The 144,179-nt window shown below is 36.2% G+C and overlaps 8 protein-coding genes and 2 long non-coding RNA genes across 18 annotated transcripts in view; 3 read left to right on the forward strand and 7 right to left on the reverse strand.

Annotated features, from left to right (window-relative positions):
* Positions 1 to 4,252: 4,252 nt before the first annotated feature.
* LOC119767639 lies at positions 4,253 to 21,344 on the reverse strand. The gene is made up of 5 exons (XM_038256643.1): positions 21,095 to 21,344; positions 13,761 to 13,846; positions 13,446 to 13,488; positions 12,325 to 12,427; positions 4,253 to 5,311 (listed from the first exon to the last, which is right to left on the reverse strand). Exons 1-5 carry the CDS (start codon positions 21,150 to 21,152, stop codon positions 5,062 to 5,064), a joined length of 540 nt encoding a protein of 179 aa, XP_038112571.1. The 5' UTR covers positions 21,153 to 21,344; the 3' UTR covers positions 4,253 to 5,061.
* Positions 21,345 to 28,293: 6,949 nt separating this feature from the next.
* Positions 28,294 to 28,844, forward strand: LOC119767456. Of its 2 annotated transcripts, none has more exons than XM_038256104.1 (2): positions 28,294 to 28,424; positions 28,485 to 28,844. In XM_038256104.1, exons 1-2 carry the CDS (start codon positions 28,341 to 28,343, stop codon positions 28,776 to 28,778), a joined length of 378 nt encoding a protein of 125 aa, XP_038112032.1. In that variant the 5' UTR covers positions 28,294 to 28,340; the 3' UTR covers positions 28,779 to 28,844. The 2 variants fall into 2 exon arrangements, with proteins under 2 accessions (XP_038112032.1, XP_038112033.1); XM_038256105.1 differs by having other exon boundaries at positions 28,294 to 28,418.
* Positions 28,845 to 32,470: 3,626 nt separating this feature from the next.
* Positions 32,471 to 32,928, forward strand: LOC119767728. Its single transcript, XR_005277681.1, has 2 exons — positions 32,471 to 32,586; positions 32,716 to 32,928. It is a non-coding gene; the product is annotated as an uncharacterized LOC119767728 (long non-coding RNA).
* Positions 32,929 to 34,440: 1,512 nt separating this feature from the next.
* Positions 34,441 to 35,313, reverse strand: LOC6036816 (nuclear pore complex protein Nup93). The gene is made up of 2 exons (XM_038250280.1): positions 34,905 to 35,313; positions 34,441 to 34,848 (listed from the first exon to the last, which is right to left on the reverse strand). Exon 2 carries the CDS (start codon positions 34,636 to 34,638, stop codon positions 34,441 to 34,443), a length of 198 nt encoding a protein of 65 aa, XP_038106208.1. The 5' UTR covers positions 34,639 to 34,848; positions 34,905 to 35,313.
* An 8,150-nt stretch (positions 35,314 to 43,463) lies between these two features.
* Positions 43,464 to 45,088, forward strand: LOC119767072. Its single transcript, XM_038254535.1, has 2 exons — positions 43,464 to 44,731; positions 44,808 to 45,088. The coding sequence occupies exons 1-2, from the start codon at positions 44,618 to 44,620 to the stop codon at positions 45,048 to 45,050; spliced, it is 357 nt and encodes a 118-aa protein (XP_038110463.1). The 5' UTR covers positions 43,464 to 44,617; the 3' UTR covers positions 45,051 to 45,088.
* Positions 45,089 to 45,125: 37 nt separating this feature from the next.
* Positions 45,126 to 53,671, reverse strand: LOC6034709 (translocating chain-associated membrane protein 1). The gene is made up of 5 exons (XM_001844938.2): positions 53,027 to 53,671; positions 50,642 to 50,830; positions 50,244 to 50,575; positions 50,067 to 50,176; positions 45,126 to 46,382 (listed from the first exon to the last, which is right to left on the reverse strand). Exons 1-5 carry the CDS (start codon positions 53,162 to 53,164, stop codon positions 46,018 to 46,020), a joined length of 1,134 nt encoding a protein of 377 aa, XP_001844990.1. The 5' UTR covers positions 53,165 to 53,671; the 3' UTR covers positions 45,126 to 46,017.
* Positions 53,672 to 57,572: 3,901 nt separating this feature from the next.
* LOC119767319 lies at positions 57,573 to 58,173 on the reverse strand. Its single transcript, XR_005277452.1, has 4 exons — positions 58,070 to 58,173; positions 57,936 to 58,011; positions 57,761 to 57,878; positions 57,573 to 57,668 (listed from the first exon to the last, which is right to left on the reverse strand). It is a non-coding gene; the product is annotated as an uncharacterized LOC119767319 (long non-coding RNA).
* Positions 58,174 to 61,859: 3,686 nt separating this feature from the next.
* Positions 61,860 to 69,536, reverse strand: LOC6034710 (serine--pyruvate aminotransferase). 4 transcript variants are annotated; one of them, XM_038257287.1, is made up of 4 exons: positions 69,330 to 69,536; positions 62,785 to 63,465; positions 62,379 to 62,723; positions 61,860 to 62,325 (listed from the first exon to the last, which is right to left on the reverse strand). In XM_038257287.1, exons 2-4 carry the CDS (start codon positions 63,450 to 63,452, stop codon positions 62,139 to 62,141), a joined length of 1,200 nt encoding a protein of 399 aa, XP_038113215.1. In that variant the 5' UTR covers positions 63,453 to 63,465; positions 69,330 to 69,536; the 3' UTR covers positions 61,860 to 62,138. The 4 variants fall into 4 exon arrangements, with proteins under 4 accessions (XP_038113215.1, XP_038113210.1, XP_038113211.1 ...); XM_038257282.1 differs by having other exon boundaries at positions 62,785 to 63,482; XM_038257283.1 differs by having other exon boundaries at positions 69,265 to 69,536.
* A 4,791-nt stretch (positions 69,537 to 74,327) lies between these two features.
* LOC6034711 (putative eggshell protein) lies at positions 74,328 to 84,666 on the reverse strand. Its single transcript, XM_038257052.1, has 2 exons — positions 84,454 to 84,666; positions 74,328 to 75,138 (listed from the first exon to the last, which is right to left on the reverse strand). Exon 2 carries the CDS (start codon positions 75,121 to 75,123, stop codon positions 74,422 to 74,424), a length of 702 nt encoding a protein of 233 aa, XP_038112980.1. The 5' UTR covers positions 75,124 to 75,138; positions 84,454 to 84,666; the 3' UTR covers positions 74,328 to 74,421.
* An 18,553-nt stretch (positions 84,667 to 103,219) lies between these two features.
* The window catches only part of LOC6052726 (exostosin-1), a 402,218-nt gene continuing 361,258 nt past the window's right edge, over positions 103,220 to 144,179 (reverse strand). For all 5 annotated transcript variants that reach the window (XM_038255001.1, XM_038254998.1, XM_038255000.1 and 2 more), the window contains exons 7-11: positions 118,686 to 118,943; positions 118,327 to 118,614; positions 118,016 to 118,260; positions 104,133 to 104,204; positions 103,220 to 103,994 (exon numbers count right to left, since the gene is read on the reverse strand). In XM_038255001.1, coding sequence (XP_038110929.1) covers positions 103,886 to 103,994; positions 104,133 to 104,204; positions 118,016 to 118,260; positions 118,327 to 118,614; positions 118,686 to 118,943 — 972 coding nt within the window. In that variant the 3' untranslated portion in view covers positions 103,220 to 103,885. The remainder of the gene's footprint in view (positions 103,995 to 104,132; positions 104,205 to 118,015; positions 118,261 to 118,326; positions 118,615 to 118,685; positions 118,944 to 144,179) is intronic.

The following is a 144,179-nucleotide window of genomic DNA, read 5'->3' on the forward strand; positions in this document are numbered from 1 at the left end:
AAAACTAAAAACTAAAAACTAAAAACTAAAAACTAAAAACTAAAAACTAAAAACTAAAAACTAAAAACTAAAAACTAAAAACTAAAAACTAAAAACTAAAAACTAAAAACTAAAAACTAAAAACTAAAAACTAAAAACTAAAAACTAAAAACTAAAGCATGAGCATGAGCATGAGCATGAGAGATCACCCATGGTTGCCCCTCCGTTGCTGAACAGAACCGTAATATCCTTTCAGCACTACTGATTATATGCTTCGACGATCTAGTGGTGTTTCCCTTATCAACAGCATGTATGAATGCGCTGAAAAGATAAAACACCATGATTGCTAAAGCTAGATCAGTTGCGAATAGGTAACAGTCATTGGCCACCAACGGCGCCCGCCATGTCAGTTTGTAGATCTCGATTTTAAGGGACGGGAATGTTAGTTAGCGCAGGTTGCTACAAGGGCAGCTGATTTACTCTGTGCTTACACCCCACAAGCGCCAGGAACCTGAAAATTTGTTAGTAGGATAGGGTGTTTGGTCAGGATTCACCATAGAAGATGATGATGCGACCCAAAATCATAGTGTTTGTTGAAAGGTATTATGTTTTAATCTCAAGGCAAGCAATCGGATGCTGCGGATGAGTCATTTCCCGTTTATCGGCTGTTAACTTTTAATTGAAATGGATTTATCTTAGACAGCCGGCTGTGGAAAGATAGAACCAAAATTATTTGTAATTAAATGATGAAGAATTTAACAGTCTGACTTTTTAATTGAGATGTTTTTACGAGTTTTACATGATTCATGTTTAGTGGGGTACTGATTAACGAAGCGAACGACGAGTTACGATGTTTATCGAGCTGAAATGGTATGATAAGGTTTTGTTGTTATTGCACACCGACGACGAACGCGAAAAAACCCTGCGACCCGACCGAAAGGCATCGCAAATAAGACTGGCTCAATTGTCATCGATGACAACCAGAACCAGCCGCACTTTTACACACATACACGCACGCGAAAAAAAAACAAAAAACAAAAAACACACCGACGACGAACGCGAAAAAAAACACGACCCGGCGGAAAGGCATCGCAAATCAAACTGAGGAAATGGAGAGAAAGAAAATAACATAAAAAATTAAACCTACTCACATAAAACCAATCACCCCATGCACACAAATAGCAACACAAAAGAGACGAAAATTATCACGAAAAAACAGAACTGCGCGTCCCAAGAAGCACTGCACTTTTGATGGCATTATTCAATTATTATGCCCAATCACCTCATGCACACAAAGAGCGACACAAAAGAGACGAAAATTATCACGAAAAAACAGGACTGCGCGTCCACCGAAGCACCGCACTTCTCTCTTCTCCTCGCAGCACACAATTCACGACAAAAATGCGAAACAAAAGGCACACACAAAAAAAATCACTTTTCACTCTGAATATTTTTTTACGACCACGCGCTCCCTTTGCCAATTATGCACTCACCCGAACAGCGACACAAAAGAGACGGAAAATAACACGAAAAAACAGGACTGCGCGTCCACACAGGCACCGCACTACTCTAAAAACTAAAAACTAAAAACTAAAAACTAAAAACTAAAAACTAAAAACTAAAAACTAAAAACTAAAAACTAAAAACTAAAAACTAAAAACTAAAAACTAAAAACTAAAAACTAAAAACTAAAAACTAAAAACTAAAAACTAAAAACTAAAAACTAAAAACTAAAAACTAAAACTAAAAACTAAAAACTAAAAACTAAAAACTAAAAACTAAAAACTAAAAACTAAAAACTAAAAACTAAAAACTAAAAACTAAAACTAAAAACTAAAAACTAAAAACTAAAAACTAAAAACTAAAAACTAAAAACTAAAAACTAAAAACTAAAAACTAAAAACTAAAAACTAAAAACTAAAAACTAAAAACTAAAAACTAAAAACTAAAAACTAAAAACTAAAAACTAAAAACTAAAAACTAAAAACTAAAAACTAAAAACTAAAAACTAAAAACTAAAAACTAAAAACTAAAAACTAAAAACTAAAAACTAAAAACTAAAAACTAAAACTAAAAACTAAAAACTAAAAACTAAAAACTAAAAACTAAAAACTAAAAACTAAAAACTAAAAACTAAAAACTAAAAACTAAAAACTAAAAACTAAAAACTAAAAACTAAAAACTAAAAACTAAAAACTAAAAACTAAAAACTAAAAACTAAAAACTAAAAACTAAAAACTAAAAACTAAAAACTAAAAACTAAAAACTAAAAACTAAAAACTAAAAACTAAAAACTAAAAACTAAAAACTAAAAACTAAAAACTAAAAACTAAAAACTAAAAACTAAAAACTAAAAACTAAAAACTAAAAACTCAAAACTAAAAACTAAAAACTAAAAACTAAAAACTAAAAACTAAAAACTAAAAACTAAAAACTAAAAACTAAAAACTAAAAACTAAAAACTAAAAACTACATTTTTGCAATTCCGTCGTGAAACTACTTACTTTTCCTGTCATTCTTGAGCGATGAAAAAGCCTACTTTTCTGCACCAAAAATAACAGAATCTAATAGAAAAACTTTTCAAAATAAATGCTGAAAAGTTGTACTTTTCAGCACTGAAATGGATGCTGAAAAGTTGAGCTTTTCAGCACTAGTTTCGAAAAGTAATACTTTTCAAACGGTTAATTGACAAAATACATGAGCATTCGACTTATAATTCCACTCAAAGGGTGTTTTTAGGAATTGCAAAAAATGTTGTATGGAACTCGTTGCAAAAATTGATTTTTTCAACACTTGTCATATTTATCCAACTCGGTGAACCTCGTTGAATAAATGTATGACTCGTGCTGAAAAAATATTATTTTTGCAACTTGTTGCATATACTACTATTTTTTATATTTTAAACCCCCGCGCTATCGTGCTTTTTTCCATACATTATTTTTATTTTTGGTTTTGTGTTATGTTTATAGGATCAAAAAATAGATCTTTTGAGTTATAACCCAGCATGAGCTACACATATCTCGTAGCCCTGGATTTTTTTGAAAATTTATGTTTTTTTTTAAGTAATTAAAATGGCCGAATAAATCATTTAATTTCAAAATGGAGAATCGGGTAATATAAAGAGAAAACAAAGTCAGAAAAATTTTGGTGAAATGCACCGTTTTTGAGACTTATCTTGTTTGTTTTTATTGGTAATATTTTGCAGTGTTTTTGGTATTTTTTAGAAGCTGCAATTTCCCTGTGAAACTGTCATTTTTTCCTGTCCTTCGGGAGAAACGAAATAGTAGTTTATGCAACAAGTTGCAAAAAGGGGATTTTTTCAGCTCGAGTCGTACATTTATCCAACGAGGTTCACCGAGTTGGATAAATACGAAGAGTGCTGAAAAAATCAAGTTTTGCAACGAGTTCCATACAACATTTTTTGCAATTCCAAAAAACACACACTGAGTGAAATTTTATGTCTAATTTTCATGTATTTTGTCAATAAATCGTTTGAATCAAAAAAAAAATTGAAAAGTTTTACTTTTCAAAACAAGTGCTAAAAAGTTCAACTATTCAGCACCAATTTGAGTGCTGAAAAGTAGAACTTTTCAGCATTTATTTTGAAAAGTGTTGCTATCCGATTCTGTTATTTTTGGTACAGAAAAGTAGGCTATTTCGTCGTGCAAGAATGACAGGAAAAGTAAGTAGTTTCACGACGGAATTGCAAAAATAGTATTTTTAGCACTGATTTTGGTGCTGAAAAGTTGAACTTTTCAGCACTATTTTGTTTTGTATCATCTTGAGGATAAGCATGTAATTCCATTATACTCTGAGTATTGCAATAATCTGGAAATTGGACAACTAAAGACAATTTCTAATAATTTTTAAAAAAAATGTGAAGGCTGATAATTGTGGATATAAGAAGACTTTTGTTTCCTAAATTTTATAACATTTTTGTTACGAATGATTATTTTGAGCTGATTCGCATTTTGAAGAATGTTGATCACTTATTCTAATTTTTCATTTTTTATCATTAAACCAAGGAAAACCCAAAATTAACAAGTTTTAAATCGCTTTTGTGCACTGTAACTTGTTGCTTCAATGAAGCTCACATTGTAGCAAGTGTGTAAAAACATGTATCAATTTCAATCAAATGGTCCGCACGCGTCCAGTTCATTCGCAAGCTTCTGCTGCTTCCACCATTTAATTTTAGGGGTCTTTCTTCTCTTTCTGCCTCGACCGGTAAATGGATTTCTTTCCCTCTCAATGAAAAAAAGCACGAGCCAGCTTATTTTTCTTCTTTTCTTTCTTCTCTAAACTAGATATCTTTATTCACGGTTCTGCTTTTGTTATCATTTAATTTCTAGGCATTAAACTTAAATTGGCATTGTTAAACTACGAATCAGTACACACACAATAAATTAGTTTTGGAAATTCTCGTTCTCCAATTTTGTTGCTGTTGGATTGTTGGCCACTGTTGAAAGTTTCCATCCATCGATTTGCTGAGCATTGTGACACGAAATGGAAGCAAAAAAACCAAAAATGACTGAAAAAGAGTGAAATTAAGCAGCTCTCCTCCTCGGTCACGAAGATATCGGTAATTTGCGCGCATAATTTCTCACTGCCGTTTCCTGCGCGCGTGTCCCATTTTCATCTTGATTTCTTTTGACTTGTTTTCTTTTTTCGCTGTTTGTTGTCTTCTTCTCTTTTGTTATCTTGTGACGGCGGCGGCGATGAAGGCGGATCGTGTGGAGAGGTGGAATAATAGAAAATCGCGACTATTTCTACTTATAAATTATTGTTTTTTTTTATGATTTTGAGATTTTCTCCTCTTTTCTTTGTTCTTGTGCGATTTCGAAAAATGTGCTTCTCAGTGGGACCTATTAATTGCCCCGTCGTTTCACATTTCCGGACTGGATCTTCTTCTGGACAGGAATGGCGGGGATCGTATAATTTTAGTTCGATTTAGTTTCTTTTGTTATGTTTCTCCGATCATTTACAGGTGGCCCAAGTGCCAGCTGACGACGTGTCGACAAATTGTAGCTTTTTTTTTATTGACGGTCGATGATAATGTTTCGCTCGCCGGAAATCGGATTCTCCTTAGTTCTTGGGCTTTTGCGTCGTCGTCGGTGCCTTCCACTTGCCGTCATCTCGCTGGTTCGACGAGGTGTCCGCTTGCTTTGGCTGCTGCTGGTCGTTTTGGTTGTCCTGGCGGTGGGTCGTCACCTTGCCGTCCTTGTCCACAAAGTGCGTGGTCTGGGTGACGTGGCCGTTGTTGTTGCTGAACGAGGTGAAGGTGCTCTGGACCACCGGGCCGTCCTCGTCGAAGCGGTTGTGCAGGTTGCCGCCACTGGAAAATAAGGAATTTGGAAAAAAACATAATTACTAGGGTTTGTGTTAAAAAAAAACAATTTTCAAGCGGGATATGAAGCTTAGAAACAAAAATTAACGCAAAATTCATCATTGCAGTTATGCTTCTACCAAAAATTCACACTCCATACAAAAAAGATTTGTTTTGTAAAATATTTGCATATTTGGCCTTAATTTATTTTAAAATTGATAAGGCTGATACAAATAAATGTGTTGTCTATCCCATTTATGATTTTAAAGTTCAGTGATTTTTCGCGCAAAAAAATGCAAATTTTCACGGGGATCACTATCCGAAAACACAAAATTTCACGGAAATTTCACAGATCTTGTAAAATTATATAATGACCTATAAAACATTCTGTTCTACAATCGGAAAGATTATTATATATTAAGCAACCAAACTAAGAGATTTTTCAAGCTCAAAGTTTCCAGTTTTCACGTCGACCAACAAATCAAATCATCAAATTTCATGGGAATTTCACAGAACTTAGAAAAAAAATACTTAAAAATCGCCTGATTTTAAAGTTTAAGAAATATGTTTCTCTTTTTTTATCCTACTTTTTAATATCTTATGGGTTTTGTCAGCACATTGAACACTTCATTTTCAGTTTGAAAAAAATAGTTCACATGAAAAAAACGGTTTGACAAAATGTACATGGAATTTTCAATAATATTAAACATTATTTTAAATGAACTGAAAGGGATAATAAATGCACGAAAATGCATTTGTATTGAGTTGGTTGCACTTCTTTTTACCACTAAACATATCAAAGAGTTAAAAAAATTGTTTTGTCTCTAAAAATATTGTTCGGCCAGGGGGCCGACTCAGAAAACTGCGGACGACCCACCGTTTCTTTTCAGGTTCCAGGATCCCATCGATGCAGCAGCGGACAACTCCAGCGGACGGTAAGTAGCGGCGGACCAGACTTCCAGGTAAGTAAAACTCAAGGGTTTCAGGTGCTCCGAGAGAGGCAACTTGCCTTCTCGGAGGTTGGATTAGAAGAATTCGTTTATTTTCACTTTTGCTTACAGGTTAATTATCACAGATTGAATTCGTAACAAATAACAATACTGCCCTACGTTGTGTTTGTTTTGTGTGGAGTGACAATGAGTTATTCACCACATTGCTTTGGCGAGGGGTTCTTTGTTTACTTAGATTTAGACCGTGGAACACTAGAGACGTTAGGGTTCCAACAAATATTTTATTTTAACTAAATATCAAATTTAAATCTTTTTTTTTTCATTTTAAGCCAAAAGTATGCATAACAGCTATAATAATGTTTCTACTGACATGCTGTTGTGAAGAAAAAAAAAAAACCTCTTACCAATGGAAAATATTCCAAGCATAAATTGAAATCCTTTCAAGGTCACCCCGGTTTACGGTACCAAAATTTTAAGAATGGACAATTTGTCATCAAAGTTTGTAAATTCTAATTGCACCTGATTCTGGGGAACCGTTTGTGTACAAAAAATGATGAAAGTATACAAATCGACGTCGTCGTGCTATCTTGTCGCACCCGCCATTTTGACGTTCGGAGAAAAACGCGTTTTAATGTTTAACCTTGAATAAACAAAAACGAGAGCACGCAATGTAAACAATAACAAACACGTTATGTTTGGCTGACCATTCTGTGCATTGTCCCGAAGTTTGGTTGAAGTTGGTTGCTGGAGTCCCGAGTTATAATTACAAATGTTTAAGGTGGTCTAGCTTGTACGTGCGTCAAACGCATCCTAACCTGAAATCCCTTTGGCCTTTTGTCGCACTTACATCAATTTTCAGGGAGCTTTTTTGGTTTTCATTGAATATCTTAGGATTGAAATCCAATTTTGGGGATCTGTGAAGGTCAAAAGATGTGGCATTGTGAGATGCACAAAATGGCGTTCTTAACTCAATTTGGCCCAAAATGCACGTACGACAAGTTAGCACGACGGCGACGAAATGATGAAATCTATGAATTTATTTAAATAATTTGGTGTAAACACATGTTTACTGTTTTCTGAATGTTTTTTTCGAAAACACAGTTAATAACTCATGCTTCAAGAAGCCTTAAGCATTCAACGTTTACTTCAAAACTAAATTTTTCCACGTTTATCACTTCTAATCAGCTCATCTTCATCGTCACCCTCATCAAGATCTTGCTCACGATAAAGGAAATCCTTGCTTGCCAAGAATGTTGCATCCCATTTCAAACGACTCAGCAAACTGATCCCATCAAATTGAATCAGCCCGGGTGAATTAACCCGTAATTGCCAACAGTCATGTTCCTTTGAGAGTGTCGGCGCTGGCGCTAGCGACGCTTAGCAATGATGTCTGGGGGAGAATCAATAGGCTTAAGGCTGGGATGGTGAACTTAATTCGCTTTATATTTCTTCTCGAGGACTTGAAGATCTCTTGGAAATCCGATCGTCAGCAGTTTTAGAATGCAGTTTGCAAGCACGGTGTGTTTTAAGATATGTTTCTTTTTCACCTAAATTTGGTGATATTTGTTTTTACAGGATAATAGATTTCCTTAAAATTATTCTAGGATAAAACTTGTACCTAGAAATTGTACGATTAAGGAATTTAAAAGGGATTTTCAAATGTTCAACCCCACCAAGCCCAGCTTTTCCAGACCAAAAGCCAGCCCTAATTAGGACCATGTTCGCGGTGGAGCCTCTATTCCAGCCAAAGAAAGAGATCAGTGTTTATAGTCCCTCCCTTTCCTCAAGAGACCACGCAAGGAAAATATGCCAGAGTATAAAAATAAACATCTCAGTTGATAGCATTTCCAAGATAATTTCTTATTTCCCCCCGTTGGAGCTTTTCCCCCCACTCTGGATGGCGCTTTGTCCAATGATGATGGTGTGCTTTTATTTTTACTTCCAATGAACTGCAGATCTCGAGACTTCACGGGCGACCCCCCTTAAGCCCCCCACGTGCACTTGCGGATTATGTTTGCCCAAGGGTAAAATTGCGATCAACCTGTGGATGCTGTGGAGGACCACTGCTAAAAAAATATTTTAAAGATGGATTATTTTTCAAAAAAAAAATATAAAAAATTACTAATTATTTTGTAGTTATACATTTAATTTTTTTTGAAAGATTATTTAGAATTTTTTATAGGTGAACTCTCCCCCTCAAACATGGAGCCGGAAAGCTCCAAGATACACGTGTGGCCTCAAAGTGGAGAAGATCAGTGCTCCACCAGAGCGTCGAACAAGGCCGCCGCGGAGTTGCAGCATCCGCTGGCCTGGCATGACTTGCTTAAGAAGCAGCAGCAGCAGCACAATGCTGTGATAAATTCTGTAAACTCGAATTAAGATATACGCTGCGCGATAGAATAGCGGTCTTTAGCGCGAGTGGATTTCTTTTTTTCCTTTCTTTCTTTATTTTTTTACATTTTTTTTTCTTGCTTGCAAAGAGTTTATTTCCTTACTTCAGTGTTGTTATATTTTTTTCCGGGACTTTCAATAAGAGTAAGGGGGCCACACCAGCTGAAGGCAGAGAAATTGATAGGCTTTTGATCGGCTTTTGCATCATTACGCTATTTAGCTGCTCTCGTTGCATTGAACGTACGATGAATCTCGAAGGTCTGGGTGAGGTTGAATCTACTACGGCGTGGCTTTTTACCATGTTTGGAGCGTAGAAAGATTGCCCCTAATGAGGTCGATTCATTGCTTCGAAAAAGTTTGATAACAATAACAGTGACATGTAAGCAGTAATTGAAAATTACAACCTAAAAAAAGACATAACTATAGCCAGTTTGTTTGTCAAAGTACGGTAGAACGGGGAAAAGGTACTCACCAGCCATTTTGATACTAATTTTTTAAGTTTAAAAACTAAGGTATGTTAAAAATCAGGTTAACGAAATCTTTGTAACCTTTAAACCAGTACAGTATTAAGCCAAGCCTATCAAATTGCTAATCATTAATTTTTTTTTTAAATTCCTCTTCTCCTTATTTTTTACAATCCGTTTTCCCAAAAAAAATTGAGGGTCAAAAGTTCCATACATTTTGGTATGTATAAAATTAAAACGCATTCAACGCATTTACTCTTGATAATATTATTAAAAAAATAGTATTTCTGTCAAAATTGGACCAAAAACTATAATTTATACAAAAAATAGTAAGATTTTTAACCCATATAATGAAACTTAATAGTTCAAATAAGTCAACGTACGATAATGTTATCATTATTTGGGGTAAAATACAACCCCCAATTGAAAATTAAATAAAGGGAAAAAATACAACCCCCAATTGAAAATGAAATAAAGGGAAATTCGCCCCAGATGACGGTACCTTTGCAGATGCGTTCTTAGCGACAGAACAGAACAGACAGAACAGAATTTTGAGATATGATTAAAAAATAATATCGGAATTCGTTACATTAACACCTTAACTTCCAAGCTCAACAAAATTGGAATGTTTCCATACTAATTTCCTCTGTTTTCAGCTTGGAAGTTTAGGTGTTAATGGAACATAAAGCACCATGCGTCTCCATCAATCTGTACTTGGAACTCATTTCAAAGGAGATGCATGGTACTTTGTGTTCGATTTATGTACTGAAATCCGGTAATTTTGTTTAAATCATATTTCAAAATCCTGTTGATATTCACCACATTTGGAAATGTTCAGGGGGGCGACATCTATATCTCACTACAAGCAGCTCAACCGCAGCCATCACCAGCTGTCAATTACGGCACCAGAACAAAAGGGAATTGTCATTTACGGCACCAAAACAAAGCCAGAACAAAAGAACAGCTGTTTATTACGGAACCAAAACAAACCAGCTGCGCACTGTAAAAAAGTACAAAAACTTCTGGCATCAAATGGAAAGAAACTGATTATTTTATTTCATGTAAAATTATACCGCAATTTAAGTTTAAAAAGTAATGTATGTTTTTGAGGTGATTTTTTCTCAATTTATGTGCAAAATAAACTACAAAAGTTGGGATCCTTAAGAGCACATCTGGCCGATAACTTCATTTAAAGTTGTAATTTTATCACATGAAACATTTAACTGAAGTACTGTGTATTTTGACTTTTACTACAGTAAATTAGAATTTTTGTTATGAAAAATATAATTAACTATAAATAAAACAATATTTTTGTTTTTACTGTACACAGTTTGCGCGTGATATTAATCTCAACCCCCAAGACGGCTGCCTTTAGCATCCCCCTGAATATGTTCCGTAAAACATCCTGAAAAATCATACAAAAATATATTCATTGGTGAGCCCGAGACCTTCAAATCAATAATCAACAAAGTTTTTATTCTATCGATCAGCTTTGTTTTTAAAATGTCTTAGTAAAAAAAATTTTAGGATTGAAGTTTGACATGTTTTATGTGACTTTGCCATTTTTTTTTCAAATGCCGTTTTTTTAGTGGTCAAATTTGGCAGTGTTTTTTACTAACATTTCCTATATTCTGAGCAAAAAGAAGTATGCAGTTTTTTTTTTGTAATGTCCCAGACTATGCCTCTACGCATTGTTTTTACAATTCAAATGGTAATATTGCCAATCTAGAGCAGAAAATGTGAAAAACAAGCAAAAAATGGAAAAAGTGACTGTAAAAATATGAAAAAAATAAAAAAGGAAAATTTAATGAGAGGAGGTGGTAGATTAGGCCAAATACTACCAAAAACAAAGATAAACTAAACAAGATAAATGCAAATTTAAATACTTAACATAAAATAAGAAAAACATAAAACAAGATGAATAATAAAGCTTTTCGTAGAACAAAAGTTGCTCAAAATAACCTCCTTAACACGGAAAAAACAATATAAAAAATTTCGAAAAAGAATTGGGCTGTAGAGGGTAGTTTTTCTTACTCTTTCTAGCTTCGGTGGAAATATCTTGCATAAAACTTTCTTAAATTTCTTGCTTTTAATTTATTTTTATTCAAGGTTCATGTTTACATTTTGGGAAGCAACCAATTTAATTTCAACATCAACATAAAAATTTGAAGATTAGAAAGGCAATAAAATTTAACTGAATTTATCTGTATGTTATTATTTTGTATAAATAAATACCGAAATCCATCTCGATTCCATTGCTTGGTAATTTGACTGTAGTAATCGTTTTATGATGATTTAGCAATATTTTTATTTCTATCTAGCCATAAAACTAATTTAGTTGAAAAACAGAAATTTGAATTATTTTGTTTTGTTACATGTTACAATGCAAACCAAACTTAAAACTTAGGGTTTTTTTTTTTAAAGTTCAATAAACAAAATAAAAAATAAAGCTTTTAAAAAATTCTAGAAATTTCCTACTAAAACAGAAAACATGCAAATCAGAACTAACGATACAACTGGTTCAATCTGGTTAAAACGTGAAACTTAGCAGTTCATTGGCTTGCCAACTAGCCAACTCGTCTGCCTGATTTGCATATTTTTTCAATTCGTTATGATGTAGACTTTTCTTTAAAACTTTATTACAGTGAAACCTCTTTTTACGCGGTACGTTACGTTTTTCTAATTTGTAGATTTCTCTGAAACGACGCAAATTTTCGCAATCTTTTAAAAGCAATTTGTAGGTTTCGTGCAGATCTTCAAAACGCTTTTTGAAGCTTTCAAAAATATGGTATGGTTTTAGAGAAATCGACGAAATAAAAAGCGTAACGCCACCGCGTAAAAAGAGGTTTCTCTGTATTCTGCTTCTACATGGAAATCCCAAAAAGATTACTTTTTTGTTGAAACGACTAAAAAATGAGTAATCGGTTCGGTCCACCTGTTTTTCCATCCATTCCGAGGTAAACAACTTTGGTGATAATAAAACGAGTTCCTTTTTGTTTGTTTTCAACAAAACGTCGCTTTGATACTTGTTTACTCTTCTGATGTTCTCTCAGAGTCGTACCCAAATGGATGTGACAAACAGAAAGTGGTTTAACCAGTTTCGACTGTTTGCACGATGGGAAATCCGCCAAGTTTTGAAGAGATGCTAATTTAAGGGTACATCACCTGTTAAAAGTGTAAATTTTTGCGATTTTAGAAAATTTAGCAGCTCACTTACCCGGTGCTGGTGATGGTGGTCTGGACGCCCTGGAAGTTACCCTGGCCGTTGGTCGGGATCGCCGGGAAGTTCGGGAACGGCAGTTGCGGGAAGCCAAAGTTTACTGTTATTGTGCGCCGGAAAATGCGTGTTGAAATGAGAGGGAAAAACAAACAAACAAATTATTAATGAAAGACATGAAACGAGGAACGAGCAAAATGACGAAGAAGTCAATTAACGCCCCGAGATGAAGGCGAGGTGCAATTAAAAGTAGAGCACTTATGTATTTGTTTGCTGGAACATGTGAAGAATTTGTGTAATTAATTAATCAGTATGTTTTCTTTAATGAGAACATAACTGAGTGGGAATCTGCAAAAATGAACAGAAACAGCTAATTGATTTGCTCAAAAATTAAAATCTGGTACAACGTCAGTGAAGTTTATTTTGATAATTTCAAATACCTTTTTTGAAATTTTTAAAATATTTTTCAAACCAGGATTTATTCTTCATGTTTGGCAACACTTCATTTTGTTCATATTGCCAATGAAATTTTTTACTTAAAACAATTTTTGATACTGAGCGGATTCGTTGATTATAGAAGAACTGCATTCCAATGAGTGAATCCAAATCCGCTAATTGGACGACTAACAGCTGTCAATATTACGTGCTCGGTAATCGTCAATTACCGCTGATTACGGCTGCTGCACGAAATGATTTGTTTACCTTTTTTCGGCACCCTCCCCAAACGTCAAAACTGCTGCCAGATCTTTTCCGGGAGAGATCCGAAAAAAGATCCGGCAGCAATTTATATAGATTTGACGTTTGCTGAGTTGAAACATCAACATCAGTTTGACAACTGGTATTGGCGGTTGAGTGACATTCGAAGTAGCGAAATTTGAATCTACGATTTCGCCCATATCAGATGACAGGGTAGCCAGATAAACATTTTTGATATGAGAATGGGAAAAAAGGTATTTAAATAGCTCTCAAGGCATAGGGTTGTAAATTCTTCAAAAACTTTCTCTCATGAGTTGTTCAAACGCCACAAAACAGCCCAAGGTCGGCTAAGCTTCCCGATCAAAAGAAAAGCAAATATTCAGATTTCAACAGGCTAAAAACAACAATCATTTTAGGCTAATTACCTCCTCCCAGCTGGGCGGCTCTCCTCGTGCGGTGGAAGATTGGCTGAAATAGTAAGAAAAAACACAAAAAATCAGGGGCAACAGCAGAAAAAATCCCGAAAATTCCACTGGCATCATCATTCATATATCCGTGCCGCGCCGCATAAGTGGGAAATCGCGGAAAGAATCAATTCATAAATGTTGGCCAAAAGAGCTGATAATGCCTCCTGCTGTTTTGGAGCTGGTTCGGTTGTGCCGAACTCCCGAAAACTGGGGCTTTCGGGGTCTTTGGCCAACATTCACATATGTGGTGAAACGCTCCGTCCATGTTCTTACCGGCAGGTTGTCGATGTAGGTCAGCGGAGATTTGTAGCCATTTTCGTCGATTTTGTAGAACGCCTTCGGGACGTAGAAGCCAAATTCTGCAAGAAAGGTGAGAAAAAGCAAAAAGGTGAATCGATCTGGCAACACTGGCCCGTGTTGGGCGGTAACTTGCCAAAAAATCAAATTAGCCCTCGAAAATAGGGAAATGACCCTCCAATAGAAACCAGCAATCTTCAAGCGGTCAGTTAATGGGGCTCGCGGTGAAAATTATGATAGTTTACGGATTTAAATCCAAGCCCTGAGAGTTACGGACACCGGCGGAAGGAACCGATGATAGGCCCCTGGTTGAACCTCGAAGGATTTGGTTGTGGGAAAAACCAGTTTGAGCAAGCTAACACATGCTAATTGGGATGCTTAAATGGTGCCAAATGATCGTTCGATGAAGGTTTTTTATTGGAGTTGGGGTGGCGTTTAGAGGTCGTTGATTCGCAGGAAGGGCTTCACATGTGGAAGCGAAAAGTTGGTCAATAGGTTGTTGTAGGAGAGAGTTTTCAAACGTTTTAAAATTATGATTAAAAATGAGATGGTTATTTGCCAGACCAATCTTAACACTAAATTTTTTATGTTGAGAAAACAGCAGTACTTTTATCGCAGATGTTCAACAGAACCAGATGCGCAAATACTCACTCATCTGACATATTTATATCATGGAGCTTCCGAGCACCCCATGGAATGACAATCACCACCGCTGAAAGCCATCAACGCTCGAGCACTTGTCGCATAATTTTGTATTCAGTGCTGTTTCCAGTGAGCTTTCAAGTGCACCATCCTAAGATTTGCATACTTTCTTCAGGTTTCATCCACTTTGCAGGTCGTCCGTTACAGCATGACAGCCATATAAATTATTTCGAAAATCACTCGTTGATGTTCTACATAAACCATAAAACAACCGGACAGTACAGACACGGTAGCATGACGCCAAAGTGCTAAAGCAAAATTTTAACGACTGCTCAAACGATCGTCATTGAATTATGCATGAAACCGTGGATTAGTCCAGTCAGCGTTAAAACGATTTGACCCGTGCGCGAAATCAGTTAAGCTACGTTAAGATTAAACTCGAACGACGCGTGTAAACGACACCCAACGGAACAGACAGTTTATTACACTGCAAGGTGTTCAAATTTTGAACAAATAACTCTGAGCGAAAAAAAAACAGATGCAAATTTGTGCACAGCTCATCGTCAGAAAATTGGGCTACCATTTCAAATATGCTACACAATCTGGAATAATTTGGCGGTTATTTTCGTGTTTTGGTATAATTTTAAGCTGAAAATTATCTAATTCATTATTGGCAGGACCGTTGACCACCGACGAAGTCTTGTTGTGAGGTCACCGGTTAAATTAGTAAATTAGGAATACTGTAAATTTCAACAGAAATTTTTTTGGTAAAAATAGTTTTGATCCTTTCATTATTTTTGTTTGATGGAATTCATGAATTCACAATAGTGTGGTTCACGGATATATGAAAAAGACAAAAGTGTTCAATTTTGAGCGCATCAACCGGAATTTTCAAGCATTAAAATTCCATACTAACTTCAGGACCATACTGGACACACTAAACCTTAACAAAATGAGCTCATATTTTCAGTCTAGTTTCTCAATCGGAACAATGTTTCAATTCGTTTTTTAAATTAGTGTTTTCTGCAACTTTACAGGGTTTTTTTTCAGAGTGTATCAATGTTTATTTATTCCGTGTGGCGTAAGGGAAACCTTTTTTAAATTGCTGACAATGTTTGAGAAAATTGTAGAGCAGACAATTACAAAAAAACATGTTTTAGCAGGTGTGCCCAACCTTTTGCCCTGTGGGCCTGATCTGATTTTTCTGAAGAAGTAGCGGGCCGGATCTAAAGTTAGATAAAAGTTGGAAAAGTACAAAAAAAATTCATAAAATTATTGTTAAGCGATTGTTTTAAAGAAAACTAATAAATAAACTAGTGTTGCAAATAGAATTCATATATCATGGTTTCTAGAAAGAAAAACATACACAGCTAAAAAAGTAGTAATCCAGCTGCGTGTAAAAGACCTGGGTGTAAAATAAAAATTGCATTATTTTATGCAATTTTATGTGATTTTAAATCCTGAAATATGTAGCCGATCAGTATGGGAAACCTACTTGACCGAAATGTCAAGCTCATATATGCGTTTATCCATGCAGCTTTACATCGGTCTGATGGCCGAGTTGGCTAAGGTGCCAGTCCTTACTGTTGGTGCTGAGTTTGAATCCCGTCGGTTGCAACTTTTTTTGTGTGTTGCAAAAATTGTACATGCAGTGTGTAATATTAAGTGTTAAGTGTTTTGACGAAGGTGATGTGCATGCTTTTGCATGCGATTTTACCATCGGATTTTTTGCTGTGTAGATAACCTTTAAAAATGTGATTATTTGATTTATTTTTATTTTGCGTTTAAAACTACATTGTTAATGTTTATGTCCCTGATTTCTTGACTCAGTTTGAAACAATTTAAATAATTAAAAAAAATGCGGCGCTTTATTTTAAGTATGACTAATTTGCTTTTCATAAGATTTTCAAACAATACTTTATCATTGCAAATTTGTACTAAAGAATACATTATTTTTGCTTACTCACTTATTAAAAAATCAATTTTAATCAAGTTCCCCAAAAGAGAGAAGCTTCCACTTATACACCCAGAACTGAGAATCGGTATACGAGAGGATAAAGAGGATGGTTCGGTAGTAAAATGGCACTGTGACCGGAAGGAGAGGATAAATCCCGAGATTACCGAGAGCACTTTACTCGTGGTTTTATTTTCCAAATAATTCACCCTTCAAAAAAAAGTATCGATACCGAGACTCGAGTCCGAGACCTTCGTCATATTGATCTGCGCCTTTGCCGTACTGGCCTCCGCAGTTCGCTGATTATGTGGCGGTCATTAGTTCATAAAAGCAACTCAATGGGATGAACTGTTTTAGGGTAATTCTCTACCAACTCACACGAAATCGGGAAAAGTTGCCCCGACCCCTCTTCGATTTGCGTGAAGCTTTATCCTAAGGGGTAACTTTTGTCCCTGATCACCCTGAGGTCCGTTTTTTGATATCTCGTAACGGAGGGCGGTAAGACCCCTTCCATTTTTGAACATGCGAAAAAAGAAGTGTTTTTCAACAATTTGCAGCCTGAAACGGTGATGAGATAGAAATTTGATGTCAAAGCGACTTTTATGTAAAATTAGGTGCCCGATTTGATGGCGTACTCAGAATTCCGAAAAAACTTATTTTCCGTTACTTGACTGTATTTTTTTTGGAACATGTCATTTTAAGGGAAATTTAATGAACTTTTCGAATCTACATTGACCCAGAAGGGTCATTTTTACAGAGTTTCTTAGTTCCGTTTACGCCATATTGTCAAATAAAAGAAAACAATCAATTTTTCATTAAGGAAATGAGGTTTTGAAACAAAAACATAAGTAGCTCAGACAGTGAGTGTAGAAATGGTAAAAAAGAGTTAATAAGGAATTTGGAAAATAGGGGCAGGGGGGGGGGGGGCAAAATGACCCGCCTAAGTAAAATGCGCCAAAAACCATAGAATTCACAAATTTATGAATTCAGTGTAGTAGGCTTATGCTTAGGGATATTTCCTTCAATGTTGTATACTTGGTTGATGAACATTTTTAGCTTAAAACTATTTTTTATGCAATTGAATAAAAAAAAAATGCTTCTCGACTTCTTTTCCAGGGAGCCATTTTGTCTAATAAAACGTTGAAGGGAACGTTACCAAAACATTTTTTTTTAAAAATAGTTTCAATATGTTAAAATAAGACACTTTTTTTTACAAATAAGCAACAAAACAACTAAAAAATCAAGTAATGTTGCACTAAACGTGGTTTGTGAACCTACCAGGAGCGACCAAAATGTCAAAACTTTTGATTGTTTTATAAGACAGGGAAAGGGTGGTCCATTCTGCCCAAGTGGATTTTAATTTAACACTTCCACCACCAAGGCTCTAAATCATTAGAAGGTTCCGTTGTTGTTTGACGACCTTCGTAATAGCTTCTGGTAACATTCTGAACATTGAACAAACTTTTTCAAACAATCTAACTTTCGAGAAAGCTTATTTAAGAACCTCGAAATAATCAACATTTGCGTGGTTTTGTCAATTTACATTTTTGCTCATAATTCAAAAAATACAATGAAATCAAACGTCGTTTTCGGTGTGGTGATGTTACTTGACGTCCTTTATAATACCCTTGCCTTACAGTTCGTCTAAATCCATTCTAAAACCCAAAACCAAGGGTGGTCCATTCTGCCCCCCCCCCCCCCTGCCCATATGCCAATTTTTAAATAAAACTGGCTGAATTTTATCACTAAAGTGATGAAATCACTTTTTCAATACTCAAAAATGTAAAGCGACAGTTTATTTTTATTTTTAGTTAGCCGTCAGTCATGATTTGAAGTGATTAAAACTTATTTTTGAATATTTAGTGCAAAAATCTTTGAAAAATTATATTTTTCAGTAAACCGCAAATTGCGATCTCTAAAGGATTTATGTGATTTTTTGAGGTATAAAACGTTGTTCCTGACACACAAATCTATTCATATCAGACTGATCCTGAAGGTTTTCATAAATTCGCGTTTATGTTTGGATATGTTATTAAACAGCTCTACCAAGTTTGTTAAAAAATGCGAATATGAACTTCGGCCGTTGCAAATATATTTCAAAGAGCAATTCCATGCCAAATAGAGAATCGGTTGTACCCGACCCTCTCCAATTTCAATGAAACTTTGTAGACATGTTATCATTCGCTTATATAAGCCATTTTTGTGTATATGGAGCCAGTTCCACACGATAATGACATTTGAGAAGGGCGTAAGTGCTTTAAATATTTTTGTAATTCGGAATTTAAATATTTCTGTATCTCAAAGCCGTTGCATCGTATCAAAAAGTGGTCAAAGACAAACTTGTAGGAAATTTGACGAGCTTTTCGATAAAAATACACTGAAAGAAAAAAACACTCAACTTTTATGAGCTTTTTTGATTTTTAAGCATAAAAGTCAAATTTGAGGAGGAGCCCACGATTTTTTTTCGTTCAAAATTTTTGTGAAGATAGCCTAAGATGTTACCAAAAGACTCACGAAAAATGCAGGACTCATCTAAAAAAATACAAAAATCATTTACTGAAACTGTTTTTTCGAAAAGTGCTCTAAACGTCAAAATTTTCAAAAACCGAATACGGGAATCGATTTTCCAGACAATTTTACATAAAAGTCTCCATATTGACTACTGTCCTAAGTCCAATTCTTGGGAAGATACAGCGGATTTAAAAATAAAAATGTTGAAAAAATAGGTTTTTTGATGGTTTTTGGCAATTTCTATATGACACACTTGATTTTTCAGTCTCGTAAATATTTTTACCGGAAAGCTCGTCCAATTTCCCATAAGTTTGTCTTTGACCACATTTCAATTGGATGTATGAGCTTACAGATATAAGCTAATTACATTGCTCATAACTGAAACCATCATATTTTTTCAGTGTATTATAGTAACCTGGACAGTAAATTAGCTTATATCTGTAAGCCCATACATCCAATTGAAATGTGGTCAAAGACAAACTTATGGGAAATTGGACGAGCTTTCCGGTAAAAATATTTTCGAGACTGGAAAATCAAGTCGGTCATATAGAAATTGCCAAAAACCATCAAAAAACCTATTTTTTCAACATTTTTATTTTTAAAACCGCTGTAACTTCACAAGGATTGGACTTAGGACAGTAGTCAATATGGAGACTTTTATGTAAAATTGTCTGGAGTATCGATTCCTGTATTTGGTTTTTGAAAATTTTGACGTTTAGAGCACTTTTCAAAAAAACAGTTTCAGTAAATGATTTTTGTATTATTTTAGGTGAGTTGCTCCATCCTGCATTTTTCGTGAGTCTTTTGGTAACATCTTAGGCTAACTTCACAAAAATTTTGAACGAAAAAAAATCGTGGGCTCCCCCTCAAATTTGACTTTTATACTTAAAAATCAAAAAAACTCATAAAAGTTGAGTGTTTTTTTCTTTCAGTGTATTTTTATCGAAAAGCCCGTCAAATTTCCTACAAGTTTGTCTTTGACCACTTTTTGATACGATGCAACGACTTCGAGATACATAAATATTTTAATTCCGAATTACAAAAATATTTAAAACACTTACGCCCTTCTCAAATGTCATTATCGTGTGGAACTGGCTCCATATACAAAAAATGGCTTATATAAGCGTAGGATAACATGTCTACAAAGTTTCATTGAAATCGGAGAGGGTCGAGAAAAAAGTACCTGAAAAATTCCTGTTTTGGGCTGGAATTGCTCCAAAGCATATTTCGCCCCCTCCCTCACCCTACAAAATTAGGGAGCAAAAAATATGTTTTTAAACCATTAGAATTTTATGGAGATAAAAGTAAAAGCCACTGAAAAAAATTGTCAATACTTTGATATTTTGAAAACAACTGACTAGTGTAAATTGCATTTTAAAATACTGTTTTCATTCACTTAGTGCTTTTTGCTTTTATCTAATATTTATTTTTTAATATAAGTGACTGTATTTTTTAATAATGGCAAACATTTTTTTTTAGCTCAAGGAGGTCATCCTTCGTCTCTTTTTTTGCTTGCCCGGAATGTTAGTACAAATCATCAAGTCAACACAATTAATATTTTTTATGGTTTCGCTTGTCCAGTTCATTACGGCGGCTCCACATTAAACAATGATCACATTTTCATTATCTACACTTCATCATCTCTTCAAATAGAACAACAACAAGCTATGTTCTTCATTCTGTATAGTCCGCCAATGGCATCACCTTAAAGGCATCCCGCCACGATCATCATCCAGCACTTATGGTTGCTCAGAATCTTCCTGGTTGTTTAATCACGTCACGTCCAACTCCACACTAGTCGCTCCATACACTTACACTTACTCGCACACTATAGCCGTTCGTGTTAATTGGTAACCTTCGTGGATTTCCCCCCGCTTAAGCTGATGTCACACATTTATTGTAATTCGATTATATTTTCGAACTTCTTGCGAGCCATCCGCAGAAGCACTCGGAAACATCAGAACAGAGTTGCAACCTTGGGGCAGATATCGCTCAAGATCAAGTTCAGCCGGTTCACCTCGACGACGATCTTCAGCTGGTTCTTCTGCTGGCCAAGAACGCTCGCAGAATAAACATTAAGAACCGGTATTTCTGGCAGTTGTTTTCGACTGTTTTGATAACTGACCAAAAACCAGTTATCGAATCAAACCTTGCTCTTTTTTTACTTTTGGGTAGATTTATTATGCGATGCTCGACGAATTACCTGCACTGACAACGGCGGCCAAACAGGCGACACCAAGAACTGCACCCAGATTCTTCATGATTTTAGGACTGAAGATTTGCGTATTATTCCTGACTACTTCTTTTAAAAACTAAACACACTCTTGAAACTCCACGAGGTCCACGATCTTCACTCGGCGACGGTCGGTGAATTAATGCGGTGCGAATTTTCGTACATTTAAACTTTATACATTGAACGGGTGGACGGGGAACTGGATGGCGGATTCGCGCGAGAGGAGAGTTGAATGCGCACAGCACGAGAGACGATATACGAAGCCAAGAAGCGACGAACCTGTCGAAACGGGCAGGCGCCTTCGCAGGTCGGATGGGCTCACGAATGAACTGATCGAGCGAGCAACCCCGTCGATTGTTCAAGATGTTTTGATTTCGAATACCTTTCATGAAGAATTTTGTTTTATGGCTGCAGGAGTTGATTACCACTCTTCATTTTTCAGTGGACAGCTAAGCACAGGTTAAGTTTATATTCTTTGGAAATGAGAATTTAATTTTGGCAGCTATTCAAACATTTTTTTTTGTAATGATATGAAAATTTCGAATCTTTGGAAGTAATTTTTTCTTATCGATTTGGCGTCTTATTAAAAATAAGACAGCAAAAAAAGTTTATTTTTCGTGATTCGATTGTCCAAAGTGAAATTTTTCTTAAGCCTGCAAAAATTAAATCTGGACAGAATAATTTTTCCTGCTTTTTTATCTTTTGATAACTGACATTTGAAATCCCCTATGATGATGGCGTTGGCGTTTTCTAATTCAAGTTAGAGTTTTGTTCTGCATTTTTTTTATAAGTCTATCTGGCTTATGTATTTTTATATCGTCATTTTGTACGCGACCTGGGATGATATTAACACTGCCCATCCGCCGGCGATCATAATCAACAGACAGAATTCTTCTTCTACTTTTGATTCTTCGTTGGATGAATACCGTTGGTAAATGACACAGTATAATATTTCTTGTTAAAAATATTGTATTTTTGTTTATTCTTAACAGTAAAAATAAAATCATTTTATTCGTGTATGTCTTAGTTCAACAGTTACTCTTGAAGAAATAATTTTTACTGTGCATTGTTGTCCAACAAGGGCAGCTAATTTAACCCCGCGGACAATACTTTAAGAGCATCGCGTAGACTTTATGGGGATCGGCCATTGTGCGTCCGTCCATCTTGGACCTGTTGACTTCAGCTGGAAAGTCCAAGTTGACCGTCGCCTGACGTGATGCCCGCTGTTTGCGGACATAATTTGCATAAAACTGGTTCTTTTCTCCAAAACAAAGCTTCGCCGAGCCAAGCTCGATATCGCGATATTCGATCCGGTTCGAACAGACAAAAAATATCATCCATTTTTGGCGCTCTCACGCGATATCTTACTGTTGTTTTTTCTCCACAAAAATTTAGAGCTTCTGCAGGCAGCCTCCATAACTGTTCTATCATCAGCTTTAGCTTTAGCACGAGCAGAGCCAGATCTCGCTCACACACATGCAATTATTCACGAAATTATTGCACCTAATCAGTGAAGCTGCGAGATCTACGCGCGAAGAAGAGGCTGTTGAGACCCCAATTCCCCCCAGAGACTCTGCCGCCCGACGGATCTCTCACATCACGTCTGTCCGTCCAGGACCGTTTTTCAATTTCCGCACTGGCTTGAGTCTTGGGTTGATGATCACGGTTTGGTTGTTGGGTTGGAAGAACTGGCTGGTCGGTGGGGAATTCATGCAGTCGGTCATGGCCTTCGGCTGGCCATTTGTGGATGAATTGCAAGTATTTTTTGCGAAATTACACTTGTATACAAGGGTTATGTAACTGATCTACTGTTTCAAGGGGATACTGGAAAAGATTTATGATAGTAAATGAAATTATTATGACTCAATGATTTTTAGTCATTAGCATTTAATTGCCCACCTCGTTTTTTAATTTCCATGGAGTTTATGTAAAAAGTATTAGTTTCCTTGAAAATTAAGAAATAGAAATATTACAGCAGAATACCAAGTTACATGGAAACATTAAAAAATACGCCAGATTTTTTGGATTGATATGAAATCTCAACATAAAGTCCTTTTTGAGTAAATGTTAAAATTTGATGCTTGAAATTCAATAATGCTAACTTATGCAAGAAAAAGGAAAACTATCCGAATTAATGTACTCATTACATGAATGAACTCATTACAGAAAACGTCTGTAATGTATCTGACAGCTGAAAACTCATTTAAATTAATATTCGAGAGCTTCTAAAAGCTAATTAGTTTCAAGTTAATACAAATAAATTGATTTTTTTTATAATATAAAACTTTTGCTTTCGTTTATAATATAACAACTTTTATAAATATGCCAAAAAAACCCAAAAAAAATGAAGCTACATGCTTAATACATTAAAGCAAAAAATAATCCATGTGTAAACAAAAAACAAACTCGACATTAAATGTTTGCATTTGGTTTTAAAGTTTGATGGTTTTTTTTCAGAAAATTACAGTACTCATCTCACGGGAACTCACGACACAATTTGAAGAATCGAAACACAACACAACTGTAGAGAAGTTGGTTGGCTGGTGGAATCCCCACAGCGAGTTGATCACCTTGCTTCCTCGACGGTTACCCGATGAAAGAGCCCGACCGCTGACTCTGTCCCGCCAACTGTCAGATCCGTTGGGCTGCGTCCGTACGCTGCAACTCGGAGGCTGCGTCTGGTACGCAACCAGACCGAGGGGGCTATTCGGGCCCACACAACAACCAGGTCTTTCCTCTCCTTCTTCAGTGGTTGGCCGTGTTGGTTCAGCCCGGCCTTGACCGGGTTAATCGTCTTACTTTGTCCGTACTGGTCCTGAAGCTCATAGAGGCGCATTGAGGACGCAAACAACGGGTCCAACAAGTGTCTGGAGACCGTCGTACGCTCCGGAACCTGACAGTAGCTGAACGGCAACAGCTTCTTTTGCCGCTCTAGCTTCCTCAGCTTCTTCGCGTTGCTCAATAATTCGTAGAGCTCGGCCACCGAAATATTCAAAATTCCGTATCGGGACCCGTATCCGTCACGGGATCCGTAACCGTCCCGCTGGAACCGGCGCCGAGGCGGAGCCTCTCGATCGGAGTCGTCTAAAGCCGAACTCACTGAAAAAAAGAAAGAAAAATTAGTAAACATTTTTTATGATAAATTTTTGAAAACAGATCGTGGAAAAATAAATAATTAATACTTACTTTTAGCAAAATCTCGATCTTTTGTAAAAGTTGGCGACGATTTTTTCGGTGGACTGCACTCGGTGGTGGTTGGAACGAAAAGAATTAGTTTGGTTTGGTTATTGTACGATCAGTTTCTAGCTGGAAACGACCGGCGGCTCAACGACCGACGAAATAGGCGGCGGGTCAGATGCGGGCATTAAAAAATGTCAAAATCTGTTCCCCCCTCACTTCGTCTCACCATCCAGCTGCAGCTTTGTTGACAAACAAACGGAGCACGCGGTCGCATGATGGTGGCATCGAGCCAGAATTAGGGGTGATCATGTGATTAAAAATGAAAGTTTTTTCAAGAAAAATAATATTTTTCCGACCGAATAAAAAAATTGCGAGCATGTTAAAACAATTATTCCTGATGTCGGAGAAGTGATAGGAAAGCAAAATTTTAATCCATAATTTTCCTATAAATTGATTTTTTTTCACACCAACTGGGAACCCCTAGATCTATCCACGACCGTTTCCAGTAACCGTGAGAAGATGCCAGAAAATCCAGCTACGAGCTAAATCCATAATACCCACTAACGATCCGTTAAGAATTTCTGCAGCTTCTGCAGAATTCTGCAGCCAGCATAAGTAACATTTTTGCAGCACGTTCCCGAACTTTTCAGCTCGCTCTCTTCATCTCTCTCTTTTGCAGAAGTTCTGCAAGGAGAGAAGCGGCAAATTTTTTGCCTGGGTAGCGCGTTCCAGTACTTTTTTTTTGCAATATTGTACACAGTTGAGTGGATTTACTCAAATTGGGTATTATTTTTTGAAATTATTTCAAAATATTAAAAAAAAATGGTTGACAAAGAAAGTAATTGAAAAAAGTACACCACAACACAACACAACACAACACAACACAACACAAAACAACACAACACAACACAACACAACACAACACAACACAACACAACACAACACAACACAACACAACACAACACAACACAACACAACACAACACAACACAACACAACACAACACAACACAACACAACACAACACAACACAACACAACACAACACAACACAACACAACACAACACAACACAACACAACACAACACAACACAACACAACACAACACAACACAACACAACACAACACAACACAACACAACACAACACAACACAACACAACACAACACAACACAACACAACACAACACAACACAACACAACACAACACAACACAACACAACACAACACAACACAACACAACACAACACAACACAACACAACACAACACAACACAACACAACACAACACAACACAACACAACACAACACAACACAACACAACACAACACAACACAACACAACACAACACAACACAACACAACACAACACAACACAACACAACACAACACAACACAACACAACACAACACAACACAACACAACACAACACAACACAACACAACACAACACAACACAACACAACACAACACAACACAACACAACACAACACAACACAACACAACACAACACAACACAACACAACACAACACAACACAACACAACACAACACAACACAACACAACACAACACAACACAACACAACACAACACAACACAACACAACACAACACAACACAACACAACACAACACAACACAACACAACACAACACAACACAACACAACACAACACAACACAACACAACACAACACAACACAACACAACACAACACAACACAACACAACACAACACAACACAACACAACACAACACAACACAACACAACACAACACAACACAACACAACACAACACAACACAACACAACACAACACAACACAACACAACACAACACAACACAACACAACACAACACAACACAACACAACACAACACAACACAACACAACACAACACAACACAACACAACACAACACAACACAACACAACACAACACAACACAACACAACACAACACAACACAACACAACACAACACAACACAACACAACACAACACAACACAACACAACACAACACAACACAACACAACACAACACAACACAACACAACACAACACAACACAACACAACACAACACAACACAACACAACACAACACAACACAACACAACACAACACAACACAACACAACACAACACAACACAACACAACACAACACAACACAACACAACACAACACAACACAACACAACACAACACAACACAACACAACACAACACAACACAACACAACACAACACAACACAACACAACACAACACAACACAACACAACACAACACAACACAACACAACACAACACAACACAACACAACACAACACAACACAACACAACACAACACAACACAACACAACACAACACAACACAACACAACACAACACAACACAACACAACACAACACAACACAACACAACACAACACAACACAACACAACACAACACAACACAACACAACACAACACAACACAACACAACACAACACAACACAACACAACACAACACAACACAACACAACACAACACAACACAACACAACACAACACAACACAACACAACACAACACAACACAACACAACACAACACAACACAACACAACACAACACAACACAACACAACACAACACAACACAACACAACACAACACAACACAACACAACACAACACAACACAACACAACACAACACAACACAACAACACACAACACAACACAACACAACACAACACAACACAACACAACACAACACAACACAACACAACACAACACAACACAACACAACACAACACAACACAACACAACACAACACAACACAACACAACACAACACAACACAACACAACACAACACAACACAACACAACACAACACAACACAACACAACACAACACAACACAACACAACACAACACAACACAACACAACACAACACAACACAACACAACACAACACAACACAACACAACACAACACAACACAACACAACACAACACAACACAACACAACACAACACAACACAACACAACACAACACAACACAACACAACACAACACAACACAACACAACACAACACAACACAACACAACACAACACAACACAACACAACACAACACAACACAACACAACACAACACAACACAACACAACACAACACAACACAACACAACACAACACAACACAACACAACACAACACAACACAACACAACACAACACAACACAACACAACACAACACAACACAACACAACACAACACAACACAACACAACACAACACAAGAATTTTCATTTATTATTTATTTATGTTTTATAAAAGATTGCTTATTTAAAAAACCAAGGGTAAATCGATTTACCGTCATCTTATTCACCTTTAATTTAGAAGAAATTTCGCACACCAAACCTTTCCGCAATTTTGCGCACATGTGCGATCGCTCTCCCATATTTAAAAATCTATCACAATCAATCAAATCCCCTTGCTGCTGCCGACAGAGAGAAAGCGGCACCGCACAAAGATCTGCTCTGCGGCGCCAAATTTTGGACTAATGAAATAAATTGTTATAATAAAGTAAAACCCACATGATCCGAGCTGTTTCGCTCGCAAATTTGCAGGTATCGATGGCTAATAGAGGATGAGGGGATGAGTTTTGGATCAAAATTGCTCCAGAAAGTAAAACAAATCGTGCTAATTAGTGGAAGAGTAATTGTTTCCTTTTTTCTTTCGTTTTCTTTACCTTTTGCCAGTTTTTGGCGGATTTAAACCGGGTGATGAAAGTTTGCACTTGAAAATGTGAACGAAATTGAAAACAAAATTAATGGTCGGCTGTTTTTGTTTCACTTTCGGTGCTTTTGGCTGGACGGTGGCTATCGCTGTTTTGAGTGTTAAAGGTTAAACTGATTAATGATTTTAGGATGGCACACAAGAAAAATAGAACTTTCAGCGTTTAATTAATAGGAATTGCTTAATTAATTTAATTTTACTGTGTTATTTCTTATACTTTCAGGCAAACATATTTTTTTGCAGTCAATCGTAGCTAGTTCGTCATTTGAGAGGGTTCTTCCAAAGTAAACATGAAATTTTACCTATTATTCCTTTTTACGACAATTTTGATTAGTTTGTGTGAATCACATGATTCGACTCTTCTTAAGGTTTTGGTAAAATTAAATTAAACTAAACATTGTGTTAAACCTCAAAATAACCTCCGATTTTCGCAGAATCGCATCCGGCGTGCTGAGCAGATTAACAACCAAAAACCGGTCAACTATGGATTTCCGGTGTTTGGGACCCCATCCTGGCCCACTTTTAACACCGGTGGAGGATGGTCACAGCAGCAGCAACCGGGTGGGTCTTTCGGCAACGGTGCTGGCCTAAATCTTCAGGGTAGGTTCGATTTCGGCGGAATCCCATCCGGCGGCAAGGGCAACCAGGTGAGCGCCGGGTCCACGTGCACGTACTCCAAGGATGGCAAGCAAAAGTGTCACCAGTGGGAGGACAAGAAGGGGCATTAGGTGAACAAGTATTCACGACTTTTACGTTGTAATCATGATTAAAATACATACTACAAAGAGTTATACAAAAACAAAAATAAATCTTTTATATAATAGGAAAATTTTGAGAAAAAAATCCAATAACATGAAAAAAATCTTAAATTCAATTTTTAGATTAAGTAAAACAAACAATATAGTTAAATTTCATGGGAACAATTCTGGAGTTTGTTTTGAAAAGGTCCAATAAACCAAATTTTCAGTTTTTGCTTTTTGAGTGTTTTTAAAACCGCCTTCAGTCAAACTCTAGAATTAAATTGTTTCCCCTCAAGATACCAGAAAAAAAACAGAAATGGATATCTATTTCATTGGTAATAACTGTTATAACTACCCGGGCAGACGGTAATAACAAAATTCATGCAATTTCAATAACAAATACTGTTAAAATAACAGAAAGTGTTATGGAATCTTCTTGAAAAATCCATTTTTACATAAGGGTTTAATAACAGTTTATGTTATTATAACAAAATTTGTTATTGGTCTGATATTGGTTGAAAGCCAAATCAGCTTTGGAAAATAACATATTTTGTTATGGAAGTACTCCAAAGGTTATTGGGATGATCGGATTAGTTGTTAAAATAACAAAAAATAATAACAAAGATTTATTCGAATAATAACTAAAAATGTTATTAGTCAGTTATTACAATAACAATCCAATGACAAAAAAATCATAACGACGAATAACAAATCTTGTTATAAATAACATAAAATGTTATTGGTCTAGTACAGGCCTGCCCAACGTCCGGCCCGTGAAGCCATTTCATCCGGCCCGCGATGGCTTTCTAAAATATTTCTATGATCGGCCCTTAAGGCTGTTCATGAAGTATTAAATAAATTAAATTATTGTCTGAATTAAAAAAATAAGCTTGAGATCAAATTTTAACATATTGCATTCTTCATGTTTGAATTTAATGCTTATAATTTTTATATTGATATTATTTAACTGAAAAAAATGTTCAGGAAAACAAAAATGTTCATTTCGTAAAATTGTTAAATTTATGAAAAAACTTCTATTGTTATCTTAAAATTTACAAAAAAAAAGACTAAATGTTATTCTTTTCAGTTTTGACTGTGTTTACTTCAATTTGAAGTTTTTTTTTCCTATTTTCTTTTTTTTTAAATAAATAAGTAAGCAAATATAATGTATTTTTCCAGAACAACTTTTCAGTGATAAAGTTTTTTTTAAAGAAGCCTAAAAATCAAATTATTCATACTGAAAATAGATCGGTGGAAATATTTTTAAAATATTTAAAAATGTATCAAAAACATGCAACGATTATTGAAATTTGAATGTTTTTTTTTTTTTATAAAAAAAATATATCATTTAATTGGAATCTTCAAAAACAACACTATACAATTTTAAACAAGCAAAAATTAAAATAAGTCAAATAAACATTTTTTTAAATCAAATTATTCATACTGAAAATAGATCGCTGGAAATATTTTTAAAATATTGAAAAATGTATCAAAAACTTCAAAAACTTGCAATGATATTTGAAATTGTAATGTTTTTTTATGAAAAAATATATCAAGGTATTTAATTGCAATCGTCAAAAACAATATCTTTACAATTTTAAACAAGCAAACAAGCAAAAATTAAAATAAGTCAAATAACCAAATTTTTGAATGTTGTTTGTTTTTCATTTTTTAAATCAAGATATATGAATCATATTTGCAACACTAGTTCTTTTATGTATTTGCTTTAAAAAAACTCAATCATAAGAAAATTGAAAAAAATGTGTTTACTTTTTCAACTTTTATCATATTAAAAACAAAACATTCCAGTCAAAAAAAACATCCTTTATCAAATATTAATTCTGGCCCGCCACTGCTTCAGAAAAATCAGATCTGGCCCGCAGGGCCAAAAGGTTGGGCACCCCTGGTCTAGTATTTTCAAATATCAAAAAATGTTATTCCCAAGTTATTACCGTCTGCTCGGGAGCTTGTTCACTCATATGAAATTTAGCTTAACATCCGGTCTAAAAATCTCTCCACATCATTTTGTGTAGATCTCACTTTGGAAGCGAACTTCTCAGATCGTGTGTTACATTTGGTTACTAACTTCGTGACGGTACGGTTGAAGTCCTGATCTTTGGTTAGTTTCTTAGTGAAAACTATTTTTTTAATTTAAAACAAGATTCTTAACAAACCATCTTAAGAATAATTTAAATAGTACTTTGACAATTATTTTAAAGTTTTTGTAGCTGAGAGCATGCCATATTTTTTTTTTCAAAATGGTGAGACTCTAACGAAATTTTCCAACTATGAATTGTTAAAGGAACTCTAAATAAATAAAACACATGCTTTACTTTCTTTGCAGATTTTGTATCATCCAGGTGCCATTTTGAAACAACACACTTGACCAAAAGCAACACAATGGGATTTTGGAAATCATTGGGATTTGCAGTGGTTACAGTGGTAGTTGTTGTTGTAATCATCGTTGCCACCGTCCTTGTGTTTGCGTAAATATTTCTTTGACTATGGATCGATGAGACAAAGAAAAACGATCTATCTATTATACTGGTTTATAATAGGTGAGATCACTTCATGGTGACCACGCTGACAATATGTATAATATACAGTTTATATATCAACGAATATTGAATTTCAATCATGTAACGAAAACATTATGAATTAATAAAAATGACAAAATAAATTTCCTTACAATAAAATAAAAAAATTACTTCGAATACTGCCGAGTCGACGAACCGAAATGGGTTAACTACACCCCCCCCCCTCCGTAAAAAATAGACACAACTTCAAAACTCACTCCATCTTAAAATGGTTTTCTCAAAAAAAAAAAAAAAAAAAAAAAACCGCGATCCTTTTTGCCTTCCTCACCTCAATGAAGAAAGACTATAAAATCACTCGAAAAATGAACTTCTTTATTCGACCTCGTAGACCCACCTTCACGTATACCTATCGACTCAGAATCAAATTCTGGACAAATGTCTGTGCGTGTGTATGTCTGTAAGTCCGTGCACCGAAAAATATGCACACGATTATCTCCGGACTGGCTGAACCGATTTGGACCGTTTCAGTCTCATTCAATCCGTCTTGCGGTCCCACAAGACCATAGTTAATATTATAAAGTACTTCAAAAGTTATGCTAAAAAACGATATTAGCTAAACTTCGAAAGATTGTAAAAAGGGTGGTTTTTGTAAAAAAAACCTGTTTTGCTATATATTGTTAGAAAGGTAATTGAAAGACCTTTCCAACGCGTTCAAAAGATTGCAGATCTGACAACCCCATCAAAAGTTATGAGCACTCAAGTGTTATTTATACACTTTTTTGAGGCCGGATCTCAAATATTTTGATGATTAAGCTGTCCGGATCTATCATGCGCCCTATCGTAAGAAAGGTAATCAAAAGATCTTTTCAACGAGCTCAAAAGATTGAAGATTTGACAACCCTATCAAAAGTTATAAGTACACTAAAGTTTTTAATTCACTTTTTTTTAGGCCGGATCTCACTTTTTTGAGGCTGTGTTGTGTAATCACTTTATGAATACGAGGAAGGTACCAACCACCTAAAGGTGGATTAAGTAACGTTTTTTGTGAGCCGTTGTTCGTTCGCTCTTTTCAGTGAACCGGCTCTTGAGTGGCTCGCTCTATTTTGCCCACCTCTAGTTTGCTTGTTTTCAAGAAAATAAAGTAAACATCACTCGTTCTACATATAACTACACACCAAACTATGCGGATGGCGATAACCACAATTGAATAAGTGTCTTGTGGCAGTACAGTCATATTCCTAGGATTGGTTGGATTTCGAGTAAGTTTCTTTGTTAATCAGCATTCTATTGCTGCTTTTTCAAGCTTTTTTAATAGATGATTCAAGTTATAGTAAAATTCTTCAATTTCAAGAATGTTTTATATTGAAAACATCCCCTGTTTTTTGCAGATTGATCGAGGCGACAAACTAAACCAAAAGCAACGTGATGAACTATAGGAATTCGGTCGTCTTAGCTGGTGCGCTAACAATAGTGATCGTTATTATTTTTGTAATGATTGGATTTTGATTTGATTGTACGAATGGATCCTTCCGTTATACTGGTATATAATCGATGAGATCCCAGTGCCATAACCGAATAATATACAAACTGATTGTATTTTATTTTGTTCTATTTTGATGTTAATGAAAACAAACTAATGTCCGAAAACACCTGAAAGGTTATTAACAAGAACCCGGATAAACGAAAACTATATCGATTCTGGTGAGGAACTTAAAAAAACCTTATGAGATAAGGTCACCATTTGTAATAATGTTATTTGGCGGACCTTGATAACTATTTGTCAAATGGTCACCATAAGTAATAGAGTTATTTTAATGTTTGTAATGGTCAACAATTTTCTAGATAACTTTAAAAAACTATTTGCGGATGTTTTCTCAAATGGTTACCCTAAATCATACGGTAATTTTAAAGTTCAAATGGTTCCAATGGCGGACCTTGATGACTATTTGTCAAATAGTTACCATAAGTAATAGAGTTATCTTAAAGTTTAAAATGGTGATTTTTTTCTTGACGACTTTGTCAAACTATTTAAATATGCTTTCTGAAATGGTTATCGTATATCATAAGATTATTTTAAAGTTCAAATGGTTCATCTCGATACGCAAGTACCATATAGAAACATAAAATAATTATTTGAAAAAAAAATACGATTAATAATTTTTTTTTGTCCACAAAACAAAGAGGAACTATGAATATTATACTTTTATTTATAATGATTGTTTTCAACGAATTCTTTAAAATTCATTTAGATTTAAAATACATACATACAATACATCCGAGCGGATGGACAAAACCCTTATTAATTTATTCATTCAACTTTAATTTGCAAAATTGCATTTTCGAAAACCCTGCATCATGAGATGATATTTTGATTTTATTTTGTTTAGTTAGAGCAAATTTCCTTGCCCTGTTAAAATATCAATTTTCCGACATTTTTTTTTTATCAAGAAGTAATTTTTATCTATATCATGTTTTTGTTTTCAATTTACTTTAAAGAAAATTTTATTATCTTATTATCACTTTAATTAATACGCAATTATTCATCATAAGCATAAGTTTTGGTTCTGGTTGGCAAACTTTAATCCGACGAACGATCCAACCAGGTTCAGAAGCTTGGCCTGCTCGATAAACTGCGTCTGGGTGCAACGAGTACGCGGACTGGGTTTCACGCTCGGCATGTACTTCTTGATCTCCCAGATGTCACTAACTTTCGAGTCGTTGAACCCATCCGCAACCTGGGCGAACCGCTGAACCAGCGACGGTCGCATCGCACCCTCGTTTGATCAACTTGTTGTATTCGTACTAGAGAGCCTATATGGAGAGGCGAAATGTCACTCTCAGGGTTCCAATCGAACTGTCAAATCGGGGTTCCAATCGAGCAACAAGATCACGCAAGAACAAGGTTGGAATCAATTTAAAATAATTTTGGCAAAAAAAACGAGACTTATAACAATCACAAGTATTGTAAAACTGTCGTTGATAATAATCTGGTAGTTTTTGTTATGTTTATGCTTTTTCGGTACAAGAAAAGTGCCAGCACCAAAGAAAAACTACAAGTTTTTCAACCTTATATTTGAATGCCTTTGGGTGTTTGAAATTTCTCCGAGAACATTTCATTTCCCTATGTAGGTCCCTAATTCGTACACCTCCCGAGCGTACACCATTTTTTGGTTGTTCAACGACGACCTTCCGCCAAACGTGCTCTCGTTCAAGGTTGTCTGCTCCGGCCCCTTCCGGATGTCCATCCAGTTCTGCGACGGCCCAACCAACGCGTTCATCAGCTTCACCTTTTCCAGCTTCCAGTCCTTCATCGTGTGCTCCCACTTGGCGTTCTGCGCCGCATGCAACGAGTTCTTGTGCACCTCCTTGATAACGGACAGAATCGCATTCTCCTTCTCGTTGCGCAGGAAGCTCTGAATGTCCGTCGTCGAAATCGGATCCAACGATTCAAACGTCTAGCGCGAGCTCAGCGTCTCCAGCTTCTGTGAGATCTTCGGCCCTTGTGGCCGAGCAGAATGTGCCTGGAAGAAAAATACTCTTTAAATCTCAAACAACTCAAATTGAGACCGAAACTTACGCTTACATGTCCTACGCGCCGGTCTGGGAGACGCGCGAGTGCAGCTCCTGGGTCGCTTGAAGCACCTGCGTCAGCGTGCGCTCGACCCGCGGCAAGTCATCGGAGACCTGAGTATCGTGGGATAGCTTTTGCGCTTGCTGGAGAAGAGCGCTGAAATCCATTTCGACGTCTTTGTGTTTCTAACCTCAAAATCCGACGGATGGGCTGTACGGTGAAATGCGATTGAAAACTATGAAATTTATAGATATTTAAACTGCCCCTAGTCGTTTGCCAACTATTGAACAATTTTGAAACTTTTTAAACGATTTTTGCAACACTATTTTTTTACAAAACGAAGCAAAATCGAAAGAAATCCTGAGTTCTTGGCGGCAGTTGGTAATGTTTACTGTTTGGAGCTGGATTCTGCTGCTTGTGTTGGGAGTTTGACGTACACTTCAAAACTGATATGAGCACATTTCAAGTCAATTTTCAAACTCGCTGGGTAGTTTTGGCGGTACACCCTTACCAAAAATCATGATTTTTTGAGTTCCAAATCCCACTTTTCATACGAATTTTTCAGTTCAACCCATATAACCATTTTTATGTTTGTAGTACCTGAACTCAAAAAATCGTATGAAAAGTGGGATTTGGAACTCAAAAAAACATGATTTTTGGTAAGGGTGTACGAACCGGTTCGGACATGAAACGTCAAAGCATCAAAACATCAATCGCAGTTCGCAGGTCGCAGGCAGTTGCTTTTGGACGGTCCATCGTCGCAGGATTTTCATCGTTTTTTGGGAGGAAAACAGTTCCGGCAGGCCGAATTTATGCTCAAGAACGCAGCCGAATGTCTGCGCAAGGAATCATTCCGGACGCGAACGAGATCATGAAGCGCAACGGGCCGCCGGAAGCGACACATTCGGCCACGACGTGTACAAGATCACGTTTCTCTGCGACACCGAGCAACCGCCCCTCTTCGGTGCCAAGTACAAATTCCAGCTAGACGGCGTCGTCGACTATCCGAAGTTTCTCGTTGCGTCTGGTGGAGAAACAGCGATTCGACGAGTTCTACTCGGAATCGGTCCAATCGAGCCGCGGCCTCATCGAAAAGATTCAAGCACTAGAAACGTTCCCCGGTCAGTCGCAGGATGAGCGCGAGCGGCAACAGAATGTGGGCGAGTACAGCCACGCCCAGGGCCATCTGGATCAGAAAGGAGCGAGTGGCAGTCGGTTCCAAAAAGTTGGCACGCTGTCCAAGTCTGAGTGGGAGGCTAGCAGTGAGTTATGCGCCCAACTTTGCATAAATTCAATCAATCAACAATCAATTTGCCGAGCTTCCGTGGCCGTGAGGTTACGGGTTTCGCCTTGTAAGCGGAAGGTGATGGGTTCGATTCCTGTCTGGCTCGGCAAAGTCAGATCCCTTCAAAGAGTAATTGTACTCACTGGGAATACTGACCGGTAGGGGATGGGTTTCGACTAGCGGCGTGCTGGGTTTCCAATCCAGAGGTCGTGAGTTCGATTCTCGTACCGGGATGATGAAGTTTCAAAAATTACAATTTACGTTGACTTATGGTTGATATCTCGTTTTAGCACTGTACATGTTCTTCGCCTTCCAGAAGATGAAAACCAACTGGGATAAGAATGGGAAACCCGGTCAAGCAGTACAAAGTGACCAAGCGGTTGACCTTCCATGAGCAGGGTCTGAACGACCACTCGGATAAGTAGCAGTGGGTCGTCAAGAACGTGCTCATTCCGCAGGGGTTCGAGTCGTACCAGAAGAATTATGTGGCGTTCGTGAAGACGCTCAAAATCGACGCTGACGAGAATGAGATGGGACGGTTCGCGAAGACGGCCAAGCTTGCGCTGGGGGAGACCTTTACGTGAGTTTCTCAAAACATTTGTAAAAAGTAGGTTTTGTTAAAGTAAGAAATTTTCTCGCAGTAAATACGGCATCAACGACGCCACCTCGATGCTTGGGCTGCGCGAGGAGGACAAAACGATCCCGCTGAAGAACCTCACCATCAACAGGGTTGTTACGGACGGCGCGGATCGCGCGGATGGCGCGTTTCGCGCGGATAGCGCGGATTTGGCGCGGATTTGCTGGCTTAATTTGCTCAGGCGCGGATTTCGCGCGGATGACAATTTTGATAAATAAAATAATTAACTTTCAAGTTATTAAGAAAATTATTATCAGGAATTACTGTAATTTTTTTAAGTGCAAAAACTTCAATTTCTTAGAAGTTGTTACCGAAACAAAATTGATTTTTTCCGGAAATGTTTGTTTGTAATTTTTTAATATGAAACGACGAAATAATCTACAAGAAGAGATAATTTTTGTTAAAGATTTTTTAAATAAATTTATTCTTACACTCAACTCATTATTAACATCTGATACGGGTTCTAAATATTCCATCTCTTATGAGTTTCAGGTTATGTTTTATCAACAATATGTATTGTTTATTTTATACTGGATACATTTTGATTTGATTCTTTTGAACCATATTTCAAGCTTTTCTATAGATATTCGGATTAAACAAAAAAATATTGGGGTGCTCTGGTGGACGTATTGTGGTCAAATCCCAAATATGAGCAATATTGGACGGAACAGAAGCTGGCTTTCCGCCTTTGATTTTAGTTAGGATTTAACCCGTAGAAAGGTTTTTTTTAATTTACATGAAAAAATAAAAAGATCTAAATATTCAAATATGAAAGCTCCAACATTCAAAATTAAAAGTTCAGAAGTTCTAAAATTCTATTTTTTTTAATTTTTATAGTTGTTAAATCCAAAAATTGAAAAATTCTGAATTTTAAATAGCCAACAATAAAAAAATCTAAATTTCTAAATAAAAAAAAATTCCAAAAAATCAGGAATTTAAAATATTTAAAAATCAAGAATAAATTCTCCAAATTTACAAATTTTGAAAATTGATAATAAAAACAATCAATGGAACAAAAACTTATAAATTCTCAAATAAAGTTCTTAAATTCTTAAATTCTTAAATTCTTAAATTCTTAAATTCTTAAATTCTTAAATTCTTAAATTCTTAAATTCTTAAATTCTTAAATTCTTAAATTCTTAAATTCTTAAATTCTTAAATTCTTAAATTCTTAAATTCTTAAATTCTTAAATTCTTAAATTCTTAAATTCTTAAATTCTTAAATTCTTAAATTCTTAAATTCTTAAATTCTTAAATTCTTAAATTCTTAAATTCTTAAATTCTTAAATTCTTAAATTCTTAAATTCTTAAATTCTTAAATTCTTAAATTCTTAAATTCTTAAATTCTTAAATTCTTAAATTCTTAAATTCTTAAATTCTTAAATTCTTAAATTCTTAAATTCTTAAATTCTTAAATTCTTAAATTCTTAAATTCTTAAATTCTTAAATTCTTAAATTCTTAAATTCTTAAATTCTTAAATTCTTAAATTCTTAAATTCTTAAATTCTTAAATTCTTAAATTCTTAAATTCTTCAATTCTTCAATTCTTAAATTCTTAAATTCTTAAATTCTCAAACTCTGGATCTTAACAAAAAGAACCGCAGAATTCTTAAATGCTACAATTTTTGTCACCATCATAGATTTCAGAAAGTCTGATAACTTTGGAGCATTTTTTAAGTAATATTTTAGGATTGAGAATTTTTTAGAAGAATATAATACAAATTTCGTGTCGAGCACGAACTGCATGTTTTTATCTAATCCTTAGATTTATGAATTTTCAAATCTTAATTTTTTCAATTTATTGATTTTTTTAATTTAAATTTTCAAATCCCTATTTGAATTTCTTTTTTGCTAAATTTATTGTTATGGCTTTTCTCTCTGGTTTAATTCATCCTAGCAAAAATAAATTTGATCATATAATTTTCAGCGTTTCAACATTCTGGGTCTTGAGATTAAGATAAAGCTATTCTGGATTTTAAATTCTATTTATTGAATACAACATAATTTTAACGTTTGTGGTTTTGCGTTCCTTCCGACGGAACCCTCAATCATAAAACGATTTTAATTTTTGTTCTCAAATACTTTCATAAAAATTAAATTGTTGTGAAACTCTGTTGTATATTTGTTGCGCAAAATTATTTTTCCTATTATGGCGCGGATTTCGCGCGGATTGGGTTTTTGGGACGGCGCGGATTTGGCGCGGATTTTTTTTCGACTTCTCCGTAACAACCCTGCATCAAGACGGCCATCTGCTGGCAGGCGCTGCTCGAGTTCCTCCAGCACACCGAGTCGGACGTGCTGGACGCGTACAAAGTGGATCTGACGGCGTTTTGCAACTACATCAAGAAGCTAGTTTTTCAGGGAATCTATCTAAACTTTTACAATAACGTTGCTCTGTTGCAGCTTTGCGGACACGCCGACGCTGTGCAACTACATCCGGCAGCTGTCGTACGATCCGTCGATGATGACAGATAAGCTGCAGAATATGTACTTCCAGTCGATGATGCAGGTGCTGCTGGAGATTGCTGCGTCGTACGATCTGGGTGACGAGGTCGGCCGGGAGAACTTGAAGAAGGTGCTTGCGGCGATCTTGGCGAGGGCAACGTGAAGACGATTATGGTCATCTTTGAGCGGTTGGTGGGTGACGTCGAGGAGCGGTTCCGATTCTGTGTGGATTTGATCAACGGAATTTTGGAACCCTCGCGGGCGGACGTTTCCAACACGTCGCGATCGTTGGTAGATGCGTACTTGGAAAAGAACCCGGACAAGAGTCTGCAGATGAAGATTTCCTCGCTTCGGTTGAACATAATGGACTTGAAGGAGCAGGAGATGGACAAGGTCAACAAGAAGGATTAAGGCGGTGCGCAGCGAGCGTCGGACGAGTTGACCGCGCCAATGACGTACACACGGTCACTATCCGGTTCATGTACAAATGGAACTAGCAGAAGTCTGAACACATCCAGTTCTACAACATTGTCTTCCAGCGGATTATGAAGGTGTTGAAGATTATCAAGATGAGGCGGAAGAACTTTGATCCGTCCGCGCCGAAGCTCATTCAGCAGAACCGGCTGGAAATCTGACTGGGGGAGCGCCGTTGACGAGTCCCAAGGTGGACTGATGTTCAATCTGGACGTTTAGCGTCGTGTTCTGCTGCAGATCACCGACATGAGGACTTTTTCTGCCTCGATCTGTACTGCCGCTCAAATCAAGTCCGTCCCATATGTAATTTCGTCAATTTTGAGGTAATGATGCAGTTTGGTTCAAAATCATGTAAACTATCAGAAAACCCAATAAAATTAAATACTTTGTTCCACAAAACCGGAGAAAATCCACTTTTTCGTGAAATTCTAACACGTAGCCTTATGGGAGGGACAAACTTGACATGCATTTTTCTCGGCTTGCTGTTTTTACATATGGGACGGACACGATTAGAGCGGCAGTGTACGAGATCATCTAAAAGGAAGACTACAAAAGTAAGGATGATGACGATTTGAATGTTCCAGTAGGACTTCCTGTCACCGTAGTGAAGCGAACTAGGTGGATGAAAAGAAGCCGGTGAGATTAGGTCGCAGGATCCAGCAGTAAGTGCTTCAGCTGTTTCGCCGTGGACTCGCGGTGTTTGAATTACAGCGGTGTTTTCGCAAGTGATTGTATCACTATGGCAGCGCTGGGCTTTTATGCTGCCGTGGAGCTTGCACGAAATGAGGATGGCGGATCCTCAGGAAACTTTGGAGACATTGGGGCCGAACCAAAATGGCGTGAGCGTTGGAAATTTTTCAATGTTCAACGACAGATTTACTCCACAATGTTTAATGATTTCCTAAACATAATGGCTTGAACAAAACAGTGTTTTTAGACTGATTGGTCGGAATTTCGACTCTCAGCTTACCCAGCTACGAACCGTCAACTGGGGCGAATTGGAACAGCAGTTTTAACCATGTAGTAGCACAATATTTTTATTTTCCTTGTTGGTTTAGGTTAGAACAGATTCAGACCAGCATAATGTGTACATTCATTTCCAAGTTTAAACCCATCAAATGCTTTAAACACTGCTGTTCCTATTCAGACTGTAGTCCCGATTCGCCCCAGATGACGGAATTTTCCGAGTGTGATGAGCGGAAGTTAGTAAATTCGTTTGGACCGCTGTCTGCCATCGAAAGACGATCTTCGCAAAGGCTTCGAGCTGCTGATTGCACAGTGTCAGATCGGTTAGATTGACCAGCGGAATTACGGTTCGGTTCTCTAGCATCAACGGAATCGATGATGCGGAGGTGTAGTGTGATATTTTATACAAATATGGTGTTTACCCCTACGAAATTGAGTTTCAGAACCTCCGTTATTCTTGGTTTCGCATAATTTACGCCAACCATCAAAGGAAGCGCAATTTTCACAAACGCAAGGGCTCGCCTTCCTTTGAATGCAGATTGCAGAATCTCATGTCTTAAATTATTGTTTATTAATTTCAATTCTTTAGGCAATATTTGTACTTCTAAATCAATTTAGTAGTTAACAACATTTTGGATTCAACGCAAAATTAAATTTGCCTTGCGCGCTCTCTCTTTTCTCTTCTCTCGCTACGCTCCGTTACCTGCTCTTTCGCAGGCAAGCGCACTAGGCACTGCGCAGGCAAAAACAGTCTGATGTGAAACGTTTGTGCGGCTGGTTGTTGTTTACGTTTTGTGCGCAGGTATAATTTTCAAACAAATCATTTGATTTACCAAATACTTTGTTTATATTTTTCTTGTTGATCATTTCAGCGCCGTGGAGAGAACTTAATAAAAACGGAACAGCTGGTGCTGGAGAACTCGATCGGTGATCAAAAGAGATTTTGCCGGCAGCCGGACGACAATATTGTTCCGCCAAGGATGCGACCAAGCGAACAAACGATTGGCATCAATCAATCTGAATAATCAGATAAGTACATTTGAATTTTATATTCAACTTGATACTTTGTGATTTTTTTCTTCTTACTTTTTCAGGTTTGGACGATTTTGGCAGTATGATCAACTAAACAGAATCGACATCGCCGCTTAAGTTCAAACATTATTGTTGTGAACCATCCGTCAAAAAGTGAACAATTCTGTAAAAAATAGGTAGGTAAAAAATGTAAGAAAAACTTTTAAAAACCATTTCAAAACTATTTCTCAAAAAGTAGTAAATTTGCATGATAAACTTTAATTTACCATTTGAAAACTATTTCTCAAATAGTGAAACTGGAAAAAAATGTAGGATAAACCTTAAACAACCATATGAAAACTATTTCCAAAATAGTAGCGCTAGGTAAAAATAGCAAGAAAAACCCTAAAAAACCATTTACAAACCCTTTCTTAAATAGTAGACGCAAGGTTAAAATTTTTAAGAAAAACTTTAAAATACCATTTAAAAACCATTTTTGAAACAGTAAAAACCGATGGAAAAAGGTCGCTTTTTCGCGAAAATTAACTTTATTTTTACCATTACACAAATGGTAATTTGACGAAACGTTGTTCGGGGATTTTTAAGGTTACCGTTGCTAACCACCCTCAATTCAGATGGTTGAACTTTATGATAAATGGTAGGGTACCATTTCCGATATGGTATTTTTAAGGTTTTGCTACCATTTTTCAAGTTGTGGTTACGATCTCTGAAATGGTGACAAAACTATTTAACAAACAGTTTTTTTAAGGTTCTCGTTTATGCGGGAAGGAATCTTCCTGAAATATTATTTCTGTTTATGTTGATTGTTTTTGATGGATTTTATAAATGGATATAAAAGTATGGTCAAAAGTCAAAAAACGTTTCATTCTCGTGTAGAAATTATTTCAGAAGAATATTGCTCAATTTGAAGTACTTTTTTCGTTTACTTTTTTCAAAAATCTTTGATTATCCGAATCCTCGAATATCTGAAAATTTAATCATCCAACATCTGAAGTTCCTGAAAGAAACTTGGGATGATCAAATCTTATTTTTTTTGCGTTTTCTTTCTGTTATTTTTAAAAATGTTGTTCAACTTTAGCTACCCCAAATTATCTTAATTCGTTTGATTAAGGGGTTACATACATGCAAATCGTCAAAAATGTCAGAGGTTGGTATGAGCACACATTTACACTTTTTTTAAATCTTTTTGCAGGGCATTAAAAAATACATTTTCATCTATTAACAAAATAACTTTTGGACGTACCATTGCCGAGTTATAGCTATTTTTAGTTAGCAGTTTCAAAAAACGGGTGCCGCGATATCTCAACCCGACCAAATCGGCTCAAAATTATAATGAAGACTCGTTAAACCTATCCTGTGTGCATGACGAAGTCCAATTTTCAAAAACTAATTAACAAAAAAAAGATAAAAATATGTTCCTATATTTCTTATAAAAAATCGAGGGTTTTATTTTTTACAAGAGCAAAATATTAAAATCGGGCTTTCTCATGCACACGGCATATGTCTTGGGAGTCTTCACCCCAAATTTCAGCCAATTTGATCCATCCTATCTCGAGATATCGTGGTACCCCTAAACAGTTGGACAGTTCACAATTTCGCCATTCGCAAAGTGAACTTAAATCGTCTCTTTCTCAGTTCAGTCACGAAATATCTTCATGAAACTTTCAGGAGTGATTTTTAGTCATGTTTATAGTGAATTTTGTAAATTTTCTGTAATAAGAAATTTTGTGATTTCTTCATGTATGTAACCCCTTAATTGCATGTTACAGTAGGTAATCCGTTTTGCAAAAAGTTCCTCGGATAGATCTGAACATTCAGTGGCCGATTTTGTATGCATAAAAGGCCGAAGGCGGAAATTTGAGTAAAATATGCTGTGGAATCTTTCGGCTTATGGGCTCGATGAAAAAAGGCTTCTTTTGGGTCAATATATGGCCAAATCGGTGCAGATTTGGCGAGGTTGTAGAGCAAAAGGCAATTTGCTGGAAGAATTTCATGATTTAAACCAAGATTTGAACCGAAAATCATCCAAAAGTTGTGATTTTGTTTTAGAAAATCGCCAAAACTGCACCGATATGGCTGACAATTTTATCAGGGCCAAATTTTGACCCATAAAGAAGCCTACCTAGATTGAAAACTAAAAGCTTGATTTTTTGTTTTTATCTGTTTTCATACAAGGCCAAAAACTTTTTAGGTCGATAAGTTCCCGGATGGATTTTGCTCAAATTCCGGCCAGTGCATAGAAAGTTGACAATTTAATGTTCAGATCAATCCGAGGTACTTTTGCAAAACGGATTAAACTACCACCACTTAAAAGTAGGCCTCCTTTTGCTTCAAAATAAGACCCTGGTGAAATTTTCAGTCAAATGAGTGATTTGATTTTTGATTTTTTCATACAAGGCATGCTGAGCTACCTTGGCAGTGAGGTTACGGGGATTGCCTTGTAAGCGGAAGGTAATTGGTTCGATACCTGTCTGGCTCGGCAAAGTCTGATCCCTTAAAATAGTATAAATCTGTAGGGGATGGGTTTCGACTGACGGCGTGCTGGATTTCCAATTAAGAGGTCGAGAGTTCGTTTTTCGCACCGGGATGATGAAGAAGGATAAAAATTAAAAACCTCTCGGCCGATAGGATGGATTTTGCTCAAATTTCGGCCTATTTTTGAATTTTATATCGATCGTTCTGAGGAACTTTTTGCAAAACGGATCACGCTTATGCTTACAGATGTTTTGCTTTGTTGATTTGTTTTGTTTTTCTTGGTAGGTAAAAGGGTGAAAATTCATTTTTTTTCAATTAGCTGGTTCGTTGGAAGATCTTTCAAAATTGACAAATTTTGTATTTCCCTTTAGGTTAAGCTGTTACATTTGTTCAAAACTATCCGGCATGTGGTCATCGTTTCGTCGTATGTTGCCCGCGTTGACGGTGGGCGTGGCGAACGCATTGCTCTTTGGAGCTTGCCCAGCTATGCGGATCTGTCCCGTGATGGCCTCTTTCATGGTGAGTTTTCTTCAGTTGTTGTTGATTGAAACAATTTTCGGCAAAACTCAGAATTTGTTATTTCTATGTTTTCCAGGGCCTTGCCCCTCAGGACCCTTTGTACGAGTTGAAACGGCAGCACTCGTCCGTTTGGAGCAAAATCAAAGAAGGGACCATTCGAGTTTTTGGTGGAATGGTTCAGGCCGGAATTGGGCTGACCTGCCTCGTAGGAAGTACGTTCCCTCCGGCTGCTCCCTTTTGCACTGTTGCCTACGTAGCCGGAGTGTTTGGAGTGCAGTATATTGTTGAGAAAGCAGTTAAGAAATGTTACGGAATGTGAACGGAGGTGTTGATTCTCGTCTGCTGTGTTATGTTTTAGAAGATTTTGGACGTGATTAAAATAAAAAAAACAACGTTTAATTAGAATTTGTGTCAGTTTTTTATTCAGTTATTGCATTAGAACATACAAAAAATAAGTGTATACTCTGATCTGGTTTTTCAAACTCAACTCACGTGTCTTTGTCTGTGTGTGTGTTTTCATGCATATAAAGGAAAAATAAACTCAGTATAAAGTCTCTTACAGAAAAAAATCTATAAATCTTTTGCTTGTTTGCTGCTAACTCTTCAATTCGCACTGCACTTTTCCTGCTTTACTTAAATTGCATTTTTACAACTCTCCCCCTTCTCAGCGCAAGTTTGTGGTGTGTAAATGCATATAAAAAACAACCCATTCAAAATAGCTTGCACTTGCACGGGTCCGTTCATAAAACACGTACCGTCACTTTCGCATTCTCTTTATCTCTCTCTCTCTCACGGGGGGACTCACCGGAAGGACACTCGCAAATACTTCTTTTCAGCGTGGGCGAGGGGAAAAACTGTTATACTGGGTGGGAGGGATGGAACAAAATTATCTCTGCGTTGCGTTGTTTGAGGAAAAGAGAACTTTTCCCTGATTTTTTGAGCATGTTTGTTCGGCTTTTACACAATTTTATTTAATGAAAAAAAAAACACGTCAAATTAGCCAATTGTCGAACCGATCTCGTTTTAAAAACTAAACCAAAATGATGGCAGTTTAACATTTGCTCTGCTTATTTTTCTTCAGTTGTTTCAACCGTTTTTTTGCTGCGAATACTTTTAGTTTTACGCTGTTTCTGCTTTTTTATTCTCTCTCATGTTCCTAACTTCAACATGTTTTCTTTTTGCATGATGTTACTTTTTTCACTCTGTTTCTCTGCTCAAAAAAATAGATGATGGATGGAAATAAACGAACCAGGGGAAAATAATGAAAAAGGAACGCGGCGCCAAGTTTACTTGACCTTGGCCTTCCGGGAGGCCTTTCCGCTGGTGGCCACCGGCGAGGACTGCGCGTTCTGGTCGGCCTCGGGCAGGTCACTTTCCTTCTTGCGCTCCTTCTTGGTCTTTTCTCCCTTGGTCGTGGGGGCGGCGAGGGTCGTCGATTTGGCCGGCTGGTCGGCGGCCGTTTCGCGCTTCGACTTGAGCACGTTGGAGATAAAGTCGAAGATCAGGTAGCCCTGCAGTCCGAAGACGGTGGCCAGCATGAAGCTGCGCTTGGTCTGGGAGATGTTTTCGATGCCGTAGAACAGCGTCAGGAACGCCAGCACCATCGTGGCGAAGCGGGTCAGGATGAAGACGACGTTGTGGACCAGGCGCACTGTTGGGGAAGGGGAGATAAGAAGATGGAATTAATTTTCATTATCACCACTAAAGCATAAATTCAAAACATTAATGTAAACTGTTAACAACCTGGGTGCTGAATAGTTGTTAGCAAAACGCCCTCAATTTTGAACTGTCAAAGTGGAACCAATTTACTGTTCGCCAAAAGTAGAGAGTATTAGGGGAACTATACCCTTTCTCAGCCTATTTCTATTATCGGCCTATCAGCACTTTGATCATGAATTACAGCTTATATAAAGTGTTTTTGACTGTTTCAAAGTAATAAATAGCTAAAATAAAAGTGAGCAAGCAACTCTCCATTGTTGAAAAATCTGAAAATGTTGATTTAATAGCAGAAACGGCAAAAGTGATGAGAATTGGTCGAACGGCTTAGTGTGATTAAAATGGGTATATTTCGATCATTAAAAATTGTTTGGTTTTTTTTTTGCAAGAATGTAAAATGTGTGGCTTTTAAGGACCTGGAGTTTAAATCAAGAAATCTTAAGAAAATTACAGGCGAGATCGTCATTTTTTATAATTATGAATACAAGTTGTTTATGGAGTCGATGTGGTTTTATTCATCCAGAAGTTGTCTTTATTGTTTGATTCCGTTTGAAAACCTGGTTTACTGAAAATCTTCTCTGTTTGTTGGATCAGTTTCGCTAGAATTAGCGATGTTTTTTCGCTGTACCAGAAAGAGCTGCAGGATTCCAAAATCAACCAGAGAATTTATCTGCAACATCTCAGAATGACACTCTCGCCGCACAAAATAAAAACCTTTTTTAACCAATCGATGTTTGAAAACACACACAATTTTCCAGCAAAATATGTAAAATATTAGAAAAAAATAAACACATACTACTGATTATAAAACAGCTCATTTTCCAGTAAGAAAGTCATGCTTGTGCTTGAACAGCCTCTTACTTTGTAGATGTAAACAAAGTGGGAGCATTCGAAAATAACGTTACGCATTCTCTCTATACATCACCCAGCTCTCAAAGTGTCATGTTTTTCTCAATAAAAATTAGTTTACATTGGATAACGGACTGCATTTATGGACTCGTTGGACAGTTTCACATTAAGTACAGCTCAAATTAGTTTTTAATAAAACATAAATCACTTTTTTCAGATCATAGGCATTTCTAGTAGAACAATCTTCTAAGTAAATTCAAACATTTGAAGAATCATGCTACTTAGTTAAACATAAATTTTATTATTTATTTTTCAAATGAAACATTAACAATAAAAAACGCTATTGAAACATGCTTAATTTGCTTTTTCTGATATTTTTTTATTCGAATCAAAAAAATAAATTTGAAAAGACAACATTTTACCTCAGTTCAACTATGTTCTCTTGGAAAGAGCAAGATACTTTCTGTCGAGAAAGGCCGCGAAGTTCATTTTTCAAAATTTATTAAAAAAGCCTGAACCCTTTGTGGTCCTGCAAAGAAATCATTATGCTGATAAAAATAAGCGTTGTAATATCAGCAATTTAAGCTTAATTTTTGGACTAAATTTGATTTATTCAATTCAATTGAGTCCTGAAGCCCTTTGGAAATTTTTATGTACAGCTGTAAAAAACACGATTAAAAACTATTTGTGATCACCTTTTTGTCATTTTAGTGTAAACAAAATAAAAAAAAAACGACAAGACAACATTTTACGTTGGATCAACTATGGTCCCCTTGGAAAGAAATGTAGGTAATCTCAAATACTCAAAACTTTATAGTTCAATATCTCTGGAACGAAACATATTCCTTTCTGTCGATAAGTGAATCTTATGTAAAATTGGCCGGGGAATACGATGGTGAGATCAAATTAAAAAAATAAATAGGACTGTTTTGAGATACGGCCATTTAAAGTTTTCAATTGCGCAATACAGGTAGAAAACATATTTAAATTCAAATTTTGGTGACGGAAATAGATTCTACGTCCAATTTCCTTCAAAATTGAGTCTAAGACCGACCCTCTAAGATTTGTGGTTCCTGAGTTATCGTCGTTTGAAAATAGGGGTTTCACTCAAAAATCGCCAAAAAGTCGATTTTTTGGGAGGGTATAAAAATGGAGGGGGTGGTCCGATTTGGATGAAATTCGGGATTTTTTCATTTTTTGATAATCACTCGAAAAATGAACTTCTTAAATACGACTCCTAGATATACCTTCACGTATACCTATCGACTCAGAATCAAATTCTGAACAAATGTCTGTGGGGATGTGTGTAGACATGATTTTTTTCCACACGATTATCTCAGAACTGGCTGAACCGATTTTGGCCGGATTCGCCTTATTCTGTTCGTTTTGGGGTCCCCTAAGACCCTATTAAATTTTATTCTGTTTAGTGTAGTACTTTTAAAGTTATGCCAAGAAAAAGTTTTTTTGTAGCTACAAAAAAGGGTGATTTTTGCATAACCTAAAAGGCCGGGTCTTTTTGCTTACGCGCGAGAGTGCGTTGGGATTTTGGTCTGACCACGCGGGGGATTGGCAGTCACACACCCTTGTATGCGTATCGCCCGGTTGCCACATTGCTTAAGCAGTGTCTACGTCTCTTCTGGAAAACTTCTGTATTAATTATGTTGCTGCATCATTTTGTCTCGACAAAGATTTACACGAACTTTCTACTGAAATATATAACTTATGAGACTTTTCTCCTTTATTTTGGAGAGCTGGTAAAAAAAAATTGAAAATTTGTGTTCAAGTAAAATCAATAATTATAAAAAAATATGAAAAAAAAAAACATAAAAAAACTCTTAAATTAATTTGTAAATACAACCTAAAATACAACAGGAAAGCGAGGAAGGCACCAACCACCTTAAGGTGGATTAAGTAACGTTTTTATTTAGTGTATAGTTTTTAAGTTACAAGCATTTTTGTGCAAATTTTGCAAAACTATACTTTTTAGGTTTGCTTTGACTAGCACCATGTCCAACCATCTCTGTATCGTAATCTGGGGCGAATCGGGACTACAGTCTGAATAGGGACAGCAGTGTTTAGAGCACTTAAAGCTTTTAAATTTGGAAATGAGTACACACATTTTGTTGGTCTGAGTCTGTTCTAACCGAAACCAGCCAGAAAAATCAAAATATTGTGCCCAACATGGTTAAAACTGCTGTCCCAATTCGCCCCATGTGTCCCGGTTGACCCCAGTATACGGTACATATTTTTTCGAAGAGCTCAGAAAATTCCTCAAAATTTGTCATATGAACACTGAAAATCGCATGAAATCGATATAACTTTGAAAAATATTTGCACTGGCCTTGCGGAAAATTACGAAACAAAAAAAAAAAACATGTGCTTTCAATAACGATATCGAAGATCCCTATTTTCTGATTATTTTCTGTGAGTTATTTCGTAATTTGTCTCTGTGTTTTTGATAATCAACCTAAGCTTCTCAACAACAAATTTGAAATTAAATTAGCATCAAAGAAAAAAAAAGTTTCACGTGAAAAATTACAGTTAAAATTATTTTTTTACAAAAAATCATTTCCTTATTTACCAAACTTAAAAGTTTGATTTTTAAAATCAACTATAAATTGTTAAATTTGTAGCAAAATCGATCATGCCACGTGCGTTTCCGCCCAAAATCAATGAAAAGGAACGCTCATAAAATTGAAACGGTGCGATACCGAAATTAATAACCCTACGTAACAAAGAGTGAAAGTAACCCCGCTTGTGCAATACTTACGTCGCACAAACTTCTCCTCCTTGTCGAAGATGTTAACCAGCTGGAAAGCGTGTCCGATAAATTCGCAGAAGTAGTGCAGGGTCAGCAGGACCAGGGCGATGCGTTGGAATCTGTGCAAGTAGAGGCAAAAGTCGTTAATGCCACGGTTCTTGGAGGTGTGTTAAGTACAGGACTCACCCCATGAAGTAAGCGGTGGCGATCAGGAAGAAGCCACCGAGCGCGTGCTCGATCTTGGCCCGCTGCTCGTCCTTCTTGACCTTCTGGAAGTACAGCTCGGGCAGCATGTGCAGGTAGTACGCCAGCTGGATGATGAAGAACAGCTTGTGCAGGAACACCATCGGGTGCTCCGGGAAGTTCTCCCACAGCTTGGCCATGTTGCCGAGGTACTGCTCGCGCACGATCACGTCGAAGCCCCACAGGAAGGACATCGCGTAGAACACCACCAGCTGGCCGGACTCGTTGAAGCGGGACAGCTTGAACTTGGACAGGTGCAGCTTCTTGGAGATTTTCTGGGAGGGATCACAAAAAAAATTCGTCAGTCTCAATTCTTCGCGTAAAAATTTCCTCAAACTCACATCCAGCGCGTACTCCTGCAGGATCGCGTGCATGATGATGCAGATCAGCGTGTAGAAGAACACCGCGCAGCCATCCTTCCAGCCGGAGGTGTAGCTGAAGGGCTCGCCCTTGGGGTTCTCGTGGCTCGGATCGGCACCGGTCACGTTGTGGTGCAGCGCGATGAAGATGCTGGCCAGCGAGTTGGTGGCCTTGTTGGAAAAATACAAATGTAGTGATCATTCCTATCTCTATTAAATACAGTTATCACATTCTTCTGATAAGGACTACTGTCTATTCGCTTTCGTTTCTGCGCGTGTGAAATCTTCATCATCCTGGTAAATCAGTGCAGGTTTCCATTTCTTTGGAGAACTTGGAGAAGAGTTCTCGAGGTAGCCATAATAATACAGTGTAGCTAGTCAGAGTAATAATACCAAAACTTTTGCATCTTGTCGTTTGAATGTTGGATTTGGCCCAGCTATTGGGAACCAGGGCTGAGCTCTAGGTTAGTCGAGATTAGTCGCCGACTAACCAGTTAAAAAATTAATTAACATATTTAACTCGCCCACGTGACGGAAAAATGTCAATAATTCACGAAATTGTGAATTGGGTTCATGAGTTTGAGATCCACGAAGTAATATATTCACGTTTATAGTGCAAATTAATTATTCTCATGAATATATTACTTCGTGGATCTCAAATTTATGAATACAATTCACGGTTTCGGGAATTGATTTTTTTTCTGTGTTAACCCTCTAACGCCCAGAGCTGTTTGCTTATTGTAAAAATAGTAAATGGTTTAATTTTGGTAGAATAATGCAGGAAATACTTTACTTTGACCCACAATCATCGAATTGGTGCGAAAAAGTTGAATTTGAAGTGGTGCACCAGAGCACCATCAGGAAGATGAGCAACTTTTTTCAAACCGCAAAATCTCGTTTTCTTCAAATCTATTCATTTGTTTGAAAACGCTTCGAAATGTGTTAAAAACTACTTATTCTTTGCTGTAAGACCATATTTCTGAAGTATTAACAACAAATTCTAAAATCTCTTCATTTTCAGGTTTCTTTGATTGGCTCATTCAAAACCCACAAACAACCATTTTCATGAAAAATGAGGAAAATAATAAAACTGAAGTATTAACAACAAATTCTAAAATCTCTTCATTTTCAGGTTTCTTTGATTGGCTCATTCAAAACCCACAAACAACCATTTTCATGAAAAATGAGGAAAATAATAAAACTATCGGTCTAATAACAATGTTTTGTCTTGTTTATGAATAGTCAAAACGTTTATAAACTTTTGTTTTGATAAAAATAAGCTTTTTCTGTAATTTAGAAAAAAGTGCTCCTGAATATTTAGTTGCTCATATGCCTAGGTGGTGCTCTGGTGCACCAAATGAAAAAGGTTGAGAAACACTTAAAACCGGTCCAAACTCACAATGTTATTCACAGGGGTTCTTGTCCAAGGTTCAAATGATAGCAAAACATTTTTTGTTTCATAAAATTTTGTGTTTGGTAATTTTTACAGGCTTTCGAAAACAGGTCTTATTTATTTCCCGAAAATTGGCCCATTTTTGTTTACATTTCACACTGTAACTTTGCTTGTGCTTAACCAAATTTGATGAAATATGGGGAGATGTTAGTATACATTCTACATGAACACCAGCAATTTGAAGCATCATGAAAAGTTGTGCCAGTTCCGAGATAATTGAGTTCAAAGTTTTGGTGCTCTGGAGTAACCATGGGCGGGAGAGGGTTAAACAATTTGGCGACCTCAGCAGAGTCCAAGAGAAACTTAGCATTTTGCAAATTTGTTAAGTTGTTGATTTGTGCGGCGCCTTCATGAAGATGCTATAGCGCCCTCGGGAGGCCCCAGGTCACCCAAAATGACATTTTTTGCAAATTAAAAAAATGCCTTAGGAAGGTAAACCACTATGTTTAACAAAATGTGTCTTCTTATCCAGTCAGCATAACAGAAAACTATTCCACAAACCTATGAAAAAGTCGTTTTATCTTGAGATTTCGTCCGACACTTGCACGCATTTCGAACGCACTGTGATTAGGTGCAATGTCTTGTGCAATGCTGCATTGCATCTTCGTATGATGTATTGCTTCCAGCATGCCACGATACATATTTATATTTTTATGCTGCACTGCAGCAGCAGGCTCTGCCATTCACCACACACCAGGTTAGGTTGAGCCACCACCATGCGCACTTGCTATCTCTGTCTATCCCGCCACTGCCGTGAACGAGTGAACGAGAGCTCTCTACCTTCCTCTCTGCCAGCCACTCTCGTTGGTAGCCGCTACGTGGCAAAATCTCAACATCTGAACCTCGCAAATATTATCGAAGACCTGACCTGTTTTCGGAGTTTTGGAACCCATGAGGCCTTGACCAGGTCTTACCTGCAGCATCAGCCCGACGACGAAGACCATCGCGAAGCAGGACACGATGTCGGCATGGTTCTGGATGACGAACTCATGGCTCAGAAAGGGTGGATTCTTGTTGGAAGACTTTCGTCCCATACCCGGCTTGATGGCCATTGCGTGGCTGTTTTCAGGCTACCCTTCTGCTTGCGGTTACTAGTCACGGGACTTCGGAGTGTCTTCTCCGGATACAGGCTTTTCTTCTCTTCTCAAAGCAAACACGAACTCTTCCGTCCAAGTTACACGTAGGACATCTCCCAGCGTACTGCCAACCGATTTTGGAATTTCGACCGAAAAAGGACACCTCCTTTCACCGGCTGCTGAGACCTTGACGTAGAGCTCGAATGTTGCTACGTCGCCTACTTAATAAGTTGTTATTATCCCGTGGTCCAGATGAATGGTTCGCGAAAAAAAAACACGTCCCACTCAAGTTCAGCTTCTTCTCCTGGCCTACTGCGGCTAGACATACACCACACACTGGACTGGACGGATGACTGGGGAATGCTCTGTCTTCTTGCTTGTACTGACACAACTACGTAAAGAGGTGCCTTGAGGTGGAGGAGGGAGGACGCGAAGAGCAACAACAAATCCGAGCTGTACGGGCTACGTGGTGACGAGTTGTCAACGCCGCAACCTAGGCGAAGAGGAGGAGAAAGAGGACGCCGAATGTCAGAGGATTGTCAGTGCGTTCGCTGTCAAAACGAGGGAATGGCCGCTTGGGCGATGCGTTATGGAGTGTCACTGTACGCGGCGTTATGGCGTCTTTTGTAGGGCTAGTTCGTTCCGGGTTTACTGTAGCTGGGTGCTTGCTCGGAACCCGCATAATCAAATACCAAAGGTGAAACTGTCGAAATCATAAGAAAATTATTTCTGGTATGGTTACCATTTGTGATATTGTTGATATAATGTCACGACCATATAACAAAATTAAAATGGGACTATTTCCCGAATTGTTACACTTATCTTGACATATTCGAATGGTTGATTTTTTTTCCTACAATTTAATGAACGGTATCTATTCGTCATACGATTAGGATGGTTCGAAACAGCTATTGTTAGAACATAATAGTACTGTAGCCGGTATGATAAAAGTTAATGGTGTTAGAGTAACTGCTTCTAATGTTTTCATTCTTTTTGGATTCTTTACTTGGAAACCATAGCTCTCAAGCAAACTTCTCGAGCTCAGCTCGAAATTCAGCCATGGCCACTGAAATATAAATCAATAACATTTTTTTTTAAATAAAATTGCATGGTTTTATCAGCACGTTTAAACAAAGCTATTCAAATTTAGCATCAAAATTTCCGTTTTTATTCTATAAAAATGTTTACAATTGTTTTCGATACGTTTTCTTTAATCGTTTTTGGGAAAAAATTGATCAACAGTTTGTTCGTTTTTGATGTTGTTTAAACCATTTTTTACAAAACATAAATGTTTACAATGAAAAGTGAGCAAAAGTCCTTCTTTATTTAATTTTATCCACACCATGCATCAAAACAACAAATATCGGTTTAGAGGTGGGCAAAACCGCTCATTTTCAGGAGTCGCTGTGTTCCCCTCACTCATGTGCTCATATGCTTTACGCTTAGATTTTTGAATAAATTAAGCCGTTGCAAATACTTTTTAAAAACTTTATGTCCCTCGACTCTGGTCAATGGGAGGGGAAGGGGGGGGGGGGGGTTGTGGTGCAAAAAAAATAAAAAATATAAATAAATTAAAAACAAGCCATGGTCTCAACATTTCGATGAAAAAAGTGTTTTAAAATTTATTTTGAACCTGCCCAGTTGTTTTGTAATCATTAGTCTCCAAAATATCCATGTATTGAAGAGATTTTTTTATTCGCCGAAAAAAAAAACTTTTTGTTGTGGTGTACATTAGAATTCCACAAAAATTTAAAATTTAAATTTTGACTGATTTTAGCGTGACGTAGTTTATGGATAAAGCCATAGTACAATTTGTTGGAAATTCATTGAATCAAAAAAACACAAGTTTTAACATCTTTTTATCCTCAAACGGTTCGTTCGAAAGACCGGAGTTTCATAAAATAACCTTTTTTGTGATCCATAGATCGTCGCTCTTTTAAGTGAACCGGCTCTTTGAGGAGAACGTTCTTTTTTTTAGCCACATCTACATCGGTTAAATTTGATATAAAAATAAAGGCTTTTCTATAGTGGACCAGTGATCACTACAGGAAAAGGAGTTCCAAAACTGGCAACAAAATATTTTCAAATGGCATTTAAGAAATTAATTGATAAAAAAATAGTCAGACTTGTTCAAAAGACTTCAGACATCATGGTTCTGTACAATGAGTTATGAAATGGTGCTTAAAATATTAAAAACTTGTGAAAAATGCATCTACTTGGGTGTTCACTATTGGTTATAATTCCCTATTTTACCATAGAGCCATTGAGTTTTTGGGTAAATAAATAATCTTTTTTTTAAGTTTAATTAAAAGTATAGTTTTAATTCACTTTTGCTTTTTGGGTGGTTTTGAATACTCCTGACTCAACGCGGTTTCAAATACAACAAAGACTCGTTTATCCGAAGTCCTCGGAAAAAGATCACTTCGGATAATCAAAACTTTGGATAATTGAACCAAGAAAAAATGTTTTGTTGTCTAATTGAGTATGATCCCTAAACTGCGCTAAAATGATTTAAAATAATTTAGTTCAAGATGGTAGCCAATAATGCATTTGATGTTTAAAAGAAGAAAAAGAAAAAAAAAACGAAAAAAACATTTTTTTTGTTCGTGATTCAATTATCCGAAGTTGCTTACAAACCTTCGGATAATCGAATTTCGGAGAATCGAAACGTTGGATAATCGGATTAAAATTTTTTTGAAAGCGAAATTTTAACGGAGTTTTGAAACAGTTGAATTTTTGGGATATGATCTCAAAATAAAAAAAAAATAAAAAAGTAAAATAGCTTACACGTAAATGGAATAAAGTTTTATGATAACGTACTTTAGTATATTAAAAATATTCAGAGTCTTAAAGGATAATTGTAGGATTCAATCTTTTGCCTTCCTCACCCCGAGCAGGGGTAAATAACACGGGAATACCAATTTTTTGTATTACTTGGGCAAATAACAGGGACCAAAATGTGCCCTTGGTTGCCCAGTAATAGATGGTAAAATACCATGAAATCATACCAAAGTCTTGTATGTGCACAACAATACCAATCCATGTTATTCCAAAGGTAAAATAATACCACAAAATAAAACCACTTCAATACCAAGTTGAGGTCTTCTGGATTTTTGAACATTGCTTGAATACGTTCGCCTTCTCAAGTCTTCGGTGGTTGACGTGTTTTTTATCTGCTCTTGGCCAAAAGATCCAGATTCCAATTGTTCAGCAGTGCTTTGTTTTGTGTGGCCTTGAGTGATCACACACAATGGACTCATCCAGTGTACACACAAACTGCATCAAATTGCAGTTCACAGTAACTTCCAAGATGCCAACGGACAGCGAAATCTTCGGCTTCTTCCAGAAGCGTGGATGGCACGCAAAATCTTTAGTGGCCATGTTCCGGGCACCCCGCGAGCACTGTATCTATGTGAAATTCAAAACAGAGGAGCTCTTGACGGCTGCATTGCTGGAATGTCCATCCAGCGAGGCGTTTCTGTATGACAGTGGTGAAACGGTTCAAGTCTCATTTTCAACGGGCCGAGGGAATTTCCGGTATGTTCGGTTATTCGGACTGCCAGTCGAGGTGGAGAATAAGCACGTGGTCAGCGTGTTGGAAAAATACGGGAAGATTCATCAGACAGTGCGGGAGCGGTACGGTCCAGACACGGGATACCCAATCCTGAACGGTGTGCGTGGGGTGCACATGGAGATCTCGAAAGAGATTCCATGCCAGCTCCACGTACAGCACTTCCAGCTGAAGGTGGTTTACGACGGAGTAACGAACAAGTGCTACTCATGTGGCAGTACCGAGCATATCAAGGTTCATTGCCCAAAACGGAAATCAGCAGGCGGACGACCTAGTACATACGCAGAAGCGATACAAATCTCGGACAAAAATCAATTTCCAGCCATCCAACAACATCAGACAACCGTCAAACCCGCCTCAGCCTTAGTCCCAGCGCTTGAGAAAGACCTCGGTTGTGCGAAGGTTGTCGAAGAGTTGTCACTTCCTCATTTCTGAAGCACGCATGAGATCAGTACAAAAGAAGTTTTAGGAGTTGCAATGGTATTGGTTTCCCGTCCCCAAACCACAGAGAAGCAAACTACCTAAGGTTCGTTTCCAATGGAACCAATTTTTACTAATCGAGCCCTCCCAAATAAAGAAACATTCAAATTTTTACAAACAGAAAACACAGAGAGACTTGTTTAAACGTACTTACATCTATTTGGCGAATTAATAACTATTTGGCGTCCTTATCCACTAGATGGCGTGCCTAACCTAAGTGTGTTGTGTGAGTGTCAGAGTATCCCACGGCGGCTGCTCCAACGGTGAACTGCCCGGGCAGAATCCTGGTAGGCCACCGGCATCCTTGCGCCGGCCAACCGGTGCATTCCCGCCGCTTCCGTCGGCAGGATGTCCCCATCGCACTCCACAACCACACCACAGCTTGGTCAGCCATGATGGAAAATTTAGCAGTAGAATAGAAGAGAAGGCCTGGCGGCACATTGTTTCGATTAGACAATGCCAGATGCTAATATGAGCCCTCGATCTTCAAGTTGGACGTTTAAGTGGAGTTCTTGGCTTACCGATCTCAGTGTTCAGTGCGTCTACTCAAAACGCCGCATTGCAATCCTCCGTAAAACAGTTAGTAGTTTCCTCATCCGCTCGTAGTTCGTTTTTCCACAATGTTCGACTCAGCTCTTACTAAACAGGGTTTATCACATTAGAAGCTATTTTCCCCAAGCAGTAGTCCAATATTACCTGCCCACTGTGGCGAGACGGCTGTTCTTACACAGTACCGCAGCTCAAGCACATGCCCTCAGGGGCTTATCACGCTCTAGTTAACAAAAAATTATAATTAACAAAAGAATTGCTAAAATCCACGATCTCCTTACATCGGTCAGACTTCTTGAACGCGCACTCTTCTTTTTATCACTCGATCACACTTCCAGCGAGATTCGTGGACCTCCAGCCAAAAGCAACACTAGTCTGCTTGACGCTCAACCGATAACTACTAGCGATGCTAGTGTGATGTCCGCTTTTACTGCTTCTCCCTCGTGGGCTCAATCTCAACTTTCGCTGCTCAACTGGTGTTCGGCGATAAGGAGTTATCAGCTTCAGAGAGTGAGATCCAGCGTCGTTAGGGTGGACGCGCAATTCTAAACCTTGTTTATTCTTCGATCAGCCTTCTTGTCCACAATTGTGACCAAATTTCCATCAGTCAGTTTTGATGTGCTTTCTTCTCGAATGCCTTAACCGAGATCGTGTGCACCAGGGGATTACCAGGATTGATCGTCCAACAATTGGCTATGGACAATCTTATGACGATCTTTGTATAGTGTGCGTGTTGTTTGAGTAGTGGAATTTAACAGATTGTAGTAAAGAGAATTTCAATCTGACTTTATTCAGGATGGCCAAACTGACTGTTAACGCGGACAAAGGATAATCTGCTCGATCAGGTGATCAACGGTAGGTTACAGAGTTCACAATCGAGGAGAGAGGTTCATTAGAGGAGCTGCCCTTCAGCTCAAGTCCCGAAATTCCTGATGCACCGGTCCCCAAAGAAATCGATGACTCTCTGGATTTAACAGATCAGGGAAGGTCGATTTCCAAAAAAACGTCTTCGGTCCATGTTTAAAAATACTAAGAAACCAGAAGAGAAAAGTTCGGATTCATCTCCAGAGAAGTTGAAGGTTCCACGGTCTGCGCGAGTCACTGAAGAACAAGCAAAGTTGCAGAAAAAAAAGTGAATAGTGGAAGGCGTTCATTGTATCTTTATTTATTTTGTGATCCAAAATTTAGTTAATAAAGCTTAACACTGGAAAAATAAAAAATTGCCATGGTTTTATTTTTAGGTATTCCCGCGCCCTTGGAAAATCATATTTTGGTATTTCTGTGGTCTTTCACATACATGATTTTGGTATGATTTCATGGTATTTTACCATCTATTACTGGGCAACCAAGAGCACATTGTGGTCGCTGGTATTTGCACAAGAAATACCAAAATTTGGTATTTTCATACCATTTTTAGTGCAACAGTTGCAGTTAGTGAAAAAACGGAAATGATCCATATGCAACAGCCAAATCTACTCACCTGATGATTCCATGTTGTTCTTAGTGATATTCTTCACCACATCGAATGCATTTGTCATTGACGGCCTGTGCTTGAAGTTCTTGAAGATTCCAAAAAAAAATTCAAGTCATTTCTTTAGGGGGTATATCAAAAATGTTTGAAATCAAGTTTGAAATTTCCGGTTTTCAATTAAAGCATTCGCTTTGAGACATCATTTTAGCTAAAAATTAATTATTTTGTCAAAATTGGTCAAAATTCTGTCATAGTTTCAGAGGAATTTGATAAAACACTGTAATACCAAAAGAATACCAAAATGTGGTGTTCGACCATTGACAAATTCTGCAATTTTGCAATATCAAAACAATACCTTAAATTGGTATGATAGCACATTTTGCTCTTGCATAATCCTTATGACAAATTTTAAAGGGTCCATGAATACCAAAATTTGGTATTGATACCAGAGTAAGGTATTATTACGCATTTCCCTTGTTATTTACCCATGCTCGGGACTGAGGTAAGGCTATAATCCTGCTATAGAAATGAACTTTTCTAAGAAAGTTCGTAGACCCACCTTCATGTATACCTATCGACTCAGAATCGAAAACTGAACAAATGTTTGTGTGTGTATGTGTGAGTGTGAGTAGTTCAAAAGTTATGTATAAAAATGTGTTTATGTTTTTATCCGTATGTTAGATAAGTCATCAGAAATTGACTCAAATATCACCATGTTATACATCTTTGGTTAGGTATTCCAAAGACCTTTCTAACGAATGCAAAACATTGAGAATCTGCAACCCTGTCTTGAGTTATGGACACTTAAGTGCTATTCTTCTTTTTTGAGGCCGGATCTTACTTAAATGTATTTAAACTATGTCCGGGTCCATTATCCGACCCACCGTTGGATAGGTAATCAAAAGACCATTCCAACGAGTTCAAAACATTAAACATCTGGCAACCCTGTCTCATGTTATGGCCACTTAAGTGATGTTTATGTACTTTTTTATTGCGGATCTTGAGACAAAACTAGATGAAATTTGTGTCCAATCCCATCGAATCGCCACTTATTGGTAAAGAGCGAGGAAGGCACCAACCACGTAGGTGGATTAAGTTAGTTTTGATTAAATCATCAATGGAACATAAAAAAAACAAACAAATCATGAAATGTAGTTTTTGGTACAAAAGAAGTTGCAAAAAAATGGTATCTGTTTTTTTCCGAACTCTCAACAACAATATAAAAGACGTGTTTATGTTTAAATTACTGTATTGGGGTAATTCTCCGCCAACTCACACAGCAGTTGCCCCGACCCCTCTTCGATTTGCGTGAAACTTTGTCCTAAGGGGTAACTTTTGTCCCTGATCACGAATCCGAGGTCCGTTTTTTGATATCTCGTGACGGAGGGGCGGTACGACCCCTTCCATTTTTGAACATGTGAAAAAAGAGGTGTTTTTCAATAATTTGCAGCCTGAAACGGTGATGAGATAGAAATTTGGTGTCAAAGGGACTTTTATGTAAAATTAGACGCCCGATTTGATGGCGTACTCAGAATTCCGAAAAAACGTATTTTTCATCGAAAAAAACACTAAAAAAGTTTTAAAAATTCTCCCATTTTCCGTTACTCGACTGTAAAAAATTTTGGAACATGTCATTTTATGGGAAATTTAATGTACTTTTCGAATCTACATTGTCCCAGAAGGGTCATTTTTTCATCTAGAACAAAATTTTTCATTTTAAAATTTCGTGTTTTTTCTAACTTTGCAGGGTTATTTTTTAGAGTGTAACAATGTTGTACAAAGTTGTAGAGCAGACAATTACAAAAATTTTGATCTATAGACATAAGGGGTTTGCTAATAAACATCACGAGTTATCGCGATTCTACGAAAAAAAGTTTTGAAAAAGTTGGTCGTCATCGATCATGGCCGTTCATGGTCACCCGCGACAGACACGGACGACGAAACAAAGAGAAACGCAAAAAGTAACTTTTTCAAAACTTTTTTTCGTAAAATCGCGATAACTCGTGATGTTTATAAGCAAACCCCTTATGTCTATATATCAAAATTTTTGTAATTGTCTGCTCTACAACTTTGTAAAACATTGTTACACTCTAAAAAATAACCCTGCAAAGTTAGAAAAACACGAAATTTTAAAATGAAAAATTTTGTTCTAAATGAAAAATGACCCTTCTGGGACAATGTAGATTCGAAAAGTACATTAAATTTCCCATAAAATGACATGTTCCAAAATTTTTACAGTCGAGTAACGGAAAATGGGAGAATTTTAAAACTTTTTAGTGTTTTTTCGATGAAAAATACGTTTTTCGGAATTCTGAGTACGCCATCAAATCGGGCGTCTAATTTTACATAAAAGTCCCTTTGACACCAAATTTCTATCTCATCACCGTTTCAGGCTGCAAATTATTGAAAAACACCTCATTTTCGCATGTTCAAAAATGGAAGGGTCGTACCGCCTCCGTCACGAGATATCAAAAAACGGACCTCGGTTTCGTGATCAGGGACAAAAGTTACCCCTTAGGACAAAGTTTCACGCAAATCGAAGAGGGGTCGGGGCAACTTTTCCCGATTTCGTGTGAGTTGGTAGAGAATTACCCATTGGTATATTTTAATTAGGATTATTGTCTCATGCAATATTGTGTAATATTTCGAATCAACGAATCGAACAGCCTGCATAATCATAATCAAGTTACAAATAATCCATTCTGTTAATTTGTGAAGTTTGTTCCCTGACTAATTACTTCGCCTCACTGGTCGTTATCGCCCATGTCGGCGCGTGTAGTCTTAATCTAGAGTTAGAACGCAAAAGCTGATTTTTTGCTCACCAAAACGGGAAAAAAAATCTCGACAAAACACACACAAAAAATACGTTTTTGTCAAACTTAGTGATAACCGTTCTGGTGCTTCAGCTCAACAAACTCGTACTCGGGGTGAGTCGCCTTCAGCGACTCCCGAAACGCGTACAGGTAGTAGTTGACCTTCTGGAGCGTGCTGCACTCGCCCATGATGCCAACGCGCCACGCCTTCTCCCAGGTCGGTCCCAGGCCACCCTGAATCTCCAGGCTGAAACTGATTGCAAAGTTGTTAGATTTGAACGAAGTCTTCTACTAAAGACTACTTACTTCTTCATCGCGTACTGGGACACCTTCCACCAGGTGACACCCTCGGGGATCATGATGCCGGTGACGGTCGACAGGCGATGCTTGGGGTTCTTGATGAAGATCTCCAGCCCCATCTCGGACAGGCCACGGTACAGGGCGCGGGCACATTCCTGGCGGCGTTGGATTTGCGCGTCGAGCCCTTCCTCAACGATCTGGGCCAGCGCTTCCCGCAGGGCGAAGATCAGGTTCGACGAAACGGTGTGGTGGTACATCTTCTGCTCGTCGTAACAGCCCCAGTAGTTGCCAAGCAGCAGCAGGTCCCAGTAGAACACCTTGGATTTGGTTTTGCGGGCGCGGATAGCGGCTCTGGAAAAATATTTCAATTCTGTAGTTATAGTCTATAGTTGAAGAAATCAATTAAACTTACAATGCTTTATCGCTGATCGAGATCGGCGTGATCCCCGGAGGAGCTCCCAGCACCTTCTGCGACCCAGTATAAACCCCGTCAATCTCCCACTTGTCCATGTAGAACGGAACTCCGCACAAACTGGCCACGGCATCGACCAACAGCAGGCAGTCATTCTCGTGGCAGACTCGTCCCAATCCCTCCAACGGCTGCAGCAGTCCACTCGAAGAATCGCCGTGCGTCACAAACAGACACTTGGGCTTGTGCTGTTCGATGGCCTTCTTCAAATCGGCCAATGGGAACGGTTTGTCGTCGGGTCCCTCCAGAATCCGAACGTCCGCCCCGTACCGGGTGGCCATCTCCACGGCGCGTTCCGCCCAAATTCCGTTAACGGCGATCAGCACCCGTTCGCCCTCCTCGAGCAGATTACACAGCAGCGCTTCCATGGCCGCGTGGGCCGATCCGCTGATGCACATGGTCGTGCGGTTCCGCGTCTGGAACACGTACCGGATGCCGTCCTTGACCTCGTCAATCACCTGGAACAGCTCGGCGTGGAAGTTGCTCAGCGAGGTGTTGGTGAGCGCCGTCAGGACGCGCTTCGAGCAGTTCGATGGTCCCGGGCCCATCATGATCTTCTCCGGGATGTTCATCGGTTTGAGCAGCGACACGGGTGGGGTGATGGTGTCCATTTTGAGATTCGGTCTGTTGATTCAAACAATCTAATAAAACCAATCTTAAGTTTCTTCATTTCAGCTTGATCAATGTTATGAAATATTCAACATTAAATTTAATCTCAAGTCATAACCAAAATAGAAATCCCCAACCCATTTCCTTCCGAATTCCTTTTCTAAGAAGCACTGATAAGGGCCTCAATTTCCTGATAAAAAAATTTCAAGTGCAATAGAGAGAATGTCCCGGTAGCAATTAAACATTGCTTCTTCCTGACCAATTTTTTTCTCAAGGGTATTACAGTAACAAGCGTTTCTTGATAAGGCTTCGTGCATGCTTAAGTAATTGCGGTTTAACATTTTATTGCTATCACTCATTTGTCATTCAAATCGCGTTTATTTGTCTACTGAAAAATATATGTAGTATCAGTTTGGTCAAGCTCAACAAAAATTGTGAATGAGTGTGGTTGGTTTCTATCTACGTTTAGCGACTGATTTTTCATTTTTTCACTTGGAAAAGAGTAGCTCAGCCATTAACATTAACGTTCCGTTACATCCGAATGGAACGACAAAACCATTGAGAGGTTAGAAGTCAGCCCTTTTTTGTCAGCACTGAAATTTAGTGGGACGGATTCAAATTTAATTGATAATGCTGTCGGTTCTTGAAAGGGTTTAATCTACTTGGACGGATTATTTATTGTTTGATTTAATTTTAAGTTTGATGCAACCATTATTTCTTCTTGGGTGGCCTCCACAGTTCGACAAAATTATGGTGAAATAATTCCAATTGTTCGTCATTCAATTTAAGTCTGAAAAATGAGTGATAGTCACTTCTATGTTTGTAAAATTTTCCACAATAGGCGTGTTGTTTTTTAAGTTGTTAGATGTAAAATTTCACACTTTTTTTAAATTGTATCAGCTTACTTCCAGAATCAGTCTTATTGGGACCTAAAACTATTATAAGTTTCAGAAAAATTTCAAAGAAAATTCAAATCCTTCATTTGACAACAAAAAAAGAACTTTTTCGCAGAATCACATTTTGCAGAATTAACCATGTAATTTGTTTAAGCTGTGTTAAATTCATTTTAAAATAAGTTATGTAAGAGTAAGTATATCCTATACATTTTCTTAACACTTTGGCATCAAAGTTTTGAAAATGAATTGAAAAAATAGATAGAATGAAAGAACTTAATTTTATAAATTTTAATTTGCTGTTCATATAAAACTAAGGGACCATCCATAAACCACGTGGACAACTTAGGGGGTTCGGCGATTGTCCACGCTCCATACAAAAAAGATTTTATTTGTATGGAAATTGTCCACGATGGGGGGGGGGGGGTGGAGAATTCCAAAAAAGTGTCCACGTGGTTTGTGGATGGTCCCTAACCAGCTCTATTTAATATTTCATCTCAAGGATTATTGAAGATAACCTGAAAGTTTGAAGCATTCAAACCTGGGAATAGCTCTTGCACAACCGTTATGCAAAAATTGGAATGAAAATAATCCATAGCAGCTCACAAAACAGCTTTTCAAACCGGTGTTGATTTTTTAATCCATTTTTGCAAGAGCAAAATCAGGATTATTTAGCCATTATTGATTGCTTGTATTGGATAACATTTTAATTGATATCAGCAAATATCATAAGCAAAATTATTAATGTTTGAATGGTTATTGTTAGGATTGAAAGAAGAGTCAGTTGATTCCGTTAAATAGGTTGTCGAGGTATTTTAGTTTGAAATAAATACACAAATGGTGCTGCCATAGGTGTAAAATATATGAAGAAAATGTGAGCCTGATTGTGTAATAGTAGTTTATGCAAAAAGTTGCAAAAAGAGGATTTTTTCAGCACGAGTTTTACATTTATCCAACGAGGTTCACCGAGTTGGATAAATACGAAGAGTGCTGAAAAAATCAAGTTTTGCAACGAGTTTCATACAACATTTTTTGCAATTCCAAAAAACACACACTGAGTGAAATTTTATGTAAAATTTTCATGTATTTTGTCAATAAATTGTTTAAATAAAAAAAAAAAATGAAAAGTGTTACTTTTCGAAACAAGCGCTGAAAAGTTCAACTTTTCAGCACCCATTTGAGTGCTGAAAAGTAGAACTTTGCAGCATTTATTTTGAAAAGTGTTGCTATTCGATTCTGTTATTTTTGGTACAGAAAAGTAGGCTATTTCGTCGTTCAAGAATGACAGGAAAAGTAAGTAATTTCACGACGGAATTGCAAAAAGCAACTTATCGTATACAGTCCAGACTCGATTATCCGAAGTCTCGATTATCCGAAGTCTCGATTATCCGAAGTTCGATTATCCGAAGGTTTGTATGGGACTTCGAATAATCGAATCAGGAACAATTTTTCCATTTTTTTTTATTTTCTGAATTTAAACATCAAAATTGAGTTCTGCACTCCATTTTAGTCAAATTTGACTGTTTGATTGCCTAATAAAATAAAAAAAACATTTTTTTTTCTCAATATTTCATCACCGCCATTTTGGCCGCCATCTTGGATTCAAAAAATATAAATCACTTTGGAGCAATGGGGAGTCATACTTAATCTCAACAATCAAAAATAGGACAACAAAAAAAAATTATTTGTGATTCGATTATCCGAAGTTTTGATTATCCGAAGTGAAATTTCGCCAAAGCCTTCGGATAATTGAGTCTGGACTGTAATAGATAAACCTAAATTCATGTTCAAGAGCTAAGTTAGTAATACTTGTTCTTGGAATGTGATTTTTAATCAGTCAGACAGTCATTCAAAAAAACATTATTTCTGCAGTTAAATGTAGATTTCAATTGAATTCACTCAACTCAACTGATCACAGAGTCCAATCATTTGATATAAAAATAATATAAAATAATACTAAGGAATACTATCTAACCTGTTGAACGGTTTTAAGTACGACACATACAATTTGAAAAAATATATATTTTTTTCGAGTTATATATTTATTACAAACAGTCAAGCCATAATTAATCCTCACGCTTATTTTTTCTATTAAAATTGCAGTCCTATAAAATTTTGCTTTGAAAAACATCATTCGAACCAGGTTCCCAACAATCTTCAATAAATTTTGAATTTCCGTTTCCCTTGATTTTTCTTGGCTCTGGAAATTAAACGATATTATTCAGTAAAAAATTGATATCATTTTTATTAAAATGTATGAAAGAACGATTTAACTATTTTTTTGTTTCTTCAACTATCCTGTAATACAATGTTAACCCTAAATCGTTAAACAATATATTTGACCAAATACTTATCCTCAAGCTAGTCTTACTTTTCCGGCAAAAATAAGTGTGAATGTTAATGCTATTTTAATATTTTGTACATGAAGTATAGTACAATCCGCACCTATTATTCCCCTATGAGCAATTCTCTACGAAATCGGTCTTTTTTCTTCAATTTTAATTTTTGTATTTTTTAATCCGGCTGAAACTTTTTTGGTGCCTTCGGTATGCCCAAAGAAGCCATTTTGCATCATTAGTTTGTCCATATAATTTTCCATACAAATTCGGCAGCTGTCCATACAAAAATGATGTATGAAAATTCAAAAATCTGTATCTTTTGAAGGAATTTTTGATCGATTTGGTGTCTTCGGCAAAGTTGTAGGTATGGATACGGACTACACTGGAAAAATAATACACGGTAAAAAAATTTGGTGATTTTTATTTAACTTTTATCACTAAAACTTGATTTACAAAAAACACTATTTTTAATTTTTTTATTTTTGATATGTTTTAGAAGACATAAAATGCCAACTTTTCAGAAATTTCCAGGTTGTGCAAAAAATCACTGACCGAGTTATGAATTTTTTAATCAATACTGATTTTTTCAAAAAATCGAAATTTTGGTCGTAAAAATTTTTCAACTTCATTTTTCGATGTAAAATCAAATTTGCAATCAAAAAGTACTTTACTAAAATTTTGATAAAGTGCACCGTTTTCAAGTTATAGCCATATTTAAGTGACTTTTTTGAAAATAGTCGCAGTTTTTCATTTTTTTAAATTAGTGCACATGTTTGCCCAGTTTTGAAAAAAATATTTTTGAAAAGCTGAGAAAATTCTCTATATTTTGCTTATTCGGACTATGTTGATACGACCTTTAGTTGCTGAGATATTGCAATGCAAAGGTTTAAAAACAGGAAAATTGATGTTTTCTAAGTTTCACCCAAACAACCCACCATTTTCTATCGTCAATATCTCAGCAACTAATGGTCCGATTTTCAATGTTAATATATGAAACAATTGTGAAATTTTCCGATCTTTTCGAAAAAAATATTTTTGGAATTTTCAAATCAAGACAAACATTTTAAAAGGGCGTAATATTGAATGTTTGGCCTTTGTGAAATGTTAGTCTTGATTGTGAGATCTTGATTTTCATATATTAACATTGAAAATCGGACCATTAGTTGCTGAGATATTGACGATAGAAAATGGTGGGTTGTTTGGGTGAAACTTAGAAAACATCAATTTTCCTGTTTTTAAATCTTTGCATTGCAATATCTCAGCAACTAAAGGTCGTATCAACAAAGTCCAAATAAGCAAAATATAGAGAATTTTCTCAGCTTTTCAAAAATATTTTTTTCAAAACTGGGCAAACATGTGCACTAATTTAAAAAAATGAAAAACTGCGACTATTTTCAAAAAAGTCACTTAAATATGGCTATAACTTGAAAACGGTGCACTTTATCAAAATTTTAGTAAAGTACTTTTTGATTGCAAATTTGATTTTACATCGAAAAATGAAGTTGAAAAATTTTACGACCAAAATTTCGATTTTTTAAAAAATCAGTATTGATTAAAAAATTCATAACTCGGTCAGTGATTTTTGCACAACCTGGAAATTTCTGAAAAGTTGGCATTTTATGCCTTCTAAAACATATCAAAAATAAAAAAATTAAAAATAGTGTTTTTTGTAAATCAAGTTTTAGTGATAAAAGTTAAATAAAAAATCACCAAATTTTTTTACCGTGTATTATTTTTTCCAGTGTAGTCCGTATCCATACCTACAACTTTTCCGAAGACACCAAATCGATCAAAAATTCCTTCAAAAGATACAGATTTTTGAATTTTCATACATCATTTTTGTATGGACAGCTGCCGAATTTGTATGGAAAATTATATGGACAAACTAATGATGCAAAATGGCTTCTTTGGGCATACCGAAGGCACCAAAAAAGTTTCAGTCGGATTAAAAAATACAAAAAAAATCGAATGACCGAAATCCTAGAGAACTGCTCCTATATTTTTTCATGAAAAAGATACATTGTTCGAGAAAATTATATGGAAAGTATTATTAGTTTCAAGTTAGCCTTATTAGATTACTTTTGAGTATTCGTAAATACTAGTACCAATTTTAATAATAGAACAACTAATATTTTTAATTTGGTCTATTTCGGAGAATAGTAAATTCAGAGAAATTAATTTCTTGAAAATACGGTCTGTGAAAGTGGCTTCAGTCTTTCTGCTCATCAGTTGAAATTGATCAAAACTATTACACGGAGCAGTTACAAATACACAAAAATATTGTTAGAAATTAAAGGAATGAATTTAAAGATTCATACTGCCCATGTTCGCAAACGCAAGGTAGGTTTGTTCCACACATAAAGTTACGTGTTGATTTTTCGCGGAATAACTGGATTTCCTGTAGATTCTAGAATTTCTAGAACAAAGGACTGGATATTTTTGGTTTTTCTGAAAGAGCACACGAGTTTGAACATATGGGGCATATATGCGAGCTGGGGCAGCATATTTCATGTAATAAAGCAATGCCACTTCTTCTAAGGGAATCCTTTAAAGTTTACAACGATCAAAACCCATAGAATCACCTCAAGTGCAAATAGATGCGTTCTTTTCCTTTTTAACTTTATGATTCTTCACACACTAACACTACCTCGCACGAGAAAGTCTTTCACACCGTTGGTCACTCTAGGGAGCACTTCGGAATCCGATCCGTCCAGTAGAACAACCCAAACACGACTGAGGACACTCTTGATCTAATAGCTAAGCGCAAGTCCCCCCTTTGGGCACTTTTTTTTCGTTCGATCGTAAAAAAATGTAGGCAATCAAATCGGGAAGAGCAGTTCGTGTTCGTCGAGACCGCGCACATTGCACGCATTGCTCTTACTGCCAAGCTTAGGGAATTCTCGCTCTTGTGTTGTTTTATAACAGTCCAAATAAGTGCCAGGGATTCGGCTAAAGAGGACTCGTTATCAACGTACCCTTCTCTACCAGCAGCGAACCGGTCAGCTGAGTCGTGTCGAGGATCGATCTAGATTAGGGGATTGCGAGCCACTTGAGCTCCGGATGGCAATACGATGAAGAGTTACAGTTAAATGATTGTAGAAAGTGTAAGCTATAAATAAACATGTTTAGTTCAAAATCAAACAGTTACTTTTGATCAAACTTTTTTTTTCATTTATTAAGCGCTTTCCAATAATTGTAGCGTTGTTTACCTTTGAGAATCCAGAGTGCCAAAATTATTGCCAAAACGCGCCTACATTATCACTCTAGTGATAAGATTTTCCCACCCTGATACGAAGAAGCGTGCCTTAAATCAGTATATGACGATCTGGGCACACAACTCTACGTGCTACGATTTTCCCATCATAGTATGAATCATTAGCGTAAATTCCTTGTTTGGTATCGTCCAACTTGCTTTTAAGTCTAAATGATTACAACTGAAATGTAAGTTTAGTCTCTATAGCATATTGTTATCTGCACTTTCATTTAAAAATGCCTGTATCTTATTTGATTCAAATCAAACTAATCATAATTGTTTTCAAACATAAAAATAAGCATGAGTAATTTCAAAGAAATTTAAATTTTATAGGAGCAATTCCAACCCAAAACAGTAGTACCTCTCCGATTTCAATGAAACTTTAAAGACACGTTATCCGACGCTTATGTAAGCTATTTTTGTGTATATGGAGCCTGTTTTACTCGATAATGACATTTGCGAAGGGTGTAAGTGTTTTCAACATTTTTGTAATTCGTAAATCGTATAATCATTTCTATATCTCGAAGCCGTTGCGTCGTATCAAAACGTGGTCAAAGACAAACTTGTCTGAAATTTGATAAGTTTTGCGAAAAAATACACTGAAAGAAAACAACACGCCGCTTTTATGAGATTTTTTGATTTTTACGTTTAAATTTTTTTTTCAAAAAGACTAACGAAAATGCAGGATGAAGCAAATACTCAAAAAATACAAAAATTATTTACTGAAACTGTTTGTCAAAATTTTCACTAACCGAATACGGGAATTTTACATAAAAGTCTCCAAAATATTAACAAGACTGAAAAATCAAGTCTGTCATATAGAAATTGTTAAAAACCATAAAAAAAATTTTGAACATTTATTTTTATTTTTAAAACCGCTGTAGAGAATTGATTCCCGTATTTGACATTCAGACCACTTAAAAATAAAACAGTTTCAGTAGATGATTTTTTGTTTTTATTTAGGTGGGTTGCTCCATCCTGCATTTTTCGTGGGCCTTTTTGTAACATCTTAGGCTATTTTCATAAACAATTTGAATGAAAAAAAATCGTGGGCTCACCTTCAAATATGACCTTTAAAAATCAAAAAATCTCATAAAAGCGCCGTGTTTTTGTCTTTGGCGGATTACAATAGTAGTTTATGTAACAAGTTGCAAAAAGAAGATTTTTTCAGCACGTGTTGTACATTTATCCAACGAGGTTCACCGAGTTGGATTAATACGACAAGTGCTGAAAAAATCAAGGTTTGCAACGAGTTTTATACAACATTTTTTGTATTTCTGAAAAACACCCATTGAGTGAAATTATAAGTCGAATATTCATGTATTTTGTCAATAAATCGCTTAAATCAAAAAGTATTACTTTTCAAAACTAGTGCTGAAAAGTTCAACTTTTCAGCATCCATTTCAGTGCTGAAAAGTAGAATTTTTCAGCATTTGATTCTAAATGTGTTTTTATTCGATTCTGTTATTTTTAGTAGATAAAAGTAGGCTGTTTCGTCACGCGAGAATGACAGGAAAAGTAGGAAGTTTCAAGACGGAATTGCAAAAAAATATGTTAAACACTTAGGCCCTTTTCAAATTTCTTTATCGAGTGAAACTGGCTCCATATACGCAAAAATAGCTTACATAAGCGTAGGATAGCATGTCTACAAAGTTTCATAGAAGTCGGAGAGGGACCGGTACAACCGATTCCCTATTGGACATGGAATTGGTCATAGGGGATATTCTTATATTTTCGGCAAGTCCTATTCCCATCCAATTTGCAGTTTATACAAATTATTTGGCAATATTATTGATGAAACCTTGTTTTCTCACTTCGAACTGAGGCAATTATCACTTGTTTCAGGGTAAAATGCTGATGAGTTTTTATTAGGAGCTCTGATATGAAAACGTTCTTTTCCTGGATGATATTTAAAAAATCTGATATTTTTAATATTTAGTCTTTTAGATATGGTATCACAGCAGACTTTATTTGAAGATTTTTAATTGATTTTCTATGATATTTATTCAGAAAAAACGCATAAAATTTCTTTTTAATTTTGCTTGAGATACTCTAAATGAGGTCGTTTCAAATATTTTTCAAATTATTTTTATTTATTTTTTTCAAATTTCAAAACAGCCTCGAAAAATTTGGGAACAAAAAATGTTTTTCAGAAGTCTTTAGTTTTTTTTAATGAAATAAAATAGTTATTTTTTTTATTAGAAAACTGCACAAAAGTTTCATTTTTTAAAAATCGGAAATCGAATCAGTAGTTTTCGAGAAACTGTCAGTTGATAATTACAGGCCATTTACGTGACAATTAGAAAAAAAAACAACTCATTTATACTATGTGAGACTGTATCTCAGGAACTTACAGTTCAATTTTGAAAGTCTCAGAGAGAAAATGGTTGAACATTTTTCTCAGTTATTCATAAATTTTGTTTTTGGAGTTGAAAAAAGAAATCGAAAAAACATGAAAAAGGTATTTTTTACAAGCAAATGTAAAGTTCTTTTTGATTGCAAATTCGATTCGGTTTTAAAATTCTTTTTTTAATGTCAAAATCGCTATCGTAACCTACAACTTTTTCGAAGATATCATTTGATAAGAAAATACCTTCTGAAAGTACATACTTTCATACACTTACATACCTATTTTGAATGACCAGCCCACAAAATTGTAAGAAATCTTGTATGGGAAAAAAATGATACGAAAGTTTCCCCGTACTAAAATACAAAAATTTCTGAAAAACCCTATTTTTTTACTATAAAAATGTATACTTTAATAATTTTAAAATATGAGCCATTTTTCACTGCTCAACTGCAAAAATTATGGGACATGTCATTTTATGCGAAATTTAGTGAGCTTTTTGAATCTGCAATAACCAGGAAGAGTAATTTTTCATCTAGATCTCGTTTTTAAAGGTAGGGTAGAGTAGTCATCAATGAGACACGGGGAACAATGATAAAATGGCTCTAACAAGTTGTAGTTTCAACCAATCAGGCTCATATTTGGGGGAAAGGTGTGTCTACTGGATATACGTCTGCCATAATAGTGGCTTTGGTTATGGACGCTCCCTTGAAAAGTTATTCATAAATGTTTGATTCTGGGGTGTAAAAGTAAATTATGGACAAAAATTACTTTTTCGCTCGTAGGCTGCCATTAACACCAAAACTAATATTTCTTCAAATTTCTTTCGACGTTCCATAGGGATTAAGTTGGGCTACAATGTCCTTTCATTAGGTTTGGCCTAAATTTAGAATATACCCAGAATCCAGGGCTCTCTCATTGTTCCCCACTCATTTCAGCCCATGGGTAACAATGAGACACTTTGATTTTTCTTCATTAAACTTTTCAAAATCTATGGAAATCTTTCAAAACATGAATTAAAAGTGATTTTTGGCATATTTAAAGAGTTTTAACTTCAATTAACCAAAAATACAAAGTTATTTGGTATAAATATACGAATTTTACAAAATTTAAATACTTTTTAGTATAACTTTTGTTAGTTAAAGTTTCATGTTGGCAAAATTGCTCTAAAATGTTCAAGGCAAGTTACCTGCGATGGAACAATACAAAAACATGATGTTTTACTAGAAAAATCTTGATTTTCGTAGTGTGTCTCATTGTTCCCCAGCTGTCTCATTGTTCCTGCCAAGAGCGTCTACAATGAGACAGTTGAATAACTCTGGCTGTAGATGTCGGATCGATCTCATATTTTGGTCAATGTTAGAACCCATTAAAAGAAAGAAAATGCAACAATAAGCTCATTAAAACATGCTGATGAAAAAATGAGAAAAATCTTTGAAAGTTGAAAACCAAAAGTGTCTCATTGATGACTACCCTACCCTAAAACGCTTTTTATGAGCCGTTATTGAACGTGAAGGTGTGATATGCCAACATTAGAGGCATGATGGAGATAGGTGCTGCTCCCCCAATTTCCTTGTAATTTTGCTAAATTTAAAAATTGTTTAGTAAGATTTGCTGAGAACAACACAATTCCCGAATCACTTTCTTTTACGAAAACATCTTATCTGTGAGCCGTGAAAAGGAATTATGTGTGATTAATAGGTGCTTACATTCTTTTGTAGATAAGGTTTTTGACCGACAAACAGCCTCGTTATGTTGCCTGAGGTCATGGTTAAAAAACTGTTGCATAGTTACCGCCATCTTTGACTATGCACAGGAATTGGAACAGTTGTTTTAGCCTTTTTACTTCTCAATATTTGGATATTATTAATATGTTTCGGATAGAGCAGACACAGATTAACAAGAATAGGGCATCGATTTCCAAATTTCAAGCATTTAAGTGCACCCCAGATGACGGTATTTAAAATGTTGAGTTCAAGTGTTTCAAAACGAAAATAATACGAGATTTTTATTTAAAATTTGAAATTATACTTTTTTATTTACTCTTTTAAAATCCTATACAAAAACGAATCGACGTTTTACAATTGATTACATTTATCTATCCTTCAAACAAATCACTCATACAAACTCACTACCACTCTAGTGATGTCCCCCCTTTTTGAACCCATGCTCGCTGCCTCCACTCTTGCCCCCCTTCTTTCCGTAATCATCCTTGTGGGAGTAGTGCGACTCGTGGCCATGCTTCTTCTTCCAGCCCTTGTGGTCCTCATCGTGATGTCCCTTCTCCGAGTGTCCCTTCTTGGCATAGTGGTCCTCCTTGTGGGCCGAATCGTGATGACCACCCTTCTTGTGCTCTCCAGCATCCTTCATGTGGTGCTCGTGGAAGTCTCCGTACTTCTTGTGCTTGCCCTCCTTGTGCACATCATCGTAGAACTTGTGCTCCTTGTGATAATCGTCCTTGTGGGCCTTCTTGTGGTACCCCGTGGTCTTCGAGCCCTTCTTGTGACCCTTTTTGTGACCGTGCTTTCCATGTTTTTCGCCCTTCTTTTCCTCGTGATGTTTCTTGAACTCCTCACCCTCGTCGTGACTTTCCTTCTTGTGGCCACCTTCCTCCCCAAAGTGCGACTCGTGTTCCTCCTTGCCGTGATCGCCCTTTTCCTTCTTCTCCAGCCCGTGCTTCGACTTGTAGCCCTTGTCCGCCTTTTCGCCCTTTTTGCCGTGATGTTCGGCGCCGTGTTCGCTGCCACCGCTCTCCTCGAACGATTCCTCCTTTTTGTGGGCCGCCGTCAGCGAAACCGCCAGCACGAGCAGCACCAGCCCGCACACCCAAAAGTGCCGCATGGTGGTGGGGTGGAGCTAGGGGGAGACAGAGAGGAGATTAGATTCTTTTAATGTTTGTTGTTTGAAATACATTTTATTCAAATAATTAAATCAATTTCAATTTCACTGGAAATTAATTTCAATATTTACATAGTATGTTTGAAAATAACCGATAATAGTTATAGATTTGAAAGTCAACTCAATTTAAAAAAATAAAATGAGCAAAAAGAAACGCAACTAACGATTGAAAGTAAAAATGTTATTCATAAATAACAAAACTTTGATTTGGGACCATTCACAAACCACGTGGACACTTTTTTGGAAATGTGTTCAGTATTGGGACTGATTGTTTATTTACCCAAACTTTTTTGGAAATCCCAAACCCCCCCCCCCTCGTGGACAATAGTCCATACAAAAAAAAAACATTTTTGTATGGAGCGTGGACAATCACCATACCCCCTAATGTGTCCACGTGGTTTATGGGTGGCCCCTTTGTAAAATCGCGATAACTCGTGATGATTACAAGCAAACCCCTTATGTTTATACATAATTTTTTTGTGATTATCTGCTCTACAACTTTTTAAACATTATTACAATCTAAAAAATTACCCTGTGAAATCACAAAAAAGCATTAAATTTTTAAATAAAAAAAAATAACCCTTCATAAAAATAACAGTTAAGTAACGAAAATATAGCAGAATTTTTTAAACTTTTTTTTGTATTTTTTATTCGATGAAGAATACGTTTTAAATAGGGGCGTCCAGTTTTACATGAAAGTCCCTTTGACATCAAATTTCCAAACCATCACTATGTCAGGCTACAGATTATTGAAAAACACGTATTTTTTTCAAATTTTCAAAAATGGAAGAGGTCGTATCGCCCTTCCGTTAACAGATGTTGAAAAATGGAGTTCGGATTCGTAATCAGGGAAAAAATACCTCTTAGGACAAAGTTTTACACAAATCGAAGAGGAGTCGGGGCAACTTTTTTCGATTTTATGTGAGTTGTTTGAGAATTACCCTGTGATTGTGTTCTAATTAAAAATAAAAAAAACGTTACTTAATCCACCTTTAGGTGGTTGGTGCCTTCCTCACATTCATAAAGTCAATACATTCAGTAAAAATAGCAACATCCCCCCTTAACATGTTTAACAAATCAACTTTATTACTCATTTCTTTTGATAGGGTTCGCAGACCTTCAATATTTCTGGCTCATCGGCAAGGTCTGATAAAAATCCTATCCAACAATAGTTCGCATGGAAGATTCAGACAATATTTCTATCACAACATCTGAAATCCAGCCTCCAAAAAGTGTATAAATAACACTTAAGTGCTAATAACTTTTGATAGGGTTGTCAGATCCACGATGTTTTGGGCTCATTGGAAAGGTCTTTTTAATACCTTTCTGAAAATGTATAACATGATAGGTTTTCTTGCAAAAACCACCCTTTTTACAATTCTCCGGACACACGCCAAAATCGTTTTTTTAGCATAACTTTTGAAGTACTTAACTAAACTTGCTGATTTTAAAGTGAAACCTATGGGACCCCAAGACGGATCGAATGAGACTAATACGGTCAAAATCCGTTCATCCAGTCCGGATATAATCGAGTGAGAATTTTTTTGTCCACCCACCTACACACATCCACATAGACATTTGCTCAGAACATGATTCTTAGTCGATATGTTTACGTGAAGGTGGGTCTACGAGGTCAAATTAATAAGTTCATTTTTCGAGTGATTTTATAGCCTTTCCTCAGTAAGGTGAGGAAGGCAAAAAGATTAATCAGGGATTATTAATGAATTTTAAAATATTTTGCATTTCATTGGCGTATAAATAAATGGAATGAATTTGTAAAATATAAGATGTTTATTTTTATTATTTGTTTGATTTTTTTTTAAATTTTTTTTGTCCCTTTTCGACTTACGGTGAAGCTGATTTGCAGAAACTGTCTATACATTATCCATGAGTAAAATAAAGTTTTGAGTATTTATGAAGGTGGTTCAAACAGGTTCAAACTTGACTTTTCACCTTCTTTTGCAGAACGGAATTGTATGGGTGTACTCTGGGTGCAGAATAGTGGTTCGCAAAGCGGCCTCAATTTAGAACTGTCAAAGCGGAACCAATTTACTGTTCGCAAAATGATACCAAGAAGTGGCAAGTATTGTAATCGGTCTATAATTTATTTTGTCGGTGGCGTCGAGCTTTTGAGGTATTCGAAGTAAACAAATCTTAAGAAGAGGGTAGAAATCGAGATTGGGTAAATTCGTCGCTAACATTTCAATAAGCGCTATGTCTCACGCAAAACTTACGTTTATGACGCTTTTTGAAATGTTAGCGACGAATTATCAATAACTATGAATAGCACATCGTCGTCATCGTGCTAACTTGTCGTACGTGCATTTTGGGCCAAATTGAGTTAAGAACGCCATTTTGTGCAGCTCACAATGCCTCACCTTTTGACCTTCACAGATTCCCAAAATTCGATTCCAATCCTGAGATATTCAACAAAAACCGAAATAACTCCGTGCATTTTTGTCACTTTATATATGAAAGTAGTTTCAATCTTGTCGTGCTATCTTGTCACTCCATGAAAATTGATGTAAGTGCGACAAAAGGCCAAAGGGATTTCAGGCCAGGAAAGTCAGGATGCGTTTGTCGCACGTACAAGCTAGACTACCGTAAACATTTGTAATTATAACTCGGGACTCCAGCAACCAACTTCAACCAAACTTTGGGACAATGCACAGAATGGTGAGCCAAACAAAACGTTTTTGTTATTGTTTACATTGCGTGCTCTCGTTTTTGAATATTCAAGGCCAAACATTAAAACGCGCTTTTCTCGGAACGTCAAAATGGCGGGTGCGACAAGATAGCACGACGACGTCGACATGCCAAATAATATTGAATAATCTTACTCCAACTGCACAATCTCGGAACTTCGATTCAGTTGTTCTTCTGATTCACAAAATTCCACCCACTTCTAACGTAATATTTCGTTACGTGGAAATCAAAAAGGCTTCTTTTGGTCGTCGATTAGTCTATGAAAATTTAAACATGAACAGATTTATAAAAAAAAAATCAAAACAAGTATTTTCAGCAGCAAAAAATATGTCACGCTTGAGCTTGAACATAGCCTGCCACTTTGTTTATGTTTACAGCTGTAGTGCAGATGTATTAGTGGGGAGCAGTGGGGAGCATTCGAAAATCCCGTTACGCATTCTGTCTTTTCAGCACCCAGGGTGTACTGATGGTGGGTCTCGTGGCGCAGGGGTAGCGGCTTCGGCTGCCGATCCCGATGATGCTATGAGACGCGGGTTCGATTCCCGCCTTATCCACTGAGCTTCTATCGGATGGTGAAGTAAAACGTCGGTCCCGGTTTCTCCTGTCTCGTCAGAGGCGCTGGAGCAGAAATCCCACTTTAGAGGAAGGCCATGCCCCGGGGGGCGTAGTGCCAATAGTTTCGGTGTACTGATGGTAAACATAAACATTGTTTTTGATACGAATTATGAACTCTTTGAATATTTCCGTAATTTCTTTGAAAAAAATATGAGGATTTTTCAGTAAAAAATTGTTTCTTTTTTCAAACTTATTTCAAATGGTTTTCTAAAAATGAATAAAAAAACTTAATTTCCAAACTCTTATACAAAGTCCAACAAATTATTTTCGACGATTTTCAAAACGACTTTTTTTGCATTTTTTTGATTTGAAGTTTGACCATTGATTCCAAATTTATAAAAAAAAATTGCATCATTTATTTTTTCCATACAAGGCTTTCAAGAACTGTTTAAACAAAATTTGCATTTGGGCATCGATTTGATGTCTTGAGCAAAGTTGTACTTTACAAGTTGAATTCACAAAACAGGTATTTTAAAATTTTGGTTTTCGGGAAAATGCACATTTTGATTTAGAATTCAGTATAATTGCAAGAGATTAAACTTATTAAACAAATATGGTCAACATAATGAAAAAAAATATAAAATGCAAAATAGAATTTGAGTTCGAAAATAAACTTTTTAGTATAATTTCAACATTTTTAAGTTATGTTGCGTTTTTTTTAAATTTTGTATTGTGAGGTAAGAAAAAAGTTAATAACAAATGCCTCGATGCTAACCACATTTTTTAAAGGTTTGGACTATTGATGAAATAAATGTATAAATAACAGTACTGTAAACATTTTCAATGACAAGCAAAATAAAAGTTTGATTACTAAAATACCAGCTACGATTGCTGAATCTTCAGCAAATGATCTGTCAAACTGCCACAAGAAAAATTACTGCATTTTCAGCGAAATAATTTGACATTTCTTTTGCTGAAATTCCAGTAGTTTTGACTAGCATTTTACTGAAATTTCAGTAAATCGTCTGTCAAAGTGACAAATACCAGTTAACTGAGAATTCAGTAAAATCTAAATTACTGAAAAAAAACTTTAATGAATTTCAGTAAAAAAAATTTGGTGGTGCCTCATCACTTTGCGAAAAATGAGTTTTTCTCAGCGTCACTTTGAAAATTTATTGCAACGGCCTTAAGAGGCAGTTTTTGTAAATATTGCTCGGTTTGTTCTAGAGGTCGTATCGAGATGCTCCAATTTGGATGAAACTTTCAGCGTTTGTTTGTCTATACATGAGATGAACTCATGCCAAATATGAGCCCTCTACGACAAAGGGAAGTGGGGTAAAACGGTCTTTGAAGTTTGAGGTCCAAAAAACCTAACAAATCTTAAAATTGCTCGCGTTTGCGTAAAATTTCATCAATTCCAATTCTCTTAGATGCATTCGAATGGTCTTTTGAAGCACTTCAAAATGAACCATAGACATCTAGGATTGGTTTGACTTTTTCTCATAGCTTTTGCAAATTACTTTTATAAATGGTTTTTTTTAAACCCTTAATATCTTTTTGCAACAGCCTCCAACACCCATTCTCTTATGGGTCAAAAGTTAGGGAATTTCATGGACTATAAGCCTACGGTATTAACTTTTTGGCCAATCGCAGTTTTTCTCATAGTTTTTCTATTTTTCTATAACAAACATTTTACAACGTTAGTTTTTTGCCCTGTAGGCTTCCATAGTGGCACTTTTTGGTCTCAATTTTGACATTTTCGGAATCCTCGGAAAATTTCACGTTAGTTAGAAGTATTGGAGTTGTAAATTTTATTGAAAAAAATTCCATTTAGAATGAATTGAAATATTTTTTAATAATTTGATGGGTTAGGGGTAAAACAGGTTTTCGCCTACTTGATACAGCATTTGACATATTGATCACAGAGTAAATAAGATCTTTTTCTTTTTTCAAAAATGTTTTATTTAATTATTTAAAAAATCAAATATACAACTCCAATACTTCTAACTAACGTGAAATTTTCCGAAGATTCCGAATATGACAAAATTGAGACCAAAAAGTGCCGCTATGGAAGCCTGCAGGGCAAAAACTAACGTTGTAAAATGTTTGTTGTAGAAAAATCGAAAAACAATGAGAAAAACTGCGATTGGCCAAAAAGTTAATACCGCAGGCTTATAGTCAATGAAATTACCTATCTTTTGACCTAAAGGAGTATGGGTGTTGGAGGCTGTTGCAAAAAGATATTAAGGTTTTAAAAAAATCCATTTTTAACAGTAATTTGCAAAAGCTATGAGAAAAAGTCAAACCAATCCTAGATGTCTATGGCTCATTTTGAAGTGCTTCAAAAGACCATTCGAATGCATCTAAGAGAGTTGGAATTGATGAAGTTTTACGCAAACGCGAGCAATTTAAAGATTTTTTTAGGTTTTTTGGACCTCAACCTTCAATGCCCTTTTTACCCCACTTCCCTTTGTCGTAGAGGGCTCATATTTGGCATGAGTTCATCTTAGTATAGACAAACAAACGCTGAAAGTTTCATCCAAATCGGAGCACCTCGATACGACCTGTTACACATTGGTGAAAAACTCGCTCTTAAGCCCAAATAAAAAAATACAAAAATTAAAATCTAAATGATTTCAAATTGTATAATTATAATTTCATGAAATTGTATCACGAGATTTCGAATCACTAAGTTATTTCACAATTTGATTTAGTTATTTATTGAATGGGTTGTGCAGCGCGGAGTTGTGTGTTGGAGCGAGACGGGAAGCGCGGTGATTCGGACGGCTGGCATTGAGCTTTGTTCGTGTGCGTGCCGTGTTGTCGGTCACGCTCCTGATGATGAGAGCGAGAACGCTCGATGTCATCATCGTGATCTGTGCGAGGCGTTGATGATGGTCAGGAGAGAGTGTTGCTGAGAGTGATGCGAGAGTCTACAGTTTGGCAGCAACTTTGGTGAGCCCGTTTTGATTTGAGTTGTATTGTTGATTTGATTTTGGTTGGCCGCGGTGGGGTTTTCTTGAAGTAATTCGTTGGTTGTCAAAAATTGATCGCGGTAGGTCGCGGTGGATATTTTTCTACCACAGTTTTTTTTGTGTGATCCAGCCTGATGGCAAGATTGTCAAATTGTATGTATGGGCCGCGATACTCACATTGGTTGGACCGTGGACCCCGCTATTTGGTCGCTTTACCCCTCTGACGCTAAATATAGGGTAAAAGAGCCAGCAAATGTGCAATTGAAAAAAAGTTTTTTTTTGTGAAAAAATATTTCAAATTGTGTTTTTAATGAATAATTTTAAATATGTTTTGTCAAAAAATAAATAACTAGAAAAAATAAAATATTATCCAGCCTTTTAAGGACGAAATCAATCGTTCACATTTTTTAATGTTAACTTTATTAACATATTTTAGTGTTAAATGAGGTTAAATGTCAATATTCCAAGAAGATAATGTACAGCTTGTGACGATAAACTACCTTTCCTTTACTTAGAAATCGTATCCAGAAGGAAAACGATCACCAGCTATGTTGGTCCGCACCGGGTTCTGAACTCCCATTTGCGAGGCGGAAGCCTTACCGCATGGCTCGGTCTTAACAAAAAAAATAATTAGACAATAAATAACAATTTCAAATTACAAACCTAAATATTAAATAAACTTATTTTCAAATTGACTTATAAATGGCCTGTATACCCTATTTTGTGCAACCAGTTTATGGAGCATTCACCCTATATGGACTGTCAAAAGTGAGGTTCACTTTTTGACAAGCTTGCCACCAGTCTGGTGTGATCAATGTGGTAGATGCTTTGGTGGATTTTTGACGGTTCCAATTATTTCAGGAAGGTCCACGATTGGCCGGAATCGGATTAACAATACAACATTGGTGTTTTTCTATCTGATTAGATAACGTAATGAGGAAGGGATTAATGAAGGTTGAGCGTGTGCGGGTGTATGTATGTCTCCACTGAACATTTCAAGTCTCTAAAACAGTAATTTAAATTAATTAGTTTTTTGTGTGATTGGCTGAGTGAATGAATGATTGAAAGAGTATGTAAATTACTAATGATATATTTGTTTTCAGGGCAAGCTTACTGCTGATATAAGAACAAACGGGTAGCGTTTCTCGGTGGTCGTGAGATCGATTTTATTTTAATGAAATTTAGTCCGATAGATTAGTTCGATTAGGACCGCGTCGGGTCAATTTTGTGTAGCGCGTTCGTCGCCGTGTTTGATAAACGATATAGCCGTTTTTCCGTGTATTATTTCTACGATTTGACAGTATGTGTTTTGTAGGTTCGCTATACGCTTGCGAGGTATAAATTTAAAATTTGAAGAGACGTTTTCCGTAAAACGCATGAAAAAATAATTCTCAGCATTATAGCTCGGAGAGCACGATAACGAGTATTTCTCCTACGCGGTTGTTAAGCCCTTCTTGTAGCTTCGTAACTCATCAGTTATCGGTCACTAATCTTATAGTTATTCAAAAGTTGAAATCGTCTATGATCCACTCGAATTAAACACTTTACGTAGGGTTTAATATTTTACCTGTTAAATACATTCTTTGTGGTTTTATCTTTCCACAGCCGGCTGTCTAAGATAATCCATCTAAACGTGAATAAATCACAAATAAACGGGAATAGTCTCAACAGCAGCATCCGATTGCTAGCCTTGGGAATAATACATCAACCCATTAAACAAAACTTATCGATTATTTGGGTCACATCATCATCTTCTATGATGAATCCTGACCATTACCCTTCCCTACTAACAAAATCCCAAGTAGAAGTAGTTTTCCGGCACACGCGGGGGTGTGGATATCGTATAGAACCCACCCTTGGTAGCAGCCTGTGCTAACTAACATTCCCGTCCCGTTCCCTCGAGATCTACAAACTGACATGGCGGGCGCCGTTGGTGGCCAATGACTGTTTCTTATCTACAGCAGCTCTAGTTTTGATGATCTTGATGTTTTATCTTTTCAGCGCATTCATGCATGCTGTTGATAAGGGAAACATCACTAGATCGTTGAAGCGTATGATCGCTAGTGCTGATAGGATATTACGGTCCTGTTCAGCAACGGAGAAGGACAACCATGGGTGGTCTCTCATGCTCATGCTCATGCTCATGCTCATTTGATTAAGTTATTTATTGAATTTATTTTTAAAAAAAAGTATTTTCAATGAATTTCAAACAATTTTTAAACAAAAATATACAAGAAGTGTATGAAACAAGTTGTGAGGAATGATTTTTTTTGCACGAATCGTCCATTTATTCAACGAAGTTCGTCGAGGTTATATCCAAAGCAGTATCGGAAAGTATTACTTTTAAAACAAGTGTTGAGTTCAACTACTCAAATGTATGCTGGTAGGAAAAGTAACAATCAATATAATTTTGCTTTTTCTGCTTAAAGTTCATTAAACATTTTAAAAAGATCTTCTTATTGAACCCGAAATTAAAAAAAAAGTTGATGATGGGAAAATGATCCTGAGGACCATACCATACATTAACCATCAGGCCTGAATGGGTTAAATTGGTTTCTGTACATAATTTTTAACACAGCATGACACATTTAATGATGTCAGTAAACGATTGATTTTCGACAAGTTTTTTCAAGTGAACAAAAAGGTTGTTATTCCGAGGGTTCTCCATGATGTACTCTATGTTGAAGATACATTTTTTAAGGATTGATCTGTTAAGTACAAAATGGCTGCGTTGAGTTGAGATGGATGTAAACTGCAAAAATCCATTGTAATAATTGTAAACATCTTGCACTAAATGTACTGAAGAATGGCGAATTCCAGACCAGAACCAGAACTAACCATTTTTGCTATCTTTTATAGTCCAACTGAAATAGATAAACAAAAACGGCTCGATTTAAACTGTCACCAAGTTTTCCTTCACAAAGCACAACTCCCAATAAACACTATCTTTCCAGTTCATAATCACTTGCTAAACGATCCAACTATCACCGGCAGTGGTTTCCACACCATCGAAATAGGGGCAATTAGAAACACTTACTTCTTGCAGCACCAACAGTCCAACCAACTATCGTCACTAATTATCCGTTTTGTCAGTTTTGGGACCACCACTTTTTCGCCCCCTCCCTTGGAAAGTCCTTTTTTCCAAGCTGTTTTAAAACTGCTCCTCTGCTTCCTTCGAAGCGATTCCAGACAGCACTACGCGTTGCTCTCGGCAAAAACCGTAAACCGTTTGTGATCTATCCGGAGGCAAGTGGCATTGTATTTATAATAAAAACAGACAGCTTCGGCCCCGTGAACAATAAGATAAAACTTATTTTGCAGTCTGCGTGCGAGAGAGAGCGGCCCTTCCACCCTCCTACAGTGCTACCTTCTTGGACCAGTTTTTTTGTCCCTCGATGGTAGGGTTGAATTGTGTTTAGTTGGGATATTGTTTTCTCATTTCATTTTTTTTGAAGATATCACCTGAATATTTTTACAAAAAATGTGGAAAATAAAACGAAAAGCAATTTTAAACTTGAAAATCAAATTTATTAGTTTCCCTCTAATTATTATTATTTTAGAAAATCAGATAAAAATCAAATTAAGAATGATTTTAACTTGAACATAACATACAACTCAGTTTCTTTACTCTGATTGGACTCTCTTCCCAACAGTTAACGAGCTTACCTTAGTTGATCTTTATTTCTTCTCTCAGTTGACGCCCTTTTGAATACTATTTATCGTGTGCTGGATTTTGCTACTTTGCGTACATTTCCAACGCTCAGATCTCGGAGTTTTGCTTGGTGTTTTTGTCGGTAGTTTGTGTATCGTGTTGGTGTGCGTCAGTGACAAAAGTGCAAAAGTTTGTGTAGTTTGAAATTGGAAGCATCCTTTTTGTTTATTTGTTTTGTTCTGGTTGTAACATTTTTTGTTTGGAAACATGAGTTTGATTCTCAAAAATTAGTTTGGTTGGAAATATCATTCGTCAGATCCATTGAAATCAATTGAATAAAAACGCTAATTTATATAGTTAGAATACTAGAACCAGAACCAACGGAATTGAACCTAAAATTTCTTTTCAATATTGATATTAAAAAGACAATTTTATCAAACACTTTTGCAAATTTCCACAGCTTTTTTTTTAATTAAATCAATGAATGCCCAAAGTTTTTGATTGGCGAGCTGAAATTTTAAGATTTCAGAACAGTGCGGGCAAAATTTAAGAACCAATCAAAAAAAAAATTTTTTTTTTTTAAATAAAATTGACAGTTTTTCTAACAATGGCAAAAGACTTAAAAAATCACTATCATTTTGAAAATTAAAAAAAAATAATTCAATAAAAAGCATAAATTCAATTAAAATTTGAAAATTAATAAAAATTCCATCATAAAAATAATTTTTGAATGTTTGCATTGAATTCTCCAAATGTTTCTTTATAACAACAAGTTTAGTGGAAAATCATGTATAAAGCAAATGAATAAAATGCTTATCAATAAATATAATAAAACGCTGCTATCAACTCTCTACGAAATCGGTTTTTTTATTAATTTGAATTTTTTATTTTTTTTTTCAGTATAAATTTTAATTTTTTTTATTCGGCTGAAACTTTTTTGGTGCCTTCGGTATGCCCAAAGAAGGCATTTTGCATCATTAGTTTTTCCAAATAATTTTCCACACAAATTTGGTCTGTATCTTTTGAAGAAAATTTTTGATCGATTTGATGCCTTCGGCAAAGTTATAGGAATGGATAAGGACTACACCGAAATAAATGATGCACGGTAAAAACATGAGTGATTTTTAATTTCACTTTTTGTCACGAATACTTGATTTGTAAAAAACACTTTTTTATTTTTTTTTTATTTTTTGATATGATCTAGAAGACATCAAATGCCAACTTTTCAGAAATTTCCAGAAATGGGAAAAAATCTTTGGGACCATCCATAAACCACGTGGCCACTTTTTTGGGAAAAAAACTTTTTTGTATGGATCGTGGACAATCGCCATTACCCCCCCCCCCTTAAGTGTCTACGTGGTTTATGGTTGGTCCCTTTGACCGAGTTATGAATTTTTGAATCAATACTGATTTTAACCAAAAAAACCAAATAGTTTTTGCATTTTTTTTTAAAAGGGCGTAATATTGAATGTTTGGCCCTTTTGAAATGTTAGTCTTGATTAAAAAAGATGAAATTATTGTTTTCGATAAGATCAGAAATTTCTCGAATGCTTCATGTTTTAACATTGAAAATCGGAGCATTAGTTCCTGATACATCGACATTAGATAATCGTGGGTTGTTTGAGTGTGATTTAGAAAACATAAATTTTCCTGTTTTTAAATTTTGCATGGCAACATCTCAGAAACTAAGGGTCGTATCAACAAAGTTCCAAAAAGCTAAATATAGAGAATTTTCTCAGCTTTTCAACAATATTTTTTACAAAGGTGGGCAAACATGGGCACTTATTTGAAAAAAATGAAAAACTGCGACTATTTTCAAAAAAGTTACCTAAAAATGGTTATAATTTGAAAACGGTGCACTTTACTGCCCATCATTGAAAAAACGGCTAATATCCACTTTTGGCAACTAGGTGATAGAGGATGTTTCAACGCATCTTCTGGAACTTGAATTTCACTGAAATAGTGTTTAGACTTGGCTGCCGATGCGAAAAAACAAACGGCCAATATGCCACTCTTATGGGAAATTGCCTTGACGGAAATTTTGTGAAAAACACTAAAACGCGTTTTTCTCGGAATACTTGACTTGGCATAATAGAATTTTCAATTATGGGGAGTATATCAAAAATTCACTATAGTACTTTTTGATTGACTTTTTGTATTGATTCAAAAAATCATGACTCTGTCAATGATTTTTGCATTGATGTCTTCCAAAACATGTCAGACAATAAAAAAATTAAAATAGTGTTTTTTGAAAATCAAATTTTAGTGACAAAAAGTGAAATTAAAAATCACCATTTTTTTACCGTGTATAATTTTTTCAGTGTAGTCCTTATCCATACCTACAACTTTGACACCAAATCGATCAAAAAATATCTTCCATAGAGACAGATATTCGAATTTTCATAAATCATTATTGTATGGACAGCTGCCAAATTTGTATGGAAAATTATATGGATAAACTAATGATGCAAAATGGCTTTTTTGGGCATACTGAGGGCACCAAAAAAGTTTCAGTCGGATTAAAAAATACAAAATAAAAAACGAATGACCGAAATTTCAGAGAATTGCTCTGCTGCAAAAAGCATTTTGGCTGTTTCTTTCTTTTTGATGAGTTTTTGAGAAAAAAAAACTTTCCAAGTAAAATTTTAGCAATCAAATTTGAATGCCATTCAGGAAATCCTAGTTTTTGGTAAGATACCGTTAACCAGACTGACGTTGATAGCCGGGGTGACATTGACAGGTTGATCTTTTTGTACAAAATGAAAAAAAAAAAAACGAATTGAATACATACAGAATAGGGGAAATATACCCTTTCTAATCAACACCTATCTTCGTCATATGGAGAGTTTGATGCTCGATTTAAGCTCCAAAAATACTATTTAGGCTATAAACTTACCAGCAACAGCACCGCCTCGAGTAAGCAAGAAAATTTATGCCATTTACTGGCCAAAAAGATCAAATTTAATGCACTTTTGATCATAATTTCTATTTTGCGAGACCATTTCTCATCATTTTGGTGGCACACACATCCACACGCAAGATCAGAGGTTAACTGCTTAACGAAAGTCGCCATCAATATCTTTTAGCTTGCACTACCGATTTCAAAGCGCTTAAGATATAAAATTGCTTCCAACTACCGGCTACATGTTCTTTTGACCGTTACTTAGTCACTCACTTGAAAAATAATCCCGAAAAATGTCAATAATTAGCAAGCACCATCAAAAAAACAAACGCGCCAAGTCGTTTGACGTTTCAATTTTGAATATCCATTCCAATCGAAGGCTGAAGAAAACCGAGCGAGGAGCGAAGGCAAATAAAGAACAAAGGGTGGCCACCAACACCACCAACATGCTGGTGCAGCGCCTGTTGGAGTGAGCAAGTGCTGCCAGGAACCTTTCGCTATAAATGCTACTTTTCGTGAGTGTTCGCTTAAAATTTCATCAATTTTGGCAGCACTAAGCAGACCCAAAAGAACGCTGGAAGGAAAAAAGAACTAAGCTGAAAATAGAAAAATGGGCGTGGCCCAATGCACTCAACTGATTAGAATGCACTTTTGAAATATTTTTTTAAAATGCTTGTAAAAGGAATAGCATAACTTTGAATGAAAGTGAAAATAAACAGAAATGTTCACAAAAAGTTGCTCTACTCGTTGGTGTACTTGGTTTTAGTGAATTTGAATGCACAATGCAGATTATCCAGCATCATTCAAACACGACCGCTTATTAGGCTTAAAATAGGCATATTTCCCCTAGTATGGGCAAAATTCAGCTCCTGCTTTATTCGGTATTGGGAAGAATTTTTCGGGAAAAAAATCATAGAAATTGGAAGCTTAACATTGCAAAACTATGCTGGAAAAAAATGAGCATCGTAGTATTAAAACTGTTAAAGTTATTTGCAAAACTTGAAAATGTTGTGTTTTCATCTAATTTTTACTGAGCTTTCATTATGATTTTTGGACAATAAAAAAAGCATTTATTGATATTGTAAGCAGGGTTACCAGGACAAAATTAGAAAAATCTGCAAAGTATCGATGAAAAATCTGGAAAAATCTGGCAGATAAAAATTTAACAAGTCTGAATGGTAAAAGGAGGGAGGATATGAATTAATTCAAAAATTTGTAGAATTCAGATGGTTTGACTGATTTTATGACCTCAAAAATGTTTAGTTTACATCTTCTTTTTGAAAAACACGTTCTATTTTTAATATATTTTTAATTAAATACGTTAATTTTAATCAAAAAATTGTGTAAAATGGGCAAAAGGTGAAAAATCTGGCAAAATCTGTCAATATCTGGCACAGAGAAGGGTAAATCTTTATTCTGACTAACACTTGAAAAATCTGGCATTCCCAGATTTATCTGGCAACCTGGCAACCCTGATTGTAAGTGTTGATCTATATTGTTTTGCCATAATCTTCATTATTCATTAGATACAAAACATTAAAAAATATTTTTTGTTAAATTTTCTGCAAAAAGCGTGATCGGGGCAAAATGCACCGCTATGATGCTTCTTTGTAAAAACAGCCGTGTCATCTAGTGGTGACTAGTGAAAACTGCTTTATCCCGGTGCATTTTGCGTGTGTGTGGTCCAATCCAATACCCGCTAACCGGTAGCGATATTATGGGAAAGCATAGTTTGTATCAGACTTCTTTTGTATATGCCGAATGCTGATACAACTTATCTCAGTCCCGGGTATTAGGTGGTGATAGCCCTCGCGCTGCTTCCAACGACCCGTTTCAGAATGACAGAGCTCCTTGCGGTCCAATTCCGAGGTCGCTGGGCATTGTTCGGCCCCGCCTAAACATAGAAGCAAGCATCTGAAGGAAACTCGATCTATATTTAGACTTCCAATCCCCTCAGGCAAATCAGGGATCAGCGCGTATTTAATATGAGAAAGAGATAACATGTTTCAACACTACGGATCAATTCACTGCTTTAGTGTAAACCTTCTGATGGCCGACTGCTTAGCGTCCCAGACCACCAATCCAGAGGTGTGAGTTCGAATCCCACCTGATTATATTTCGTTTTTGTTCATATTCAAAGTTCAAATTCCTGATTCCAAATTTCAAAGGTACCGGCCGGGATTTGATCCCTGAACCTTCTGCTTGTGAGGCAGAAGCCGTAACCATTAAGCCACAGAGCCGGTTCTGCTTTATCCCGGTGCATTTTGCCCCGTTATTGTAGTGCATTTTGCCCCAAAGTTGGGGTTTATATTGCCCGCTTGGTTATTTGAAAGAAATGAAATATTATCAATCAATTATGAGGTTTTTAAGACTTTTTCAGATGGATGCCGAAGAATATTAGTTGTTTTGGAACATTGAACAAAATTCTTCCATAAAAATGCTGTTATAGTTGAGAAATCACAGTTTTCCCTAAGGGGTTGCATATTACCCCCTCTCCCCCTATTTTCAAACATGACATAGAATTTAAATTTTGGGCACAATTACTACTGTTTATTGGTTTAATATTAAAATTCAATATAAACTTTAAATCATACGGTGAAAATAGAAATTTTTTAGGCTTTAAAATGGCATAATTACTCAATTTAATCCAAATCACCTTTACGACATGAAAGTAAGGTTATTACGATATTGTAATATTGAGGCTCTTTGATTAATGCGCTTTTTAAGAAAGTTACAGGGATTTCAAGCCTGTATTGAAAAAATGGAGAATGAATGTTACGGACAGAAATTAATCCATTCTTGATTTCATTTGCTCATGCTTTGCATTTAATGAATTCGTCAACACCAATCCACACTTGTCTTACCCTCACTAAAATTTCATCACACCTTGATTGACTGTCACCATGTCGACCATTTCGAGATCTCTCACGCCCACACCAAACGAAACAAAAACCGCATTCACCATAAACCAGCAGCAGGAAAAAAAACAAAAAAAAATCAAATTCAGCAGAACCACTATTGCCAAACAACCAACCAAATCGCACACGTGGCGCGAGCCACGTTTATTGGTCACAGTCGCTGTTCGATTTTCCACAGCTTTCCACTTGATTTGCTTTCGCTCGCTGTTTTACCCCAATTTGCCTCCCCACCCTCAATCAATTGCAGCAGCACCAATTTCGCGTTCAACCGAATCGATTAATTAAGCAATTGTTGTTGTGATTGTTTGTTTGTGGGTGGTCGAGAAGGAAGTGGGAGTCGGGTTTTTTTTGTTGTTGTTTGGTGGATTTCTTTCAGATTTTTCCAATAAACCGCAAGAGTTTTTTTTATTCAATTGTGTTTTTTCTTTTCTTTATTTATATAACAATATACAAATAATGCTTTTCGGTTTTTGTTCTGTTCTGTCGTTCCACTTTATTTTTCACCTTGGTTGTTGTTGCAGACTTTGATTAGTGTTCACTTTTTTTCGAACATTTGCTTTGCAACTTTTTTTGTTTTTATTTTTCTTTTCACATTAAACATCAGAAAACTGGCTGTTATTAACTTTTTTTGTTTGTTCAACCACGATTTTTTTTTCGTTTCGTTTTGTAAAAAATACTTTGATTCTCAATCCCAGGACTTTTTTGTGTCTGTCTATTTTCTTACGATATCCTTCGAGAGTGATATATGTTTTCGGTTGATTTGGGTCAGTGTTGTCGTGAAAGTCGTGTTTCGAGATGAAATTTGCATCGATGAGTGTTGTGTTGGGTGCGAGAGAGCGAGAGATAGCTGCTAACTGGCTGAGTGTGTGCTGCTGGTGATGGATGATAAAAAAAGAACCAGTTGATTTACGATAGCTTGCTTGCATGCTTGATAATAATTGCATTTTGATATTCTTATGATGATAACCTGGATTGGCTTTACTTTGCTTTTTTTTGTGTGAATGAGATCGAGCCTCTTTCTCTTTGTGGGATGACGTGGATCTTGCTCACTGGTTTGTTGAGGGGAGGGTGTCTAATAAGGGTTAATGAAATGATAAGGACTCGTGGGAGACAGATAAGGGTGAGAGGCTGTTGTGTATGGTGCTGGCGATGAATCAGTTGTGAAGGCTCGTTCTGAGGATGAGTGATGGGGACGGCACTTCAAGTGGATCGGTTTCGCAGGAATGCAAACGAAATTGCTTCTTGAACGTTGGAGGCAAAATGATTGATCAATATTGATTTTTAGTGTTTTCTTCTTCAAATATTCTTCTAATCAAAAAAAATATTTTTTAAAGTCAAGCAAGAAAAATAAATAAATCAAACAATGACAGGTAATTATGATTTCCGAACTTTTTTCGAAAATGAATTTAGATATAAAATTTAGCCCTTATAAGGTCTTTATATGAATAAAGAATCCATCTTGCAACATTATTGTGGACATCCATAAAAAAAATCGGAAATGAGAAATTAGATTTCTGTTAATTTGTAAAATTGACCAAAAATCAACGAAGGCAGATACACTTAAGATTTCGCGGGCAATTTCGTCAAATTGTCTCAGCTTTCCATTGAAATAAACGGGGTTTCGATTGCGCTGGCCTTCCAATTTTCATGTATTTGGATTCATTTCGTTTTTGAGTCATTTTTTGTTGGAAACAGTATTTTTTCTAACAAATTCATTCGAAAGCTCTGAAAATTTAATTTTCAAAACATTGATTAACAAAAATTATTTGTTAAAATGCGTTGGGTTGCACAAATTTGAACAATCAAGGTTTTTTTTACTAACTTGATGGATGATATCGAAAAATTAAATTGGTTTTGATTTATGAGAACTTGTGTCAATAGCTTTCAGCGAGAATTATTCTGTTGTTAAAAATTTTGTACCTTGAGAAAGGATTTTTCCAATAGTTTTGGCATTTATCTGGGGCAAAGTTAACTACTTTTTTCATGAACTTTTTTGTAAAGGAAAAGAACCCTAAAAATTTGAGAAGCTGAGAAAATTACCCACCGTTTTCTATTTTAAACCTTGTTAATCGGAAAGTAGTTACTAAGCCACAACCTTTTATACATTTGTTGTTTTTTTATGAAGATTGAGTTATGACTCCAAGTGTCACATATTAGCCTCATTTTTTTACTGACAATGTATCAGTATTTTTTGGGCTGAGAATCAATTCAAGAAGGGAAAGAAGATATTAAAATGTATTACTAGGTGAAGAAATCAAATAAAAAGTGAAAAGGCCATTTTTTAACCCACTTTCTTCAAATTGACAACAACCACATAAGTTTTTTAGTTTAGTCTACGTTTTTGCAAAAAGGATTTTTCATGTTTTTCTTTGATTTGGATGAAACTTTGTCCATTGATTCCTTATGATCAAAACACCATTTTGCTTAAAAAAGATGGTAAAAGCAAATCATTATGTTCAACTATGGATTTTCTATGATTTTTTGAACATTAGTTTATCTGTAAACTGTTCCGAACGCACGCAAAAAAAATCTCCCCGTTTTTTTAATTTAATTTTCTATTGCAAAAACCAGGTTTTGAAAAAAAAAAACGATCTTATTTTCATAAGTGCACTTGATGTCGCCAAAAGTCTCAAACGGTTTTATTTCTGACGAATTATTTTTTACTTTTACCAAGTTATGAAAATTCATGCGTAAATTTTTTCTTTAAAAATGATATTTTTTCGAAAAATATTTATTTTTTCTAATTAAAAAAAACTGATGAATATTTACCAACATATCGCTGATTGGAAAAATAAAAGAGTGTATTTTTTCTGAACTATGCAAAAACCACTCAGACAGTTTGAGTCCACTAGAATATAAACAAAATAGTAATAATATGAATCATAATAGAAAATGAAACAGAATATAAGATTTTTTTCCACGTGGGCTTTATTTTTTCTGAAATGTCATATTAACCTGGCCATGGTCTTCGTTTTCTACATACACGAATGGTATTCCGGGTCTATAGGACCCAGAAATGTTTTCAGCTGCCAAAATTCGAGATTGTAACCGATTTTGGATGTCTTGACCGCAAATGAAAGGCTAGGATGTCTACTTTATGAACCCAACCGGCAGAACCGTTTTTGGACACCGTGGCCACCGGGAACCTGCTACAACCGAAAAAAGTTCTTTTTGAGGCCCCTACTTTGAGGACCTGTATCTCCGAAACGATTGCACATAGCAGGTTGCTTCCGGTTGCATTCGACAGATAATAACCTGAATTTTAAGCCCCAGAAAAAATAATTGGTCCATAGTGGCCACCGGTTCCGGTAACCCGGAACTTCCGGACAACTTGATTTTTGCAGTTTTTGACATAAAACCGTCACACAGACCAGTATTTTGAAACGGATTATTTTCCAAATCATTGCAGAAGGATACTACATACTACCCCTGACTGTTTGGTATCGGTTCTGGCCAACTCTGGCCAATCCGGAACCGGTTCCAGGGTACCACTAAAACGGTTCCAATAATTGTCACGCTAGAAACCCGTCATGTTGCATATAAAACTTCATGAAATTGCATGTTATGACCATCTGAGGTCATGCCGATGTCCTCTGACCCATCCTGGTCACTCCGGAACCGGTTACCGGTGGCCACTGGGGGACACTATCGGAATATGCAATGAACCCTATCATCCGACGTATCAAACTTCATGAAATTGAAAGTTATGACCATCTGAGATCCTGCCGATGTCTTCTGACCTAACCTGGCCCGGAACCGGTTTTCGATGGAACTGGTTACCGGTGGCCACTTGGGGACACTATCGGAATATGCAATGAACCCTATCATCCGACGTGTCAAACTTCATGAAATTGAAAGTTATGATCATCTGGGATCAAGACGATGTCCTCTGACCCAACCTGATCACTCCGGAACCGGTTACCTGTGGCCACTTGGTGACACTCTCTGATTATGTAATAAACCCTATCATCCGACGTATCAAACTTCATGAAATTGAACATTATTACCATCTGAGGTCATGCTAACGTCCTTTGAACTTATCTGGTCACTTCGGAATCGGTTTACGATGGCCACTGCGATTGTCCTCAATTCGTCACTTGTGTTATCTTGTAACACGTCTGCTGTAAAAAGATAGGAGATAGATAGCACACAAGCGACGAATTAGTAATTTCTTGCTTCACGGCACGTTTTGAGATTCCAAGGAACGGCTCGGGATCCACGAATATGTTTGATAGGCCTAGTCTGGCAAGTTCATCAGCCATTTCAATGCCTTCAATACCGCAGTATCCTGGTACCCAAAACAACATGCCGAGTAGCAAGTTCCAAACATGTTTGGATTCGCATTTAGAGGATTTTAACGCCAATAGTGCAGCTTAGCTATCCGAGAAAATACCGATTTTTGCGTGTCTATAATTTCTAAAATATCAAAATCAAAGGTTAGATGAAAGAGTTTCTGCACCCAAATCTCGGCAACACTCGGTTTGAGAGAAAGACGGCCTCATGAAGTTTGATATGTGGGACGATAGGGTTTCTATTCCGCATATTCCACAAGTGTACACCAGTTGCCACCGGTAACCGATTCCAAAAGCCAGATAGAGTTAGGGGATGTTAGCGTAATTACCTTAGATATAATATTGTTCAATTTCATGTTGTTCGATATGCCGTCATTGCATATTACGATAATGTTCCCCAAAAGCCACTGGTAACCGGTCCCGGAGTGGCCCTCAGTGGCCATAGGTAACCGGTTCCAGATTGATCAGGTAAGGTTAGTTTAGGTCGGCATAACCTTGGATAGAAATAATTTTTCAATTCTATGAAGTTTGATATTTCGGATGATAGGGTTTCTAGCATATTCCACAAGTTTCCCCAAGTGGCCATTGGAAACCGACTCCGAAGTGACCAGATAAGTTCAAAGAACGTTAGCATGACCTCAGATGGTCATAACTTTCAATTTCATGAAGTTTGATACGTCGGATGATAGGGTTTACTACATACTCAGAGAGTGTCACCAAGTGGCCAACGGTAACCGATTCTGGAGTGACCAGATAAGTTCAAAGGACGTTAGCATGACCTCAGATGGTAAGAATGTTCAATTTCATGAAGTTTGATACGTCGGATGACAGGGTTCATTGCATATTTCGATAGTGCCCCCAAGTGGCCACCGGCGACCGGTTCCGGAGTGATCAGGTTAGGTAATAAGACATCGGCATGACCTCAGATGGTCATAACTTGCAATTTCATGAAGTTTGATACGTCGGATGATAGGGTTCATTGCATATTTCGATAGTGTCCCTCAGTGGCCAGCGGTAACCGGTTCCGGAGTAACCAGGATGGGTCAGAGGACATCGGCATGACCTCAGATGGTCATAACTTTCAATTTCATGAAGTTTGATACGTCGGATGATAGGGTTCATTGCATATTCCGATATGGTCCCCCAGTGGCCACCGGTATCCGGTTCCGGATTGACCAGGATGGGTCAGAGGACATCGGCATGACCTCAGATGGTCATAACTTTCAATTTCTGGAAATTTGATACGTCGGATGATAGGGTTCATTGCATATTCCGATAGTGTCCCCCAGTGGCCACCGGTAACCGGTTCCGGAGTGACCAGGATGGGTCAGAGGACATCGGCATGACCTCAGATGGTCATAACTTTCAATTTCATGAAGTTTGATACGTCGGATGATAGGGTTCATTGCATATTCCGATAGTGTCCCCCAGTGGCCACCGGTAACCGGTTCCGGAGTGACCAGGATGGGTCAGAGGACATCGGCATGACCTCAGATGGTCATAACTTTCAATTTCATGAAGTTTGATACGTCGGATGATAGGGTTCATTGCATATTCCGATAGTGTCCCCCAGTGGCCACCGGTAACCGGTTCCGGAGTGACCAGGATGGGTCAGAGGACATCGGCATGACCTCAGATGGTCATAACATGCAATTTCATGAAGTTTTATATGCAACATGACGGGTTTCTAGCGTGACAATTATTGGAACCGTTTTAGTGGTACCCTGGAACCGGTTCCGGATTGGCCAGAGTTGGCCAGAACCGATAGTCAGGGTAGTATGTAGTATCTTCTCTGTGTGACGGTATTATGTCAAAAACTGCAAAATCAAGTTGTCCGGAAGTTCCGGGTTACCGGAACCGGTGGCCACTATGGACCAATTATTTTTTCTGGGGCTTAAAATTCAGGTTATTATCTGTCGAATGCAACCGGAAGCAACCTGCTATGTGCAATCGTTTCGGAGATACAGGTCCTCAAAGTAGGGGCCTCAAAAAGAACTTTTTTCGGTTGTAGCAGGTTTCCGGTGGCCACGGTGTCCAAAACCGGTTCTGCCGGTTGGGTTCAGAAAGTAGACATCCTCATTTGCGGTCAAGACATCCAAAATCGGTTACAATCTCGAATTTTGGCAGCTGAAAACATTTCTGGGTCCTATAGACCCGGAATACCATTGGTGTCAGTTTTTTTTTGGTGCGCACTTCCGGTGGCCACCGGAAGTTCATTTTTGGCCAGAATGTGTGTCTTAGTAAGATACACAAAGTCACAAAATTTCAGATCTCTAGGTGTTTTTGGTCAAAAGTTACAATTACTTTTATAGTGCTACTGGGTCCTATAGACCCGAAGACCATGCCCGGGTTAATAAGCTACAACATTGCCTTGCTTACAATATTTTCTTGAAATTCTGGACAACGCTTTAAGGATAGAATTTCATGTCGAGCATCTATATGTTTTGTTAATTCAGCGCTAAAAAAAAAAATGTTTCAAAATGTTACTGTTCTGCTGCTGAAAAGTAGAACTTTTCAACTGTGGTATTGAAAGGTATTAATTTTCCATTCTGTTATTTCTGGCAGAGAAAATTAGGCTGTTTTTTCGCTTTAGAATGACAGGAAAAGTGAGTTGTTTCACGACGGAATAGCAAGAAAATCAATGAAAACCCGATTTGCGAAAACGTACCGAATTGCTCACTAGTGTTTTCGCAAATGCGAATCAACTGATTTTGTAATAGTAAACTTGAAGTTAGTCTAAAATCATCACAAAATGCAATTTTTCAAGATTTTTTTTTGTCAATTTCGATTCTATGCATTTGCCTGAGAAGTAAACTTTTTTTGCAATTTTTTTGGAAATGAAAATTAATCAAATAATTAAAATGAAAAATTCAGGTTAACTCTGTGACATGGATCCAAAACAAAAATTCGCCCACGTCATACACCGAAAAGCGTTGATCGCTTTCGGCACTACAGCAAAACAAAAAAAAACAGAAAAAAACTCATCGTTTGAAAATAAATCACGATTTTTTTTACGTAATTATGTTTTCCACCTCAACTGATTGCAAAATGATGTCAATCAAATCGTGTTCGCTGAAGGCGGCGTCAGAACAACCACGTGGTGACAATCAATCAAAGCAGGCTTCGCATTTTTGTTTTCGTTGCTTGAGGGAATCCAATTTTTATTAAATTTATCGCCTGCTGCGATTTGATGGAAATGTTTATTTGATGTTGTGAACATGCAGAAAAAAAAATCAATTTCATTTGCATTTCTGTGATTTTTGAAGTATTGTGAATGGGATGTTTTTTTGAAAAATGATTTTTTGTTGGTGCGGGTTATTGTTACACTTTAAGGATACTGGTTTTGGTCGGGTTTTTCAAGATTTATTAAAAAGAAAGTCTTTTTTCTTCCAGCATTGCATGTCAAACATCGTCGCACTAGCGGTTGGTTCCAAAATGAGTCTCTACACAGTTTCTAGGTTAGGTTCGGCTCAGTTCAAAACTGTTTTTGTTACACCCAGAAATGAGTACATCGATCGTCAATCGTTTCTATTACAAGCTAAGCATGAGTTTATTTTCTGGTATTCTTCGTTTTTAAAAAGTTGATTTTTCCACTGAATATCGTCCACATTAAGCTTGATCGGGTTGTTTTGATTCATAGGTTAGAGTTTTTACTAGGTTTACAGTTTTGTTTTGTTCAGTTTATTGCAGTTTCGGTTTCAACCTTGGCGGGCCGCAGCCAAGACTAGATATGGATTTGAATTGATTTGTGTTTATTTTTTCAGTGTTTGTGGTTGGTTTTCTGTTGGAGTCTGCAATTTATGCTGTTTTGTGATTAGAGTTTCACCTTTTCCAACCTTAACTATCGTAAACTCAACTGAAAGACGGCTGATTGGAAGACGTCCAGTGTTTTTTTCGCCATTTTTTTCTCCTCTCTCTTGATTATCCTTGTTTTAACTCTGCCCAACATTTTCTGACTTTAACTTCCTTTGTGATTCTTTTTTGATTTGTGAAATCTCCTCGAGTTACTTTTCACTTTGCTCGCCTTACCGCTTATTGTTTTCACTTTCATTGTTTTAACTACACTTTCTTTAATTTAATTTCGTTAATAATTACCTACTTACTAATCGTATCAAACGGCACCATTTTGTTTCTCTTATTACTCTGCCTCTCTTGCTCGCGTTCATTTTCATTCCACTTCCACTGAAGCAAACTTATTTGCACTCGGGTAAAAAAAAAACACTCGTCATAATTTCATTCACGCAAATAAACAAAAATCGGTTTTGGCCTTCGAACACTGCGGCAACTGAGTTGAAAATTATGTTTAAAAAAAGCTAACCTTATGTCACAGTAGAAATATTTACAGCTGCTTTCAAGAATATAAAAAAGATGTGTGTTTGTTTGAAACATTGATTGCTTTTACTATCTTTAACTGGGTTTTCTATCGCGAGAAATCTTTTCAAGATTTCGCGAGAATGGCTTTGATGGCGCATGTTTTTGGAAATATATTTGTCAGTCAATGTGTACGTTTTAGTTTTTGGAACTTTCACGACACGTGCTTGGTTGACTGGCCATGTAGATTTTTGAAAACTGCTTGGCATGTGATCTGCTTTGTAAACTTAATAGCTGCGTCAGTATTTTGAGTTGCTTTAGTGGAAAGTATGATTTTGATCATTCTGTCTCATTTCACAAACGTAAATTTGATCATAGAATAAACAACTTGAGGTAAGCCTGTTTAAAAATACGAAATTAAGTGCTAATGTCCTTTCGATGATGTTTTTGAAACACTTTCAAGGATTATTTCAATTGAGTATGAGAAGAGATATAAAAAGTCTGTCAATTCGTGATATTAAAAGTCGTGATATTAAAAGTCGTCTATGCTTATGACACTTTAAATATGATTTCAAAATATTGTGGGATAAGGGACAAATTAAATAATTATGACTTTTATTTTTGTAGCATTATTTAATTTTAAAACTCTTTTTTTGTTAAACAAGTTTAGAATTTCAACCTTAAAAAAAGATTTTGAGTTAATTTTCACAAATAGTCATGAAATTTGCCTTACTAAGTGGAATAAATTTGAGAAACTAAGTGGAATAATTTCAAAAAAATCAATATCTCATTTGAATAGGTTAGATTCTAAAGAATGCCATTGTTTATTTTTTAATTTTTTTAATGTGTTTTTACATTCTCATGCTTTAATTTTTAAATAATTAATTGACCCATAAAATGAGAGGACAAAAAAAAAGAAAAAAAAAATCTAAATTTCAATGGAAATAGACGTGCAAACAGCTGGAAATAATTTAAAATGAATATTCCTGCGGTAATTTGATTTTTTTTAAGTGGTACATGTGTTGCTTACTTGTTTAGCATGCCCCTAAAAGGGGAGAGGTGGGGAGCGTGGACAGAAAACATATTTTCAGATATGAGCTCTCGGTCTCGAGACATTCAAATTACCAAATTAAATTTTCGTAGGACCTTTTCAAACATTCAGCTAGTTTTTTCGAATCTCAACGTATTTTTCCTTAAAAGCTTAACTAATATTACTTCTGAATGTGGCGCTTTAGAATTAGTTCAGTGTTCCGGTGATGACATTTTGAAAAATGTGTTTTTTACGAAAATCTACGTAAAACGCTATTCTTTGGACCACCCTAATAGGACTACCAGATCGGAGCGCCCTAATCGCCAAACAAAAAGCACGGGTCTTATTTTGGCCAAGTCGGAGCACTTTTGATTTGGATACTTTCTGTTTTTTTTTTTTGTAAAATACAAAAGTTTTAACAAATTACCGTGTTTTTTTTTAAATAAATCAAATATTTATAATTTGCAATATTAAAACGAAGTGAAATTTTGTATGCATTTTTACTTCACTAAGGTTTTAAATACTTGAATTTTCACAAAATATTATAGTTTTCAAAACACCTCGCAGAATTTTGTGAAAATTTGAGTATTTTACCAGGTTTATTTAAATGAATTGATTTTTTCTGAGTCCTGAGTCTGAGTTTTGATTATTTGGTAAGATGGCTCCAGTGGGAGTTGAAAAATATCACCATTTTTGTTTTTGAATTTTGAAGATTTCGTTCGTGATTTAATTATTTTTGCCTATGGAATTTCAATTTAATTTTTGGAAAAGTGCGATAAAATCTTAGCTGAGAAAAATATTACAGAAAATTAAAATTATCTCAAACATCTTGACTGGAGAATATTGTTATTTTTTGCTTGGATATGAAATTCAATAAAATGCAAAAGATAAAATTAATGCGAATCAACAATTTTGTTTCTGTTTTTCTAGTCGGATATTAGAAGAAAAAAAAAACAGTTCAATAAAGAGGAATACTCATTTCCTACATTTTGCCAAAGCTTTTTTGGAAATTAAATAAGAAAAGTTTTTTTTTTTTGCAATTCCGTCGCGAAACTACTTACTTTTCCTGTCATTCTTGAATGACGAAATAGCCTACTTTTCTGTACCAAAAATAACAGAATCAAATAGCAACCCTTTTCAAAATAAATGCTGAAAAGTTCTACTTTTCGGCACTCCAATGGGTGCTGAAAAGTTGAACTTTTCAGCACTTGTTTCGAAAAGTAACACTTTTCAACATTTTTTTGATTTAAACGATTTATTGACAAAATACATGAGAATTTGACATAAAATTTCACTCAGTGTGTGTTTTTTGGAATTGCAAAAAATGTTGTTCAAATGTAGTGAAGATTTGTATAGTTTAGTGAAAAATAACATATAATGAAGCATATCGTCAGTTGTGTGCTATCTTGTGACAACGACCATTTCCTACTTTTCGAGAAAATCGATTTTTAAAGTTTGTTGGTAAATAATTTCAAAACTATAAATGATAGAGCCAAACTTTTTGAAGCAATCGTTTCGTATACTATCGCTTAACAAACGCTCCAAGTTTCAACTAATTTGGTTACACCAGTAAAAAGATACTGTAAATAATGTAAACAAAAATCTGAAAAGCACGTGTCACAAGTGTGTTTCGAAAGTAAAATTGTACTACGTGTCACAAGTGTGCACAGAATTCCCATACAAACTAAAATAAGCTCAAATCAATGGTTTAATCGACTTAATCAGTATATTTTTATAAACAAAAGGTTGCATTGCCTTTAGAAAGTATGTGTGTACATAAATTTGTGAAAAACAAGAAAAATTTCCACATTTTCCAACAACATGTATGACGTGTCACAAGTGTGCACAATCATTTTGATGATAAATTGGTCTATGTCACAAAGTGTATTGCGATATCCGGGAAACGGAAGCGAGTTACCAAAATCGGATTAAAACATCTTGTAGTGTTTGTTAAGTATAGCAAAACGTCATGATTAACTCATTTTCGACCAAAATGGTCTATGTCACAAGATAGCACAGAGCTGACGATATAACGTAGTTTCTGCGATTGAAACATAATTTTTTCCAGGTTATTTTTACATTTTTCACGTTTCGCGAAATTTTTGAGCGTGAATAAATCACTAAACCTTAATATAAGTATAAGAGCACCTAAAGATTTCTTCTGTTTATTTTTACAACTTTTTACGTATTTTGGGTTGTGGGTTTCAAATGGTTAGTTGAAGTTTTTTCTATTGAGTCGAAACAAAAAAGGAAGTCAAAATCTAAGCTTAATCAAATTTAATCAATTTATGAACGCTTTTTGGTTATTTGAAATCGTCTTCCTGTTTGCAATCAATGTCGAAAAATGTCACAATTTGAAAAAAAAGAAACGCTTTGTGTGAAATGAGACAGAATTAATCAATAGCATTTGTTTGGTTAAAATCATGGAAAACTGTATAAGAATAAAAGTAAGAAAGATTTTTCAGTCCATTAAAGATTTGGAAATGAGAGAATTAGCTTATATCTTTATGACCAGTTGCAGTTTATAAAATATATTTGCTATAATCTCCTTTAACTGTTTTTGTTCCTAACCTTACAGCTACCTTCCGTATAAAACACTCCCTCAATCATTCCTACTTTTTCTCTTCTTTTGCTCAGATCACGATATCTTTCTATCCCTCCTTTTCCTTCCCAGTCAGTGACTTCTTCTATTAACAACTTTTTTTCCGTTTTCGTCACTTTGCAGTTACGTTTTTACAAAACACAACGAAACTACACTTAAGTAACGTTTTTTTCTCGATCTGATGCATGCGGATTGGTTTGATTTGATTTTTTTGTCCTACTTATCGCACTATTTTGGGATAAAACTTCCTCGTCGATCATGCTTCGAATTTCGTCAATGCTTTTTTTGTTATCTAATTGCCTAACAGATTGCCTATTTACAAACATGTTTTTTTTTTGTTTTGTTTTGCGATGAACTGATTAAGCTTAGCTACAACAAACAACTATCTCTTATTTGTTTTTGCTTAACATTGGTTGCCCTTTTCAATTGTTCTAGTCTCTGTACACGATGCTTCCTTTTGTTTCGATTGTAACGGAAAAATTGCTTATCGACTTGTTCTTTTTTTTTGCTGTAAAATTAAGAAACGTACCACTAATTACAAAATAGGAATTGTTTTCTTATCCTTCTCCTTTAAAAAAAATTCTCCACTAGATGGCCTAGAATGTTTTCACTTGGCCCTTCGTTCCTCTCCCAACGGGGACAGAAAAATAAATCCCCCGTAAGACAACAAGGACCGCGTCAGTGTGTGTTTTTTGGATCTTCTTCTTCCGCCGCTCGAGACTAAGACTTAGACTGCTTCTCTTAGTAGCTGTACACCGTTCGCTAGCTGCCGACCAGCTCGATCTGGCGGTACTTTTTCCTCAGGTTGGACACCGAGTCGCGGTACAGGACGGGGTCGAGCCGCAGGTTCGAGCGCAGCAGCGGCATGTACCTGCGGTGGGAGAGAGGGAAAAGTGGTTAGTTTTGATCATAAAGTATTTTTAATATTCTGTAACTTTAAATTAAAATCTCCATAACCACAAACCTTGTATACCGTCTTGATATTGTTCACTAATTTTACCAAACTTACCCGAACACGGCGGCGAACGTGTTGAGACAACTTTGTCGCTGAATGAAGTGGTCCGGATCGTTCCAGGGGGATCTGCAAGAGAAAAAGACGAAGAAGGTGCCGTAATTAGAGCTCAACCAAGGAAAAAAGGGGAAGAGATAACATTCCCTCGCTGCGGCGGTGGTGCAATGTCACTATGCACGTGGTGAGCTTGCATTAGCCGTCTCTTCCTGGTTGAAACTGGTAGACAGGGAGAAATACGACTCCGTGATTGAAATGCACAAGTCGAAAGCTGTTAATTACAGGACTAAATATCGAGCTTAAATTCCTGCAGCAAGGCGAGCTTCCACTGACAACCCAGCATTTAGAGCCACATTTGAGTTGGTTCTTTTCCCTCCACCCTGACTGACAGACAGACAGACTGGCGAACTGGTAGAATGTCCAACTTTGAGCCATGAAGTGGGGTGTAAATTACGGCGAGAAAATCAAATCCGTGCTATGTCCACGAGGCTAAGGATAAGAGTTTCTATTTCACTCAAAAGTCACCTCCAGGGCAATAAGTTGAGCACGACGTTATCTATCTAGTCGAGGAATAGTCAACTGCGTGTCAAAGCAAGGGTAGGGTGGCTACTCAATTGGAACGAAAAGTTTGGATATATTTTCAAAATAAGAATTAATACAGACAGATAAATTTAATTTGATGACTTCGCTAAAACCTTAAAAAACTTCTAATTAAAAAAAATGGGGTTGGATTTGGAAATTTGATTGTTGCTCGTTTCCCAGAAAATCATTCCTTTAGCTAACATTGAACCAGAAAAAAATTAAGAATGTTTCTTTCTTAGAAAACATCTGGAGTTTTTTTTGAAAAGGTCCAATAAACCAAATTTTCAGTTTTTGTTTTTTGGGTGTTTTTTGATACCCCTGACTCAAAGCGGGTTCAAAACACCCAAAAAGCGAAAACTAGAAATTTGGTTTATTGGACCATTTCAAAAAAAAAAAAATGATAAATAAATAAATAAAATAAAGTTATGAAACATACCTAATATAAAAATGATAAGTTCGCTTCGATAGTCTTCGGTCTTAGTTGAATGAAGAAGGTAACGTTTATATTTTTCAAAGATTTTCTAAAGAAAAACATTTTTTTTCAACTTGTAATTTCCAGTTCTTATAGAAACATCGCTTTGTTTGCAAAAAAAGATCATCTCTTAGAAAATATAGAATTACGAATGCTGGGAATTTCACAAGAATGTTGCTCTTCTTACTGAATAGTTTTATGAAAATTTGAAAATGTTAAATTGAAACCAAGAAACAAGAAAATTCGGATAGTTAAATCATGAACAAATAAACGTTTTTCGTTTTTTTTTTATTTTGTCACTTACAACATTAAATTCGTGCTCGGCAAATTCGTTTCAGTCAAATTTGAGTGGGAAATTACCTCAAAACTACAAATGCATTTTCTCAATATTTCATCACCGCAATTTTGACAGCCATCGTGGATTTAAAATTTCAAAATCACATTTGTGCTTAATTTTACGAGGACTTCGGCTAATTCATTCATGTTTGTATTTATGTGTAAAAATAAAACAAAAGCATAGCAAACGAAGAAAACCACGATTATACCTCTATTTGATAACTTCTTTCAACGTCTGATTTTTTTTGGTCTGACTTATAAATAATAATGTTAGTTCAAAAAGACCAAACACTCAATATTATGACCTTTTGATATGTTAGTCTTGATTTAATTTTTTTTTAATATTTTTTTCGAAAGGATCGGAAAATTTCACGAATGTTTCATGCTTTAACATTGTAAATCGGACCATTAGTTGCTGAGATATCGGCATTAGAAAATGGTGGGTTGTTTGGGTGAGACTTAGAAAACATAAATTTTCCTGTTTTTTAACCTTTGCATGGCAATATCTCAGCAACTAAGGGTCGTATCAACAAAGTTCAACAGAGCAAAATATAGAGAATTTACTCAGTTTTCATAACTATTTTTTCAAAAGTGGGCAAACATGGGCACTACTTTTAAAAACCAATAACTGCGACTATTTTGAAAAAAGGTGCAGGTGGTTATGTTACACATTACCAGTATGACAAAGAACTTTGCAAGATGATTGTTGAAATTTTCGATTAGAATGTCCGGTCCAAATTCCCCCCTTATAATAACCGTCCTATCGAACTAAGGGGACTTCTATTGCAAGTGGAGCTGAAATAGAAATCGAAGTGAAATCAATTTACTTTCCTTCACCACTCGAAAGTTACCAAGATGCGGGAATGTTTTTGCAAGGCTGTTGCAAGCAATTGGCGGCAGTAAAGGAAATTTGAACAGCAGACATTAAAAACTACCCTTTACAGGGCTCTTAATGATTACGAGATAGTTATTCTAAATTTCCAGAAACAGATTTTCACAGTGGCACGAAAAAATGTGCATTGCAGTAGTCTATTTATTACTTCCTGCCTAGTAAGCAATATATTTTAACTGCTTAGCATTAGCATATTTTAACTGCTTAATTTCAGATAATGGCCAAATGCAACTTTTTATGTCCAGTATCAAAAATCATTAAGTTCGATACCCATATTGCCCCAACTCTTACGGTCCGGCAAATGTCCCCTCATTGGAACATCCCCGGGGCCTCCGGCCACTTCGGATTGTGGCCACTACTGCCAAAATGTCAAATTTCATGTCCGGTATCAAAAATCATTAGGTTTGATACCCATATTACACCAACTCTTACGGTCCAGCAAATGTCCCCCCATCGTAACATCCGCGGGGCCTCCGGCCACTCCGGATTGTGGCCACTACTGCCGAAATGTCAAATTTCATGTCCAGTATCAAAATCCTTAAAGTTTGATACCCATATTCCCCCAACTCTTACGGTTCGGCAAATGTCCCCCCATCGGAACATCCGCGGGGTCTCCGGCCACTCCGGATTGTGGCCATTACAGCCAAAATGTCAAATTTAATGTCCGGTATCAAAAACCATAAAGTTTGATACCCATATTGCCCCAACTCTCACGGTCCAGAAAATGTCCCCCCATCGGAACATCTGCGGGGCCTCTGGCCACTCCGGATTGTGGCCACTACTGCCGAAATGTAAAATTTCATGCCCAGTATCAAAAACCATAAAGTTTGATACCCATATTGCCCCAACTCTTACGGTCCGGCAAATGTCCCGCCATCGGAACATCCGCGGGGCCTCCGGCCACTCCAGATTGTGGCCACTATTGCCGAAATGTAAAATTTCATGCCCAGTATCAAAAACCATAGAGTTTGATACCCATATTGCCCCAACTCTTACGGTCCGGCAAATGTCCACCCATCGGAACATCCGCGGGGCCTCCGGACACTCCAGGTGGTGGCCACTACTGCCAAAATGTCAAATTTCATGTCCAGTATCAAAATCTCTAAAGTTTGATACCCATATTGCCCCAACTCTTACGGTCCGGCAAATGTCCCCCCATTGGAACATCCGCGGGGCCTCCGGCCACTCCGGATTGTGGCCACTACTGCCAAAATGTCAAATTTCATGTCCAGTATCAAAATCCCTAAAGTTTGATACCCATATTGCCCCAACTCTTACGGTTCGGCAAATGTCCCCCCATCGGAACATCCCCGGGGCCTCCGGCCACTCCGGATTGTGGTCACTACTGCCGAAACATCAAATTTCATGTCCAGTATCAAAATCCCTAAAGTTTGATACCCATATTGCCCCAACTCTTATGGTTCCGCAAATGTCCCCTTATCGGAACATCCCCGGGGCCTCCGGCTACTCCAGGTGGTGGCCACTACTGCCAAAATGTCAAATTTCATGTCCAGTATCAAAAACCATAAAGTTTGATACCCATATTGCCCCAACTCTTACGGTCCGGCAAATGTCCCGCCATCGGAACATCCGCGGGGCCTCCGGCCACTCCAGATTGTGGCCACTATTGCCGAAATGTAAAATTTCATGCCCAGTATCAAAAACCATAGAGTTTGATACCCATATTGCCCCAACTCTTACGGTCCGGCAAATGTCCACCCATCGGAACATCCGCGGGGCCTCCGGACACTCCAGGTGGTGGCCACTACTGCCAAAATGTCAAATTTCATGTCCAGTATCAAAATCTCTAAAGTTTGATACCCATATTGCCCCAACTCTTACGGTCCGGCAAATGTCCCCCCATTGGAACATCCGCGGGGCCTCCGGCCACTCCGGATTGTGGCCACTACTGCCAAAATGTCAAATTTCATGTCCAGTATCAAAATCCCTAAAGTTTGATACCCATATTGCCCCAACTCTTACGGTTCGGCAAATGTCCCCCCATCGGAACATCCCCGGGGCCTCCGGCCACTCCGGATTGTGGTCACTACTGCCGAAACATCAAATTTCATGTCCAGTATCAAAATCCCTAAAGTTTGATACCCATATTGCCCCAACTCTTATGGTTCCGCAAATGTCCCCTTATCGGAACATCCCCGGGGCCTCCGGCTACTCCAGGTGGTGGCCACTACTGCCAAAATGTCAAATTTCATGTCCAGTATCAAAAACCATAAAGTTTGATACCCATATTGCCCCAACTCTTACGGTCCGGCAAATGTCCCCCCATTGGAACATCCGCGGGGCCTCCGGCCACTCCGGATTGTGGCCACTACTGCCAAAATGTCAAATTTCATGTCCGGTATCAAAAACCATAAAGTTTGATACCCATATTGCCACAACTCTTACGGTCCGGAAAATGTCCCCCCATCGGAACATCCCCGGGGCCTCCGGCCACTCCGGGTGGTGGCCAGTTCCAATGATGGTTTTTCGTGGTTTCACGCCAACCCCCCCCCCCCCCCCCCCCTATATGGCCACGTGGCTTTTTCCTCCCAGGTGAAAAATCTTTAAAAAAAACAAAATAAGTATAGATTTCAAAAATGTTTATCCACAAATGATGTACCGTCAGTGGTGGTGACTTTTGGTCAAAAAACGATATTACTATTGTTATTCTTACACAATAAAAACATTTGAAATTATATCGAAATAAATATTTTTTGGGAATGCTCCTGAATTTACCAACATTTTCCCAGAATATGGCTAGTATAATCACTAGGGTGGGTACGTTTTTCAAAAAGTTCTCGGATTAAGTTTTAGTATGGTTCCCCTTGTAGGGCATGCCCATAGGGACTTTCATGCCAAATATCAGCTCATTTGGTTGTAAACTGGCTGCGCGCATCAGGGTTAAAGTTTACATGGGAATTACTATGGGAAATTGGAACTTTTTGTTCAAACGCTCCTACAGGTCTGGGAAAATCACGCGCCAACTTCTGGTATGGTCAGGCCTATGGGGAATGATCTGGAAAACACTTTTCCCGAAGAGAGCATATGGATTCGTTGTCTCTAGACCTGGCGCATCGGCAAACAATCCGATGTCTCCGAAATCAACGGTTTTCCCCCAAAAAGCATCAAATTTTCCTTAGCATGCTATGAAAGCTTGATGAACACCGCGACGCCATATGTCAGGCAGCTATCACGTGGGTGAGAAACGGCTGGAATATTCAATTGCAAACCTTCTTTTAACTAGAAAGTGATCATTTCGAGTAATCTTGATATTATTTAGTCGAATTCAGAATCTTTGCGTAGCAAATTTGTATTTTTTTGCAAATATTTCAACCACGTGGTAGCTGGCTGACGTATGGCGTCGCGGTGTTCATCAAGCTTTCATAGCATGCTAAGGAAAATTTGATGCTTTTTGGGGGAAAACCGTTGATTTCGGAGACATCGGATTGTTTGCCGATGCGCCAGGTCTAGGGACAACGAATCCATATGCTCTCTTCGGGAAAAGTGTTTTCCAGATCATTCCCCATAGGCCTGACCATACCAGAAGTTGGCGCGTGATTTTCCCAGACCTGTAGGAGCGTTTGAACAAAAAGTTTCAATTTCCCATAGTAATTCCCATGTAAACTTTAACCCTGATGCGCGCAGCCAGTTTACAACCAAATGAGCTGATATTTGGCATAAAAGTCCCTATGGGCATGCCCTACAAGGGGAACCATACTAAAACTTGATCCGAGAACTTTTTGAAAAACGTACCCACCCTAATAATCACACCGTTCATAAATGCCAATCGTTTTAAAATTAACTCAAACTCACCCTTTAGAGGGGGTGACATTGGGTCAAACAGAAAACATTTTAATTTGTGTAGGTGCTGTAACACCATTAAAACCAATTTAATAATATATAAAAAAAACAGAAATTCACTTAAAAGTGTGAAAAACGTATGATATCACAAAGTTTAAGGTAAATAATAACAGTATAACAATTTATTGAAATGGTACAGAAAGTAAAAAATACTCTCAACAAAACAAGCAACTTAGTAAAACATAATCAATCAATTGCATCCAGAATAAATATGCTTTAAGAATTAAAGCTATTTTGATATATAAACAGCATTCATGATTTAATTTAAATGCGCTTTAAATTTTTTTCTTAAAATCGAAATTAATTAAATAAAAAAGTTTTGTTTCAGGAAAAAAATACTTTCATTTTAATTTAAGGAAAATATCTAGTTATGAAACTAGGATACTAGATAGTTATTTTATACCAAACATTCATAAAAATCCAAACTAAAGCAACTTTTCTTTTTAATTAACCATGATTGATTGCAATGATTCAGTGTGTCCAAAAAGTCGAGCTGTTTAATTTTTTTCTCCATACAAGATTCAGAGACAGAGACAAACATTCAATATTACGACTTTTTGAAATGTTAGTCTTATTTTTTTTGAAAATATTGATTTTGAAAAGATTGGAAAATTTCACGAAAGTTTTATTTATAAACATTGAAAATCGCACAATTAGTTGCTGAGATATCGACATAAGAAAATTATGGGTTGTTTGGGTAGTAAACATCCATTTTTTTGTTTTAAAATCTTTGCATGGCAATATCTTAGCAACAAAGCAACATAGAATTTTCCCAGCATTTCAAAAATATTTTTTTTTCAAAATTAGGCAAACATGGGCACTAAATTTTTTAAATTAATAACTGCAACTAATTTCAAAAAAAGTTACCTAAAAATAGCTATAGCTTGAAAACGGTGCACTTTATGAAAATTTCACTAATGTACTTTTAGATTGCAAATTCGATTTTACATCGAAAAAAAAGGTGCAGGTGGTTATGTTACACATTACCAGTATGACAAAGAACTTTGCAAGATGATTGTTGAAATTTTCGATTAGAATGTCCGGTCCAAATTCCCCCCTTATAATAACCGTCCTATCGAACTAAGGGGACGGAAATTGCAAGTGGAGCTGAAATAGAAATCGAAGTGAAATCAATTTACTTTCCTTCACCACTCGAAAGTTACCAAGATGCGGGAATGTTTTTGCAAAGCTGCTGCAAGCAATTGGCGGCAGTAAAGGAAATTTGAACAGCAGACATTAAAAACTACCCTTTACAGGGCTCTCAATGATTACGAGATAGTTATTCTAAATTTCCAGAAACAGATTTTCACAGTGGCACAAAAAAAAAATGTGCATCGCAGTAATCTATTTATTACTTCCTGCCTAATAAGCAATATATTTTAACTGCTTAGCATTAGCATATTTTAACTGCTTAATTTCAGATAATGGCCAAATGCAACTTTTTATGTCCAGTATCAAAAATCATTAAGTTTGATACCCATATTGCCCCAACTCTTACGGTCCGGCAAATGTCCCCTCATCGGAACATCCGCGGGGCCTCCGGCCACTCCAGGTGGTGGCCACTACTGCCAAAATGTCAAATTTCATGTCCAGTATCAAAATCCCTAAAGTTTGATACCCATATTGCCCCAACTCTTACGGTCCGGCAAATGTCCCCTCATCGGAACATCCGCGGGGCCTCCGGCCACTCCAGGTGGTGGCCACTACTGCCAAAATGTCAAATTTCATGTCCAGTATCAAAATCCTTAAAGTTTGATACCCATATTGCCCCAACTCTTACGGTCCGGCAAATGTCCCCTCATCGGAACATCCGCGGGGCCTCCGGCCACTCCAGGTGGTGGCCACTACTGCCAAAATGTCAAATTTCATGTCCAGTATCAAAAACCATAAAGTTTGATACCCATATTGCCCCAACTCTTACGGTCCGGCAAATGTCCCCCCATCGGAACATCCGCGGGGCCTCCGGCCACTTCGGATTGTGGCCACTACTGCCGAAATGTTAAATTTCATATACAGTATCAAAAACCATAATGTTTTATACCCATATTGCCCCAACTCTTACGGTCCGGCAAATGTCCCCCCATCGGAACATCCGCGGGGCCTCCGGCCACTCCTGATTGTGGCCACTACTGCCGAAATGTCAAATTTCATGTTCAGTATCAAATACCATAAAGATTGGTACCCATATTGCCCCAACTCTTACGGTCCGGCAAATGTCCCCCCATCGGAACATCCCTGGGGCCTTCGGACACTCCAGGTGGTGGCCACTACCAAAATGTCAAATTTCATGTCCAGTATCAAAATCCCTAAAGTTTGATACCCAAATTGCCCCAACTCTTACGGTCCAGTAAATGTCCCCCCATCGGAACATCCGCGGGGCCTCCGGCCACTCCGGATTGTGGCCACTACTGCCGAAATGTCAAATTTCATGTCCAGTAGCAAAAACCATAATGTTTGATACCCATATTGCCCCAACTCTTACGGTCCAGCAAATGTCCCCTTATCGGAACATCCCCGGGGCCTCCGGCCACTCCAGGTGGTGGCCACTACTGTCAAAATGTCAAATTTCATGTCCAGTATCAAAAACCATAAAGTTTGATACCCAAATTGCCCCAACTCTTACGGATCGGCAAATGTTCACCCATCGGAACATCCGCGGAGCCTCCGGCCACTCCGGATTGTGGCCACTACTGCCGAAATGTCAAATTTCATGCCCAGTATCAAAAACCATAAAGTTTGATACCCATATTGCCCCAACTCTTACGGTTCGGCGAATGTCCCCCCATCGGAACATCCGCGGGGCCTCCGGCCACTCCGGATTGTGGCCACTACTGCCAAAATATCGAATTTCATGTCCGGTATCAAAAACCATAAAGTTTGGTACCCATATTGCCCCAACTCTTACGGTCCAGTAAATGTCCCCCCATCGGAACATCCGCGGGGCCTCCGGCCACTCCGGATTGTGGCCACTACTGCCGAAATGTCAAATTTCATGTCCAGTAGCAAAAACCATAAAGTTTGATACCCATATTGCCCCAACTCTTACGGTTCGGCAAATGTCCCCCCATCGGAACATCCCCGGGGCCTCCGGCCACTCCGGATTGTGGTCACTACTGCCGAAACGTCAAATTTCATGTCCAGTATCAAAATCCCTAAAGTTTGATACCCATATTGCCCCAACTCTTATGGTTCCGCAAATGTCCCCTTATCGGAACATCCCCGGGGCCTCCGGCCACTCCAGGTGGTGGCCACTACTGCCAAAATGTCAAATTTCATGTCCAGTATCAAAAACCATAAAGTTTGATACCCATATTGCCCCAACTCTTACGGTCCGGCAAATGTCCCCCCATCGGAACATCCGCGGGGCCTCCGGCCACTCCGGATTGTGGTCACTACTGCCGAAATGTCAAATTTCATGTCCGGTATGAAAAACCATAAAGTTTGATACCCATATTGCCCCAACTCTTACGGATCGGCAAATGTCCACCCATCGGAACATCCGCGGAGCCTCCGGCCACTCCGGATTGTGGCCACTACTGCTGAAATGTCAAATTTCATGTCCAGTATCAAAAACCACAAAGTTTGATACCCAAATTGCCCCAACTCTTACGGATCGGCAAATGTTCACCCATCGGAACATCCGCGGAGCCTCCGGCCACTCCGGATTGTGGCCACTACTGCCGAAATGTCAAATTTCATGCCCAGTATCAAAAACCATAAAGTTTGATACCCATATTGCCCCAACTCTTACGGTTCGGCGAATGTCCCCCCATCGGAACATCCGCGGGGCCTCCGGCCACTCCGGATTGTGGCCACTACTGCCAAAATATCGAATTTCATGTCCGGTATCAAAAACCATAAAGTTTGGTACCCATATTGCCCCAACTCTTACGGTCCGGCAAATGTTAACCCATCGGAACATCCGCGGAGCCTCCGGCCACTCCAGGTGGTGGCCACTACTGCCAAAATGTCAAATTTCATGTCCAGTATCAAAATCCCTAAAGTTTGATACCCATATTGCCCCAACTCTTACGGTTCGGCAAATGTCCCCCCATCGGAACATCCCCGGGGCCTCCGGCCACTCCGGATTGTGGTCACTACTGCCGAAACGTCAAATTTCATGTCCAGTATCAAAATCCCTAAAGTTTGATACCCATATTGCCCCAACTCTTATGGTTCCGCAAATGTCCCCTTATCGGAACATCCCGGGGCCTCCGGCCACTCCAGGTGGTGGCCACTACTGCCAAAATGTCAAATTTCATGTCCAGTATCAAAAACCATAAAGTTTGATACCCATATTGCCCCAACTCTTACGGTCCGGCAAATGTCCCCCCATCGGAACATCCGCGGGGCCTCCGGCCACTCCGGATTGTGGTCACTACTGCCGAAATGTCAAATTTCATGTCCGGTATGAAAAACCATAAAGTTTGATACCCATATTGCCCCAACTCTTACGGATCGGCAAATTTCCCCCCATCGGAACATCCGCGGGGCCTCCGGCCACTCCAGTCTAGGTGATGGCCAGTTCCAATGATCGACTCCCGCGACTGGCATGTCTTAGCTGGTCCTTGCCTCCAAGCCATCTGCTCCCGGACCTCCAGGCAGTCTGCTACCGGGCCACCAGGCCATCTGCTTCTGATGTGTCCTCGTCGACGTCCAGCAATAGAATGAATTTTCGGGACCGACCGAGCCGAGTTTTGTTGGCTCGTCGACGATCCGAAAATTATGAGGTGGAGTGGGGGAGATTTTAGATACATCAATCTCACGTCTCTCGATCGACTGATTGGGAAACGTTCGTTCATCCAACCAGCGTGCACCAAAAAGAGGGGAAATTTGCCGAGAGGGGAATTCGTCACGTAACGTTTTCGCTTCGCGAAAATTTTGGATTGCCACCACGTATAGAAACCTTAGGACAAAGTTCTTTGTCAAAAAATTACATAAAAATGGCTATAACTTGAAAACGGTGCACTTTATCAAAATTTCACAAAGGTACTTTTTGATTGCAAATTCAATTTTACATCGAAAAATGAAGTAGACAAATTTTTACGACCAATATTTTGATTTTTTGAAAAAAAATGTATTGATTCAAAAAATCATAACATGTTCAAAGATTTTTTGCCCTTTCCAGAAATTTCTGAAAAGTTGGCATTTGATGTCCTCTAAAAAATATTAAAAAATAAAAATAGTGTTTTTTTGCAAATCAAGTTTTAGTGACAGAAAGTGAAATTAAAAATCACCCAAAATTTTTTTACCGTGCATCATTTTTTTCAGTGTAGTCTCTATCCATACCTACAACTTTGCCCAAGACACCAAATCGATCAAAAAATTCCTTCAAAAGATAAAGATTTTTGAATGTTCACATATCATTTTTGTATGGACAGCTGCCAAATTAGTATGGAAAATTATATGGACAAACTAATGATGCAAAATGCCTTTTTTGGGCATTCTAAAGGCACCAAAAAAGTTTCAGCCGGATTAAAAAATACAAAAATTAAAATTAAAGAAAAAAGACCGATTGCGTAAAGAACTGCTCAAGAGCGATTCTAATGGAAATTGAACGCTCTAAAAAATTTGGTTCCTTGAAAATAGTGTAATTTTTCAATTTTTTATGAATTTTTATACACCATTCATTAAAGTATAGTTTTTATTAGAGATCAGCAAATTTTCTTCAATTTTGCTTCAAAGCCAATTATGATTTGAACAATATTGGTAGAGGCTTTGCTGATCGTCAGCCGATATCCTCAGTACGGTTCGATTTTACATGTAAAAAAAATAAACATTCGTAGAATTCTCTGATCTTTCAGATAAAATTGTTTTTTTTTTAATTTGTTAATTCATGCCTTATTTTCAAAAGGTCAAAATCAAGTGTTTCAGGCCCTTTTGAAAAGCAAGACACTTTGAAATTAAAAAAAAATTCTAGAATGATCTGAAAATTTCAAGAACAGTTCAATCAATAATTATGACCTTGAAGCATTTTTTTTTGAAAATTTTTGATCGCGTTTTTTTTTTCATGAATTGTAGAAAATTGTGGCTTGAAAATAATGCATTTCAAATTCAGTTTTACATCAAAACATTAAATTTGTTCATGAACCAGCCATGACAGATAACGTCATGATTCGAAATCCGGACACTTGGTAGCATATCATTATCATTAAAGCTGACAAAAAATCATGTAATAAGTTGGAAATGAAGAAATATCATCATGATGTAGTATTTACTATCAGTTTTAAGAGAATGCATGCGAAATATGTATTTTCTAACAATTTTTCATCAGAATTTTAAAATTAAAATGACTTATTGTGTTTCGAATCCCGGACACTGATAAAAGCTGATTTGAAATTGACACTTTTGCTTCGAATTCCGGACACTCGATTTTGCTTATGAATCGCACAAATTTGGACTGAAAGGTCAGTGAATGGCATTTTTTAGGTCTCAAATAAGCTGTTAACACCAAAACAATCGATAGTTTATATAAAAAATTGATAGAATTTAAGGAAATCAAAACCATAAATTTCTGCTTTGCCTTCTCGGTGCTTCGGACGCCTATGAAATATTTCAGTGAAATGTTTCGCATTTTTAATAAACATTTATTTTATTGTTTTGGCATTAACTACACCGTTCAAACAAACTTCAAATGAAAGTTGATGTTGGAATTCATCAAATAACACAGTTGTGACATTCATAATGTGAACTTATATCCAAATAATTGATTAAACAAGATGAAGTGTCCCGGTTTCGAAGCGTTCGAGAATTCGAATCAGACGTTATACAGAAAAATCTATTTTTTACTGATTTTTCGATTCTAAAAATCACAAATATATGTATACATCATTTTTTTAAAGAATGCTTTTATTAAATAAAAATAAAAAAACATTTTTTTTAATTAATTAAGCTTTAAGCTTTTTAAAAATTCAACAATGTCTTCTGTTGCTCCGAATTTGACATGATACAGATCAAACACAGATTTATTTTCAGAAGAATACAGATCTCCCACATCTGGCATCGATGGTATGGACGAATGGGTGATAACTGTAAATTTCATTTATTTTAATTGAATAAGTCACCAAGATTTCAAGCTTTAAAGAAAATGTATTGAAAAATGGTGTAGCTAACACATTTGAAAAAATATCTCGGTATTTGCAAAAATGTTTTTCCTGTTTCCTGAAAAATTCAAAACAAAATTGAAAAAGCAAAAAAAGGTGGTTTATTTATATTCATAACATAGTTTAAAGCAATTTTACATTAAGTCATAAAATGTTTACAATACTCACAAAAAAAAAAAAAAAACATTAAAAACGATGTATAAGTTTATAAAATAAATTGTTAACATCTTTCTTTCCAGCTAAAAATCGTGACAACCACCAGAAAGCGTGCAAAAACGAAACGAAAGGGGTGATGTTGGTTGGTGTATCATTACTACCAAAGTCACGTCCACTTCACGCTCAATGAAGGGAGTCCGGTCGACCAAGTGAGATCTGGATGGATAAAATGGCACCAAGTGTGCTGCTTGTGTGTGTGTGTGTTGCATCTGAGAATGTGGTTGGTAGAGTGAAAATTACATTCTCTAAACTTTCTGGGATGAAGAGTGTCTTGGAAGAGGTGGAAGACGGTCAAGATGGTATCGAATTTTCACTCGTTTTGGAATTATCCCTTTTAAGTAGGGAGGGCTTTTCAATGGACGAGGGACCACATCCAGTTACGAGTCTAATATGGTCCGGATTGACCTCCGCAGGGACTTACCTCCCACTTTCGCGATCCTTGTACCCCTTCCGCTGGGTCACCTTGATCGGGGGCTTTCGGGTGACGTGTGACACCAGCAGATTCATCAGGATGTCCTCGCAGTTGGAGCTTTGCTGGACGGTTTTGAGCAGCAGGTAGGACAGCCAGTTGGTGTACAGATAGTTGTAGTACCGGTGGTAGAACGCCGCCCCCGTCAGCACGATCGAGTAGTAGTTGGTCCACTTGGACGTGTAGCCCCAGGCGTTCTGGAAGTAAGAGAGATGGGATTATGAACCTGGTTTAATTCTAGCTATTTTTATTCGCAAATTTACTTTGGAATCATCCCAAAAGTGCGCCCTCGCCGGATAGCCCACGATCCGGTCGGGGAAGTCCTGCCACACCTGGTACGCAAAGTCCAGCTCGTCGGTGTTCAGAATGGCGTCCTCGTCCAACGACAGCACCGCGTCCGTCTCGATCTGCTCGTGCGGGAAGAATCTTTGGGATATGCTGGGCCGATCCTCACTCGAACCGCCCGGGATCACGTGCAGCGGAATGTGACCGGTCGGTGGCCACCGCTTCCGGGTCGGCGCCGGCCTGTCACACGCCCACAGGATTAGAATCTGGAAGCGAACGAGATTTTGTCTAGTTAGAATAAGACTCTTTTCAGAAGAAGACGAACAAGTTAACGGACCTTATCTACGAATTGGCTTTTGGTGATGGATCTGACTAGCTTGTACAGGGCGGTATTTGGTGACAGCTGGGCGGCCCCAATCTGGACGAAGATGACGGCCGTGTAGTTCGGGCCCGGCCGCTGGCCCACCGGATCCAGCAGGAACGGAAGCCGTCGCGGGGTGTCCGCGAAGGTCGGAATGGTGAGCAGCGCCCCGGGCGACTGGTTCCACACCAGCCCGTTCCGGTGCGGGTAGTCTGGCAGTCTCTCTCGAATTATCTGTGGAATAGAAAGAAGAATCAGAAGACTTGTTAGTGATGGCCTCCAGTATCCGAGTAGATAAATTTGCGGGGTTTTTGGTTGAAATGCGGAGTAATTTATGTTGTTTCTGACAACATCGTAACAACGAGGACATCGAGACTCCGGTTGTGTGGGTGTGGAAAATTTCCCACCTTCTAAAACGAGACAAGAAACAGGCTAACCGTTTTCATCAGCTCCCAGATAACAACACGGCGTTGATGCCTCGGGTATTGTGGGGCAAAGCCCACCCATCGCACCCACCAGCCTTCAGCACCGTGCGAAATCGTATCAGTTTTCTGCGATTTTCGGTACAGAACATGCGACGAACGACGGTGAGCCGGTTATCGTATGCATTTAATCTTGTTGCGTGTGTAAGAGGTGGGTTTACCATATCAAAAGCAGTAGAGGTGGTAAGAGAAACACTCCACAAGATGTTGGAGGTTTAAGCACGGAGTGAATATAAATGTTGTTTATTTTAATTATCTGAAAATTAAACCAAACAAAATCATGTCTTCATTTTATTTTGAAACTAGCATTAAAAGTATAACAAAATTGTACCATTTTCAGTATTTTTTAAAATCATTTATCATTTCAGCCTTAATACAAAATACAGTCATGCCCCGCTATGCCCCTGCTATAATCCTATGAGAAATCATCCAAACTTTCAAAAACCCGATTTAATCCCACCAGGGGTGAGATAGAGCCTTTCTTACTAAATAATATAACTTCTTTCAATTTACAACATCGACTTGATACAAAAAATCTTATGATGAAAGCAAGGTATTATTAATGATGAGTTTTCCAAAAGAAATTGAAAACGCAATTTTCACCAAAAGGATATTTTTAATCGTCAAAAAACCACCTACATTAACGACCCCCGGGTCTTTTATGGTCTCTATTGCAAGTTTCTGCTCGAACCTAGGAGTCCGAAGGCTTGAATGGGGAGAGCACCCAAACCTCTTTTTACTCCAAGGAACCTTCCAGCGTTTTTCGGAATTGCAAAAAATGTTGTAAGCAACTCGTTCCAAAACTTGTTTTTTCAAAAAAAAAAAAAAAAACTTCTTTTTGCAACTTGTTGCATAAACTACTATTATGCAACAAGTTGCAAAAAGAGGATTTTTTCAGCGCGAGTCGTACATTTATCCAACGAGGTTCACCGAGTTGGATAAATACGAAGAGTGCTGAAAAAAACAAGTTTTGCAACGAGTTCCATACAAAATTTTTTGCAATTCCAAAAAACACACACTGAGTGAAATTTTATGTCAAATTTTCATGTATTTTGTCAATAAATTGTTTAAATCAAAAAAATGTTGAAAAGTGTTGCTATTCGATTCTGCTATTTTTAGTACAGAAAAGTAGGCTATTTCGTCGTTCAAGAATGACAGGAAAAGTAAGTAGTTTCACGACGAAATTGCAAAAAGAAGATTTTTTCAGCATGAGTCGTACATTAATCCCACGAGGTTTATCGAGATGGATAAATATGACATGTTTTGAAATAATCAAGTTTTGCTACAAAAACGCCGAAAAACATTTTTTGAATGAAATTTTATGTCAAACATCCATGTGTTGAGTAAATTCAATGTTCAAAACAAAAAAATATTGAAAAATGTTACTTTTTGACACCCAGCACTGGTATTAAAAGGTATTAATTTTCCATTCTGTAATTTTTGGTAGAGTAAAGTAGGCTTTCTCGTCGCTCGAGAATAACAGGAAAAGTATGAAGTTTCACGACGAAATTATTTGGTTTTTTAAAAGCAATCAGCAACTCAAATTGGACTGAAAATTGGATCACAGATCTTGACTTTATTGCTTAAAAAAAGAAAATAAAAAATACGATTTTTTTGTTGTTCGTGGAAAAATGAAATGAATCTTGAAATAAAACACCCCTGAAAAACAATATGTTTGAAAAGCTAAGAAAGTTTCCTGTGATTTTCTCTCTGGAACTTTGAAAATCCGGCAATTAGTTTTTGAAATAATTCTAAATTCTCTAAGAGTCACCTTTTTCAGCTTGTAATTTTCAACTGACGATATCTTGGAAACAATTCGTCCGATTTTCAATGTTGAAGATCGAATGTATTGTAAAATCCAAATAAACAAAAAAATAAAACAATCGCGAAAAATTTCGCATTATCACAGATAGGGGAAGATGGGGTAAGACGACCATATGGGGCAAGAGAAACAATCGCTCGCACTGTCGTAATTTTTACAATTTTGATTATTTCCAGTATGAGGAATTGTTGCTAGCAATACCTTTGTTTTTTTTTTTATAATATTTTGAAAGTACAAAATAAGGCTTAGGGTTCGTTTTAAGGCTCATTTTATCAAAATGCCATTTTTCCTAGATCAGTAGTGTCCCTACCAATAACTTGCACGTATTATAAAGTATGATTTATGTTTTGGTTATTTTTATTGAGAGCTTCTTAAAAATCTTGTTCAGGTGGGGCAAGTGTATCATATGGATTTTTAGTATGGTAAAAATGACAAATTGCTGGGAACAACATATTTTATTGGGAAATAAATACATGAAAGTACTTAAAAACAGTTAAACAATTGTTAAAAAAATGCCATACAAAATATAGTGATATTATGAAAAAAAAAAAAAAATTTATCATTTAAGTAATATTTTGTTTTCGCTAAAACGATGAATTTTTTAGTAAAATATTATTTTTTAATCTAAAAATGGAAGAAACCTCTCAAATACATTCTAATCTGATGTATCTAAGTGATAACAGTTCAATTGTTAGCAATTTAACATGTTTTTTTCATGCATTGTTCCTCTTGCCCCAACGGGTTGTTCGTCTTGCCCCACTAGTTGAGTAGAACGTACGGATTTTTTTTTTTACACTAAAAAACTGGATTTTTCAAAAACTTGTTCTAACAAAGTCTTAGTCAAGACCTAGAAAAAGATGATTATAATAAAATCCGACAGATTTTTAAACTTTTTAATGGGTTATAACGCTTGCTTGTTACACTTGCCCCACTTTCCCCTAACCAAGTGTCCACACTCCCTCCTATAATATGTTTATTCGAATATAAAAAAAAAATATTGTAATCAAACTTTACGTTTTTTTAATCAAAACGATGAATTTTATTAGAATTCCTGCAGTTTACTTGAAATTTAATTGTTTCATCTAAAACTGTTGTTTAAGGGGTTACTTACTTGTAAATCGGCAAAAAAGTAAAGATTGGTATGAGCAGATACTTAATTTTATTGAAAATCTGTTTTCAGGGCATTGAAATATACATTTTCATCTATTTACAAAACAAATTTGAAGACATTTGGTTGTATCATTGCCGAGATATAGCAATTTCATGCTTCGTCATGCACACGAGATATATCGGGAGCGTCTTCATCCCAAATTTCAGCCAATTTGGTCTCGAAATATCGTGGCACCCGTAAATTAACTCGGTGTTCAAAGAAAAACATTCACAAAGTTTGACAGTTAACTTTGCGCATGGCAAAATTGGAATTTTTAGAAGTGATTTAAAGTCATATTTTTAGTGGATTCATCGAACTTTCTGTATTGCCAAATTTTGTGATTTTCTGCATGTATGTGACCCCTTAAAGTATTTTTAAAATGTAGTTTTAAAACTATTTCAGTGGCTTGAATTCTTTTTTTAAATTATGAAATATCGAATTGGCTGGCCCATTTAATATCTATATTTATTATATTTTTTTAGAATTAAAATTAAAACTTTATTCATTTGTAATTGTACCAACGATGCATTACGTAAACGGTATTGCTCAGAACGTGCCAAATTTAAATATTCACGACAACATCTAAGTGTACACTTCCATTGGAGCATGGTAGCAGCAGTTGAGCAAGCTGTATTTGCTGTACCGAGAACTTAGACTAACAGATATGACTGCATAAATTTTCGCTCCCGGGCAACATGATGAAGCGATAAGTTTTCTACGAACGGTTTAGTGCAAATAATTATTGGAAATTTATACACGCCTCTCTTTTTGCTGACAGATGTTCAGCCCAAGGGTTCGTTTTAGTGATTTTAATGGGTTGGATATTGAAAAGCACAAGTTCGATATTTTATGCTTTCAAATCATAATCTTTTCGATTTCAATCAACTGATAAACTTCAGCCACAACCACCATGTAACGCACAGGTTACAGGAAATCCATCAGGTGAAAGTTGACGAAGAAAGCCGAAGAATGAAAAAAAAAAACCTCACAGGAAATTGACTCAAGATGCTTGCCTTGGGGGTAAAAAATCAAACTTTGTTTGCTTTCATTAGGCTGGAGTACACATTTGGTTTTTTTTTTTCGAGGGTTGTCAAGATGGTGTGATAAGGGTGGCAACGGAGGCTTTATATCGCGAACTTTTGGGATTGAATCGATGAAAAGTCTCCACTTAGCTTACATCATCTTGTTAAGCCTTTGTTACTCAATGCCAAGTTTGATCTAAAAATTCGCCAAATTTTTTTTCAACTTATTTTTTAAATTTAAATTTTTATAATTTTAAAGTATTTTTGTATTCTATATTTTTGACAAAAAGATAAATTTGAAAAATGAAAAATATAGGGCTGCCGAGGGTTAACATTGTGCAAGAAGCCTCGCCTGCAGCGACGCGATGAGCATGATGAGGGGGCTCAACTTTGCATATTGTTAGACTGCTGTCGTTACACACCATTTTCTGCAGATAGGATATCAAATTTCCTGCAGCAAAGTTGAAGCATGAATGTAGGGAACCCTACCAAAAAAAAAAAAAAAAACACATCGAAGGGATGACGGAAATTTGTCAAAGCATTGCCACACCTTAACTACAAACTTTTGCCTGATTTAAATGGAATATCACGTTTACCTCGTTAGAAGACAGGTTGTTACTTTGAAAACAGAATTCCAAGAGATGAAATTTTTCTAGAATAAAACTTTAAAATTGTTGACAAAATATGCTCATGACTTTCAATTAAAGACAATTGTCATCACGCAAAAACGAATGCAAACTCTTCCTTCAAACTCTTTCACGTTTTAATCAATCTAACAGCATACTATTGATTCTACTTCCTGAACTGAATCAAATGTGTTTATTTTTTCGCAACAAGTACCAATCAGGAAGCTTTCAGCTGAGAAAACACACAGTACTCCTTGCACACACGTCCATTAAACTTAATTGCTTCGAATTCCTCCGGGAGCTTTACTCTGCCAGATTCTTGTCCCGCTCATATCGTTGAAAGGGACACGACCAGCCCCCCCCCCTTTCGTAAGTCATCAACCCCGGATGTGTGTTCTTTGACCTTTGCTGGTCGTGTCGCCCTGTATAGGTCGCTTTTGCAGTCAATTGAGGTTCACCATGTTTACGGGCCCAGCAAATCCAGCCGGAAATCGGGCTGGCACTATAGGGTAAAAGGTGCGTTTTTGGAATTTTAGAAAAACCACGAAAAAAGTAAAAATTTGTTCAACAATTGGTCCAGCTACCCCAGAGGCAGGTCCCTCGCGCCTATCCAGCCATGTCCTGTTACTAGCGACAGGCTACAGGATTGTACTCTTGAAACTATTTCCACTTAACCACACACACGCCACACTTGGCTACATTTGTAGGGTAAAACACTCGGGTATGGTGCAGTTTAGCTCCACTGACATACAGCAGCTCTTGTGCAAAGAAACACACCACATGGACTAACATTTATCCTGGATGAGGGAAACTGATTCCTCTCAACCCTCATTCTCTTGCAAATTCACAATCCGCAAGTCATAACACTAGGGCAGCACGGTGTGTTCAAATGATTTTAAATTTAATTTTAAATAAGAGAAATTTTACAAATTTTGTAAAAGTCCATTTGAAAAGAGCCTAAACAGTATTTTTTAAATTCTGGTTAATCAAAAATTAATCATAAATCAATAAGAGGGTGATCCCAAAAATTTAAATTCGTCAATTTTCAGCAAAAAACTTTTTTTTTCAAAAATAAAAAAAAACTCCACGCCATTTCAACCAATTTAAGTTGTCTTAGACGCAAATGAAAGGTGATAAGTTGATCTTTCTAGGAAAAATGTCCTTAAATCGAAGAATCTAGCGCAACATTTGAAAAGGTCCAACGAAGCTTTAAAATGCCGTTTTGACGGTGTCAGGACCAAAGAGCCTTAGCTTGAAATTATTTTACCGGATTCCTTGGACTATTTTACGTAACATACACAGAAAAAAATTATGGTAATATTCATCAGGAAATGGTGACAGATTTGGTGGCAAAAAAAAAAATGATTAATTTTACCCCAGAAAATGATGAATTTTCATCAGTTTTTGATAAATATTCATCAGATTCACATTTTTACACATTTTTTATGTAATATTACTCAAAAAAGAGGTAATATTCAACCTACCAAATTTTCAACATTCCAAAATTCAACTTTTTTTATCTGTGTACTCAAAAATGGGACGTGTTTTTTAGCAAGATTCCGAGATATGGTTTTTTGAAAATTCAATAACACATTTTAAGATTTTTAAAATAATAAAGCTGGTACACGTTATATTTTATGTTTTTGTCTCTCGGCTCTAGTCATGGTTGAGAAGGGCAAAAATAAATAGAAAATCAAACTTTAAGCTCAACTTTAACCACAAAAATCTGTAATTTTTGAAGGAATTTTCAGTTTAAACCACACAAATCTGTAATTTTTGAAGGAATTTTCTGATCGATTTTTGACTCAGTTTTTAACAATGATAATTGGACCAAAAGTTGCTAAGATATTGGCATTCTTAAATGTGGGAATGATTGGATAAGACTTAAAAAAAAAACTTCAAATTTTGAACTTTTCGAAAAAAAACTATATTTTTATGAGCAAAAAATTTAAAAAAATCAAAAAAACTGTGTTTTTTTTTGGAAAAAAATAAACTTGAAATTGTTAATCTTTAAAGCGGCGCATTTTATCAAAAAATCTGTGAAGTACTTCTCGAATTTGATTTTCATTAAAAACTGAATCAGTTAAAAATATTGACTAAAATTTCTATTTTCAAATTTTCATATTTTCCAAAAAAACGCTTTTAAACTGTAACTTTTTTGCACAATTTTTCTTCAAACTTCTCTTTGGCTCAAAAGATATGGTCTTTTGTCCCCAAAAACATATAAAAAAATCAAAAATTGAAAAATATGGGTTTGGAAAAGATATTTTTTGTAAAAAAATGATTTAAAAATTGGCATTATTACCGTGTACCTATTTATTTCTGAACATTCCTCATCAAAACCTACAAGTTTGCCGAAGACACCAAATCGATCAGAAAATTCCTTCAAAAGTTACAGATTTTCAAAAATTTTCGTTCCACTTTTGTATAGGCAGCTGCCAAAATCGTATGGGGCCTAGTATGAGTGAACCAATGACACAAAATGGCTGTTTTGGTCATAGGAAGGGCCCCACAAATTTTGAGCCAAATAAAAAAAATGCAATAAATAAAAATTAAATAGATTTTTTATTGCATAATGTTTAATGTTTAATGTTTAATGTTTAATGTTTAATGTTTAATGTTTAATGTTTAATGTTTAATGTTTAATGTTTAATGTTTAATGTTTAATGTTTAATGTTTAATGTTTAATGTTTAATGTTTAATGTTTAATGTTTAATGTTTAATGTTTAATGTTTAATGTTTAATGTTTAATGTTTAATGTTTAATGTTTAATGTTTAATGTTTAATGTTTAATGTTTAATGTTTAATGTTTAATGTTTAATGTTTAATGTTTAATGTTTAATGTTTAATGTTTAATGTTTAATGTTTAATGTTTAATGTTTAATGTTTAATGTTTAATGTTTAATGTTTAATGTTTAATGTTTAATGTTTAATGTTTAATGTTTAATGTTTAATGTTTAATGTTTAATGTTTAATGTTTAATGTTTAATGTTTAATGTTTAATGTTTAATGTTTAATGTTTAATGTTTAATGTTTAATGTTTAATGTTTAATGTTTAATGTTTAATGTTTAATGTTTAATGTTTAATGTTTAATGTTTAATGTTTAATGTTTAATGTTTAATGTTTAATGTTTAATGTTTAATGTTTAATGTTTAATGTTTAATGTTTAATGTTTAATGTTTAATGTTTAATGTTTAATGTTTAATGTTTAATGTTTAATGTTTAATGTTTAATGTTTAATGTTTAATGTTTAATGTTTAATGTTTAATGTTTAATGTTTAATGTTTAATGTTTAATGTTTAATGTTTTATGTTTTATGTTTTATGTTTTATGTTTTATGTTTTATGTTTTATGTTTTATGTTTTATGTTTTATGTTTTATGTTTTATGTTTAATGTTTTTTGTTTTTGTTTCAACTGTAGTGATTTTTTTGTTTCTGATTTATATTCTGATATTAAAAACACATAAATTCACGTTCCACTCAGAGTCAACAGGATCATGAATCCTGCTTTAATACAACAAACTACTCCCCATCATCACCGACACCGTCATCCAGCATCAAGAAGCCAACAGTAGACAAGCATCAGCAGAGAGCAGCTAGAGTGGCACGTCTCATTAGACTGATTGGTTGTGTTCCAGACTCAGAAGGGATGGAAAAAAGAGTTGAGTTGAGTTGAGTTGGGTGGGGGAGTTTGCATGGTTTTAAGTTAATCAACTGGTGACCGTTTTTCATGCTTCAATGGGCTCCAACTCAAAAAGTGGCACAATGACTTTTGTATAGCTTTTTAGAAGTGGGGGAGTCTGACTGACTGGTTGGCTTGTGGGGAAGCTTTTTTGCACTTGCTGGAGAGACATGTTGAGGGAGCTTTGAACTGTCTGAATGAGGTGAGCTATTTACGAGCTTAGCAATGGATTATAGTTTGGTTGAAAAACGATAATAGGATAGTTTCTTTTGAAAGTCATCAAAACTTTTGTAAATGATGTCTGGTTGAACTTTTGCCAGAATTGCTACATTTAAACTTTGATTGTAATTAATAACAAAATAGCTTCTTTAATTTTTGTTCTTTTTTCATACATCCTTAACTGATGCTCCAAAGAATCTGTTTGCTCACAATTTCCCAGAAATGCTAATCCGTACGCAAGTTACCCAAAGCTGGTGTTTTCCTGCTCTCTTGTTGATTGAGGCGTAAGCTAAGGCAGTGGGCAAATAAAACGAAAACTCTTTTTCCCTCTTCTGATTTTGGCACATACATTTATGCATGCAATATTCACGCAAAAAAGTCTTTCATCGCTTACAGAGCGAGTATTTTTTTTCTGGCGAGGCCGTAACTTTTCCTCCCCTGACAAATGTTGATGGATTGGAGGTTATGATCTAACTCAATCAATCTTTGGCGATGCATGAAACCACCAAATTGCCGGTGGGAACGCTTTGAATTGAAATTAATCGAGAAAAGTTGAGGGAGGAAATCTGTGAATTTGTTCAGAAAATAAGCAATACTGCTAAAGCATGTTCTGAATTCACATCCAAATTATGCGAAAATTTGCAAGCTTGCAAAAAATGCTCAACCAAATTCTATCGAACACAAAAAATGCACTTTTTGACTAGTTTGACTACAAAAAAGAAAATCTCAATTTCTTCTGAAAGAAGAAAAAAAATATGTGTAAGAGATTTTCTGCAAAAGTTTTGAACAGGTTTACCATTCAAAAAGTGCAAGTGCAACCACTACCACGATTTCACCCCAAAAACACAGAAAGCCAATCTGACGAACAAACTAACGAAAAAAAATCCCCAGGTTCAGATAAAGTCCCAGAAAATAACACCTGCCAGAAATAAGTGGCATGGAATAAACTTTTCCAGAGGAAAACCCACTTGACTTTGCCAAAATCCGCTGCTGCATATGATGCGTCTGGCTGATGCCTCTGTTATTTGGGGATCATTCCGAAAGCAACCCAACTTTGGCTGGGCTGGCTGCAGATTTCCCGCGGTTTGCTTTCCTTTTTTCATGAAAAGTTTCTGCCATCGTCGTTGGACGGGGGGTCGCCACCCTGATAAGTGCAGTTGCCGTGCTTTCTCACAATCCTGACCCCTCTACCGATGAAAGTTTTGCGAGGGCAAGGGCGTGGTTAGTATAAATGAAGAATCAATAAGATTTTGTTCGTACATAATCCTGAAGAATATTTTTTTTTTTAAATCTAACTAAAACTTTGTTGAAAATGGAGTTAATTAATTTTTTGAATATTTTTAATCCATATAAATACTCGGATATTCGTTTTAAGTCTTTGTTAAAACATAAAAAAAATATTAAAAGGTTCAATTTTGGAAGGTTGAAATTTTGGTTGTTTGAATATTACCTCTTTTTTCAGTAAAATTACAGTCATCCCTCATATCCGGAACAGTTTACAGATCGGCCAATGTTCATAAAATCATAGCAAATCGATAACTGAACTTAAAGATTCACTTTTACCTTCATCTGAAAGCTTTTCTTGTTATCTTCCGAATGCTTTGTCAAACAACTGCAAATTTTAACTTTTATATCAAGTTTTTGAAGAAAAACTTTGACCCTTGAAATCCACAAATTCGGAACTCTTTTTTCTTACGGATGTAAACAAACTTTGATTCTCTCCACGAGTACATAATTTTTACAAAATTATGACTTCACGCACTGAAACCAACGAAATTCAATCATAGTTATGCTTCATGAATGGTCTGATAACTTTTTTGTGAAAATATCAAAACAATAACATCCCACAATTATGGAACAGGCAATTTGGAGGCAGTGTTTTGCTGCTCGGAATATAATCGTCTTGAAAAACAGTTTTTTTGTTTAAAAGTACTACTTTTCTAGTGAAATAGCAAAAGAATGTCCTAATAAAGGTTCTAAAAATAGTAGGGTTGACAGAAAAGATGCTGTCACAATTTCCTGATAAATATTACCATCTTTTTTGTTACTGTTGAGCAGTTCTCTAGGATTTCGGTCATTCGATTTTTTTTGTATTTTTTAATCCGACTGAAACTTTTTTGGTGCCTTCGGTATGCCCAAAGAAGCCATTTTGCATCATTCGTTTGTCCATATAATTTTCCATACAAATTTGGCAGATGTCCATACAAAAATGATGTATGAAAATTCAAAATTTACGATTTTCAAAATTTACACCTTTTTTATTTATTTTTTTTTATATGTTTTAGAGGACATAAAATGCCAACTTTTCAGAAATTTCCAGGTTGTGCAAAAAACACAGCGTAACAAAATATTTTTTTTATTTTTTGGCAGCACGAAAAAAAATGCTCCTCTAGGGATCGGCTTCCCGAACAAAATGCAACCTGGTGCATATTTTTATTGTTATCCTAACTCGAGATATTCAATGCAGAAGTTTTGCATATGAATCACCCCCCGTCGGAAAATATTTTTTATTTTGTTTTCTCTGTAACTTTTGATCAATTAGGTCTTTTGGACGCTTCCGGTGTCATTCGACGATAAATTGTTAGAAAAACTCAGATTTGGTCCCATTGGCCGGTTTAACCGGTCCGGAGAAATCCGGCCAAAACTGTGCAAAAACCGGCTCTTAATGCGAAGTCCATGAAACAATCCATACAAACTAAAAAATGTTGGTCCCCATGTTTGAAGGTGTTTAATTGAAAAGGTGGCCATTGAGAAGTGTTGTTGAAGCATTCATTCTTTGCTACTTCATATTCATATTACCACAAAAACATGGCCAAGTGGCCAACGGGAACCTGCTCTGAATGTTCCGGATCAGGGAACCTGTGGAAATTATATATTTTTTATTAATGTTATGAAGCAGTTTTTATTAAGACATTTTCAATGTATCTGGAAAAAATCTGAATTGATTCAAAATCAAAATCAGAAATGTGGCCAAGTGGCCAACGGTAACCTGTTCTGAATGTTCCGGATCATGGAACCAGTGGACTTTTGACATTTTTTTTAATTTTAAAGGCAGTTTTTTATTAAGAAATTTTCAAGGTTTCGGGAAAAAATATGAATTAATCCGAAATATAAATAAAAGTGTTGTTGAAGCATTCTTTGCTACTTCATATTCATATTACCACAAAAACATGGCCAAGTGGCCAACGGGAACCTGCTCTGAATGTTCCGGATCAGGGAACCTGTGGAAATTATATATTTTTTATTAATGTTATGAAGCAGTTTTTATTAAGACATTTTCAATGTATCTGGAAAAAATATGAATTGATTCAAAATCAAAATCAGAAATGTGGCCAAGTGGCCAACGGGAACCCGTTCTGAATATTCCGTATCAGGGAACCAGTGGTCACTTGAAATGTGTATTAATTTAAAATAGCATAATTTAATTAGGAAATTTTCTAGTTTTCTACAAAAATCAGAATTAATTAAAATCAGAATCAGAAATATGCCCAGGTAACCAACAGGAACCCGTTTTAAATGTTCTGGATTAGGGAACCAGTGAACATTTGTGGTTTTTATCAAGTTTTCAAAAAACATATTTAGATTAATGAAATTTAAAAATTCCTGTAAAAATTAGGAACATATTCGATATCAGAATTAGAAATATTGCCAAGTGGCCTACGGGAACTCGTTCTGAATGTTTCGGGTCATGTTACCAGAGGAAATTTGAATTTTTAATTAATTTTAAAAATGCATATTTTAATTAATGAAATTTTTAAATCCCTGGAAAATCTGAATGTATTTAGAATAAGAAATAAAAATGATGCCAAGTGGCCGACTGTTCCGGATCAGCGAGCCAGTGGTCACTTGGCATATTTTAATTTAGAAATTTTCTAGATTTCTAGAAAAATCTGAATTTATTTGAAATCAGAATTGAAGTGGCCAACGAGAATCTGTTCTGACTGATCTGGATCAGGGAACCAGAAATCACATAAAAAGTTTATTAATTAAATAAAAAACATTTTTTTAATTAACAATATTTCTAGATTTCTAGAAAAATCTAAATTTATTTTAAATCATACTTAAAAATTTTGCCAAGTGGCCAACGTGAACCTGTTCTGACTGGTCACAATTTTTATTAATTTAAAAAATATATATTTATTTTACTGATTTGTTTTAAAGTTTTGGAAAAATCACAGTTTATTTAAAATCAGATTTAGTAATATTGCCAAGTGGCCAACGAAACCCATTCTGAATGTTCCGGTTCAGGGAACCAGTGGTTACTTGAAATGTTTATTAATTAAAAAAGCATATTTTAATAAGGAAATTTTCTAGTTTTCTAGAAAAATCTGAATTTATTCAAAATCAGAATCAGAAATGTGGCCAGGTGACCAACAGGAACCCGCTTTAAATAATCCGGATTAGAGAACCAGTGAACATTTGAAATTTTATCATGTTTTCAAAAACATATTTTGATTAATGAAATTTTAAAATTCCTGTAAAAATTAAGAATATATTTAAAATTAGAAATAAAAATGTTGCCAAGTGGCCAACTGTTCCGGATCAGGGAACCAGTGTTCACTTGACTTTTGTTTTGTTTATTTTATAAAGCATATTTCAATTATGAAATTTTCTAGATTTCTTGGAAAATCTAAATTTATTTGAAATCAGAATTGAAAATGTTGTCAAGTGGCCAACGAGAACCTATTCTGACTAGTCACAATTTTTATTATTTTAAAAAAAATATATTTATTTTACTGATTTTTTTAAAAATTTTGGAAAAAATCACAATTTATTTGAAAACAGAATTAGAAATGTTTCCAAGTGGCCAATGGAAACCCATTTTGAATGTTCCGGATCAGGGAACCAGTAGTCACTTGAAATGTTTATTGATTTAAAAAAAAGCATAATTTAATTAGGAAATTTTCTAGTTTTCTAGAAATAGCAGAATTAATTCAAAATTAGAATCAGAAATGTGGCCAGGTGACTAACAAAAACCCGTATTAAATGTTCTGGATTAGGGAACCAGTCCCAAAACATTTGATTTTTTTAATTAATTTTAATAAAGCATATTTTATTTTTATTTAAATTGCTGGAAAATCTGAATTTATTTAAAATTAGAAATATAAATGTTGTCAAGTGGCCATCGAGAACCTGTTCTGACTGGTCACAATTTTTATTAATTAAAAAAAAATTACTGATTTTTTTTATTAATTTTTGGAAAAAAATCACAATTTATTTGAAATCAGAATCAGAAATGTGGCCAGGTGACCAACAGGAACCCGTTTCAAATCTTCTGGATTAGGGAACCAGTGAACATCTGAAATTACTATCAAGTTTTCAAAAAACATATTTTGATTAATGAAATTTTAAAATTCCTGTTAAATATCAGAACATCTTCGAAATGAGAATTAAAAATGTTGCCAAGTAGCCAACAAGATCCTGTTCTGACTGGTCACAATGTTTATTAATTTAATATAAAGAATTACTTTCAAGTTATTAAGAAAAATATTTTCAAGAATTACGCGAATTTGTTTTTTTTTCCATTGATTGCAATGAAAATTTCTCATTAATAGATTTTTTTTCTGAAAATGTTTGTATTTTCTTAATACGAACCGTCGAAAAATTTAGATGAAGATTATGTAGAGATTATTTTTTAAATGTATGGTTGAGAATTTCTCAAATAAAATTATTACTACACTTAACTCATTTCTTAATATGTCCGCCTCTGAATATGTAATTTCTTTTGAGTTTTGAGTAATGTTTTTTCAAAATTTAAACATTTTTGCGAAAAATAAAAAGATCAGAACATTCAAAAATTAATGCTTCATTATTCAAAATTCAAATTTCATCAATTCGAAACTTTTTTTTATATTTTAATAGTTTTTCTAAACAATTTTTTAAAATTCAGATTATTTCATTCATATTATTAAAATTCAGATTATTTCCAAAATCGTAATTAAAATAATCCAAAATTTCTAAATTCAGAATTTTAAAAATCTCCAAAAAACTTAAAAATCAAAAATTCAAAATTTATAGAAAAATTCAAATTTAAAAAGGTGCAGGTGGTTATGTTACACATGACCAGTATGACAAAGAACTTTGCAAGATGGTTGTTGAAATTTTCGATTACATTGTCTGGTCCAAATTTCCCAAGATTCACTAGATTCATAATTACCATAAAAATTGATACCCATTTTGCCCCTACTCTTATGGTTCGGCAAATGTCCCCCCATCGGAAAATCACCGTGGCCTCCGGCCACTTCGGATTGTGGCCACTTCTGCTGAAATGTCAAATTTCATATCTAGTATCAAAATCATAAAGATTGATACCCATATTGCCTCAACTCTTATGGTTCGGCAAATGTCCTCCCATCGGAACATCCCGGGCCTCCGGCCACTTCGGTTTGTGGCCACTGCTGCTGAAATGTCAAATTTCATATCCAGTATCAAAAATCATAAAGTTTGATACCCATATTGCCCTACTTTTAGGTTCGGCAAATGTCCCCGCCCCTCGGAACATCCCGGGCCTCCGGCCACTCCTGATTGTGGCCACTACTGCCGAAATGTCAAATTTTATATCCAGTATCAAAACCATAAAGTTTGATACCCATATTGCCTCTACTCTTATGGTTCGGCAAATGTCCCCCATCGGAACATCCGAGGGCCTCCGCCACTCGGATTGTGGCCACTACTGCCGAAATGTCAAATTTCATATCCAGTATCAAAAACCATAAAGTTTGATACCCATATTGCCCCTACTCTTATGGTTCGGCATATGTCCTCCCATCGGAACATCCGGGCCTCCGGCCACTCCGGATTGTGGCCACTACTGCCGAAATGTCAAATTTCATGTCCAGTATCAAAAACCATAAAGTTTGATACCCATATTGCCCCAACTCTTACGGTCCGGAAAATGTCCCCCATCGGAACATCCCGGGCCTCCGGCACTCGGTTGTGGCCACTACTGCCGAAATGTCAAATTTCATGTCCAGTATCAAAACCATAATGTTTGATACCCATATTACCCCAACTCTTATAGTCCACCAAATGTCCCCCATCGGAACATCCCCGGGCCTCCGGACTCCGGATTGTGACCACTACTGCCGAAATGTCAAATTTCACATTCAGTATCAAAACCATATAGTTTGATACCCATATTGCCCAACTCTTACGGTCTGGAAAATGTCCCCAATCGGAACATCCGCGGGGCCTCCGGCCACTCGGATTGTGGGCACTACTGCCGAAATGTCAAATTTCATATCCAGTATCAAAAACCATAATGTTTGATACCCATATTGCCCCTCTCTGATGGTTCGGCAAATGTCCCCCATCGGAACATCCCGGGGCCTCCGGCCACTCCGGTTTATGGCCACTACTGCCGAAATGGCAAATTACATATTCAGTATCAAAAACCATAAAGTTTGATACCCATATTGCCCCTACTCTTATGGTTCGGCATATGTCCTCCCATCAGAACATCCTCGGGGCCTCCGGACTCCGGATTGTGGCCACTACTGCCGAAATGTCAAATTTCATATCCAGTATCAAAAACCATAAAGTTTGATACCCATATTGCCTCTCTTATGGTTCGGCATATGTCCTCCCATCGGAACATCCCCGGGCCTCCGGCCACTCCGGATTGTGGCCACTACTGCCGAAATGTCAAATTTCATGTCCAATATCAAAAACCATAAAGTTTGATACCCATACCCATACGGTCCGGCAAATGTCCCCCATCGGAACATCCCCAGGGCCTCCGTACTCGGATTGTGGCCACTACTGCCGAAATGTCAAATTTCATGTCCAGTATCAAAAACCATAAAGTTTGATACCCATATTGCCCCAACTCTTACGGTCCGGAAAATGTCCCCCATCGGAACATCCCGGGCTCCGGCACTCCGTTGTGGCCACTACTGCCGAAATGTCAAATTTCATGTCAGTATCAAAACCATAATGTTTGATACCCATCTTACCCCAACTCTTATAGTCCGCCAAATGTCCCCCCATCGGAACATCCCCGGGGCCTCCGGCCACTCCGGATTGTGACCACTACTGCCGAAATGTCAAATTTCACATTCAGTATCAAAAACCATATAGTTTGATACCCATATTGCCCCAACTCTTACGGTCTGGAAAATGTCCCCAATCGGAACATCCGCGGGCCTCCGGCCACTCCGCATTGTGGGCACTACTGCCGAAATGTCAAATTTCATATCAGTATCAAAAACCATAATGTTTGATACCCATATTGCCCTACTCTGATGGTTCGGCAAATCCCCCCATCGGAACATCCCCGGGCCTCCGCCACTCCGGTTTATGGCCACTACTGCCGAAATGGCAAATTACATATTCAGTATCAAAACCATAAAGTTTGATACCCATATTGCCCCTACTCTTATGGTTCGGCATATGTCCTCCCATCAGAACATCCTCGGGGCCTCCGGCCACTCCGGATTGTGGCCACTACTGCCGAAATGTCAAATTTCATGTCCAGTATCAAAACCATAAGGTTTGATACCCATATTACCCCAACTCTTATAGTCCGGCAAATGTCCCCCATCGGAACATCCGCGGGGCCTCCGGCCTCCGGATTGTGGGCACTACTGCCGAAATGTCAAATTTCATATCCAGTATCAAAACCATAAAGTTTGACACCCATATTGCTCCTACTCTTATGGTTCGGCAAATGTCCCCCATCGGAACATCCCGGGGCCTCCGGCCACTCCAGATTGTGACCACTACTGCCGAAATGTCAAATTTCATATCCAGTATCAAAAACCATAAAGTTTGACACCCATATTGCCCCAACTCTTACGGTCCGAAATGTCCCCCATCGGAACATCCGAGGGCCTCCATTCCTCCGGATTGTGGCCACTACTGCCGAAATGTCAAATTTCATATCCAGTATCAAATACCATGTTTGATACCCATATTGCCCCTACTCTGATGGTTCGGCAAATGTCCCCCCATCGGAACATCCCCGGGGCCTCCGGCCAGTCCGGTTTATGGCCACTACTGCCGAAATGGCAAATTTCATGTCCAGTATCAAAAACCATAAAGTTTGATACCCATATTGCCCCAACTCTTACGGTCCGACAAATGTCCCCCCATCGGAACATCCGCGGGGCTTCCGGCCACTCGGATTGTGGCCACTACTGCCGAAATGTCAAATTTCATGTCCAGTAGCAAAACCATAAAGTTTGATACCCATATTGCCCCAACTCTTACGGTCTGGAAAATGTCCCCCATCGGAACATCTGGGGCCTCCGGCCTCGAGTCCAGGTGGTGGCCAGTTCCAATGATCGACTCCGCGACTACCATGTCTTAGCTGGTCCTTGCCTCCAAGCCATCTGCTCCCAGACCTCCAGGCCGTCTGCTACCGGGCCACCAGGCCATCTGCTTCTGATGTGTTCTCGTCGACGTCCAGCAATAGAATGACTTTTCAGGGACCGAGCCGAGTTTTGTTGGCGTCGATCCGAAAATTATGTATGTGTGAGCATTTAAACAACCAACGCGAGGTCCGCTTCGGATGAAACCTCGGTAGGCACTGAATTTGTCTGAGGCTAAGTGCTAACTTAAATAGTATCGCACGGCATGTTGCAACCATGGTGCTACATTCTCGCGTGACAGTTCCACGGAAGGAGGAGGCAAGGCAAAATTTGCTAAGTGCTAGATACTTGAATCTGATTAATGTGTTCGGGAAAGGTTGCGCTTGACCAATCAGCGTTCGCTATTCTTTAGTAGTTTTATGTTAACTTTTAAGTACTTAAATAAATAAGTACTGTAATAAACATGTTTTAAGATCATTAAGTAAGTCTTCCCCTTTCGTTTGGTGGGTAAAACGTTCAAATTGGTCGAGAGGGAAGAAAGATACAATCGTTTGAAATCTTGCACTTTTTTCGAAAATTTGCTTCTACGCGTTACATTTCGCTTCGCGAAAAATCTGGATTGCTACCCTTGTATAGAGCCCTAAGACAAAGTTCTTTGTCAAAAAAAAATCAAAAATTAAAAAAACAATATTTGAAAACTAAAAAATATAAAATTTAAAACAATTTTGCAAACAAAAAAAACAAAAATCTCAAAATTCGCAAAAAAAAATCTTAAATTCTTGAATTCTTAAATTGTTAAATTCTTAAATTCTTAATTTCTTAAATTCTTAAATTCTTAAATTCTTAAATTCTTAAATTCTTAAATTCTTAAATTCTTAAATTCTTAAATTCTTAAATTCTTAAATTCTTAAATTCTTAAATTCTTAAATTCTTAAATTCTTAAATTCTTAAATTCTTAAATTCTTAAATTCTTAGATTCTTAAATTCTTAAATTCTTAAATTCTTAAATTCTTAAGTTAAATTCTTAAGTTCTTAAGTTCTTAGTTCTTAAATTCTTAAATTCTTAAATTCTTAAATTCTTAAATTCTTAAATTCTTAAATTCTAAATTCTTAAGTTCTTAATTCTTAAATTCTTAGATTCTTAAATTCTTAAATTCTTAAATTCTTAAATTCTTAATTCTTGGGATTCTTAATTCTTAAATTCTTAAATTCTTAAATTCTTAAATTCTTAAATTCTTAAATTCTTGATTCTTAAGTTCTTAAATTCTTAAATTCTTAAATTCTTAAATTCTTAAATTCTTAAATTCTTAAATTCTTAATTCTTAAATTCTTAAGTTCTTGGGATTCTTAAATTCTTGGATTCTTGGATTCTTGGATTCTTAATTCTTAAATTCTTAAATTCTTGGGATTCTTAAGTTCTTAAATTCTTGAGTTCTTTCTTAAGTTCTTAATTCTTAGGTTCTTAAATTCTTAAGTTCTTAAATTCTTGGATTCTTAAATTCTTGGAGTTCTTGAGTTCTTGAGTTCTTGGAGTTCTTGAGTTCTTGATTCTTGGGATTCTTGGATTCTTAAATTCTTGGATTCTTGGGATTCTTGAGTTCTTAGGTTCTTAAAGTTCTTAGGTTCTTAAGTTCTTGGATTCTTAAATTCTTAAGTTCTTAAATTCTTAGGATTCTTGGATTCTTAAGTTCTTAGGTTCTTAAGTTCTTGGGATTCTTAAGTTCTTAAGTTCTTAGTTCTTAAGTTCTTAAGGTTCTTAGGTTCTTGAGTTCTTGAATTCTTAAATTCTTAAATTCTTAAATTCTTAATTCAGGTTTCTTAGGTTCTTAGGATTCTTAAATTCTTAAATTCTTGAGTTCTTAATTTGATTCTTAAATTCTTAAATTCTTAAATTCTTGAGTTCTTGGAGTTCTTAAAGTTCTTAAGTTCTTAAGTTCTTGGATTCTTGGATTCTTAGGTTCTTAAATTCTTAAATTCTTGGATTCTTGAGTTCTTGGATTCTTAAATTCTTGGGATTCTTGGATTCTTAAAGTTCTTGAGTTCTTAAAGTTCTTGAGTTCTTAATTCTTTAAGTTCTTAAATTCTTGAATTCTTAAATTCTTGGGATTCTTAAGTTCTTTAGATTCTTAAATTCTTAGGTTCTTAAGTTCTTGGATTTAAATTCTTAAATTCTTAAATTTAAATTCTTAAATTCTTGATTCTTAAATTCTTAAATTCTTAAATTCTTGAATTCTTAGATTCTTGAATTCTTAAGTTCTTAAATTCTTAAGTTCTTAGGTTAAATTCTTGAGTTAAATTCTTGGATTCTTAAGTTCTTGAGTTCTTAAATTCTTAAATTCTTAAATTCTTAAATTCTTAAATTCTTAAATTCTTAAATTCTTGGGATTCTTGGATTCTTAAGTTCTTAAGGTTCTTGAGTTCTTAAATTCTTAAATTCTTGGGATTCTTATTGGAGTTCTTAAATTCTTGGGATTCTTAAATTCTTAAATTCTTAAATTCTTGGGATTCTTAAATTCTTAAATTCTTAAATTCTTAAATTCTTAAATTCTTAAGTTCTTAAATTCTTAAATTCTTAAATCTTAGGTTCTTGAGTTCTTGGATTTAAATTCTTAGGTTCTTAAGTTCTTAGTTCTTAAGGTTCTTGAATTCTTGAGTTCTTAGAGTTCTTAAGTTCTTGAGTTCTTGGGATTCTTAAATTCTTAAATTCTTAAGTTCTTAAATTCTTAAATTCTTAAGATTCTTGAGTTCTTAAATTCTTAAGTTCTTAGGTTCTTGAGTTCTTGGATTCTTGGTTAAATTCTTAAATTCTTAAGTTCTTAAATTCTTAAGTTCTTAATTCTTAAATTCTTAAATTCTTAAATTCTTAGATTCTTGGGATTTAAATTCTTAAATTCTTAAGTTCTTAGGTTCTTAAATTCTTAAATTCTTAATTCTTAAATTCTTAAATTCTTAAATTCTTAAATTCTTGGAATTCTTAGATTCTTAAATTCTTAAATTCTTAAATTCTTAAGTTCTTAAATTCTTAAATTCTTAAATTCTTAAATTCTTAAATTCTTAAATTCTTAAATTCTTAAATTCTTAAATTCTTAAATTCTTAAATTCTTAAATTCTTAAATTCTTAAATTCTTAAATTCTTAAATTCTTAAATTCTTAAATTCTTAAATTCTTAAATTCTTAAATTCTTAAATTCTTAAATTCTTAAATTCTTAAATTCTTAAATTCTTAAATTCTTAAATTCTTAAATTCTTAAATTCTTAAATTCTTAAATTCTTAAATTCTTAAATTCTTAAATTCTTAAATTCTTAAATTCTTAAATTCTTAAATTCTTAAATTCTTAAATTCTTAAATTCTTAAATTCTTAAATTCTTAAATTCTTAAATTCTTAAATTCTTAAATTCTTAAATTCTTAAATTCTTAAATTCTTAAATTCTTAAATTCTTAAATTCTAAATTCTTAAATTCTTAAATTCTTAAATTCTTAAAATCTTTAATTTTTGGAAGAAAATATTTCAAATATTGGAAATGAAATTTGTTTCGGAATTATTCGAAATTAAGTGTGGAATATGGAAAACAATCTGTATTAAAATTCATAGATTTTGAATTTTTAGAATTTCGAAATCTAAAATTCAATCATATTCAAATTTTAGATTTTGGTTTTTTGAGCTTATATTTTTAAAGTTAAATTTCATTTATTAGATTTTTAAATTTTGTTTATATTGGTTTATAATTTTCTATTTCGTTTATATTCGTCAAAATTATTGTAGTGTCCCTCTGATTCGCAAAAAAAAATTTTTGGTGACACTTTTCTTGACGTCTCTTTAGGTATTTTTTAAAAGGATTTTTTGCTATCATTCCTTCAAACATAAAACGAGTTTTTTTTTATCAAATACTTTCTGTATTAGTTTTTTGTTTGGAAATAATGTTTCTTGAATGTTTGTCGCGATTTTTTTATATGGCGTGAATTTCGCACGGATTGAGGTTTCGGTCAGCGCGGATTTGGCGCGGATTTTCTTTCGACTTTCCCGTAACAACCCTGCATGTCCACTGGTTTCTTGATCCGGAACAGTCAGAACGGATTCCCGTTGGCCACTTGGCAACATCTAATTCTGATTTCAAGTAAATTCTGAATTTTTACAGGAATTTTAAAATTTCATTTATCAAAATATGTTTTTGAAAACATGATAAAAATTTCAAATATTCACTGGTTCCCTAATCCAGAACATTTTATACGGGTTTTTGTTAGTCACCTGGCCACATTTCTGATTCTAATTTTGAATTAATTCTGCTATTTCTAGAAAACTAGAAAATTTCCTAATTAAATTATGCTTTTTTTTAAATCAATAAACATTTCAAGTGACTACTGGTTCCCTGATCCGGAACATTCAAAATGGGTTTCCATTGGCCACTTGGAAACATTTCTAATTCTGTTTTCAAATAAATTGTGATTTTTTCCAAAATTTTTAAAAAAATCAGTAAAATAAATATATTTTTTTTAAAATAATAAAAATTGTGACTAGTCAGAATAGGTTCTCGTTGGCCACTTGACAACATTTTCAATTCTGATTTCAAATAAATTTAGATTTTCCAAGAAATCTAGAAAATTTCATTACTGAAATATGCTTTATAAAATAAACAAAACAAAAAGTCAAGTGAACACTGGTTCCCTGATCCGGAACAGTTGGCCACTTGGCAACATTTTGATTTCTAATTTTAAATATATTCTAATTTTTACAGGAATTTTAAAATTTCATTAATCAAAATATGTTTTTGAAAACATGATAAAAATTTCAAATGTTCACTGGTTCTCTAATCCGGATTATTTAAAGCGGGTTCCTGTTGGTCACCTGGCCACATTTCTGATTCTGATTTTGAATAAATTCAGATTTTTCTAGAAAACTAGAAAATTTCCTTATTAAAATATGCTTTTTTTAATTAATAAACATTTCAAGTAACCACTGGTTCCCTGAACCGGAACATTCAGAATGGGTTTCCGTTGGCCACTTGGCAATATTACTAAATCTGATTTTAAATAAACTGTGATTTTTTCCAAAACTTTAAAACAAATCAGTAAAATAAATATATATTTTTTAAATTAATAAAAATTGTGACCAGTCAGAACAGGTTCACGTTGGCCACTTGGCAAAATTTTTAAGTATGATTTAAAATAAATTTAGATTTTTCTAGAAATCTAGAAATATTGTTAATTAAAAAAATGTTTTTTTATTTAATTAATAAACTTTTTATGTGATTTCTGGTTCCCTGATCCAGATCAGTCAGAACAGATTCTCGTTGGCCACTTCAATTCTGATTTCAAATAAATTCAGATTTTTCTAGAAATCTAGAAAATTTCTAAATTAAAATATGCCAAGTGACCACTGGCTCGCTGATCCGGAACAGTCGGCCACTTGGCATCATTTTTATTTCTTATTCTAAATACATTCAGATTTTCCAGGGATTTAAAAATTTCATTAATTAAAATATGCATTTTTAAAATTAATTAAAAATTCAAATTTCCTCTGGTAACATGACCCGAAACATTCAGAACGAGTTCCCGTAGGCCACTTGGCAATATTTCTAATTCTGATATCGAATATGTTCCTAATTTTTACAGGAATTTTTAAATTTCATTAATCTAAATATGTTTTTTGAAAACTTGATAAAAACCACAAATGTTCACTGGTTCCCTAATCCAGAACATTTAAAACGGGTTCCTGTTGGTTACCTGGGCATATTTCTGATTCTGATTTTAATTAATTCTGATTTTTGTAGAAAACTAGAAAATTTCCTAATTAAATTATGCTATTTTAAATTAATACACATTTCAAGTGACCACTGGTTCCCTGATCCGGAATATTCAGAACGGGTTCCCGTTGGCCACTTGGCCACATTTCTGATTTTGATTTTGAATCAATTCAGATTTTTTCAGATACATTGAAAATGTCTTAATAAAAACTGCTTCATAACATTAATAAAAATATATAATTTCCACAGGTTCCCTGATCCGGAACATTCAGAGCAGGTTCCCGTTGGCCACTTGGCCATGTTTTTGTGGTAATATGAATATGAAGTAGCAAAGAATGCTTCAACAACACTTTTATTTATATCTGTCTGACACATTGGAATTGTGAAAATATTGCTTAATTTTTTCCGGAGTTTCCGGATCCGGATTCACCGGAACCGGTTCTCAATGGCCACCTTTTCAATTAAACACCTTCAAACATGCTGGGACCAACATTTTTTTAGTTTGTATGGATTGTTTCATGCTATAGTGCGTTCACTTCGCATTAAGAGCAAAAAACTTCAAAATTTTGAAGTTTTTGCACAGTTTTGGCCAATATTCCGGATTTCCTCCGGAACCGGTTACGGGAACCGGCCAATGGGACCAAATCTTGAGTTTTTCTAACAATTTACCGTCGAATGACACCGGAAGCGTCCAAAAAGACCTAATTGATCAAAAGTTACAGAGAAAACAAAATAAAAAATATTTTCCGACGGGGGGTGATTCATATGCAAAACTTCTGCATTGAATATCTCGAGTTAGGATAACAATAAAAATATGCACCAGGTTGCATTTTGTTCGGGAAGCCGATCCCTAGAGGAGCATTTTTTTTCGTGCTGCCAAAAAATAAAAAAAATATTTTGTTACGCTGTGAAATCATTGACCGAGTTATGAATTTTTTAATCAATACTGATTTTTTTCAAAAAATCCAAATTTTGGTCGTAAAATTTTTTTAACTTCATTTTTCGATGTAAAATCAAATTTGCAATCAAAAAGTACTCTACTGAAATTTTGATAAAGTGCACCGTTTTCAAGTTATAGCCATATTTAAGTGACTTTTTTGAAAAAAGTCGCAGTTTTTCATTTTTTAAAATTAGTGCACATGTTTGCCCAGTTTTGAAAAAAAATATTTTTGAAAAGCTGAGAAAATTCTCTATATTTTGCTTTTTCGGACTTTGTTGATACGACCCTTAGTTGCTGAGAAATTGTCATGCAAAAGTTTAAAAACAGGAAAATTGATGTTTTCTAAGTCTCACCCAAACAACCCACCATTTTCTAATGTCGATATCTCAGCAACTAATGGTCCGATTTACAATGTTAAAATATAAAACATTCGTGAAATTCCGATCTTTTCGAAAAAAATATTTTCAAAATTTT

Source organism: Culex quinquefasciatus, chromosome 2, assembly GCF_015732765.1.
Source record: "Culex quinquefasciatus strain JHB chromosome 2, VPISU_Cqui_1.0_pri_paternal, whole genome shotgun sequence".
NCBI lineage: Eukaryota > Metazoa > Arthropoda > Insecta > Diptera > Culicidae > Culex > Culex quinquefasciatus.

What these genes read in the sequence shown, in the direction of transcription:
- LOC6034709 (XM_001844938.2), bottom strand. Translation starts at nt 53,164, where the DNA reads ATGGCCATCAAGCCGGGTATGGGACGAAAGTCTTCCAACAAGAATCCA. An exon ending in GCCACCGCTTACTTCATGGG is followed by an intron (nt 50,177 to 50,243) that starts GTGAGTCCTGTA and finishes CTACTTGCACAG; the next exon opens with ATTCCAACGCATCGCCCTGG. An exon ending in GGAGGAGAAGTTTGTGCGAC is followed by an intron (nt 46,383 to 50,066) that starts GTAAGTATTGCA and finishes CTTCCCCAACAG; the next exon opens with TGCGCCTGGTCCACAACGTC.
- LOC119767639 (XM_038256643.1), bottom strand. Translation starts at nt 21,152, where the DNA reads ATGAAGAATCTGGGTGCAGTTCTTGGTGTCGCCTGTTTGGCCGCCGTT. An exon ending in AGCCGCCCAGCTGGGAGGAG is followed by an intron (nt 12,428 to 13,445) that starts GTAATTAGCCTA and finishes GCACAATAACAG; the next exon opens with TAAACTTTGGCTTCCCGCAA. An exon ending in ACCACCATCACCAGCACCGG is followed by an intron (nt 5,312 to 12,324) that starts GTAAGTGAGCTG and finishes CTTATTTTCCAG; the next exon opens with TGGCGGCAACCTGCACAACC.
- LOC6034710 (XM_038257287.1), bottom strand. Translation starts at nt 63,452, where the DNA reads ATGGACACCATCACCCCACCCGTGTCGCTGCTCAAACCGATGAACATC. An exon ending in TCGATCAGCGATAAAGCATT is followed by an intron (nt 62,724 to 62,784) that starts GTAAGTTTAATT and finishes ATATTTTTCCAG; the next exon opens with AGCCGCTATCCGCGCCCGCA. An exon ending in TCCCAGTACGCGATGAAGAA is followed by an intron (nt 62,326 to 62,378) that starts GTAAGTAGTCTT and finishes CTTTGCAATCAG; the next exon opens with TTTCAGCCTGGAGATTCAGG.
- LOC119767456 (XM_038256104.1), top strand. Translation starts at nt 28,341, where the DNA reads ATGAAATTTTACCTATTATTCCTTTTTACGACAATTTTGATTAGTTTG. An exon ending in CGACTCTTCTTAAGGTTTTG is followed by an intron (nt 28,425 to 28,484) that starts GTAAAATTAAAT and finishes CGATTTTCGCAG; the next exon opens with AATCGCATCCGGCGTGCTGA.
- LOC119767072 (XM_038254535.1), top strand. Translation starts at nt 44,618, where the DNA reads ATGTGGTCATCGTTTCGTCGTATGTTGCCCGCGTTGACGGTGGGCGTG. An exon ending in CCGTGATGGCCTCTTTCATG is followed by an intron (nt 44,732 to 44,807) that starts GTGAGTTTTCTT and finishes TATGTTTTCCAG; the next exon opens with GGCCTTGCCCCTCAGGACCC.
- LOC6036816 (XM_038250280.1), bottom strand. Translation starts at nt 34,638, where the DNA reads ATGAAGGACTGGAAGCTGGAAAAGGTGAAGCTGATGAACGCGTTGGTT.
- LOC6034711 (XM_038257052.1), bottom strand. Translation starts at nt 75,123, where the DNA reads ATGCGGCACTTTTGGGTGTGCGGGCTGGTGCTGCTCGTGCTGGCGGTT.